Source organism: Mesoplodon bidens, assembly GCF_964165515.1.
Source record: "Mesoplodon bidens genome assembly, chromosome: 2".
NCBI lineage: Eukaryota > Metazoa > Chordata > Mammalia > Artiodactyla > Ziphiidae > Mesoplodon > Mesoplodon bidens.
This window is the reverse complement of record NC_138177.1, coordinates 79147875-79291807: the sequence shown is the minus strand read 5'-3', so window position 1 is coordinate 79291807 and position 143933 is coordinate 79147875. Positions and strand designations below refer to the sequence as shown.

Sequence of the window (143933 nt, the reverse complement as noted above, 5' to 3'; positions counted from 1 at the left end):
GCTCATTCAACCCAGGAGTCTATTTTGACAGGTGTAAGGGGTTCTGGGAGAGCTGGGTTGTGAGAGATGCCATGCATCTTTGTGCACCTTATACTACTCCCCGAGTCAACCTTGCTGAAGATAATTTGATGCCAATAATTCCAGCACTGGGTTTTGACTTACTGACCTGGTTTTGACTTAGTGACCTCACCCCGAATGTATCCCTCCCAGACCAGTGGGTTATTTCTCAAGGGTTTACCTTATATGGTGCAAAAGATACAATGGGAATGGATCGTATCTTTTGGGAATGCACACATGTAATCCTCTCGGCAACCCCATGAAGAAAATACTATCAAGTACTTTCAAGTACTATCAAGTAAGAAAAAGTATTTGTAGTTTCAAGTAAGTACTATCAAGTTCTTACTTACTTGCAAGTAAGTGAAAAGGCAGGTAGGTACACCTGGCAGTCTGGCTTCAGGCCTGGGCTTCAATCACTATATATACTCTCCTTTATGAGAATTTTCTTACGTCTTATTTAGCCACAAGTCTTTGTCCATTTCTCTTCTCTCTGTTGCATCCCTTTTCTTTGCCTAACTCCTGCCTTTACAGTGTACACTTTAGTTGAACTGCTTTTAGCTGTTGCATTATTTCAACTACTTTAAAATATGTTTAAAAATAGATCTTTGGTTTTGGAAATCATTTGGCTCCATCAGGAAGACTCCTGCTCAAAATATGGTCTGAATTATATGAACACACACACACATAAACACAGGCACACAGTAGGGAACACAGGACATCAACATAGCCTAATGGGAGAGTAAAGGGAAAGAAGCTTAAGGATGGAGTTATATATATTTCTCAGTAATTTAAAAAAGTGTTTTTGTTTTTTGATGCGGTTCTGTCTTTTTGATATGGTTCTTATTTATCAAAGTGTCATTAATCTCTCAATAGTTGTATTTGTCTTTAAAAAAAAATCTACTATTTAGTTTTGTTCTGGATTCTCTTCTCACTTTGCTCCAGAAATCCCTTATTTAACTAGTGTCCTCACCGTCAAATACCATGAAATAGAATGTCTTTTGTCACCAAATATGTTTTCTGCTGTCTAAGGCTACTTTCTCCTAGAAAGAAAAAGCAGGGGTTTGTTTTGTTGTTTTGTTTTTTCCAGTTACCTAAATGCACCTCTCTTGAGATTTAAAAAATATTAACCTCTCGTCTTATCCCTCCCCAAGATTTACAGCAGCGGAAGGGCCACTGAATACTAAAGAACAAGAAGTTGTCATATAATCATCCTGTTTCTATTAGACCATGGTTTATTGGGTGTTGGAGAAGTAAGTGACTTCCTTTGAGTTAATGAGTTGCTGGACCACAAAAAGCCAATCTGAGTGTGAGGGAGATGATTGCAAGTCACCCAGAGATCCCAGAATTTGAGCTGGATGCAGCACCTGGATGGAATTTGGAGTTGTCTCCCTTGGGGAGGGGATGAGCATATCAGGAGAAGGATGAACACAGAATTCTTGTGGCTAGAGGGGTGTCAGACACTGCTAACTCTTCATTTAAATCTGTTTTCCTCCTATTACAGCATTATAGGACTGGAGCTGGGATGGGGCTGCCCAAATAGCAACAGTATTTCCCAGTTTCCCTTGCAGCTGCACGTGGACATATGACTAAGTTCTCACTGAGCTCTGTCTAATCCATTTAAAAGGCAATGGTTTTCCCTGGACTTCTGCTCACTCTTCTTTCCTGTAGCCTAGAATAATGATAACCAGAGAAACCTTTGGGAACTATGTATTGAAGTAGGTCCACCATCAGATTGGGGCCCTAAATGACTGGATCTTCTAATCTGGTTTTATTAATCTTGGAGTCTTATATGAGAGATAAGTAAATTGCTATTTTATTTGTGTTATCGAGTTTTTTTTTTTTTTTTTTTTTTTTTTTTTTTTTTTTTTGCTGTACGCGGGCCTCTCACTGCTGTGGCCTCTCCCGTTGCGGAGCACAGGCTCCGGACGCACAGGCTCAACAGCCATGGCTCACGGGCCCAGCCGCTCAGGGGCACATGGGATCTGCTATCGAGTTTTAAATTTTGCTTTTTACAGCTGTTTAGACAACCCTAATTAATATTAGTATCAATATTCTTTGGATCTGTAACTTTATTTTATTATTATTATTTTTTTTGCCATACGCGGGCCTCTCACTGTTGCGGCCTCTCCCATTGTGGAGCAGAGGCTCCGGACGCCCAGGCTCAGAGGCCATGGCTCACGGGCCCAGCCGCTCTGCAGCATGTGGGATCTTCCCAGACTGGGGCACGAACCCGTGTCCCCTGCATCGGCAGGCGGACTCTCAACCACTGCGCCACCAGGGAAGCCCTGGACCTGTAACTTTTTAAAGACTGATACAAGTTTCCAGTTATAGGGCTTCCCTGGTGGTACAGTGGTTAAGAATCCATCTGCCAGTGCAGGGGACACAGGTTCGAGCCCTGGTCCAGGAAGATCCCACATGCTGCGGTGCAACTAAGCCCATGCCCTGCAAGCACCAAGCCTGCACTCTAGAGCCCGCAATCCACAACTACTGAGACCACGTGCCACAACTACTGAAGCCCACGCACCTAGAGCCCGTGCTGCACAACAAGAGAAGCCACCGCAATGAACAGCCCGCGCACCGCAACGAAGAGTAGCCCCCATTTGCTGCACCTAGCGAAAGCCCACGTGCAGCAACAAAGACCCAATGCAGCCCAAAATAAATAAATTAATAAAAAAGATTTTCAGTTATAAATGTGAACTTATACAATAATAATACCTTTAAAAATAAAATTCTGAAAAGTGTTTTAATGCAACCATTTTACATATTGGAATTTTAACTTATAAATGAATTACTTGGATAATTTTGAATGTATTAGAGATGCCTAGTTATAGGAAAACTGATGAATTCTTTTATGAACTGAATATTAATCTCTCCCTACTGAATCAGTTTCAGAACAATTCAAGAATTACTTTTAAAACTTAATATTGTAAAATGTATTTTTAATGCTCTACTACTTGTAAAATGTTTTAAACCTTGACTCAAATTTTCTCTGTTTAGGCTAACTGCAAATTTGCAAGTGAGTATATACAGGCTCAACTTTGACTAAAGTTTTTCTACAGACAAAAGGCAGGCAGAGGACATGGGGGGTGGGGGGAGGACCATAGGGTTCTGCTCCATTTCAGCTGTGCTTCCTATGCATCCAGTGTTGCATGCCATTCTCTAACATACAAACACAAGTAATGGAAGAGCCTGCCCTTCGTGATTTTCAAAGATGATTGGAAATACAGAATATAAACCCATTAAAAAGATTTAGAGATACTTAAAAATACCATAAAAAACAAGAGGAAAATCTCCAATGAAGAAATGACTGGGTTCTAAAAAGTTAATCAATTTTAATCAATTGTTGAAAATCAGAATACATTTTCCCATAGAAACAATGTCATTTTTCATGGTTAAGGCACTGGAAATATTGTAAAAACCAACTGAAGCTCAAAAGAAAATCAGTTAGGGCTTCCCTAGTGGCGCAGTGGTTGAGAGTCCACCTGCCGATGCAGGGGACACGGGTTCGTGCCCCGGTCTGGGAGGATCCCACATGCCGCGGAGCGGCTGGGCCCGTGAGCCATGGCCGCTGAGCCTGCGCGTCCGGAGCCTGTGCTCTGCAACGGGAGAGGCCACAGCAGTGAGAGGCCCGCGTACAGCAAAAAAAAAAAAAAAAAAAAAAAAAAAAAAAAAAAATCAGTTAAAATTCTGGATCAGTAGGAATGGAAGTTTTGTGGTAATGACTCATTCACATTGAGCAGAACAGCACTCATATCTGATGAGTCTCTGGGGACTCTTGTCCTCCCATTCACTCCTCAAGCACAGGGTCCTTCTTGTGGCCTGCACATCAGAGACAGTTGAGACTTGTCCTAGGGTGAGGACAGTGGAGATCATGAGAAGGAGATGATTCTGGTATGGTTCAGAGGTAGAATGACTGTAATGATGGATGTGGAGCAGAGATGTCATACAGAGAGTTTTCTTGTGCACTTTCCCAGCCAATATCCACCTCCAGAGGTAAGCATTGTTTCCTTTTGTTTTTGTTTGTTTTTTTATTACTGTTTGTTTTTTATTTATTGACATGTAACATATGAGTTTCAGGTGTACAACACTTGTGCATCTGAATGATATTTGTATATTGTGAAATGATAACCAAAATAAGTCTAGTTACCATCTGATGCTTTTATTTGTTCTCAAACTTCATATAAATAGAATTATATAGTATGTACTCACTCTCTGTGCTTAGAATCGTTACACAATGTAGTGTTTTTAAGATTTATCCAGGTAGTTGCATGTATCACTAGGTTGCTCTTTTTATTTGTATGAATCTATAATTTGTTTATCCATTCTCCTATTGATGGATATTTGGATTATTTCCACTTTTTGGTGTAATGAAGAAGGTGTTTTATTCTTGAACAAGTCCTTTTTGTGGACATCTGCTCTCATTTTTCTTGTGTGCCTAAGAGTGCAATTGCTGGTCATAGGGTAGGTTTATGTTTAACTTTAGTTGAAACTGCCAAAAAGTTTTCAAAAGAGGTTGTGCCATTTTATACACTCACCTGCAATATATAAAATTCTAGTAGCTTTGTAGCCTCTCAACACTTGGTACTGTTAGCCATTCTTGTGGGTGTGTGGTATTATCTCATGGTGTTTTTGATTTGAATTTCCCTGATGACTAATGATGTTGAACATCTTTCCATTTAACTTCTTGGACATTTGTACATCTCCTTTGCAAAGTGTTTGTGAAAACGTTTTGCCTGTTTTTTAAAAGCTGAGTGGTCTTATTATTGAGTTGTAAGAGTTCTTTGTACAAGCTGGTTACCAATTCTTTGCAGACATATTTATTTCAAAATATTTATTTATTTTTGGCTGTGTTGAGTCTTAATTGCTGTGTGCGGGCTTTCTCTAGTGGTGGCGAGTGGGGGTTACTCTTCATTACTGTGAGCAGGCTTCTCATTGTGGTGGCTTCTCTTGTTGTGGAGCACGGGCTCTAGGTGCGTGGGCTTCAGTAGTTGTGGCGCACGGGCTTAGTTGCTCTGCGACATGTGGGATCTTCCCGGACCAGGGCATGAACCTGTGTCCCCTGCACTGGCAGACAGATTCTTAACCACTGTGCCACTAGGGAAGTCCCTCACTTTCTTAATTGTGTTTTTTGATGAGCAGAAGTTTTAAATTTGGATGAAATCTACTTTATAATTTTTTTCTTTAGGGTTAGTACTTTTTGCTTTTATTTAAGAAATCTTTGCCTACTCCAAGATCATATAGTCTCCTGTGTTTCCAACTAGATATATATTTTAGATTTCACATTTAGATCTACAATCCATTTTTAAAAAAAATTATTTTCTTTATTTTTTGGCTGTAGTGTCTTAGTTGCGGCATGTGGGATCTTCACTGAGGCATGTGGGCTTCTCTCTAGTTGTGGCGTGTGGGTTTCTCTCTAGTTTTGGCGTGTGAGTTTTCTCTCTCTAGTTGTGGAGCTTAAGCTCCAGGGCGCGTGGGCTCTGTAGTGCACGGCATGCAGGCTCTTTCATTGAGGCCTGCGAGTGCAGTAGTTGTGGCATTCGAGCGTAGTTGCTCCACGGAATGTGGGATCTTAGCTCCCTGACCAGGGATCAAACCTGTGTCCACAGTATTGGAAGGTGGATTCTTTACCACTGGACCTCAGGGAAGTCCCCTGCAATCCATTTTAAATTAATTTATTTGTGAATGGTATGAGTGTAAGAGTCAAGGTTTATTTTTTTCTATTTGGATGCTGTATTCTTCCAACATCATTTATTCTAAGACCTTTCTTCCCCTTCGAATTGCATTGGTGTCTTTTTCATTGGTCAAGTAACAATATATGTGTGAGCCTATATCTGGACTCTATTCTGTTCCACTGATCTATTTGTTTATCCTTATGCCTATACCATAGTGTATTAATTACTTGCCTTGATAGTAAAATTTGAAAATTGGTAGCATAAATCCTCCATCTTTATTTTAAAGATGATTTTGATGATTGCATTTAAATTTTAAAATTAGCCTATCAATTTCTACCAGAAAAACCTGCTGGGATTCTGATTAGGATCGCATTGAATGTATAGACCAACTGGGGAGAAGTGACATCGTAACAATTAAACCTTACTCCATGAAATAGGCTATTTCTTCTTTTATTAGGTCTTCTTTGATTTCTCCTTGTTTTATGATTTTAACTGTAGAATCTTCTGCATTTTATTTAGTCTTGTGTACCTTATTACTTTTTAAAGCCTATTGTAAATGGTATTATTTTTACATTTTCATATTTCAGTTGTTTGCTGCAAGTATAAAGAAATATAGCTGATATTTGTATATTGACTTTGTATCACATGGCCTTGCTAAATTCACTTATTACTTCTAGTAGTTTGTACATTCCTTGGATGTTCTATGTACACAATCATGTCATTTATGAATAAAAATAGTTTTACTATTTCCTTTGCAACTAAAAATTTTTTTTTCTCTCCTTATTGCACTGGCAGGAACTCCAATACAATGTTGAATATAAGTGGTGATAACAGACATCCTTATCTTGTAAGGGCGAAGCATACACTATTTCACCATTAAGTATGATATTATTTGTATGTTTTAGGTAAATAATCTTATCAAATTGAGGAAGTTTCTCTCTATTCTTAGTCAACTAATAGTTTTTATTATGAATGGGTTTTGAATTTTATAAAATGCTTTTTCTGTATCTTTTAAGATGATGACATTGTTAAAATTATATTGAATGACTTTTTAAGTGTTAAGCAAGCTATGTCTTTTTGGAATAAACTCACAAGACCATGATGTGTATGGTTCTTACATAATACTGTATCTGATTTGTTAGTATTTCATTTAGATTTTTTTCTACCTGTATTCTTAAGGGATATTACTCTGTAATTTTTTTTTCTTGTAATGTCCTTGATAGATTTTGGTATCAAGGTTATGCTGGCCTCTCTGAAAGATTTTGTGTAGAATTATTCATCTTTTTCCTTAAAAGTTTGGCAGCATTTATCAGGGTAGCCATCTGGATCTGGTGTTTTTGTCATTGGAATGTTGTAAATTATGGACTTAATTTCATTGAAAGATACAGGATTATGCAAAATTTCTGTAAGTTGTGTTTTTCTAAAAAGGTGCCCATTTCATCTAGGTTGTCAACTTCATTGAGATAAAGTTGTTCATGAACACTTATATTATTTTTTAATGTATGTGGCATCTATAGTGATGTTGCCTCTGTCATTCTTGATATTAGGTATATATGTTTTCTCTCTTACTCTTTTCCTTGATCAATTCTACCAATTTTATTAACCTTTTCAGAGAACCATCTTCTGGCTTCATTTACTTTCTCAGTTTTTAAAATTTTTATTTTAATTATTTATTTTTGGCTGTATTGGGTCTTCGTTGCTGTGTGCGGGCTTTCTCTAGTTGCAGCGAGTGGGGGCTCCCCTTTGTTGTGGTGCGCATGGTTCTCGTTGTGGTGGCTTCTCGTGTTGCAGAGCATGGGCTCTAGGCGCGAGGGCTTCAGTAGTTGTGGTTCGCGGGCTCTAGAGCACAGGCTCAATAGTGGTGGTGCACAGGTTTTGTTGCTCCAGGCATGTGGGATCTTTCCAGATCAGGTATCGAACCCGTGCCCCCAGCACTGGCAGGCAAATTCTTAACCACTGCACCACCAGGGAAGTCCCTGTCTTTCTCTGTTTTATATCTCTTTTCTATTTCATTAACCTCTGATTTTATTTATTTCTTTCTACCTTCTCTTTTTTGTACCTTATTGAGATAGATACTTAATTCATCAAATTTCCATCTACGAACTACTCTGTGTGAGCTGTGTCTCACAAATTTTGATATGCTGTATTTTCATTACTGTTACTTTCAAAATATTTTCTAATTTCTATTGTTATTTCGTCTTTGATGAATCATTTACTTAGAAGTAAGTTACTTAATTTCCAGATGATTTGGGATTTTCTAGATATGTAACCAAATAGGATCCTATGGGTCCTTCCCCTGACAGACTTCTTCCCTATATCCTCTGCTTTAGCTCCTCTGAAGTATTGTACTTAGATGATTGCATCTGACACACAGTTCCTGAGTTGTTTTATAGATGCTAAAACCCGCACCAAATGGATGAAATTAACTACTTGATGACTGTGGGCATGTAGCCCGCAGACCTACTGGAGCCTGAGGATTGATAATGTTAACCCCTGTGACACCACCCTGTTACCTCACCATCAACCAATCAGAGAATTCGGCAGGAGCTCATCACATACACTGGGATGCCCCTCCCTTACCTTACCTTTAAAAATGCCTTGCTGAAACCCATTGGGGAGGTCAGGCTTTTTGAGCACTAGTTGTCCCGGGTTCCTTATATGGTGCCTAACAATAAATGCTGCACTTTCCCTCACCACAACCCACCAGGCGAGTGGACCCACGTTTTGGTTTGGTAACAGATATCTTATTGTTATTGATTTCTGGTTTAATTTTTCTGTGGTTAAAGAACATATTTTGTATAATTTTAATCCTTTGAAATTGATTACTAGTTTTATGGCTCAGCATATGATATATTTTGTTCAGTGTTCCATATGCACTTGAAAAGATGGAGCAACCTACAGCTGTTGAGTATAATTTTCAACAAGTGTCAGTTAAGTTGCTTAGTATTGTTGCTCAAATGTTCTATATCCTTACTAATACTTTGTCTGCTTGTTCTATTGGTTATTGAGGAGGTATGTTAAAATTTCCAGTTCTAATTCTATATTTGTCTTTCCCATACAGTTCTGTCAATTTTTTGCTTCATAAATTTTGAAGTTATATTATTAGGTGCATATAGATTTAGGATTATGTATTTCTCCTATGGAATTGATCTTCTAATTATTATGAATTTCCTTTTATTCTCTGTTATTTCTTCCTTAACGTCTACTTTGACCATTAATAATATAGCCATATCAGTTTTCATATGGTTACTGTTTTCACGGAGTATCTCTTTCCATGTCTTATTTCCAATTACTTATATTTAAATCAGTTATGTTTAAGGTGTATCTCTTATAGTCAGGATATTGTTGGTTCTTTTTAAAAATAAAGTCTGACAATCTTTTTCTTTTAAAGAGTGATTAGTCCCTTTAAATTTTTTGTGATTACTGATATGGTTAGCTTTAAGTATATCATATTTGTGTTTTTAGTTTGTTCTGTTACTTGTTTCTTTGTTCCTCTTTTCCAGCTTTCTTTCAGGTTAGTCAAGTATGTTTTAGTTCACCATTTTTCCTCTTTTGTTTTCTTTTTACATATAGTTCTTATATATTTAGTAGTTACCCTAATGATTACAATATGCATATTTAATTTATTACTATCTTGAATTAGTACTTAATTGCTTCACAAACAACGTAAGAGTCTTACAACCAACCATATAATTATAATTTTATTTATCTTTCCTGAATTTTGTGTTATCATTGTCATATATGTTACTTCAACATGTTACAAACCCCATGATACATTGACAGTATTATTGTTTTAAACAGCAAATAGTCTTTTAAAAAGAGTATGAAGTGAAAAATTTTAACTTTTAAATTTCTACCATTTATACCATATCAAGATATCAAATTCCTGGGAATAAACCTAACCAAAGATATACAAGTCCTCTATGCAGAAAGTGGGAAAAAGTATTGGAAGAAATTAAAGAGACCTAAATTAATGGAGTGAGATACCATGTTTATGAATTATGAGTCAATATTGCAAAGATGTCAGGTCACTGCAATTTAGTCTTCAGATTCAATGCAATGCCAATCAGAATCTCAATATGTAGTGTGTGTGCACGTGTGTCTGTGTGTGTAGCTGATTTTAAAATCTTAGCCAAGGCACCTGAAAAAGAACAAGGCTCACCAAAGAAGATATATAGATGGCAAATTCTAAGACTCACAATTGAAAAGCATATGAAAAGATGTTCCACATCGTATGTCATCAGGCAAGTGCAAATTAAAGTGACAGTGAGATAACACTACACACCTAGGAGAATGGCCAAAAACCAAGAACACTGATGACACCAAATGCTGACAAGGTTATGGTGCAACAGATACTTTTTCATTGCTAGCGGGAATGCAAAATGGTACAGACACTTTGAATGTTTCTTACAAACTTTACATACATCCAGCCATCAGCAATCATGAGTCTTGGTATTTCCCAATGGAGTTCAAACTTATGTCCATATATAAACCTGCACTCAGATTTCCATGCCCCACCACGCACCTTAATTGAGGTATAATTGATAAATAAAATTATATATATTTAAAGTGTACACCATGATGATTTGCTACATTTATACATTGTGAAATGATTACCACAATCAAGTTAATTAATACATCCATCACCTAATATAGTTACCTTTTGTGTGTGTGTGGTGAGAAAGCTTAACATTTACTTCCTTAGCAAATTTCAAGTATCCAGTACAGAATTATTAACTATAGTCACCATGCTGTATATTAGATCCTCAGAATTTATTCATCTTATAACTGAAATTTTATACCCTTTGACAAACATCTCCTCATTTCCCCTACCTTCTAGCCCTTGGTAATCACCAATCTACTCTGTTTTCATGAGTTCAACTTTTTTTTTTCAGATTCCACATATAATAATTCCACATCCTACTATTTGTGATAACATACAGTACTTATCTTTCCCTTCTGGTTTATTTCATCTAGCATAATGCCTTCTAGGTTCACCTATGTTGTCATAAATGACAGGATTCCCTTTTTATGGCTGAATAATATTCTACTGTGTGTCTATATAACATAGTTTCTTTATCCATTCATCTTTTGGTGGACATTTAGTCTGTTTTCATATCTTGACTATCGTGAGTAATGCTGTAATGAATATGGAAGTGCACATATCACTTCCAGATACTGATTTTGCTTCCTTCAGGTACATACCCAGAAGTGGGATTTCTGGATCTTATCACATTTCTATTTTTAATTTCTTGAGGAACCTCCAATCTGTTTTCCATAATAGCCATACGAAATTACATTCCCACCAACAAAGTACAAGAGTTCCCTTTTTGCCACATTCTTGCCAACATTTGTTATTTCTTACATATATTTCTTTTGGTAATAGCCATTCTAACAGGTATGAGGTGATATCTCATCATAGTTTTGATTTGCATTTCCCTGATAATTATTGACGTTGAGCACCTTTTTATCTATCTGTTGGCCATTTGTATATTTTCTTTGGGAAGATATCTATTCACACCCTTTGTCCATTTTTTAATCAGATTATTTGTTTTCTTCCTATTGAGTTACATGAGTTTCTTATATATTTTAGATATCAACCCCTTATCAGATATATGATTTGAAAATATTTTCTCTCATTCTGTAGGTTGTCTTCTCATTTCCTTGATTGTTTCCTTTGCTGTACAGAAGCTTTTCGGTTTGATGTAGTACCAGTTGTTTATTTTTCCTTTTGTTGCTTGAGATTTTGGATGATCTAAAAAAATCATTGCCAACACCAATGTCAAGGAGCTTTTCCCTATGCTTTTTCAAAGAGTTTTATTGTTTCTGGTCTTACATTTCAGTCTTGAATCCATTTCAATTTAGTGTTTCAAGTTAGTTTTGTGAGTGGTATAAGATAGGGGTCTAATTTCATTCTTCTGCAATGTGGATATCTAGTTTTCCCAACACCATTTATTGAAGATACTATCCTTTTCCCATTTTATATTCTTGCACCCATGTCAAAGATTAGTTAACTGTATATGTATGCATTTATTTCTGGGCTGTCCACTCGCTTCCATTGGTCTATATGTCTGTTTTTTATGCTTGTATCATACTGCTTTGATTACTGTAGGTTTTTAATGTAGTTTGAAATCAGGACGTGTAATGCCTCCAGCTTTGTTCTTTTTTCTGAACGTTGTTTTGGCTATTTGGAGTCTTTTGTTGACACAGATGTTTATAGCAGCTTTATTTGTTTGTTTTTCATTATTTATTTATTTATTTATTTATTTTGGCTGTGCTGAGTCTTCGTTGCAGCATGTGGACTCTTTCTTGCCGCGTGTGGGCTTCTGTAGTTGCCGCATGCAGGCTCTAGAGTGCACAGGCTCAGTAGTTGTGGTGCGTGGGCTTAGTTGCAGTATGTGGGAACTTAGTTCCCTGACCAAGGATCGAACCCTGGCCCCCTGCATTGGGAACATGGAGTCTTAACCACTGGACCACCAGGGAAGTCTCTATAGCAGCTTTATTTGTAATTGCCAAAACTTGGAAGCAACTTGGATGTCTTTCAGTAGGCAAATGGATAAATTAACTGTGGTACGTCTGGACAGCAGAATATTATTCAGTGTTAAGAGGAAATGAACTACCAAGCCATAAAAAGACATGGAGGAAACTTAAATGCATGTTACTAAGTGAAAGAAACTAAAATGAAAAGGCTACTGTGATGGTTAATAAGTGTCAACTTGACTGGGCTAAGGTATGCCCAGATAGCTGGTAAAACATTATTTCTGAGTGTGTCTGTGAGGGTGTTTCTAGACAAGATTAGCATTTGAATTAGCAGACTGAGTAAAGAAGATCACTCTTTACCCATGTGGGTGGGCATTACCCAATCCATTAACGTCCTGAATAAAACCAAAAGGTGAAGGAAGGACAAATTTGCTCTCTACTTGAGCTAGGACATCCATCTTCTCTTGCCCTCACACATGGTCACTCCTGGTTCTTGGGCTTTTGGACTGGACTATGACTTAAACCATTGGCTTCCTTGGTTCTCAGGCTTTCCAATTGGGATTGGAACTACACCACTGGCTTTCCTGTGCTCCAGCTTACATATGGCAGATCGTGAGATTTCTCAGATTCCATAATTAGTGAACAAATCCCTCATAATAAGTCTCTTACTATCTATGTATCTATCTATCTATGTGTATATATATATCCTATTAGTTCTGTTTCTCTGGAGAACCCTGACTAATACAGCTACGAAGTATATGATTCTGATTATATAACATTCTGGGAAAGGCAAAACTATGAAGACAGTAAAATGATCACTGGTTGCCAGCGGTTTGAGGGGAGGGAGGGATGAATTGGTGAAGCACAGAGGATTTTTAGGGCAGTGAAAATACTCTGTATGATAATATAATGGTGGATTTATGTTATTATATTATATTTGTTCAAGCCCATAGAATATACAACACCAAGAGTGAGCCCTAATGTAAATTATAGACTTTGTGTGATAATGATGTGTCAATGTAGGTTCTTTTTTTTTTTTTTTTTTTTTGTGGTACACGGGCCTCTCACTGTTGTGGCCTCTCCCGTTGCGGAGCACAGGCTCAGCGGCCATGGCTCACGGGCCCAGCCGCTCCGCGACATGTGGGATCCTCCTGGACTGGGGCACGAACCCGTGTCCCCTGCATCGGCAGGCAGACTCTCAACCACTGCGCCACCAGAGAAGCCCAATGTAGGTTCTTTGATTGTAACAAATGTAACACTCTGGTGGGGAATGCTGATGATGTGGCAGGCTATGCCTGTGTTGGGCTGGTAGTATATGGGAAGTCTCTGTACCTCGTATCAATTTAACTTTGAAGCTAAAACTGCTCTAAAATAAAAAATGTCTAAAAAAGTGGAATCAAAAAATTTTTTTTCAATAATGTTCTGTGTTAAAAAAAACAAGGTGGAAGACTTGCTGTACTAAGCTACAATTGTGTTGTGTTGGTGTAAGAATAGTCAAGTAGATGAATAGGGCACCATAGAGAATCCAGAAACTGGTTCATGCATGCAAAGACATTTGGATTTATGATGAAGTTGTCACTGCAAAGCACTTGGAAAAATAGCTTATCAATATATGCTGTTAGGTGAAAAAAAACCCACAAAGCTTGATTCTTACTTCATATTCTACAAAATACTAATTCCAATTTACAGACATAAAGGTACTAGAAATCCTAAATGGTATAATAAGAAAAAGAACTGGGACTTCCTGGTGGTCCAGCGCTTGTGGCTCTGCACTCCCAATGCAGGGGGCCAGGGTTCGATCCCTGGTCAGGGTACTGGATCCCACGTGCCTGAACTAAAGATCCCACATGTGGCAACAAAGATCCCGCATGCCGCAACTGAAGATCCCTCATGCTGCAACAAGGATCCTGTGTGCCACGGCTGAGACCCGGAACAGCCAAATAAAGAAATAGATAGATAGATAGATAAATAAATATTTTTAAGAAAGAAATAGAAATGAGAGGTATTTAAACTGGAAAGAAGAAATGTCCCTACTTGCAGAGAACACACTTGTCCATGTAGAGGATTCCAAGGAATCTACACAAAAAGCTACTAGAACTTACAAATGATTAGCAAGGTCACAGTATAAAAAAGGCCAACATACAAAAATCAACTTGCATTTCTATATATTCATAATAAACAATTGGAATCTAAAAGTTAAAAACGGTACCAATAGCTCTTCATAATTGAAGCACTAGGTATAATTATAATAGGACATGCAGGATCTTTATTTTGAAAATCAAAAAATGTTGATGAAATAAAGCAGAGAAGACCTAAATGAATGGTGAGACATATGCTTTTCTTTGATTGAAAAATTCAATATAGTTAAGATGTCAATTCTCCTAGGTTGATATAAAGATTTAATATAATCCCTATTAAAATTCCAGCAGAATTCTTTGCAATTATAGAAAAGATAATTCTAAAGTTCATATGGAAATGTGAAGAAACTGAAGTATCTAAAACAATTTTGAAAAACAACACAGTTGGAAGACACACTACACATTAAGATATATCATAAAACTACAGTAAAGAAGACGGTGGTGTTGGTGAAAGGATAGACACATAGATCAGTGGAACAGAATAGACTCCAGAAATAGACATTCACAAATTCAGTCTATTGATTTTTAATGATGATACAGAAGCAATTCAGTGGAGGAAGGACAGTCTTTTGCACAAATGATCCTGGAAAAATTAGACATCCTTATGCAAAAAAAAAAAAGTGAACCTTGACCTATATCTCACACCACATAGAAAATGAATTTAAAATGGATAATAGACCTAAGTGTAAGATGTAAAACTATAAAACTCTTGGAAGAAATTATAGGAGAAAATTTTCCTGACTTTGGGTGGGGCAAAAATTTCTTAATACAAAACCGAAAGCATAATCCATAGAAGAACAAATTTATAAATTAGCCTTTGTTGAAATTTAAAACTTTTTCTCCTCAAAAGACATTAAGAGAATGAAAAGATAAGCCATGGGCTGGGAGAAAGTTTACTAATCATACATCTGACAAAGAACGTTTACCTAGAATATATAAAGAACTCTTAAAACTTGAAAAAAAATACAGTTTAAAAAAAGTGGGCAAAAGATTTCAACAGACACTTCACCAGAGGAGATATATGGATGGCAAAAAACACATGATGAACCCATTAGTCATTACAGAAATGAAAATGAAAACCAAATGGGAAATTCTTGCACACTTATTAGAAGGCTAAAATAAAAAATAATGACAATACCCAGTGCTGGTAAGGATCTTTAGCAACTGGAACTCTCCTACATTGCTTGTGAGAATGCAAAATGGAATAATCATCCTGGAAAACATGTTGACAGTTTCTAATAAAGTTAAACAAATACGTATGTGACCCAGCAATCCTACTTCTATGTATTTTGTCTAGAGAAATGAAAACAGATGTCCACACAAAAACTTGTACATAAAGGTTCATAGCAATACTATTCATAACTGTCAAAAACTGAAAACAACCCAAAATCGCCTTCCACAGATGAATAGATAAACAACTGTGTTGTATTCATACAATGGAGTGCTACTCATCAGTTAAAAGGAATAAGCTATTAATACACAAACAACATGGATGAATCTGAAATGCATTATGCTAAGTGGAAGAAGCCAGTCTCAAAATGTAACATAATGTATATTTCCATTTATATGACATTCGGGAAAAGATAAAACTGTAGTAATGGCAAACAGGTCAGTGGTTTTGGGGATTAGGGGTGGGTTGAGAGACTGATTAAGGAGTGTTAGAATTGTTCTTTTTCTTGCTTGTGGTGGTGGTTATAAGGATCTCTGCATTATTAAAACTCATAAAGCAGTAAACCAAAAAATAAAAATAGAGTGAATTTGCTGTGTGTAAACTTTAAAATAATTAATAGATAAATAAGTTGAGATATATTAGTGAAACGGAGCAAGACCCTATGGTCCTTGCCCCACCCCCTGTCCTCAGCCTGCCTTTTGTCTGTGGAAAATCTTTAGCCAAAGAATAGGTTTGATCAGAGGAGTGAGGAAATGCAGAAACAAAGGAAAACAGTCAAAGGAGACCAAATAGTAATAGTTTAATCATTAAGCACAGTCAAGGACCTTTAGTTCCTCCTTAAGGGCTATAGATAATATTCTGAGCCATGTCCTGTGAGTTGTTTTGCAGATACTGAAGCCCCCACCAGATGGAGGAGGATGACTACATGATGACCAAATTGAAGCCATGACATAAGCTGTCACAGTTCTGAGAACTGGCCTCAAAGAAATGGGAACAAACCCTGGAACTGAAGATTAACTGTACTTAAAACAACCAAGATGATGACAATCAGATCATCATATTACTGGTTTCAAGATGACTGTCAGAACTGACTGTGCTCTTCTGCCCCCTCCCTCTACCTATACAGCCTTGAAACTCCCCTTTAAAAGCCCCTTCCCCTGAGCAGCAGTTGGGAGTTGGTTCTCAGACAGGAGTCCACCCTCTCCCCCGATTTCCGGCCTCGGAAATAAAGTAAACTTTCCTTCCGACCAACACTTGTCTCTCGAGAATTGGCTTCTGAGCAGTGAGCAGTTGGACGTGGGTTCAGTAACATTAGAGGTTGGACTCATCATCTTGGGTCAAACTGAAAGTCCACATAGCCTACAATTTTATGGTTGGTAGTGCAATAAAATCAGATAGTTGCTATTTATCCTCCCTGGCCCCATATATGCCAGTATGATTTAATGGTTATCTATGGTTCTGTTAGGCATTACTGACTCATTCTTACTCTGAAAACACATTTATTTTACCTTTTAAGCCATTTACTAAAGGTCACAGTAACATGCAGTAATATTTTTTATAAATGGAAATTTAAAAAATCTAGAAGAATCAACTGAATAACTATTTGTACTAAAAAGACAGTTCAATAAAGGGGCAGAATATAAGATCAACATACACAAATTGATGTTTTTTCCTATATATCAATTAAAAAAGTAAGAGAATAAAAGATCCCATTAACAAGAGCAGGAAAGGGGGCTTCCCTTGTGGCACAGTGGTTAAGAATCCACCTGCCAATGCAGGGGACATGGGTTCGAGCCCTGGTCCAGGAAGATCCCACATGGTACGGAGCAACTAAGCCTGTGTGCCACAACTACTGAGCCTGCGCTCTAGATCCTTCGAGCCACAACTACTGAGCCCGCATGCCACAAGTAGTGAAGCCCGTGTGCCTAGAGCCCATGTTCTGCAAAAAGGGAAGCCACCACAATGAGAAGCCCGCACACCGCAACAAAGAGTAGCCCCCGCTCGCCGCAACTAGAGAAAGCCCGTGTGCAGCAATGAAGACCCAACACAGCCAGGAAAAAAAAAAAAGAGTCCCTGGAATTCCCTGGCGGTCCAGTGGTTAGGACTCCACACTCTCACTGCTGAGGCCCTGGGTTTGATCCCTGGCTGGGGAACTAAAATCCCACAAGCCATGCAGTACAGCCAAAAAAGAAAAAAAAATGAGTCCCTATCTTTGCAGGTGCAATGGAAAAAGTAGCAGCTCAAATAAAAATTATAGAAACAAACAAACAAACAAAAACACAATAGCAGGAAAAACTAAACATTTCCTAAGAATAAACAAAAAAGTAATATGCAAGACCTATTTGAAGAAAACAATAAAACCTGACTAAAAGACATAGAATATGACTTCAATAAATATCTTGTTCCCAGACAGGGAATCTTAGTATTGTACGAATTATTAAGTTTGCCAGTCTCCCAACATTAATTGTTGATGTCAAGGCAATCCAATCAAAATTTCAGTTGAATTTTTATGGACCTTGATGAGTTGATTCTCAAATTTATATTGAATACTGGAAAAGAAAATGTGTTTAAAAAAATTAAAATAAAGACAAACATTGAAAAGAAATATTTAGAAAGAAAGTAGCAGTATAGTGATTGAAACAGTGTGGTATAGTTGTGTAAAAAGATAGCCTCGTGTACATAAAGGAATTTAGTTTGTAATAAAGATGTTACTTTTAATCATTGTAAAAAAGGATGAATTATCAATAAATAATGTTTGTTATCTATTTGGGGAAAAAGGTAAAGTTAAGTCCTGACTCTGCATTGTATCAAATTCCAGAGGTAGATATAAAAAATAAAACTAGAGAACTACTAGTAGAAAATATAAGAAAATATTTGTATAATCTGGGAGAAAAGGAAGGCATTTATAATAAGTAAGAGTCTAAAATCCAAGAACAGTGAAAGAGAAGTCTTACACATGCAAATTCAAAACTTCTGTATATAAATAATAATAAATAAGGAATTCAACAAAAGATTAAAATTCAAAATACGTGAAGAGCTTCACACAACTATTAAAAAAAGACAAGACAATAGAAAAATAAGCAAATGATATGAACAGTCCATTCAAACAGAAGGAACTAAAAATGGCCAATTAGTTTATAAAATGATCTTCAATCAGACATGTAACCAAAGAAATTTTAGGTAATATTATATCTGTTTTCCTCATCAATTGGAAAACAAAACAAAAAGATTGGTCATATTCAGAATTGGAAAAGTGATGGAAGTGGGCATGCTCATCTACTGTGGGTGGAAGATAAACTGATTAAGCCTTCATGTGGAACAAGTTTATCAAAACTGCGAGTTCCTTTTACCACAAATTCCCTTCCAGGATTTCCTGCAGAAATAGTTACACATGTGTATAGACAAAGATGTTTATTGTAGCATTGTTTGGGGTATAGCTTAGGTGCTGGAGCCGGACTATGTGGACTCTACCACTAACTACTTTTCTGACCTCAGGCAACTTAATATTTTTTTTTTTTCTTTTTTTTGCGGTATGCGGGCCTCTCACTGTTGTGGCCTCTCCCGTTGCGGAGCACAGGCTCCAGACGCGCAGGCCCAGAGGCCATGGCTCACGGGCCCAGCCGCTCCGCGGCATATGGGATCCTCCCAGACCGGGGCACGAACCCGTATCCCCTGCATCGGCAGGCGGACTCTCAACCACTGCGCCACCAGGGAGGCCCCAGGCAACTTAATATTTTTGTGGCTCAGTTTTCTCATCTGTAAAATGAGGAATAGAATATTACCTACCCTGTACATTGTTGTGAGGAACAAAGAAAATAATACATGTAAAGTGCTCAGCACATGGCCTGGCACATCGAGTTCAAGTATCAGGTGGCATAGATAGTGAAAAATTTGAAATAACTTCGTAAATGTTCATCAAGATGGTCAAGGACTCTATTATGGGACACCATACTGTAGACTAATACAGTTGTCCCCTGCCTTTTTGGCATCAGGGACTGGTTTCGTGGAAGACAGTTTTTCCACGGATGGGGGGGACGGGTCAGGCGATAATGGGAGCGATCGGCAGAGGCAGATGAAGCTTTGCTCTCTCGCCTGCCTCTCACCTCCTGCTGTGCAGCCCGGTTCCTAACAGGCTGTGGACTGCTACCGGTCAGCGGCTGGGGGGTTGGGGACCCCTGGACTAATATATACATACATACATATATATATATATATGTATATATATATATATACATATATATATATATTTGTGTGTGTGTGTGGTACGCTGGCCTCTCACTGTTGTGGCCTACATTGGCAGGCGGACTCTCAACCACTGCACCACCAGGGAAGACCCTACATATATATTTTTTAAGTATATTTTTAAGAATTTATTTTGAATGAGACAAATTTATTGTACTGACATGGAAAGATTAGCAAAGATTTTAACCAGCACAGCCCCTGTTTGGTTTCTGTAGCTCTCATGGCAAAGGGTAGGAACAATCTAAGCAAGCACATTTAAAGCTTTAGCTCACATAGAGTACATCACATCCACTTGCATTCCACTGACCAAAGCAAATCATATGGACCTGGCCTATTGGGAGGCACTGAAGTCTATTAGCTAAGGGCTGGATGTACAATCATCTTATAGGGGAGAAAGTGAATAGTTGGGAACAGTAATACCATCTACCAAAGCTGGGTATCCACGACCCCACGACCCCACCATTGAGTAAACATCCTACACTCTATGTGTGAGTGTGTGTTTTTATTTACCTTCAGAATCCGTATCTATGGGCCACACATATGAGAAAAACACTATGGAACATTTGCCTGTGGATTCCCAGAGCAAATGAGGTTACAATGGGACCTCAACAATGTGAGATAATTCCTGATTTCTTGTGTCTCCACTGGTAAGATGTAGATACTTAGGTGATCACCAGGCTCATTCCCAACTTAACTTTTTTGTTCCTTCACAATATCCTGGACATTCAAATTTGTGTTTAGTTCCTTGTAAAAAATTATTTCATTTAATTTTAACAACACCTTTATAGGGTAGCTATTTTATCCTCATTATAAATTATTGTGTATTATAAGCATCCCAGAAGCACTCTCTTATTGTTAAAACTCTTTGATTATGAGTATTAATCGTGCATGACAATTTTGAGCAGTTTGGGGGGATGGAGTTGGGAGAACTCCCTTGCATTAGTGTTATAAGTGTCTCAGGAATACATGTCTGCAACAGGTGTGCTCATTTTTCACACCTAAGACCCAGCTTTGTGGGGTTAGGGCATGAGATGGCTTTGGGCTCTTGTCAACCACAGCAGAAGGGGGTTCTTAAGATTGTAGCCTCTTTCATCCTAGTGCAGTCACTAGGCCACTGATATAGGGCACTGACGTAATCCTAACCTGAGCCCAAAGGTCTAAGTCCATGTACTCAAAAAGAAGTCTGTACAAACTTTCACCCATGGTCACAACTTTTACTCAAGCTCCATATCTGACTCACTAGATGCTGCTAGATAGTATCCTGCTGTGACCCAACAGAGCAGGGACATAACAGACAAGAAACACAACTTGTTCACTAACCTGTGATCATGCATATTTTGGTAGGGCTGGTATATGCCAAAGCCGATCACTGACATGATTTGGATACCATTAATCTTATCAGGTTGCCGTTGGCAGAGGGTGTACCTTCTCTGTGGTGTAATCAAAGAATTAATATGAACACCATGCTTATATAACCTGAGCAATGAATGAAACAGGACTTGGGGTTATACTTTATTCTGGAATTTAACACTGATTCACTAGAAAACATTGGACAAGTTGCCTAAACTCACTGCACCTTCGTTTACCCATTTGTGAAATATCCTCTCTGTACCTCAAGGTTATAACAATCATAGGTCCTGGATTTTAGAATTGTTCTACAGATACCTCATTCAAAGATTCAGCAATACTTATTATGTGCCAGGTAATCTTCTAGGTACAGTTGAATTTTCAACATATCTAAAAGTGAAATTATCTTCTCTTCCTCAGCCCAGCTTTTATCTCTTATATTCTCTGTCTCAGTGGTGGCGTCAACATCCATCCAGTTGCCTGAGGCAGAAACCCCTGGGCGTCAGTCTCAGTGTTTCTCTTTCCCTCAGTCCTGTTTCTCCTTCCCTCAGCCCTACATCGGTCCTCTCAAGTGTACCCTCACAAATGAAAAGAATCTATTACTCCCTTGCTAACCCTGCCTCAGTGTTTTCACCCTTGTGGTCTCTCTGCCTTGAACACGCTCCTTCCTGATTTCACATAGCTGGCTTCTCATCATTCAGATCTTAGCTCAAATGTCATTTTGTTAGTGACATGTTCTTCAACCCATCCAATACAGAGCTGCTCCCCAGTCCTGCTCTTAATCTATTACCCTTTTTTTCTTTTACCATCTTATTAGCACTAATACTACCTGATAACTCACTTGTACACTGCCTCCCCACCGCCACCACCATTCTGTCTGTCTCCAACACAGGATCTAAACTCTGTAAGTGCAAGGACATTTTCTGACTTGTTCACCTCCATTCCAGACACTGGAGATGTGGCTAGCATAACCACTATTTATTGTATTCATCCGGAAAAATCCAACCTGAAAATCCAGTTCTCTAACTATTCCTCACTTGCACCCAGCACACACTATGCAGACTGGTCTCGCAACCATAAACCTCAAGTGTCCCTCGCTGCTGTTTGGCAATTTTCTCCAGTCAATTCACTCTCCCACTTCCCCAGACAATTATTTCACACCTTTCCCTCCTGAAACCTCTAACCCCACTCCCCCTCCTCAAGCTCATCTGATGACTTTGTTTCTTACTTCACATACACAACAAAAACAGAAGAGATATTCCACGTGCTCTCCCCACCGCTTCTGTACATACACTGTGCCTCTGTGTGTTCCAATGCGTGGACTGTCCATGCTCCTATCTGGACCAACCCCTCCACTCGTACATTGGGTCCCACCTCCTCTCACTTAAGGACATCACTCCTGCAGCATCAGTTTTTCTGTCGATTGTTTTTCCCTGAGCTTTCAATATGCTCTAATGTCATCCATCTGCAAAACAACCCTCCCCTTGACCCTATTTCCCCTTTCAGTTACTGCTCCCAGTTTTCTGCTCCCTTTTACAGCAAAACTCTTTGAAAGAGGCGTGAGACATTTTGTCTCCACTTTCTTTCCTCCTATTCCATTTTTATTTTATTTTTATTTTTTTATTTTTATTTTTTTTTGCGGTACGCGGGACTCTCACTGTTGTGGCCTCTCCTGTTGCGGAGCACAGGCTCCGGACGCACAGGCTCAGTGACCATGGCTCACGGGCCCAGCTGCTCTGCAGCATGTGGGATCTTCCTGGACCGGGGCACGAACCCATGTCCCCTGCATCTGCAGGTGGACTCTCAACCACTGCACCACCAGGGAAGCCCCCTCCTATTCCATTTTTAAAACCCACTTCTGTATACAGAAATCATTCTTGTCACGGTCAACAATGACTACCATATTGCCCAATCCAGTGGTTATTTCTCTGTCCTACCTTTATTCCACCTCTTAGATGCATTTGACACAATCACTCACTTCTTAAAGCACCTCATTTGGCTCAGGGACACCATGTTCTTAGTTCTCATACTATGTCACAGGCTGTTTGTTCTTCTTAGTCTCTTCTGCTGGTTCCGCCTCATCTTCTTGTCTTCTAAATATTAGTTGTCCTAGGCTTAGTCTCTTTTATAGTTTCAGTCATCTCTTAGGGGGACCCATCTAGTATCAAGGCTTAAGGTCTATCTTAAAATGAGGACTTCCATATTTATACATTCAGTTCCAATCTCTCCCCTGAATTCCAGACTAATCTGATTATCTATTCAAAATTTATACTTGAATATCTAGTAACCATTTCATGCTACTCCGTCCAAAAATGAATTCTTCATGTTTCTCAAACCTCCTCATTCTCAGTCTTCTCCCTTCCATAAATGGAAACACCATTATACCATTTTCTTAGGCCAAATCCCTGAAATCACCCTTTATTCCTCTACTTCTCTCAGATACTTTGTCAGTGTATTTTTTTAAAACTTTAAAAAATTTATTTATTTATTTATTTATCTTTGGCTGCATTGGGTCTTTGTTGCCGCGCACAGGCTTTCTCTAGTTGTGGCGAGTGGGGTCTACTCTTCCTTGCGGTGCACGGGCTTCTCATTGTGGTGGCTTCTCTTGTTGCAGAGCACGGGCTCTAGGCACGCGGGCTTCAGCAGTTGTGGCTCACGGGCTCTAGAGCGCAGGCTCAGCAGTTGTGGCACGCAGGCTTAGCAGCTCCTTGGCATGTGGGATATTCCTGGACCAGGGCTCGAAACTGTGTCCCCTGCATTGGCAGGTGGATTCTTAACCACTGCGCCACCAGGGAAGTCCCTGAATCAGTGTATTTTATAGGCTCTACCTTTTTTTTTTTTTTTTTTTTTTTCGGTATGCGGGCCTCTCACTGTTGTGGCCTCTCCCGTTGCGGAGCACAGGCTCCAGACGCACAGGCTCAGCGGCCATGGCTCACGGGCCCAGCCGCGGAGCGGCATGTGGAATCTTCCCGGACTGGGGCACGAACTCGCGTCCCCTGCATCGGCAGGCGGACTCTCAACCACTGCGCCACCAGGGAAGTCCGGCTCTACCTTTAAAAAATATCTAGTATGTTACCACCTCTCACCACTCCAATGCCACCACAGTGACCCAACAACTATCCTCTCTTGCCCAGACACCTGCAACAGTCTCCTAACTGGTCTCCCTGCTTCCACTCTGCTCTCTTCTATAGACTTTTCATACAGCATTCAGAGTAGACTTATAGGCATCATCTCAACTAGCTGACTTGGAGTCTCTCAGTTACCTTTATACATTTACCTAGCTGTGTTTTAGATGCCAGACTAAATATACCAACAGAACACTTAGCTTATAGCTAGTATCCTATCTCTGGTATTATACAAAAACAAATGTACTTTAAGTTAAAAATAATGAACACCCTTTTGTTTGAGCTGCAGGTAGTTGATATTGCTGCTTTAGTGGATAAGTCTACCCACAGAGCCTAGAGGGGAAGAAATAAGTCAAACACAGAGACCAGGATGCAAACGCCACTCAGGAGCAGCCACATAGGACAGAAGCCCCTCCAGAGAAGCCAGCAAAGGGCACAAGTCTATGTTAAGGTTTTGAGAAAATACCCGGGTAGGATATCAGTGTAGCCCCATTAAGTGACTTTCTCTTTCACCTTAACGTTGATCACTACCTGATTTTACTTGCTTATTACTTGTCTCCTCCTTTTGAAATATAAGCTTAAACTATAAACTGAATATAAGTATAATTTACTTAAATGTTCTACAGATGAGATCAGTGGCCTCTATCTCCAGTGCCAAAAGAGTGCTTGGCACATAGTAGATGTTCAGTCAGTATTTACAGAATGACTCAAGACACAAAGCTAGCTTCACAAACAGTGCTTTGTTTGAGTTTTTATGAATAAACAAACCTGAAGACATCTCCTTTGTAGCTAAGTTCCCCCCTTTATTTAAAGGGGGTGAAGATGTGGGGAGTGCAACTTTAATCTGTGTTTACTGAAGGTGGAAGCACCAAGATTTAACCTAAATAGGAATTCAGTATTCTTATGACATTACCCAGAGAATAACATGGTTACTGTTCCAGCTTTGTCAACTACCACTCCAAGTCACAGTTTCTTCAACTGTGATGTAGGAACAATTATGCTACCTATTTATAGGGTTATCGGGAGGATTAAATGAAACAGCAACTCTAACGCATCAATAAATGCAGGTATTTGGTTGTTATCATAATATTTGTATTAGTGGTATACGACTAATCATAAATCACTACATCTTAAATCCACTTAAAGTTTATGTTGAGTCATGGTGATTCACAATCTAACACAGCGCTTCAATTTGCTCCCCATAATTCACTTAAGAAACCCAGTGTGGCAACGACATCTTTCATGATTTTAATTTTCTACCATTCAGAAGTTCCACCCTACAGACAACAGGGAGTAAGAGGATTTCAGGGCCCAAGCCAATTTATTACTCGTGTAAACTGAACTTTACAATCTTGCTGTGAATTGCTGAGGGGCAGAGACGATGTCTTACTGAATGCTATAACCCCAGAGCCCAGCAGAGCACCTGGCACATGACAGTCAATGTTGATTAAATAATAAGTGAGTGACGAGCGTTTCAGGTCATCAGTCGCCTAGAGAGGGCATAAGCTGCGAGAATCGAGCGGCCCCACGCGCACCCGGCTGCAAGCGCTCCTCAACAGCGGGTAGGATACCTTCCGGCACTCTCCGCGCCCAAACCTCAGCGCCGGACGCGCCCTCTGGCGGCGGCGGCGCCCGGGGGTTAGGCCGCGAACGTCGGGAAGGAAGCGCGCGGGGCGGCGCAGGGCGGAGCCTCGCCGTGCCTTGATGGAGCGTGAGGGCGCTGCGACCCGCGAGGGCGGCATGCCCGGCTTTCTACAGACTCTTCAGGGCGAGAGCCGAGTCGAGGCGGCGCGGGCGCGGGTGCAGGAGCAGGACTTGCAGCAGTGGGGCCTGACAGGTCAGTGGCCACGGGGGAACTTCCGGCTACGCCGCGCGACTCTTCGGGACTCTCCTCTCCCGGCCCGGGACCCGGCGCCAGGAACAGTCCGGCGGTGCCGCGGGTGGACCGTCTTGTGGGTTTTTAACCTGCGGACAACAGGGCCTTCCCTTCTCGCCCCTGCGGTGGGGCTGGGCGGAGAGGAACCCCGCCTGGGGCCAGGTAGCCCTTACCCCGCCTGCGCAGCGCGCAGGGCTCGCGGACGCGGGAAGAATGTGTTTCCCGGCAGGGAAGCGAGGCCCGCCCGCGGCCCCCGCCACCCGGCACGCTGGCCCTGTGGAGGGGGAACTTGGTGAGGCCCCTTTTCGGAAGGTAGGACCGTCCTCTCTGAAGAAGCGGAGGGCGTCCTGGCGCCCCAAAGGTGTGGGTTTAAAATTTCTGTTCCGGTGGGTTTGGAGGCCTGGCTTGGGGGGTTTAACTAGTTGCTTGTGTAAAACTATCAGAACTCTGATCCAAGCTTCACTTTTCTTCTTCGTTTACCGTGCGCGCGCATTTCTTTGATAATACTCCACTGGTTAATTCTCCCTCAACGCTATAATTTGAAGTATGCAGCTAAGCAAAGTTCATAAACTCATTACTGCATGTAGCTATTTTATTTATAGTAGCCTTTCCCTAGAAACTTCGAAGCGCGAAAACTTGCATCCCCCTGAGGTCTGCAGGCAGGGGGGCAGACCGCATCTCTGGATGGAGGTCACAGGATGGAGAGACCCAGTCCTATTTCCCGGCCTGCTCTTGACTCACCACCTAACCTCTCCCATACTCGTTTTATTTATAAAATGGGGAACGCAGTGCTGTGCCTTAACTGTCTTACTCTTGGATCAATAATAATGATATATTATTTATTGAGTGCTACTGAGAGCCACATGCTACAAGATGTTAGGTGCAGAGATAAGGATACAAATGTGGGCCCTGCTCTCCTAGAGTTTCTAGATTGGAGTCTCTGAGTGATTTCAAAAATATAAACAAGTATCTATTGAACTCATACTGTGTGCCAAATACGAAGGACGGGTGAAGTTTTGTTATGAATGAAACAAAAGGGGCCGTTCTATGTCCAACTGAGAAGAGGGATGGGAAGAGATAAATGGATAGGATACAGACATGGAAGAGAAAGAACTCTCCCTTCTTGAGGCTCTGAATCTATGAAAATGGTATCTCTGTGTCTGTAAGGAGTATGTATCCAATTTAAATATGAATTTACAGACTGATGCTTTTAAGTTTGGTGTAAAGTTTATATGTTTATAGAGCCAAAGTTTGTTTTTGTTTTTGTTTTGCGGTACGCGGGCCTCTCACTGTTGAGACCTCTCCCGTTGCGGAGCACAGGCTCCGGACACGCAGGCTCAGTGGCCATGGCTCACGGGCCCAGCCGCTCCGCGGCATGTGGGATTCTCCCGGACCGGGGCACGAACCCGTGTCCCCTGCATCGGCAGGCGGACTCTCAATCATTGCGCCACCAGGGAAGCCCAGAGCCAAAGTTTATACATGATTATTTGTGTTTGCCTATTTCCTTGCATGTGTTTTTGGGTATGATACTATGTGTGAGAGAAGGCTTGTTCTAATGTGCACATTGATACTGGACTGTCAGTAATACACTTGGAGAAATATACACATGGACCAGTGCTGTTACTATAGTGAAATTGAGGAGATAGATAAGAGGTTGCAAGTTTGCCTGGATGAATTAGAGTGAGTGAATGAAGAAGTAAATAGACAAATGTGGAAGCTTGGTGGTGGGCATGGATAAGTGGATAGTGGGGGGAAAGAAAAAATTAGAAGATAGGTATACTCAGAGGAATAACCATTTAATCTTATAACTTGAAATTCCTATTTCTATTTGCCAGAAAAAATTAATATTCTTAGAAACTATTCTTTGTGAGTTGGTTAAACATGGTTAATGCTTTTTTTTCCCTCTGATTGACAGAAGTAGTACATGTTCTCTGTAAATCATTTAGGGTAATGTTTTATGCATAAAGAAAAAACAGTAATATACATAATCCTATTACTGTTAATATCTTATTATCTATCCTGCCAGTCCTTGGTCTGTGCATGCATATGTGTGTATGTAATTTCTTTTTTTCTTTCTTTTCCAGGGTGGAGCCGGGACTGAGGGAGAAGTGCAAAAATGGGGTTTCATGTACATACTTTTTGGAAACTATAATTTTTTTCCTTATTATCATTTAGTCTTCTTCAATATCATATTTATTAGGTACAGACTATTTCAGTGTATGAATGTGCTGTAATTTAGCCAGCCACTCTATTTAGGTATTTAGGTTCTTTTTTTGCTATTTTAAATAATACTAAAAAATATACTTGGAACCAAATATTTATTATTGCTATGAATTTTTTTTAAATTGGAGTATAGTAGTTTTCCAACGTTGTGTTAGTTTCTACTGTACAGCAAAGTGGAGTTCCCTGTGCTATATAGTAGGTTCTCATTAGTTATCTATTTTATACATATTAGTGTGTATACGTTAATCCCAACCTCCCAATTCATCCAACCCCCCCGCCCCTTTCCCTCCTTGGTGTCCATACGTTTGTTCCCTACATCTGTGTCTCTATTTCTGCCTTGCAGACCGGTTCATCTGTACCATCTTTCTAGATTCCACAAATATGCATTAATGTACGATATTTGTTTTTCTCTTTCTTACTTCACTCTGTATGACAGTGTCTAGGTCCATCCACACCTCTACAAATGAACCAATTTCGTTCCTTTTTATGACTAAATAATATTCCATTGTGTATATGTACCACATCTTCTTTATCCATTCGTCTGTCGATGGACATTTAGGTTGCTTCCATGACTTGTAAATAGTGCTGCAATTAACATTGGGGTGCATGTGTCTTTTTTTTTTTTTTTTTTTTTTTTTTTTCAGTACGCGGCCCTCTCACCATTGTGGCCTCTCCCATTGTGGAGCACAGGCTCTGGACGCACAGGCTCAGCGGCCATGGCTCATGGGCCCAGCCGCTCTGCGGCATGTGGGATCTTCCCTGACTGGGGCACGAACCCGTGTCCCCTGCATCAGCAGGTGGATTCCCAACCACTGCGCCACCAGGGAAGCCCCATGTGTCTTTTTGAATTATCGTTTTCTCAGGGTATATGCCCAGTAATGGGATTGCTGGGTCATATGATAATTCTATTGTTAGTTTTTTAAGGAACCTCCATACTGTTCTCCATAGTGACTGTATCAATTTACATTCCCACCAACAGTGGAAGAGGGTTCCCTTTTCTCCACACCCTCTCCAACGTTTATTATTTGTAGATTTTCTGATGACGGCCATTCTAACCGGTGTAAGGTGATGCCTCATTGTAGTTTTGATTTGCCTTTCTCTAATAATTAGTGATGTTGAGCATGTTTTCATGTACCTCTTGGCCATCTGTATGTCTTCTTTGCAGAAATGTCTATTCAGGTCTTCGGCTCATTTTTTCATTGGGTTATTTGTTTTTTTTGATATTGAGCTGCATGAGCTGCTTGTATATTTTGGAGATTAATACTTTGTTGATTCATTTGCAAATGTTCTCTCCCATTCTGAGGGTTATCATTTTTTTTTTATGGTTTCCTTTGCTATACAAAAGCTTTTAAGTTTCATTAGGTCCCATTTGTTTATTTTTGTTTTTATTTGCATTACTATAGTAGGTGGGTCAAAAAAGATCTTGCTGTGATCCATGTCCAAGAGTGTTCTTCCTATGTTTTCCTTTAGGAGTTTTGTAGTGTCCGGTCTTACATTTAGGTCTTTAATCCATTTGGAGTTTATTTTATTTTATTTATTCATTCATTGATTAATTCATTCATTCATTTGTGTCTATGCTCGCTCTCCGTTGCTGCGTGCGGGTTTTCTGCAGTTGCAGTGAGCAGGGGCTACACCTCGTTGCAATGCGCAGGCTTCTCATTGCGGTGGCTTCTCTTGTTGCAGAGCACAGGCTCTAGGCGCACAGGCTTCAGTTGTTGTGGCATGTGGACTCAGTAGTTGTGGCTTGCAGGCTTTAGAGCGCAGGCTCAGAAGTTGTGGCGCACATGCTTAGCTGCTCTGTGGCATGTGGGATTTTCCCGGACCAGGGCTTGGAACCTATGTCTGCTGTATTGGCAGGCGGATTCTTGACCACTGTGCCACCACGGAAGTCCCACACCAAGTCTTAGTTGTGGCAGGTGGGCTCCTTAGTTGTGGCATGCATGTGGGATCTAGTGCCCTGACCAGGGATTGAACCTGGGCCCCCTGCAGTGTGAGCGCGGGGGCTTATCCACTGTGCCACCAGGGAAGTCCCTCAAATTTATTTCTTCCCCAACCCCGAAGCATGCCTTACTGCCTCCTAGAGGTTAGAAAGAAAAAGACTACATTTCCGAGACTTGCCTGGAGTTGTGTTGTGCATATGACTTGACTTCCACCTAGCAGATGACTGTGGAAGATTTGGAAGAGGAAAGTGAGGGAGAAAGGCTGCAGTCCCTGAGGGATTTAAATTTTCTACATTTCTTTTGGCCGTAACTCTTAACCTCAGTGGGGTTGGGTAGGGTACTGAGCATCCACTTTGCTGGCACGGTTTGCAGCTGAGGCACTAGGGTCCTGGAGCTGACAGCTGGGGTAATGGCCTCCTGGTTTTTCCCCTCTAGGTAACTTATGTCATTTTTCTCTGGCTGCTTTCAAGACATTTTCTTTGTCTTTAGGAAGTTAATTATGATGTGTCTTGGTGTATATTTCTTTGGATTTATTCTTTTATTATGTTTGAAGTTCATTCACCTTGAATCTGTAGGTCTTTTGCCAAATGTGGGAAGTTTTCACCCATTTTTGTGAGTACTCTTTTTTAGCCCTGTCCTGTTTCTTATCTCTTTCTAGGATGTCAATGAATGAATGTAGTTCTTTTGTTAGAGACTTGCAGTTCCCTGAAGCTCTGTTCATTTGTTTTCAGTCTGTTTTCTCTCCATTGTTCAGGTTGAGTAATTTCTATGGTTCTGTCTTACAGTTCACTGATTCTTTCTTCTCTCCATTCTGCTATCAAGTACATTCTCTGAGCTTTTTACTTTGGTTATTGTATTTTTAAATATCTTCTTTTTCTTTGCTGAGACTTTCTTTACTGAGGCTTTCTATTTTTTCAGTTGTTTTAAGCATGTTCATGGTTGCTTGTTGAAGCATTTTTATCATTGCTGCTTTAAAATAAGTGTAACATCTGTGTCATCTGGATGTTGGCATCTGTGGATTATCTTTTTTCATTCAGTTTGAAACCTTCCTGGTTCTTGGTATAATGTATGATCTTTTTTATTGAAACCTGGAAATTTTTGTCTTATGTTTTGAGACTCAGGATCTTATTTAAACCTTCTGTTCAGTTGTCTGTTTCATGCTGCTCTGGCAGGGGAAGGGGGGTTGCTGCTTTGTTACTACCAGGTGGAAATAGAAGTCAGGCTCCCCCTCTGAGCTTCTCTTGTTACCTGGTGATAGGGAGGGGGTTCCTCCTTACTTCTGGGTGAGAATGAGAGTACCGGCTCCCAACTTGGTCCCCACTGACACTGGTAGGGGTGGTCTCATTACCTCTAGGCAGTGATAAAAATCCTGAGTCTCCACTGGACCTCCTTTGACACCATTTCTAGGGGTAGTTGGGGAGGGGGCTCATAAGATCTAGTAGGGGTAGAAGTCCAGGCTCACTATGTGGTCTCCATTGACCTGCATGGGAGGGAGAAATGGAGTGGGGATGGCCTCATTATTGGTGAGTGGGGATGAAAATGCTGGCTCCCTACCTAGCCCTCTCTGGTACCTTCCTGCTGGGGATGTTGGGGAACTTCATTACAACCTCTTGAGGGTGGAGGTGTAGTTTCCCATTTGGCCTTTGCTGATGTGGGTGGGCCACGTTTTTTTCCGTATGGTGTTTGGCTTAACTGGAGTGGTTATTGTCTAAAAGTTTACATTTTCTGTCTCTCTAGGCTGCCCCTTTCCTTTGGCTAGTGGGAGTAGGCTTTTGTGGGCTTTTTTTGTTTTTCTTTCTATGTCCATTGGTATTTCTGGGTGGCCAATTTCTTCACCTCTAAGTCTGGATATATGAGGCAAAAAGAAACCCAGGGAACTCATCACTGTGTTGTTTACTGGGTCCCGAGGTTACTAACCAGTCTGCCTTCTTCACCCCACCTTTTCAGAGTCATCTTATTATGTTCATTTTCTTTGTAATATTCAGGATTTTTAGTTATATTAGCAAGAGGAATGGGGAAAAGAACATCTCCATCTTCCCAATAGCAGAAGTCTCCCGATTTCACATTTTAATTTTCTTTGATTTTCTGAATTTTCTAACGTACAATATGTGGATAATACCTAGTACATGGGATCATTATCAGCATTAAATGGGGTAACTTATGTACAGTGTTTACTGCTCTCTGTGGTACTTAGTAAGTGCTTAATAAAAATAATTTGTTAATCTTTTCAATGTTCTACAATTATATATTGTTTAGTTTCTTTTTAAATGTCATGAGATCAAACCAGAGTTTTACTTTTGTTAATAGTTTTTCTATAAAGTATGTTTGGGGTCTTCCGTCTCCCAAAGATATGGCTGTTCTCTGAAATTGGATTTTATTTTCAAGAGAGAGAGAGGAAAGAGAAACGGCAGAAGCTCTATGTGGATTTCAGACATTTTCTGTTGTCCCTGTGCACTGTTAAAACACCTTCTATGTAAGGTTGTTTCCATTCTTAACAGCCTGCTTTTTTTTTTTTTTTTACAACTTTATTGGAGTATAATTGCTTCACAATGGTGTGTTAGTTTCTGCTTTATAACAAAGTGAATCAGTTATACATATACATCTGTTCCCATATCCCTTCCCTCATGCATCTCCCTCCCTCCCACCCTCCCCATCCCACTCCTCCAGGCGGTCACAAAGCACCAATCTGATCTCCCTGTGCTATGCGGCTGCTTCCCACTAGCTATCTACCTTACGTTTGGTAGTGTATATATGTCCATGCCTCTCTCTTGCTTTGTCACAGCTTACGCTTCCCCCTCCCCATATCCTCAAGTCCATTCTCAAGTAGGTCTGTGTCTTTATTCCTGTTTTACCCCTAGGTTCTTCATGACACTTTTTTTTCTTAAATTCCATAGATATGTGTTAGCATACGGTATTTGTCTTTCTCTTTCTGACTTACTTCACTCTGTATGACAGACTCTAGGTCTATCCACCTCATTACAAATAGCTCAATTTCGTTTATTTTTATGTCTGAGTAATATTCCATTGTATATATGTGCCACATCTTCTTTACCCATTCATCCGATGATGGGCACTTAGGTTGTTTCCATCTCCTGGCTATTGTAAATAGAGCTGCAGTGAACATTTTGGTACATGACTCTTTTTGAATTATGGTTTTCTCAGGGTATATGCCCAGTAATGGGATTGCTGGGTCATATGGTAGTTCTATTTGTAGTTTTTTAAGGAACCTCCATACTGTTCTCCATCGTGGCTGTACCAATTCACATTCCCACCAGCAGTGCAAGAGTGTTCCCTTTTCTCCACACCCTCTCCAGCATTTATTGTTTCTAGATTTTTTGATGATGGCCATTCTGACAGGTGTGAGATGATATCTCATTGCAGTTTTGATTTGCATTTCTCTAATGATTAATGATGTTGAGCATTCTTTCATGTGTTTGTTGGCAGTCTGTATATCTTCTTTGGAGAAATGTCTATTTAGGTCTTCTGCCCATTTCTGGATTGGGTTGTTTGTTTTTTTGTTATTGAGCTGCATGAGCTGCTTATAAATTTTGGAGATTAATCCTTTGTCAATTGCTTCATTTGCAAATATTTTCTCCCATTCTGAGGGTTGTGTTTTGGTCTTGTTTATGGTTTCCTTTGCTGTGCAAAAGCTTTGAAGTTTCATTAGGTCCCATTTGTTTATTTTTGTTTTTATTTCCATTTCTCTAGGAGGTGGGTTAAAAAGGATCTTGCTGTGATTTATGTCATAGAGTGTTCTGCCTATGTTTTCCTCTAAGAGTTTGATAGTTTCTGGCCTTACATTTAGGTCTTTAATCCATTTTGAGCTTATTTTTGTGTATGGTGTTAGGGAGTGATCTAATCTCATACTTTTACATGTCCCTGTCCAGTTTTCCCAGCACCACTTAATGAAGAGGCTGTCCTTTCTCCACTGTACATTCCTGCCTCCTTTATCAAAGATAAGGTGACCATATGTGCATGGGTTTGTCTCTGGGCTTTCTATACTGTTCCATTGATCTATCTTTCTGTTTTTGTGCCAGTACCATACTGTCTTGATTACTGTAGCTTTGTAATATAGTCTGAAGTCAGGGAGCCTGATTCCTCCAGCTCCATTTTTCGTTCTCAAGATTGCTTTGGCTATTCGGGGTCTTTTGTGTTTCCATACAAATTGTGACATTTTTTGTTCTAGCTCTATGAAAAATGCCAGTGGTCGTTTGATAGGGATTGCATTGAATCTGTAGATTGCTTTGGGTAGTAGAGTCATTTTCACAATGTTGATTCTTCCAATCCAAAAACATGGTATATCTCTCCATCTATTTGTATCATCTTTAATTTCTTTCATCAGTGTCTTATAATTTTCTGCATACAGGTCTTTTGTCTCCTTAGGTAGGTTTATTCCTAGATATTTTATTCTTTTTGTTGCACTGGTAAATAGGAGTGTTTTCTTGATTTCACCTTCAGATTTTTCATCATTAGTGTACAGGAATGCCAGAGATTTCTGTGCATTAATTTTGTATCCTGCTACTTTACCAAATTCATTGATTAGCTCTGTAGTTTTCTGGTAGCATCTTTAGGATTCTCTATGTATAGTATCATGTCATCTGCAAACAGTGACAGCTTTACTTCTTGTTTTCTGATTTGGATTCCTTTTATTTCCTTTTCTTCTCTGATTGCTGTGGCTAAAACTTCCAAAACTATGTTGAATAGGAGTGGTGAGAGTGGGCAGCCTTGTCTTGTTTCTGATTTTAGTGTAAATGGTTTCAGTTTTTCACCACTGAGGACAATGTTGGCTGTGGGTTTGTCATATATGGCCTTTATTATGTTGAGGAAGGTTCCCTCTATGCCTACTTTCTGCAGGGTTTTTATTATAAATGGGTATTGAATTTTGTCGAAAGCTTTCTCTGCATCTATTGAGATGATCATATGGTTTTTTCCTTCAGTTTGTTAATATGGTGTATCACGTTGATTGATTTGTGTATATTGAAGAATCCTTGCATTCCTGGAATAAACCCCACTTGATCATGGTGTATGATCCTTTCAATGTGCTGTTGGATTCTGTTTGCTAGTATTTTGTTGAGGATTTTTACATCTATGTTCATCAGTGATATTGGCCTGTAGTTTTTTTTTCTTTGTGACATCCTTGTCTGGTTTTGGTATCAGGATGATGGTGGCCTCGTAGAATGAGTTTGGGAGTGTTCCTCCCTCTTCTATATTTTGCAAGAGTTTGAGAAGGATAGGTGTTAGCTCTTCTCTAAATGTTTGATAGAATTCTCCTGTGAAGCCATCTGGTCCTGGGCTTTTGTTTGTTGGAAGATTTTTAATCACAGTTTCAATTTCAGTGCTTGTGATTGGTCTGTTCATATTTTCTATTTCTTCCTGATTCAGTCTTGGCAGGTTGTGCATTTCTAAGAATTTCTCCATTTCTTCCAGGTTGTCCATTTTATTGGCATTGAGTTGCTTGTAGAAATCTCTCATGATCTTTTGTATTTCTGCAGTGTCAGTTGTTACTCCTTTTACATTTCTAATTCTATTGATTTGAGTGTTCTCCCTTTTTTTCTTGATGAGTCTGGCTAATGGATTATCAATTTTGTTTATCTTCTCAAAGATCCAGCCTTTAGTTTTATTGATCTTTGCTATCGTTTCCTTCATTTCTTTTTCATTTATTTCTGATCTGATTTTTATGATTTCTTTCCTTCTGCTAACTTTGGGGGTTTTTTTGTTCTTCTTTCTCTAATTGCTTTAGGTGCAAGGTCAGGTTGTTTATTAGAGAAGTTTCCTGTTCCTTAAGGTGGGATTGTATTGCTATAAACTTCTCTCTTAGAACCGCTTTTGCTGCACCCCATAGGTTTTGGGTCATCGTGTCTCCATTGTCATTTGTTTCTAGGTATTTTTTTATTTTCTCTTTGATTTCTTCAGTGATCACTTCGTTATTAAGTAGTGTATTGTTTAGCCTCCATGTGTTTGTATTTTTTACAGATCTTTTCCTGTAATTGATATCTAGTCTCATAGCGTTGTGGTCGGAAAAGATACTTGACACAACTTCAATTTTCTTAAATTTACCAAGGCTTGATTTGTGACCCAAGATATGATCTATCCTGGAGAATGTTCCATGAGCACTTGAGAAAAATGTGTGTTCTGTTGTTTTTGGATGGAATGTCCTATAAATATCAATTAAGTCCATCTTGTTTAATGTATCATTTAAAGCTTGTGTTTCCTTATTTATTTTCATTTTGGATGATCTGTCCATTGGTGAAAGTGCGGTGTTAAAGTCCCCTACTGTGAATGTGTTACTGTCGATTTCTCCTTTTATGGCTGTTAGTATTTGCCTTATGTATTGAGGTGCTCCTATGTTGGGTGCATAAATATTTACAATTGTTATATTTTCTTCTTGGAACGATCCCTTGATCATTATGTAGTGTCCTTCTTTGTCTCTTGTATTAGTCTTTATTTAATGTGTTTTTTTTTTTTTTTGGTGAGTCAGTTAAAATGTCCTCTGTATCCTTCCTAGAGTTATTCCTCCCGAGCTACACACACCTTAAATTCCTTTTGGGTTCCATTGCGTAGATACAAGCCCATGAAAATTTGAACATAGGGTACTTCACTCCATTTTAAATATCCTAACTCATATTGTGGCCAAACCTGATTACCTAACCTACTAAGTTTTTTCCTTTTAATTCCTGTTGTCCATATCTTTCCTAATCCTGGAGTAAATGGCCCAGAGGGGTATTGGTTGGGACTGATGCAGCCTGACACATTTCAAACAAGCCTGAGGTAATGTCTCTAACTCCTGAGCTATCCAAAATTCCACTCTTAAGTCAAAATCCACCATGCAATTTAGTCAAGATTTGCACTTACAATTTTAAATGCTAACCCTTCCAAGGTAGTCTCCCAACCAGGTGTTAGTGCCCAAAAATTCACAAAGAAATGGCACAGAAGACGTCCCCAATTGTGTTGATGATGGGTGGGAGTTGGTCTAGCTATAAGTTGGGAATAAAGGGTAAGCACTTGTAAGGGTCAGAGGGAGGGGAGTAAAAGCAATAAAAAGTCCACTTTGGTGGTCACACAGATCTTCTGGGTTTAATAGAAGAAAGAAAGAAATAGAGCAGGAATGAACAAGAATACAAGAAGAAGAAGAAAAACCTCAGAGTCAAGGAGAAGAGTATAGAGATGAACAATCCTGTCTTGGACCTGCTGTTGGATGTGCATAAGTATACGGGGTTGACCCACCAGTCAAAAATGAGCAGACGTTGGCAGAGCATCTTCCCCTGTATGCCTGGCTCATGGCATCCTACTGGCCTCTTTAGGACCAAGACTTAACTCTCAACATTTTCTTACCTTACCACTGTCCCTTGGTGGTCGCCAGCTGAAACCGTGCACTTCAGATTGGGACTTGAACTCACATGCTGGGACTTGAACCCAGCCTAAGCCCTGACTGGGACTTGAACCCACACGGCCGGGACTCAAACCTGGCCAAAACCCTGATTGAGACTGGAACCCATGCAGCCAGGACTCAAACTCAGCCAAAACCCTGATTGGGACTCAAACCCATGCAGCTGGGACTTGAAACCGGCCAAAACCCACAGTCTTCCAACTGAGATCACACACCTGGTTTCAGGACTTAATGAATGACTTAACGATGTTTTATCGCAGAAAGAATTCAGTGAGAGACAAAGTGGTAGGTAATAAGTGGATTTATTTAGAGAGAAACACACTCCACAGACAGAGTGTGGGCCATCTCAAAAGGTGAGAAAGGCCTCTTGTAATAGTCTTTATTTTAAAGTCTATTTTGTCTGATACGAGAATTGCTACTCCAGCTTTCTTTTGGTTTCCATTGGCATGGAATATCTTTTTCCATCCCCTTACTTTCAGTCTGTATGTGTCTCTAGGTCTGAAGTGGGTCTCTTGTAGACAGCATATATATGGGTCTTGTTTTTGTATCTTGTTTTTGTATCCAGCCAATCTGTGTCTTTTGGTGGGAGCATTGAGTCCATTTACATTTAAGGTAATTATTGATATGTATGTTCCTATTCCCATATTCTTAATTGTTTGGGGTTCGTTATTGTAGGTCTTTTCCTTCTCTTGTGTTTCTTGCCTAGAGAAGTTCCTTTAGCATTTGTTGTAAAGCTGTTTTGGTGGTGCTGAACTCTCTCAGCTTTTGCTTGTCTGTAAAGGTTTTAATTTCTCCATCAAATCTGAATGAGATCCTGCTGGGTAGCGTAATCTTGGTTGCAGGTTTTTCTCCTTCATCACTTTAAATATGTCCTGCCAGTCCCTTCTGGCTTGCAGAGTTTCTGCTGAAAGATCAGCTGTTAACCTTATGGGGATTCCCTTGTGTGTTATTTGTTGTTTTTCCCTTGCTGCTTTTAATATGTTTTCTTTGTATTTAATTTTTGACAGTTTGATTAATATGTGTCTTGGCGTATTTCTCCTTGGATTTATTCTGTATGGGACTCTCTGTGCCTCCTGGACTTGATTAACTATTTCCTTTCCCATATTAGGGAAGTTTTCAACTATAATCTTTTCAAATATTTTCTCAGTCCCTTTCTTTTTCTCTTCTTCTTCTGGAACCCCTATAATTCGAATGTTGGTGCGTTTAATGTTGTCCCAGAGGTCTCTGAGACTGTCCTCAGTTCTTTTCATTCTCTTTTCTTTATTCTGCTCTGCAGTAGTTATTTCCACTATTTTACCTTCCACCTCACTTATCCGTTCTTCTGCCTCAGTTATTCTGCTGTTGATCCCATCTAGAGTATTTTTAATTTCATTTATTGTGTTGTTCATAGTTGCTTGTTTCATCTTTAGTTCTTCTAGGTCCTTGTTAAATGTTTCCTGCATTTTTTCTATTCTATTTCCAAGATTTTGGATCATCTTTACTATCATTATTCTGAATTCTTTTTCAGGTAGATTGTCTATTTCCTCTTTATTTGTTAGGTGGTGGGTTTTTATCTTGCTCCTTGCTCTGCTGTGTGTTTTTCTGTCTTCTCATTTTGCTTATCTTACTGTGTTTGGGGTCTCCTTTTCGCAGGCTGCAGGTTCGTAGTTCCCGTTGTTTTTGGTGTCTGTCCCCAGTGGCTAAGGTTGGTTCAGTGGGTTGTGTAGGCTTCCGGGTGGAGGGGACTAGTGCCTGTGTGCTGGTGGATGAGGCTGGATCTTGTCTTTCTGGTGGGCAGGTCCACGTTTGTTGGTGTGTTTTGGGGTGTCTGTAGCCTTATGATTTTAGGCAGCCTCTCTGCTAATGGGTGGGGTTGTGTTCCTGTCTTGCTAGCTGTTTAGCATAGGGTGTCCAGCACTGTAGCTTGCTGGTCGTTGAGTGAAGCTGGGTGTTGGTGTTGAGATGGAGATCCCTGGGAGATTTTTGCCATTTGATATTATGTGGAGCTGGGAGGTCTCTTGTGGACCAGTGTCCTGAAGTTGGCTCTCCCACCCCAGAGGCACAGCACTGACTCCTGGCTGCAGCACCAAGAGCCTTTCATCCACATGGCTCAGAATAAAAAGGAGAAAAAGTAGAAAGAAAGAATTAGTAGAAGTAGAAAGAAAGAAAGAAAGAAAGGAGGGAGGAAGGAGGGAAGGGAGGAGGGAAGGAAGGAAAAAAGAAAGAAGATAAAGTAAAATAAAATAAAGTATAATAATGTTATTAAAATAAAAATAATTATTAAGAAAAAAAAAAAAGGACGGATAGAACCCTGGGACAAATTGTGGAAGCAAAGCTATACAGACAAAATCTCACACAGAAGCATCACATACACACTCACAAAAAGTGGAAAAGGGGAAAAAATCATAAACCTTGCTCTCAGAGTCTACCTCCTCAATTTGGGATGATTTGTTGTCTAAAGGAGGGAAGGATGGAAAGAAAGAAAGAAAGAAAGAAGATAAAGTAAAATAAAATAAAGTAAGATTAAATAAAAAATAATTATTAAGAAAAAAATTTTAAAAAAAACAACGGGCGGATAGAACCCTAGGACAAATGGTGGAAGCACAGCTGTACAGACAAAATCTCACACAGAAGCATACACATACACACTCACAAAAAGCGGAAAAGGGGAAAAAATCATAAATCTTGCTCTCAAAGTCCACCTTCTCAATTTGGGATGATTCGTTGTCTATTCATGTATTCCACAGATGCAGGGTACATCAAGTTGATTGTGGAGCTTTAATCTGCTGCTTCTGAGGCTGCTGGGAGAGATTTCCCTTTCTCTTCTTCATTCTCACAGCTCCCGGGTCTCAGCTTTGGATTTGGCCCTGCCTCTGCGTGTAGGTCGCTGGAGGGCGTCTGTTCTTCGCTCAGACAGGGCAGGGTTAAAGGAGCAGCCGCTTCCAGGACTCTGGCTCACTCAGGCCGGGAGGAGGGTGGGGTACGGAGTGGAGGGCGAGCCTGCGGCGGCAGAGGCCAGCGTGATGTTGCACCAGCCGGAGGCGCGCTGTGCGCTCTCCCGGGGAAGCTGTGCCTGGATTCCGGGACCCCGGCAGTGGCGGGCTGCACAGGCTCCCCGGAAGGGGGTTGTGGACAGTGACCTGCGCTCGCACACAGGCCTCTTGGCGGCGGTAGCAGCAGCCCCAGTGTCCCACGCCCGTCTCTGGGGTCCGCGCTTTTAGCCGCGGCTCGTGCCCGTCTCTGGAGCTCCTTTAAGCAGCAGTCTTAATTCCCTCTCCTCGTGCACCAGGAAACAAAGAGGGAAGGAAAAGTCTGTTGCGTCTTCGGCAGGTCCAGACTTTTTCCCGGACTCCCTCACGGCTAGCCGTGGCACACTAACCCCCTGCAGGCTGTGTTCACACGGCCAACCCCAGTCCTCTCCCTGCGCTTGGACCGAAGCCCGAGCCTCAGCTCCCAGCCCCACCCACCCCGGCGGGTGAGCAGACAAGTCTCTCGGGCTGGTGAGTGCTGGTCAGCACCAATCCTCTGTGCGGGAATCTCTCCACCTTGCCCTCTGCACCCCTGTTGCTGTGCTCTCCTTTGCGACCCCGAAGCTTTCCCCCTCCGCCACCCGCAGTCTCTGCCCTCGAAGGGGCTTCCTAGTGTGTGGAAACCTTTCCTCCTTCACAGCTCCCTCCCACTGGTGCAGGTCCCATCCCTATCCTTTTGTCTCTGTTTATTTTTTCTTTTGCCCTACCCAGGTACGTGGGGAGTTTCTTGTCTTTTGGGGGGTCTGAGGTCTTCTGCCAGCATCCAGTAGGTGTTCTGTAGGAGTTGTTCCACGTGTAGATGTATTTCTGGTGTATCTGTGGGGAGGAAGGTGATCTCTGTGTCTTACTCTTCCGCCATCTTCCCCGGAAGAGCCCAGCACTGCTTCTTGATTGAAGCATGATTTAATCTAGTCCTGTTTTGATTTTTTTCTTTAGCACCTGAGGGCAAATTTACATCATTGCAATTAAGCAAGCAGACACATGTACAGTCCATGTGTTGTTTGATGTTATATCGCATCAGTAAAGCCTCATTTTCTAGAATGGACACTGGCCTGAGACTCAGACAGTCTAGAGGCCAAATCCCAGACTGACTTCCTCAACTGTCAAGTGGATCCTGTAACACTGACAGGCTGTTTTAGAGCTTTGATTATAGTGGTGATTAAGTCTGCTCAAAAAGTAGTTTGGAAGTCAGCAAATATTTGCATATCTGTAACTTCTTAGCAAAGAATATGGCCAGTAAGGTTTGGGGTATGGGAATTTAGGCTGTGTTCTTTAGTCAAAGTCTTAAGCATAGCCTGTGTGTATGCTTAAATGTCTGCTCTTTGGACTTACTGCTTTTTTTATTTCTAGGGATCCATCTACGCCCTTATCAGCTGGAGGGAGTCAACTGGCTAGCCCAACGCTTCCATTGTCAGAATGGCTGCATACTGGGAGATGAGATGGGCTTGGGTAAGACCTGCCAGGTATGTTACTGTGGAGTAAGTACTGTTCACCTCTACTGAAGTACCTCCTCATGACTCATTACTATCTTTAGCTGCCAGCTGTTGGTATGTATTTTTATACTAAGAGGTAAAAATGCCTGAACCTTTGTTAAGATATCATGACCTTGGACTTGACTTTTCTCATCATGGGGATGGTTTTTTTTGTTTGTTTGTTTTGTTTTGTTTTGTTTTTTGTGGTATGCGGGCCTCTCACTGCTGTGGCCCCTCCCGCCACAGAGCACAGGCTCCAGATGCGCAAGCCCAGCGGCCACGGCCCACAGGCCCAGCTGCTCCACGGCATGTGGGATCTTCCCGGACCGGAGCACGAATCCGCGCCCCCTGCATCGGCAGGCGGACTCCCAACCACTGCGCCACCAGGGAAGCCCATGGGGATGGTTTTGAACTGTGTCACTACCTATATTTTATCTATCCCTTGACATATAGAATTACAATTAATGGGCAGGGTTTTTCTCTATATAAAGCAAGTATACCTGTCTTAGGAATCAAATTGACTCTGCTCTCCTTAGTAATATATATATATATATATATATATATATATATATATATATATATATATTTTTTTTTTTTTTTTTTTTTTTTTTTTTTTTTTTTGCGGTACGCAGGCCTCTCAGTGTTGTGGCCTCTCCCGTTGTGGAGCACAGGCTCCGGACGCGCAGGCTCAGCAGCCATGGCTCACAGGCCCAGCCGCTCCGCGGCATGTGGGATCTTCCCGGACTGGGGCACGAACCTGTGTCCCTTGCATCAGCAGGCGGACTCTCAACCACTGCACCACCAGGGAAGCCCCTTAGTAATATTTTATCTAGTTAAGATAACTGGATCATTTCTCATATTAGTCTCTCTTCATCAGTGAGTGGTGGGGCTAATTCCCATTTCTCTGCCATGCTACAGAAGTACAAAGGAAATACTCTGTGTTTTCCAAAATGCCTTGGCCATCTAATTGTAGGATATAGTCTAGACACCTGGAGAGTTAGATGTGGCTTCCTTGGGCATTGATTAGCAGGTTGCATGTTGAGATTGATGCTTCCAGTAGGATAATCACCAATACAGCTCATGTTGACAGATGTCAGTGGTAGGCTTGGATTGATGAAAAGTCCAGACACAGATACTCCTTGGGTTCATCACACAAGGTTTATTCATCTATAAAGTACCAAAGAAAGTCAGTGCAGTCAGGATACACAGCAGAGGCAACTTGAGCAGAAACCATGGAACTGTAGGTTTGTTGATTCCAAAAAGGTTTCATCAGTGAACCCACAGAGTGAGTAAAGTTCTCATTCATCCTTTTAGAATCTTAACCTGCCCCCTCTAACCTCACATCCATAAACATCCAGATGGAGCAGTTCTGCTCAGAGTCTAGGCTGGCCATATGTTGGAGACGCCTTAATCGAATCCAGGTGTACCTCATCAATCTTGGGGTTATTCAGGATACAGTATGACCTCCGAGCATGGTAGCCCCAGGTACCTCATTTATTACCCTCAGGTGTCTCAGGCAATAATTCTGGTTCTAGTATATTCCTGAACTGAGAGCTATGGAACAAAGGTAAGTTTCCCAGTGTTTCTGGGAGGGAGGCTAACGGACTCTTGTACTCAGGTACAGAGCCCTCTTTGCAGTCTCCTGTGCCATGAACATTGGAATCGCCCAGACTTCATTCAGAGCCAGCAAATTCCACTTGTCCTTTGCCTTTCCCAGGTTGTTCATATAGCTCTACTTTAAGTGCCCTAAAAATCACACCTCCAAGTTCATCTTATTAAAATTTTGTTTAGAATTTTTGCATATGTGTAATTTTGCATTGAGTAATGTCTTTGTATGGTTTTGGTATTGGGGTAAATCTGGCTTCATAAAGTGAGTTGAGAAGTATCCCTTCCTTTTCAGATTTATGTAAGAGTTTGTATAGAGTTGTTACTGTTTCTTTCTTAAATGTTGGGAAGAATCCGCTAGTGAATCCAAATTTGTAGATAACTGGTTTAAGATAATAAAAGATAAATTTTCTCTAAATAGCGTCTTCAGCAAAAACTAAACAGAATGATTTTAATTCAGTAAATACTTACTGGGTGGTTGTCTGGGCACAATCTGGGCTGGGAAGCCATGGGTAGTTAAAAAAGAAAAATATTTCCATTATGAAATTAATGTATTATCAGTTAAAACCCATAACCATAGCACTCTAGCCATAATCATGAATAGCAATATGTGTTTTACATGGTTGAAATTATAGTGCACATATAGTTTGCATTTTATTAATCTAATAGTCATTGTTATTTTCCATTTTATATTCTTTATATTTTATATTCTTCACTGTGATTATTTTCTATTGGCTGCATAATGGTCCATCAAGAGAATTGATCATAATTTACTTGAATGTTCTACAAATGAGGAATGGAGAGTTCCCCTCTTTTGTGATATTTAAATTAACCTCTATGTGAACAGCTTTGGGCTTGTATAGCTTTTTTAGGATTTTGGATTATATCCTTAGGATAGATTTTTCTAAGAAACAGTTCAGCCATTGGGGATGGTGGGCCCTCAAACTTTTTGTTTTATAAAAGAGTGCTATTTTCTCTATATATCACAGCAACCTTTTAAAGAAAAATTTAAAAGGTCAAAAGTGTGTATAGCCATATCCTAAAATAGGCTATTGGGCTTTACAAAGATTTTTAGTTTAGACCCTGACCTGAGTTTATGAGGCTATATTATTGTTTGTTTTCCTCACTAGAATGTGTGCCCCAGGAGAACTAGGAGTTTTGTTTGTTTTGTTCACTATTAATTATATACCAGAGCTCAGAATAGTGCCTAGTAAATAGAAGGTGCACCATCAATGCACATGGAGGGAGGAAGGAAAACATCATCTCTTAGGAGATCCTGGACAACAGCAAGAGGCCACCACATGGTTGGGCCTCTTTGCAGTCAAGTCTTGATACTTCTTACCTTATGTTTTTAGAGCATTCCTGACCTTGTGCATCATTTGCATTGTTTTCACTGATTTCTATTGTCTTTCCTGATGTTTTCCTTTGTATAAAAGGTTCAGTTACATAAATTTTGAGTACCATTGCTTGTTGACTATTGATGTAATTGAGTACCATAAATTTCTTTGGCAGTCATATTGAGGCTTACCTGATTTCACTCTAGGAATGGGTGACTCTCCTAATGTGTGGAGGATTGTATATTATTTTTGTTTTTTGTAAAGCAAGTCTTCTACAACAATTTGTGTTTGTGTTTTATTATTTTTGATGCAATTGTAAGTGTTCTCTAAAAGGTTGTGGGAACTTTATCATTGTTTCTCATGTGGAAATATGGTCAAAAATGCCTTCCTTTTCTGTGTTCCAGACTATTGCTCTCTTCGTTTACTTGGCAGGAAGATTAAATGATGAAGGACCATTTCTGATTCTTTGTCCCTTGTCTGTTTTGAGCAACTGGAAAGAAGAGATAGAGAGGTACAAGAGTAGATGTGGCTGAAATTGTTTTCTAGGTGCTATGTGAAATATGATAAAACAACATATTGTCCTAAGCAGTGAGTTTATTTCTTCCAGAAAACTCTGACATGAGGCAGTGTAGGTAGAGACTGAGGATCTGATGGGGGAGGGTCCAATGGATGTTATTGTTACCTTTTGTCAATTTGAAGGTCAGTACTCATTTTTAGTAAATTTTGCTGAACTAAGGAAGAAACCATCTTTTTCATAGTGATATAGTGACACTTCATAGGAAGTAACAAATGTGGAAAAATAGTTTTCTTTTTACAGTTAACACAAGACCCTTTTAGATGTTTATCTGACACGTCTCCCTCTTCACACAGGGACTTACCCTTAGGTTTACCCATTACTGTAGGTAAGATTTCAGGGTCCCAGGACTCATTCTGACTGCAGGGCATCCTGGGGTCTGCACATCTGCAATCCTTCCATGAAAAGTAATTTTCCAGACGTGCACCCCTTTTCCATGGCTCTGTGTTTGTGTTCATCTACCTCTTTTCTTGGATTCAGATTTGCTCCAGGTCTTTCCTGTGTAACATATTCAGGTGACAAGGAGGAGAGAGCCCACCTACAGCAAGACCTAAGGCAGGAGTCACGTTTTCATGTGCTGCTAACTACCTATGAGGTATCTGTTTTTCTACAGCCAGAACTCTTAACCTGGGACCTTAGAAGTTGTAGAATCTACTGGAATTATATTTAATTTTTTTTTGAGGGTTCATATTGTTCTGAGAAGAGGGTCTACTTTTATTAGATTCTTACAGAGAGGATGTGAGCAAAGGAAGCGAAAGACCATTGTGCTCCAAGTTAGTTAGCTATCTCTCCCTCTCTGTCCTGGTGGATCAAGGGGGAAGGCTTCCCAGGTAGGTACTACTTGAGCTGCCTCCTGGCCAATGAGTAGAAGGAGGCAGGCAGGCAGGGGAAAGGGTTTTTAGGGCTGAGGCATCATCTCTTGTTACTGGAGGGTGGGAAAGGGGGACACTTAGTTCCAGACACTGAGTTCCAGTCCCTGTTTAAGTCCTTGTTCTTCAAGCTAAGACTGTCCAGGTCACTGTAAGCAAGACCTTCCACTCATTCATGCCTCCCTTTGTTTGTCTGTAAGATGGTGCTACTTAGAAGTTATGCTCAGAATTTCTTATGTAGTGAATGAATAAGACTTAGCTAAATCCTGTAGTTTAGGAGAGTTAATAAAAAGCTAGCTTATTAATATCAGAGTTATATCAATATCAGCCTTTGTAATGTGTCTTCCTTAATTTTTCAGATTTGCTTGAAAGATGCATCATTTCTAAAGTCGTGAGTATATTTCACTACTTCAAAAATTGTCTTAAATATATCGTGGACGTCATGTCTTTACTTCACATTTTAGCACTTTGTGTTTTTTCCTGATGTGTCATCCATGAGTCTTATCTGGTGTGCGGCGTGGCAGGACTCTTACAGTCTAACCCCCTACTCATTAGGTGTAAATCTTTGGGTTCATTACTTAACGTCTGTGAACCTCAGCTTCTTCATCTGTAAAATGGGGATAATGAAATTTTTACCTTGGATGTTTGTTGTGAGGATTAAATAAGATAAGGTATAGTGGTGGGTGGTTAATAGATACTAGATTCTTTACATCACAACTTGCACAAATACCTTTCAGGACTGCAGTGTGGAGATTTTACTACAACACAGCAGGTGAATTATTTGAGCCTTTTCCTGGAAGTATCCTAAAAGAGCAGTGAGTGCTATAAAATTAGCTTTTTAGAAAGGGATTTTTAAGTATACTTCTTTCCAGTGAATTGGCTTTCAGGCCTCTCCTCAGCTCGTGAAGTACAGGAAATGTAGATGTAACTCTTAGTACTACCTGGCAATAGGGATGAGGTGTTGCAGTATGTGGTTAAGACAACAGTCACCATGTAAATCAAACAAGAGCTAGTTTTAGGTGAATAAGAAGTTATGTTGACAGAGTTTCATTCTCCATAGCATGTGTAGTTATGACATGGTTAGGTGGGGTTTGTGTCTTTAATATTTGGAAACTTTTCAAAGTGCTTTATCAATATTTTGAATGTGATTTCCTATCCAGGTTCTTCTGAGTTGGATTTTTATTTTCATCTTATTTTGAAACACTAAAGGATCAGTCATAGATTTCATGACTTCCATCTAGTGTTTTGTTTCACTTAAGTTTCATTTAAGTAAGCATATTACCTTACTTTTCTTAGGAAAAGGGTATGCATTCCCTCTCACTTCTTTTTTATTATTAATATCCAACTTAATATTTATTGAAGATCTGTCCCCTGGAAAGACACTGTTCTGGGAGTTATCAGCAATACCAGGAAAGTAAACCATAGAGTGATGCTAAGAGGACATAAACTCCAGTAGAGGGGTAAGAAGGGTAGAGATATCCATAATACAAGGCAATATATCGGAAGTCTCAAAAGACAAGAAGATTGGGAGATAGATGTTATTGGGTACTTTACATAAATTATCCTATTTAATCTTCATGAAAACCCTAAGGTGGGTATTATCATCTGTTTTATAGATGAGAAAGGTAAGAGATTAGGTGACCCATCCCAGGGCACATTGCTAGTAAATGGCAGAGCAGACATCCAAACCCACCACTCAGTGCTGGGGAGCTTCTTTATAAGAGAGTTTTACAAAGTATCTAGGTGCACTGGAGTTTCACATTTTCAGCAGAAGTACAGTCTTTCTATATTAGATCATCTGCCTTCAATCCATTCCAGGTGAATTTAAGAACCTAAATAATAAAGAGACATCTATAATGTTTACTTAGTATAACTCTGAGAACACGGATTTATTCTTTTTTTTTAATAAATCTTTATTGGAGTGTATTTGTTTCACAGTACTGTGTTAGTTTCTGTTGTACACCAAAATGAATCAGCCATTTGCATACACATGTCCCCGTATCCCCTCCCTCTTGAGCCTCCCTCCCACCCTCTCTATCCCACCCCTCTAGGTCATCGCAAAGCACCAGGCTGATCTCCCTGTGCTATGCAGCTGCTTCCCACTAGCCATCTATTTTACATTTGGTCGTGTACATATGTCAGTGCTACTCTCACTTCACCCCAGCTTCCCCCTCCCACCCCATGTCCTCAAGTCCATTCTCTATGTCTGCCTCTTTATTCCTGCCCTGCAACTAGGTTCATGTATTTGGCAAGGTTTTACTTTGTATTACTATACTGCACACTCTGAGAACAGCCAGGGAGTGTAATGTAATCTTTGCCCTAAAGAGGCTTATCACAGAGAGCTGAGACTGTGCATGTAACAATGTGAAAAATCGGAACATTTTTTGACAGCAGACTTACAAAATCTTTGGATCAAGGGGACTAGAAGTTACTTTGTCCTACTTTCTGTTCAGTGCTGGAATTCCCTCTGCCTCATCCTCTCCAGGGAACATCCCTTGGCGTGTCCTTTGATGAGTGACTTGACCTCCTTCTTTCACTGAGCCCAGATCCACCTCCCTGAAGTCTGTTTCATTGAATACACTTTTTATTGGATGCTTGCGGTGTGTAAAAACCTGAATATCTAGTTCTTAGTACCTTAATAATACCATAATAATCTTAATAGATTAATACCTAATTTATTTTGAATGGTAATTCAAACAGGAACCAGGCACTGTATTACAGCTGCTTTCATACCTTGTCTCATGACCAGTGTCCAACATCAGTTGCACTCTTATTCTTTGTTATCCTTCAGTGCAGCCCCTGGTCCTGCTACCCAGCAGGAATGATCCCAATTTCTGCTGGATTTTTACCTGTTTTTTGGATTTTCTTTGTGGCCTCAGAGGAAGAAGGCTTCCTCCTCATAAGGCCAACCTCTGCTCAATATCTTCCTCTAATATTTGAGGGATTTTTATTTCCATACCTACTGTCTTCCCAATATTCTGCTTTACTTGTATATATATTTAGTTTTTTAAGTATAAAAATAATGTAATGGCAGTACAGAATGCTTACAAATGAAAAAAAAAGTTAAAACCTTATAACTTCCACTTTATTATCTTTTGCATGGTTTTCACATTTGTGAAAAAGATATATAATACCTTTTTTAGTTATATAGGCCTTTATATTATAACATAATCATATTTATCATTTAAAATGCTGTATTTCGTCACCCATTATTGGACCTATTATTATTATTTTCAATTTTTTGCTGTTTTAAATAATGGAGCTTGGAACATATTCATACGTACATATATTTCCATATTTTGAAATTTTTTGGTGGGAAAAACAGCTTCCCAGGAGTATATGCAGAGGATGTGCTTTTATGACTACAACCTCTTGTGAGTTTGTGGTCGTAACTATTATGCTGCAGAAGTGCTCTGGCACAGCTACCAATGACTGCCACGTTAACAGAGCCAATGATGTATCCTACTGTCTGTAATATTTGATCCTGTTCACCACGTCCCCATCTTAAAATCATACTTTTTTAGCTACTGTGACACCACTGTCTCTTGGCTTTTCTTCTGGGTCTGAATCTCAGTTCTGCCTCATACTAGCTTTATGACCTTGACCAAGTCATCTACCTTTCTGAGCTTTAGTCTCTGTGTTGGTAAAATGGGCACAATAATGTTTGCTCACTTTATATTTTTGGTTTAAATAACATACCTCAAGCCCCAAGCTGAGTGTCTGGCACATAGTAGGTGGTCATAAGCGTTTTCTTTTGCTTTATGTCTCTGACTCCTTTCTTTCTGCCTTCAATGCATAGATCTTTCCCATAAATTTCCTTAATTTTACTACCTTATCCAGATTGTCTTATGTACATGATTAGCTCTCAGATAAGAAGGCAATTTGGGTGTGTTTCTAATAGAATGGACTTGCTATTAGTCTTCCCAGCAAGAGTCATGGTTTTATAGTAAGACTTTTGGTTGTGAGATATATGTTTGAGTTACATAAAACTGAAAGCTTGGATTTTTCCCTCACAGCTTCCCTTGGAGCGTTCTTGTTGTGGATGAAGCTCACAGGTTGAAAAACCAAAGCTCCTTGCTGCATAAGACACTTTCAGAGGTAAACTCCCAGGATACTCTTAGCTTTTATATAACTCCCTTTTAAAAAATATTAGTTTAGGGGGTTTCCCTGGTGGCGCAGTGGTTGAGAGTCCGCCTGCCGATGCAGGGGACGCGGGTTCGTGCCCCGGTCTGGGAGGATCCCACATGCCGCGGAGCGGCTGGGCCCATGAGCCATGGTCGCTGAGCCTGCGCGTCCGGAGCCTGTGCTCTGCAACGGGAGAGGCCACAACAGTGAGAGGCCTGCATACCGCAAAAAAAAAAAAAAAAAAAAAAAAAAAAAAAAAATTGTTTAGTCCTGTATAGAGCCAATTCAGTTGAAATATTTTTTTTCAGTGAGATTTCTACAGGGCTCAGTGAACATTTATGGTGACAGAAGTAGTACTTAATATGGCTTAACTTCTTCCTCTTGTCTTTTACACAGGAGGTGTTTACTAAAATCTGGTTATCAAATGAGTAAGACTCTACCCCAGGAAAATACATTGTATTTTTGGAAATGTTTCAGCTGTCTTTTTGATCTTCTTCAAAGAGGCAATTTCTTTAAAAATAATCTTACTGTAGTTTTTCTGTCTGCAGTAACAAAATATCTGACATATTGTACCCCTCCCCCATTTACCTGTTTAAAAAATTTGACAGTTCACGGAGTCATGAAGAGACTGATTTCACACCGTTGAATAGTCCCTCCAATCTCTCCTGTCTTTGTCATACTTTTGAATATGACACCCTTGATCTTATTCCATTCTCTTAATCTCTGGCATCATTCCTGCAAAGTAGATGAGAAATGTCATTGTAGCCCTAGATATGCCCTCTTTTCTGAGGAGCCAGTGGAACAGCTTATGAGTATGAAGTGCCCTTCTCCTTGTTGACCTAGTAAAGGCTTGTTCGTTCAGGAGACCCCCACGTGTGAATGTCTGGGACCGTCACTGAATTTTGGTCCCTATCCTAAAATAGATCAATTAATAAATTTAGAGGTCTTTTGGAGAAAGTCTTAGATTTTAATTCTATATTTATTGGCTAAAAGTTGCAGTTTTTAGTGTTAATGCAGATATGGCCACTGTCTATTATTAGCACAATCTCAAAGATTGCTGTCCCTTAGTGGGGGCCCCTCTGCTCTATAGTGTCCTTTATGTTCTTTTTAGGGACTCATAACAGTATCTCTTTCCCAAGAGGTTGTCATATCCTGGCGCCTAACCTTATAAGAGACTGCTTCATAAACTACCATGCCAGTTAACTGATTTACAATGGGAGAAGAAAAGCGGGTGTAGTAAAAGGACCCTGAGCTTGGAGTGGGGGAAGCTAAAGTCTGTTGCCGGCTCCAGAGCCTTTTCTTCTTACTCATAAGGAAACTAAGGCTCAGGGGCTAAGTGAGGAAATTGTTCTGCATCATCTAAGTACTCCTTTTTAGGTGAGGTTTGAATTGCAGACAACTAGTTGGTCAGAAAAAAACACTCACTTTAATAATTTTAATTTTTTTTCTTTTCCGTTATGGTTTATTACAGGATATTGAATAGAGTTCCCTGTTTTATGCAGTAGGAACTTGTTGTTTATCGATTCTATATGTAATAGTTTGTATCTGCTAATCCCAAACTCCCAGTCTATCCCTCCCCCATCCCCCTTCCTCTTGGCAACCACAAGTCTGCTCTCTATATCTGAATACTCACATTTATTGATTGGTGGGGAGAAGGGTACTGCCTTTTCCTCCTTCCTAATGTTGTTTTGAGCTTGTTTGTAAAAGTTGGAAGCAACCTAAATGTGAATATAAGGAATTGGTTATACAATTTATGCTATACGCATACAGTACACTTACAAAATAAGGCTGCCATGAAAAATTATGCAGAATATTTAATAATGTAGAAAATATTTGCAAAATATTTTATACAAAAATGTTTACAAAATATTGTACACAAACAGATTGCCTCCGGACTCTTTTTTTTTATAAATTTATTTATTTATTTGTATTTGGCTGCGTTGGGTCTTCGTTGCTGCGCGCAGGCTTCCTCTAGTTGCTGTGAATTGGGGGTTACTCTTTGTTGCATTGCACGGGCTTCTCATTGCAGTGGCTTCTCTTGTTGCAGAGCAAGGGCTCTAGGCGTGTGGGCTTCAGTAGTTGTGGCTCGCGGGCTCTAGAGCACAGGCTCAGTAGTTGTGGCGCACAGGCTTAGTTGCTCTGAGGCATGTGGGATCTTCCTTGGGACCGGGGCTTGAACCCATGTCCCCTGCATTGGCAGGCAGATTCTTAACCACTGTGCCACCAAGGAAGCCCCATCTCTGGACTTCTTTTTTTTTTTATTCCCGAGTATAAGTTTTGATGCCAAAATGGATACTGCTTTGAATAAAAATGTTAACTCATGTGACAGTGTAAGTTGATTTTAGTGACTGACAACCTTGATTATCTTTGTTGACCTCATTATTTTGGTCACTTTAGTTCTTCGCTTGGTGAGCACATATTTTTAAAATGTGATTTGGTTATTGGAAATCTTTATTGTTGAACTACTATGAAAACACTGTCCTACAAGCAGAGCAGGCATGAATGGACATTGATTAGACAATTTAAAAAGAAACGAGAGGGCTTCCCTGGTGGCGCAGTGGTTGAGAGTCCGCCTGCTGATGCAGGGGACACAGGTTCGTGCCCCGGTCCGGGAAGATCCCACATGCCGCGGAGTGTCTGGGCCCGTGAGCCATGGCCGCTAAGCCTGCGCATCCGGAGCCTGTGCTCCGCAACGGGAGAGGCCACAAAAGTGAGAGGCCCGCATACCGCAAAAAAAAAAAAAAAAAAAAAAAAAAAGAAACGAGAGTGCCCCCCCAAAAAAGATTTTGAAATCAATTTTAATTTGTTGTATCGTTTCATTTATCACCTTTTCTTATTTCAAAAGCATTGTCTCCTTTTTTAAATTTGATTTAATTTTATTTTTTTAATTTTTGACTGCACTGTGTGGCTTGTGGGATCGTAGTTCCCTGACCAGGGATTGAACCTGCACCCTTGGCAGTGAAAGCATGGAGTCCTAACCACTGGACCGCCGGGGAATTCCCAAAAGCAGTATCTTCTTATGACCCCCTCCCAAATCAAAATATAGAAACACAAGAAGAAAAGTAAAAGCTACCAAAAATCCTACTCCACTGCGTATGTTAATATTTGGTGTATATGCTGCCACATCCTTGGCAGTGCTGTGTATACCCAAACTTAATATGCATATATATTATTTAAAAAATAAAAATATATTACTGTAAATATCAAAGTGCAGTGTATATGTGTATCTACATAGATACATACACTCATACATAATGTATTTTGATGTTTAACATATATACATAGGATATGGCTTTCTTTTTGTGCTGTATTATTTAACTCAAGTGGTCTAAGTTCTTGTTAATGTTAGTTCAGAGGTTGTCCTTTGCTTTACCTAATATCTGATGTTATTGTTTTTCCTAACTTTTACTTCATTAGTCTGTTATTCTTGGTGTTCCCATCTTTTGCTCAAAATTTAAAGAGTTTGTTTCCATTTTGTACTCTATATGGTCCAGAAATGTCCAGAAGTCTTGATGCCTTGCATTGGCTGCACCTGTAAAGTTTTACAAAAGGACATTCTTTTAAAAGAGATCGTCTTGCTTCTTGCTTGTAGTGGTGTGTCCTGCTGCTATTGCTTTGGGCTTCTCAAACTGCTTGGGTATATGCTGTGTGCTTGAATGCCCACATAGATTGAATAACAGTACCCATATTCAATACTCATGCAGTACCTTAGCATTCAAAATGTGATTTTACTTACCTTATAATGGTATCTCCTTCACAGGATTATTACCCTTTCTTATAGTTGAAACTGAAGAGGTATTATTTGCTACATCAAACAGTTATATACATTTTGAACCTGAGCCTTCTGATTTCATGTCCCTTTAGTCATTTCATTAAATCATGCCTCTCTTTGTAAAGGCTGTGATGGGTAACTCAGTCTTGCTTTCCAGGGTTATGGATTTTTCACTTTATTTATTTATATATTTGAGTTTTCAGTCGTCTTCAATCTCCTGTTGACCGGAACTCCCATCCAGAACAGCCTTCGAGAGCTCTACTCTCTCCTCAGTTTTGTGGAGCCTGATCTCTTTTCCAAGGAGCAGGTGGAAGATTTCATTCAGCGTTACCAGGATATTGAGAAAGAGTCTGAGTCAGGTAAGTTCCATTCTTACAAATCATGCCCAAGAGGTCTGGCCCAGAGACTTCCCTAGTGCATAAGGGTTATAGATAGAAAAGAAAGAGAATCGATAACCAGAGGATACCTTCCGGGGAGATACAGAGCTGCACAAAGATAAGGTGATGTCAGAGCCCTCCTGCTGTTCCCAGCTCCTGCTATTCATGACTCTCTTACTCGTTTGTTAACATGATTCTATAATCGTGCTTATTTGGGTCATTTTCAGAAGAAATAATATTTGCTGATTTGCAGACCTTTTTTTTCCAACGTGTAATTTCTATAAGGACATTGTTAACTTCTCGTGCTACTTCCTGAGGCAGAAAAGTATGCAGGTGCTATAGTCTGAAACTGTCATTCAGCGTTCCACAGCACTGGTGTTTCTTTTAACACTGCACCAAAACCAGAAGTCTGGGATGGATGGTGGTAGAAGTACAGGGGGAAGCCTTCCTTGTTGGTACAGTCACCATTCATAGTCTTCTTCCTCTTGCACCTTTGCCCCCCTGCCTCATAGGATTGTCTGTCTATCTCTGTGATATTATCCCAGGATGATTATTCAAAGCAAGTGGTAGGCATGCCAACTAGTGGGTATGTATGTACTAGGTGAGTGTGAGTTGGAAAGGCTCCTCACAGCAGAGATCCCCACACCACAGGCTGAAATTTACCTGGGGAGCCTGCTCTGATTGTTCCCATGTTTAGGGTTGCTAGATAAAATATATGACGCCCGGTCAAATATTACACAGGACATACTGATATTAAAAAAAATTATTTGTTTATCAAATTCAAATTTAACTGGGCACTTGTATTTTTATTTGCCATATCTGGCAATCCTACATGCAGTGGAATTCCAATTTAGGCTAGTTTTCGAAGTTCACGACAGCTGGGGAAGGAACAAGGGCGTTGAAGTCAAAGAACTAAGTTTGAGTGCTAGCAACATTAGAGCCAGCTGTGTGACTTTGGATAAGGGGTTTAATTCCTCTGAGCTTCGCTTAACTTAGTTATACAAATAGAGACAATATTACCTATTGCCGTACATTTCTGAGCTGTTATGCTGATCAAATGCAGAAGTATCCTGGAAACAGACTAGCTCTATGCAAATGAGATTATTAGTAAGAATCAGAAGGAGTTGGAAAGAAGAACCCAATGAAGGAAGAAATACTATGAAACTTTACCGTGCTGGCCTAGAACCCAGAATTGGCATGAAAATGAGAAACAAAAAGAAGCTGTTGTATGTTCTCCAGTAATTCATTGCCTTGGTCTTGCTTTTGTCCCACACTACTTGTGTGTGTGTGTTTTTCCCTCATACAGCAAGTGAACTATACAAACTCTTGCAGCCATTTCTGCTGAGGCGAGTGAAAGCTGAGGTAGCCACAGAGCTTCCCAAGAAGACAGAAGTAGTGATATACCATGGCATGTCAGCACTGCAGAAAAAATACTACAAGGCCATTTTGATGAAAGACCTAGGTAATCAGAGGGCACTTGTCCATTTAGAAACTAAATGAGGATGTGATTTGCATGCAAGGAAATATTTTATAATCACACTCGCTTTGTATAGCAAGCACATGGGATGGAATTTTGTATTCTGAATAATATTCGGGTCAGCTGCAGAGTATCTTTAATATAACTCAGACTTTATTGGTTGTTGCATTTGTGAAATTTCCTCCCCATCCCCCTGCTCCTGGTTTTCCTTATTGCCTTTAGTTAAGCAAACTCTTCTAGGTGTCCCAGTCATGCCTTTCATTTTCCTATCCTGACACATATTTAACACATTGCAAAATGTTTCGGATAAATCATATCGGGTTGACCAAAAAGTTCGTTTGGGTTTTTCTGTAAGACGTTACCCGAATGAACTTTTTGGCCAACCCAATACTATCTGGAAGGAATCGGGACTGGGAAGGGAGAGATAGGAATAGACAGGTCTCTCAATTTGCACTGTTTTGTCCCTTGGCTCCAGAATAGCAGTTGAAGAGTGAAATTTAGAATTCTGCAAAAGAGTAACAAAGTACCCCCTGATTTTGTTTTATAGTTAGGCTTCCTTCTTGAAACAAGGTGATGGTTAAGAAAACGTTATATCGATGTGCTATTAATTCTTAATGCGATTCAGTGAAATTTGGGAAGTTAATATAGGTTTGAAAGATACATTATTGAAATGAGTAAGGTTATGTATGGAAACTTACAGGGTTTTTTTCTGTTGTTGTCCAGTAGTCCATCTCTCTCTCTCTTTTTTAAATTTCAGATGTGTTTGAAAATGAGATGGCAAAGAAAGTTAAACTTCAGAATGTCTTGTCCCAGCTTCGAAAGTGTGTGGATCACCCATATTTATTTGATGGTGAGGCAGTGCCCTTTTTTCTCACATTACTTTTTGTTGTCATTTCTGTGGCCAACTTCACAGCAAAATTCTTCAAAAGATTTGCCTATATTTACTGTCTATTTTCCCCCATTTTCTCCTGTTAATTTTTTATGTTGATGTTATCTCATGTATTGTTCATATTCAGATTTCTTCAGTTGTCTCCTAAACATCCCTTATGACTTCATTTTTCTTTTCTTTTTTTAAAGTAATTTTATTTTTATTTTAGATACAATGGGAAAACACAGGAGAATTTTAATCAGAGGGAGTGACATTATCTGATTTACATTTTTTTATTGTTTTGAGCTACGGACACTTAAAAAAGAAACAACAGCAAAAACGAAACAAACAATCCAACCCCCAAAACAGCAGGCGCAGAAAGGATAACATATCCATCCCCCATCCCCTCCCACCATGAAGACCTCCTCCCTTTGCTGGGAGGAGAGTGACATGGTTATACTCAAGGGCAGAAATTGGAGAATGAGAGAATTCTGTACAAATAGGCCTGTTAAACACAATTCTCATTCTCCTTAGCCTTTCCCACATAGTGTGGTTCCTTTTTCACAATTGCCTCTCTTTGTTCAGCACAATAGAAAAGCATTTAAATTTTGCCACTTTTCTGGGTCTTTCTTCATTTCCTTAGGAGAGCTCCCTGTGTCATGTAAAAACTTATGGGAAATAATGTGTATGCTTCTCTCCTGTAAATCTGTCTCATGTCTGTCTTTTTTTTTAAATTCAGGATCTAGTCATAGATCCTGCATTGCATTTGTCTTTTTTTTTTTTTTCCTGTGGTACGCAGGCCTCTCACTGTTGTGGCCTCTCCCGTTGTGGAGCACAGGCTCCGGACGCGCAGGCTCAGTGGCCATGGCTCACAGGCCCAGCCGCTCCACGGCATGTGGGATCTTCCCAGACCGGGGCACAAACCCGTGTCCCCTGCATCGGCAGGCAGACTCTCAACCACTGCGCCACCAGGGAAGCCCTTTTTGTCATTTTTTAAAATTTAATTCACTTATATTGGTAGCCTTTGGGACAATTCCAGGCCTTTCGTGGCTATGAGGGCTCTCTTTACTCTCCTGTAATCTAGAAGTGTTCCTCAGCTTTTTTTTTTTTTTTTTTTTTTTTTGGTCTTTCATTAAATTGACAGTTTTGAAGAATCAGGGCAGGTTGTTTTATGGGATGTCTCATAATCTGAATTTATCTGATCATTTCTTTTTTTTTTAACATCTTTATTGGAGTATAATTGCTTTACAGTGTTGTGTTAGTTTCTGCTCTATAACAAAGTGAATCATTATCTGATCATTTCTTTATGATTGGATGCCCCTTGGTCTTGAACCCACTTGTTGAGCCTTTTATCACTACCATTCCTAGTTCACCAGTGGTCTCCAAGTGGCTCAACCAATAGTTGTCAGTTCACATTTTAATTAACCTCTCAAAACCTTGACGTAATTGATTGCGTCTTGAGACACCTTTATCTTTTGGCTTCTGGGACAATACTTTCTCTCGCTTTTCCACCTGCCTTACATCTGCTCCTTCTCAGCCTCCTTTGCTTCTTCCCTTTCATCTTATGGATGTCTGTAAATTTCCCTCTTAAGTGCTACTTTAGTTGCATTCTATACATTTTGATATGTAGTGTTTTCATTTTCATTCAAAAAAAATTTTTTTTTAATTCACTCTGATTGGTAGCCTTTGGGACCATTCCAGACTTTTTGTGGCTGTGAGGGCTCTGTTATTGATAGGATCAGTGTGGAGGGTTTGCCAAGTCATCTTAAGGAAGTCTTTGCCAAGTAGCAGTATGAATTGTTTTAAAATGTCACAGAATCTTAATTAGGTGCATATCAGAGCTTTTTTTTTTTTTTTTAAGAGATGGGGCATTGGGAACATGTAGATTTTGAAGGAAGCCCTCCAGGTTATTCTACTATCCCCACCTCGAGAATGACTCATTTATACATCTAAGCCTATTTCTTGATTTGTTTTCTAGAGTGAGAGCCTGAAGGTTTCAATTTTGGGTCTCTTTGGTTTTTAGCGTATCCCTGGTGCCTCAGCTTCCTAAAGAGTGGGTTTCTTCCTTGGGTAAATATTTCTTAGGCATATTGGGTGTGCCAGGCTCTGTGATTGATGTTAGGCAGTGCTGAGATCATCATGTAAAAAATAATTATGAAACACCTCAAAGAGATATGAGACTTGGGCCCTTTATCAGTTGGAAGGAGCTTGGCCTCTCTGTAGCCTTGGCTATCGGCTTTTCTGTTCAGTCTGCCCTGACTGGGGACACATTTACGGGCAGTGGGTTCTTTCTTTTCCAGGTGTGGAACCAGAGCCTTTTGAAATTGGAGGTCACCTGATCGAGGCCAGTGGGAAACTTCACCTGCTGGATAAGCTGCTGGCATTCCTGTATTCCAAGTAGGTGGTAGTGTCATATTTTCTGCTCTGAGCTGGTGACTGTTAAAACCAGAATAAGGAGCACCTCACTGGTTTCTTGAGACTAATCCCAATTCTCCTTTTTTCAAGACCCTGATTCAGGTTCCGTCTTCTCTGCAACTACAACCCCCTCCCCCCATTCCATTCCATCCCACACCATCCCCTCCATAATCATCCTTTCCTTTCCTGATTTCATACAGCACTTAGGATCCTAATCCAGTGCTTGGCAATGTGCTGCCTTAATCTGCTGTCTGGTTAATTGCTGTATATTAACCATCTCACTCCAGCTATATTGTTTAGTTCCACAGGGACAGAGATAACATCAAGCATTTCTTGTTTCACTTCCTGCTGGTACCTTGCATTGAATTGGCACATAATAAGTGCTTAGTAAATATTTACTTCTGTTAACTTGTGGGCCTTGGTTTGAACCCAGGAAGAACTTGGGGACTCTTTCCCTGAGACATGAGTTGGGCATCGGATGACCGAGTCACTTCTGGAGCCTCTAAAGGTTCCGCTAAGTGTTCAGTGGCCTGGTGTCCAGCCTGTATCTGATCTTCCTGATCCCCAGAGGGACAGAGGAGTCTAGAAAAATCCTAGTTTCCCAAGGATTTCAAAGTTATCCCTTAGGGACAACTGACCCAAGTAGGCCTGAACCAACCTAAAACCTCAGATTTGGCAAAACTGTCCAGCATTAGGAATGTGCAAGTCAAATAACTACATGTCTTACTATATTTTATTGGCTATGATGTATCTACTCTAAGTGTCTTAGTGTTGGAGAAGGACCGATAAATATCTTCTCTCCAACCTTTTCCTTTCACAGGTGATGAAACAGGCCCAAAGATTGTGTGGCTTGTCTGAGGCCACCACAGCTAGCAAATGACAGAGATGGGATTAGAACTGAGGTCCTCAATTTTAAGTTCAGTGCATTTTCTACCAATGTGGGGCTAGAGTCTTGAAGGAATTGTTCATAACTGTTCATCTACACCCATTGCAAAATCAGATTAAATTAGTTTTCCTACTGAGAATGTTGTTTTGACAGTGCTGTGCTTCTTTGTTTACACAAACTTTTTTTTCTTTATTCTTTTTCATTAGTTATCTACTTTATACATAGTATCAGTAGTGTATATATGTCAATCCCAATCTTCCAATTCATCCCACCCCTCCCTTTCCCCCCTTGGTGTCCATATGTTTGTTCTCTACGTCTGTGTCTCTATTTCTGCTTTGCCAATAAGATCATCTATACCATTTTTCTAGATTCCACATATATGTGTTAACATACGATACTTGTTTTTCTCTTTTTGACTTATTTCACTCTCTATGACGGTCAAATAATGGCTGATAGCATGGGGCTCTAAGCTTGACTTTGTTTTTTGTTTGTTTGTTTTGGTCGCACTGTGCAGCTTGTGGGATCTTAGTTCCTCAACCAGGGATTGAAACCTGGCCCCCAGCAGTGAAAGCACAGAGTCCTAACCACTGGACCACCAGGGAATTCCCTTGAATTTGTTCTTGACTTAATCCATTCTACCTCCTCCTTTCCTCTCTCCTCTCCCTACATAAATTTTCTCGTGTATCACATGGGATATGAGATGCCACCTGCCCCTTGCTTCTCTAAAGTGATGTTTCTCAGAATTTTTAACCAATAATGCTGTACATTGAAAGGATAGTAACTTTCACCCCCAAGTAGAGAATAGCTATAGATTGCCAACCACAAGCTCTTTAGGGTTATCAATTTTTGTTTTTTGTACATTGGAATTTTGCATTTTTCTCTTCACAAATCTTTTATTTTGCTGTTAAAATAAAAGTGTATATTTCTTTCCATTTAGTATTTGACATCCTAGAAAGAGGTGTCTTGGTTATCCAGTCTTCCTACACCCTCTGGTGCATTGACACATGCTCCTGGGAATATCCCCACTCTAGTTTGAGAACTGCTCTAAGGATACAGCTACATGTGCTGTTATATCCTTACATAAAGCATTTTGCATTACTGAAGAAGTCTCTGTAAATCATTATGACATTTATATTTCTGCTTCAGTATTTCATTTCTTTATAAACTTGCATTCTTTGGTAAGTGTCACCTGAGCGAAACCCACCTTAAATACTATCAGAGTTGGCAGTTTTCCTTTTCTTTTTCTTGCCAGGGGCCATCGAGTTTTACTTTTCTCCCAGATGACCCAGATGTTGGATATTCTCCAAGACTACATGGATTATAGAGGTGACATCCCTTGACCACTACATTGCTCAAGACTTTTAGACTTTTAACAGTCCAGATAGGCCCCTGAAGAGTTACCTGGGGTGTGGGGCTGTTACAGAGGAAAGCAGTGTAAGAACATTGTTCAGAACCAAAGGAAGGTTGCTTACAGTAGGGGCGTGCCTGTATATGAGAAGGGACAAATCAGCATTTGGTTTTGAGCTGACAGTGTTTAATTCCACAGAGAATACTTGGAAATGGTTAATGTTTCTCTGTTTTCTCCCTCTGTGTGAAGGCTACAGCTATGAGCGTGTGGATGGCTCCGTGAGAGGAGAAGAGAGACACCTGGCCATCAAGAACTTTGGACAGCAGCCCATCTTTATTTTTCTCCTGAGTACCAGGGCAGGTAGGCCGCATAGACACTGACCAAAGCAGACAAATAAGGGGTGACACAGTACATTCACATCCTAACCATTAGTATGTTTTTCCTTAATTCTCTGAAAGGTGAGGTTATTACTGAGGAGTGGAAAAAAGGGGGAACTGAGGCAGCTGACATAAGTTTATCAAGGTGCTGGACTCCTAGCATGGTGTTCTTTTCTATCCAACCAATCTAAACTTTCATCTCATCAGGGAAGTAAGGCTAAAACCTGGGGTCTTTGGAAAGTAATTCTAACCTGCTTTGACTATTGACCTGGGATCGTCCTGAAAGATTTCTATGATTTTCTGCAAAATTTTAGTCCCATTTGATAGAGACAGCTTACCTTCCCAGCCATGAAATGAGATAACAACCTGTCTACTAGTTGTCCTTCCTACAAGTAGCTCTGGAATAGTGTTGTAAAAGCTTAATAAAAATCTAGTATTAAAAAATGTGATAGGGCTTCCCTGGTGGCACAGTGGTTGAGAGTCCGCCTGCCGATGCAGGGGACATGGGTTCGTGCCCCGGTCCGGGAAGATCCCACATGCCACGGAGCGGCTAGGCCCGTGAGCCATGGCCACTGAGCCTGCGCATCCGGAGCCTGTGCTCCGCAACAGGAGAGGCCACAACAGTGAGAGGCCCGCGTACCGCAAAAAAAAAAAAAAAGAATGTGATAATGAAATTGCCAGCTTGTTAGAATTATTTATAACATTGCCTATATAAACTTGTTAAAAATATTATACATGACATTTATAGTGTTTTACCAGTTACAGAATGTTTTCATTTCTTTAAATAATATGACATCAGCTCTTGGAGATGAAATTATTCTCATGTCATGGAACAAGCAGACCTTAAGTTAGTTTTAAACTCATAGAATCTTAAGTTTCATTATTTTATTTTTTGTAGACCTAAATCTTGATGGAATAGATGCAAGAGCTCTGAAGGGATATGTGTCCTCTATTAATAAAGAGAGATCAATATCTTTATGAGAAGAGAGTTCAGGCTTACTTAGTAAGCATTTATTAAGCATTGTTCCGCCTGTGTACGTCTCACCTCTGTATTGTGAAGATCTGGTCAGATTCATATGACCCTACTCGCTTCCAAGATCATCAACTGCACCCTGGATCTCAGCCATTTGTTCCTGTCATTAGTTGTCTCAGGGTAGACTTAGGAGAGACCGAAAGGATCAGGGCAAACATCATCACTGTTGGGAAAACAGCCCTCTTTATGCTTTACTGATTTCATCATCTTCATATTCAGAGAGAAGCATTGTTTGAAACGTCTAAAATTAGGAAGAAAGAGATCTCTGCTTTTCAACTAATCTCCTTGGAGCACTCAGAATTAGTTGAAACACAGTGATCTTTTAGAAGCCAAAGCAGTTCTGGACATGAGTCTTTTCCAAACACTGTCCTGTTTGCTCTTGCTTTTTAGCTGTATATTTGCATCATTATCATTTATTCAGCAGTTTCCCTCCAACTTTCACATATTTCTGATTGAGTCATATCGCCACCAGGTGGCAGTGATAGCTCATGAATATGTCCCAAAGAAGTCTGGCTACAACTTATTTATAAAATATTACCCCTTCATGAAGAAGAGTTTAACTTAGACAACATTAACCCAAGAAGAAGAAGAAAATTTTTAGGGAGCTCACTTTAATGAAAGAAGTGCCTGGGAGGTATTATGGAATAGTGGGTAAAAAGCATAGGCTCTGGAGCCAGACCATGTGGCACTGAATCTGGTACTTTCTCTTTCCAGCTGTGCAACTTCCAGTAAATCCCTTAACCTCTCTGTGCTTCCATTTCAACATCTATAAAATGAGCATAATAACAGTAACTGCTCATAGGATTGTTGCAAGGATTAAAGGAGTTAATATATGTAAAGTGCTTATTAAAACAGTGCCTGGCAAGGAGTAAAGCACAGCACCAGGGTAGCCATCATTATTACTAAGTATAATTTAGCATCTCTCAGTAATCAGTCTTTAATATCTCTTTATTCCAACTTTAATTTTATATGAAGGGTTTAATTAGAATATTCCTGCCTGACTTGTCTTGAAATCCAGCATAGAGACAGTAGCCTGTCTCAAAAGTTAGTCCTTAATTTTGGCTCTTGGAACAAGCCGTTTCAGGCTTGCTTGTTTCAGCAACGAGCTGTAACGACCCTGCAAAGAGGGAGTCAGTTTTGTACTTGTTTCCACATTAATCAAAGAGAAGGCTGTAACTTGCCTTCATGGTTCTCTTAATTAATTCCTGTAGTCCAGGGAGCCTCCCCAGCCCTTTTCTTACAGTGCTGAAGAAAGACCAGAAAGTTGTCCCAGGGAGTGTTCTTGTCCTTTGGTTGGTTTTGTTACCTTGTCTTTGATTAATGTGGAAACACATACAGAAGAGACTTAACTGAAGTTTTCTCCAGTCAGAGGGAGGTAGCTTCCCCACTCCTCTTGGGAGTGTAATAAATGGCATCCCCTCTTCTCATTAACTTGTATCGCGGGTCTTACTGCTTAGTTGTACCTTGCAGTGGATGTTAAGAGCTCTTCTCTTAATGTTGCCCACAGCAGACCTCACTCATATTTAAAACTGGTTCTGAAAGAGCATGTGGCCTTTGCTATAGATGATTCTAAACAAATTGTAATGAAGATTTTTAAACAGAAGAGATTTAAGATGGCTTCAGGGCATGAACTTAAGTACCCACTTTTGCTCCTTACCCCTGCTGCCCTCATTCTGTTACTTTCAGTCGTTAAACTTTCCCAAGTCAGGCGATAGGAGCCCAGGTAGGACTTTTAACCACTACAAGGCTCTGTCTGGAGTTGGGGATGGGGGTGTCAGTTTGAAGGATGAAGCCAATTGTTTTGGCTGCTCTCAATTTATCAATCTGGCCACTGTAGCCTTGCGTCTTTATTGTCTGGTCCCCAGCCCATGTGCTGCTGATAACATTCTTTTTTGCATTGTTTTCAGGTGGAGTTGGCATGAACTTAACGGCAGCAGATACCGTTATTTTTGTTGACAGCGATTTCAATCCTCAGAATGACTTGCAAGCAGCTGCCAGGGCTCACCGAATTGGCCAGAACAAGTGAGAGATTTAAGCATAGCACGGTTCCACTTCCTTGGCTCTTGAGCAGTTCTGGGTTGGGGAGGAAGGTGAAGAGTGTGGGCTGGTGACAGTCCTAGACTGGAGGGCGAGAGACCGCTAGGTTTTAGCCCAGCTCTGTTGCTCACTCATGAGTAGTACTGGGATGGGCATGTTATTATTCCATACTTGCTTTGTTAAAAAGAGCAAAGTCGGGCTTCCCTGGTGGTGCAGTGGTTGAGAGTCTGCCTGCCGATGCAGGGGACATGGGTTCCTGCCCCGGTCCGGGAGGATCCCACATGCCACGGGGCGGCTGGGCCCGTGAGCCATGGCCGCTGAGCCTGCGCGTCCGGAGCCTGTGCTCCGCAACGGGAGAGGCCAGAACAGTGAGAGGCCCGCGTACTGCAAAAAAACAAAAACAAAAACAAAGAGCAGAGTCAGATTGTGAAAGGACTAGAAGGAAGCTTTAGAAGTTATTTATCTCATCCTTCCTGAATTAAGGTCTAATTCAGTTAAAAAATGAAGTTATGGCTTTATGGAGCTAAGCTAAAAAGATAAGTCTTACCCTTTGGCCTGAGGATGATTTAGATCTCCCGAAAGTTTTCCTCCACCATAGATAAGGAACCCAGTTATGGCCATCTCATCATCCCTCCCTTGACTCTTTTGGAAGGGTTCAGTGAGAATTAGAAGCTGGATCTGTCTAACAAATGCTCAGGTTCACATACAACCACTTCCCTTTAGTTGTACCCTGAACATGGCATTTTGGGTTTGTTTTCTTTTAGGTGTATTGACCTTGCATGCTTGTGCCCTTCTTTGCAGACCCTTCTATGTTAGTGCATTGCTTTCCTTTGACTTCTGTACAGGTCCGTTAAAGTCATTCGGCTGATTGGTCGAGACACTGTGGAAGAAATAGTCTGTAGGAAAGCAGCCTCCAAGCTGCAGCTCACCAACATGATCATAGAAGGGGGCCATTTTACTCTGGGAGCCCAGAAACCTGCTGCGCATGCTGACCTCCAGGTAAAACGTATTCTTCACTTTAGAATGTGTCCTGGTTTTAGTCAGTGCTCCTGTGGATGAGAAAGTAAATGAATTAACCACCCACTCTCCCCAACCACACATTTGTTCTCTGGGCAAATTCCTACCATTCATTATATCTACTGCGTGCAAGCTGCTGTGGGAGCTAAAATGAATCTGATATATAAAGACAGAAAAATACAGAATGAGGATGGGCTTTGGATCCCTCTGCTTGGATTCAAATCCAAGCCTTGCCACTTATTGGCTGAGTGGCTTTGAGCAGATCTCTTAACCTTTGTTTTTCTAAAAGTGAGGATACCACAAGTTACCTCAGGGGGCCTTAAGAGAATTAGATAAACAACTCAGCATAATAAATAATGATTAATCTCATACCTCCATCTTAACCCCAGACCCTTGGATCAGCGCTCTACATCACCTTCTTCATACTCAGAGAAAGGTGGACAAGATCAGGAATTCAAAATTATGCCTTAGGAGAAATAGACGAAAGAACTAGAGTTAATTTCTTGAAGAAGGGGATGCAGGATAGGAAGCAAATGCTGGCTTGGAAGACTTTAGAGAAAGTTGTCTTCTGGAAGAGGGCTTAGAGATATTCTGTAGCAGCCCTTGGGTTAAAATTGGAACCCATATTACGATATATCCCAGGTTCTCCCATTTTGACCCAGGGATGAGTGGCTGGAAGTGGAGAGACCAACTCCTAGCATACTGGAAAGATCCAGGAGTGAAGTGAGTAATAGACCTCTGACGGCGCAGTAGCAGTGGGAGGGTCTGGAGTGAGCAACATTACAAAAGAAGAAATGACAGGAGTCGGCTGCTTAGAGGTGGGAAGCTAGGGAGATGGAAAATTCAAAGGTGTCTATAAGGTCTTAAGCCTGGATGATGAGGAGGATAGAAATTAGGAAGATAGAAGGTAGGCAGAGTTTTAGGAAGGGAAGATAGTTTATGCTTAAGTCAACAGAGTTTGCAGTAAAAAAATATAAACAAAACTATTATTAGAGGAAAACTCAGAGACAAAAATTTCATTTGCAAAAGTTTGTAGGAGAGTAGGCTTTAAAGGGACTAGTTTATCAAACAGAAAATATCAATACAACAAGTATTTAAAGGAAAAAAAGTTAAACACTATTATAAGCAGAATTACCCAGTTTACAGTTAGTCTGGTTAAAAAAACATTTTCTCACATGGCTATCATATCCACAAAGACCAGTGCGTATCTTTACACATCAGCTTTGCAAAAGACAGGGCTCACATTGGTTTTGTTAGTGAGTCGGTAGCTGACAGGAAGGGCTCAAGGATTCTTTTATTTTAGGTCTAGAATTAGAAAGTATCCCTGGGTTTTGTGCATTTACTTGTTTGATTTTTGTTTATCTCAAGGTGCAAAGTGTGTTTTTTTTCTTTCTCTGTTTTTCCTTTGGTTCCCAATTGATGTGTGCATGCTTATCCATGCTGGTGGCAGGGCCGGCTGTACGTATTTTTTTCACATTATCCAAAAGGCAATTACAAATGTAAGATGAAGGCTTGAGAGAGAGGTAGGGACAGACAGCAGAGACTCTTAAATATAGTTCTCCATGCACGAGTTCTCCCATAGAACCTTGAGAGCAACAAGTTCAGCGTTGGGTCTGGTGGTGGGAATAGATGGCGGAGCCTTGGAGTGCCCACATTCTGGGTGTGGGAGGAGGAGGGGTTGTCAGTGAGAAGTTGGAACTCTCCCAGTGCGGGAGGGGCTCAGGGGATTCAGTCGGGGTGTCCCTGTGAAGCAGGCTGCTGGGCATGTCCATGTGATTGAGTAGACATGCCTCTGTGCCGTGGGCCAAATACTAGTGGGAACATAGACCCCTGGCTGTTTGAGAGGGGCTCTGTCGGAATCTCGCCCAGCTCGTGGTTATCAGAAGGTTACGTTCCGGCTCTAATGTCTGATTTCTCTCTTCCCTACCAAGACTCTGCAAGTTATCTCTTTGGTTGCCAAAAGCAAAGGTAACAACCCAATGCCCTTGTCTCAGAAGACAGCAGGGTTTGTTTGTAAGATGAAAAGAATCCAATAGTAAAAGATGTAACTGTTGTTTAGTAAATTTAAGAAGTATAGGATCCTGAAGTCCTCAAGGAAGGAAGGAAGGTTTGTTATCCTGCAGGAGGAACATAACAGAAACAGAGAGGCGGATGCAGATGTAGTGAACATGTATTGAACGCTTACTGTGTGCTAAGTATCATATGAAGTGCTTCTTTCCGATTGTTTCGTGAATATGAATAACAAGGGAATGAGGTAGGCACTCCCTTTATTCCTATTTTAAATAATTTGCCCTAGGACATTCACTTACTAGGACGCCAATCCAAGTACTCTCTAACTTCCAAGCACATGCCCTTGCCGTTAATTACTGTAATATTATTGCTTCTTTAAAAACACGTGTAGTCCCTTGGTGACTGAGACACATCACAAGTGAAAGCATAAATACAAGGTAGACTGAAGGGAGTGTCCCAGGACGGACCAGTCTTTTTCATAAATATTTGGCTTTCTTCTATTTTTGGTGCCAGTCGTCTTGTTATATATATCCACGTTAAAGATCAGTATATCCAGGTTTGATGCTTAGGTGAGCTGTCTAAATTGTTTTCAAGCTGATACAGAATACATTAAGATTTCCAAGTTACTCACAGAATACACCATCTGGAGATAACTGACCCAGTCTAAAGAGACAAGATGCAAATGAGCCAAGATGTGAATGCGGCTTGGTTTAGAGTCTCAGAGTTATCACTTAGGGAAGTACAGAGCTGGAAGTAGGAAGCTAAAGCCAGGAAAGATGATCTGAACTTTTTAGGTCATTCCTACAGCCCTAGGGATAGGCTGAGGGCACATCAGAGAGAAGGAAAGAGAAGCAGGGTAGTGCAGTGCTAGAGGAATGTCCAGCAACATTAGAATTGAGAAAGGGCTTTCAGGTCTAGTGGTTGGGAGTTGTTACTGGTCTTTGTGAAGGCAGTTTCCATAGAGCACTGCGGCAGGAACAAAATTGCCAAAGGAAAGAAGTCACTTAAGAAGTACCCCGTGTAGCCTCGTTCCAAGAAGTTTGGCAGTGGAAGGGATGGGAGAGTAGCTAACAGGGTCTGACTTCTCATGTGGCTGCTGGGATTGCCTGTGAAAAAGACTCCATGAGAAGTGCTAAGATAATGCAGGATATGGCTGTTATTAAAAAAAAAAAAAAATTGGAGGCTCAGATTTTTTGTTTATTGAGAATTGTCAAAGTCAGCATCTCTGTCATTTATCACTCTCTGCTTACCCATCATCCAACTACAGAACAGCCCCATTGGTGTCATCTGTCATGGGGAGAGAAGGAAGGCTGACCATCAGAGAAGGAGTGTGCCTGGTGTCGTTAAGCCACTTTGCAAATCACTGATACCCAATGTTTGTTTTCATGAGGGCCAACTGGACTTTTTGTTTTCTTCATTCAAGTTGAATGAGATACTCAAATTCGGTTTGGATAAACTCCTGTCCTCTGAGGGGAGCACCATGGATGAAATAGACCTGGAGTCTATCCTGGGAGAAACAAAAGATGGCCAGTGGATCTCTGGTGCCCTGCCGACAGCAGAAGAAAGAAGCAGAGAACAAGAGGAAGGAAGTAAGTGGGGGCGATGAGAGCAGAGCCAATGGCGCGGCCACCCCAGGCTAGAACATGAGTGAGATCGGTCCCCAGGGAAGGTCCTGGATACTGCTCCTGGGACATCCTTTTCCTGTCCAGCCCTATTCTCATCCTGGGCACACTGTTTAAGACTTAACATGGTTCAAGAACTCTTCCTAGGCTGATTGGAAATTGGCTGTTCCCTTGTATCTGAACTTTGAACCAAGTTGATGATACTAATGCTTATGGTAGTATCAATCTCAAGGATTTTAATTTGTGCTTTTTCCTCCCTTGATTGCAAGCGTCTTCTCCTTTGTTTATCAGTAAATCCTTCTGTCCTTAGTATGGCGCTACACACAGTGATCCCTTTTCTGAATAGTAGAATGAGTTATTTTTTAAATTATAGTTAACACCAGTGGAGCATTAAGTGTGAACTTATGTGCCTTATACCTATGTTTTCATTTCACTGCTCTGTGAAGTGAGGTACCGTTAATTTTAATTTTTTTAGTGAAGCAATATATATGATCATGAGATGATCTTGTCTTTTTTTTTCTGATTTGGGTCAACATTTGTCTTTTGTCCATTACTATTTCTATAGTATTTTAATTTCTGATTTGAAATTTTTTTTTTCACATAGTAGCTTTGTAAGGATGTTTCCTGTTGTCTTAGGGTTATTTTGAAATGACTTTATTTTCCCATACCAGTGACAACAGAGATTCAGTGTGGACTGGGGTGAGAGGTCTGATAGTCTTACTAGGCTTCTTAATTCAAGAGTACCTTATTCCGTTCATACAGAGAAGGGCAGTTTCTTTACCCGACACTGCTTCCTTTTATTGGGTGGAGAGTGGGCTGGCATGACTTGCGGTTTTGTGATTCTCTTGTTTCTGTAGGACCCTGAATTTCCATCACTTGCTTCCTTCTTTCCCTTTGCCACCAAACTGTCAAAGCATGTCTTCCCCTTCTAAGTTGTTTCTTGCCCCCAGAAGCAGTGCCTTCCCAAATTGTAAGCTGCAACTACTTTCTAGTTCCTTCCTTTCAATTCCTTAGTAGCCGCTGCTCTGATCTGCCAGGTCTCAGACCTTTCTTCATTATTTTCCCATTTGGGGTGTGTCCTTCTCGTGTGGGATAAATTTGATCTGTGTCTGACGTTGCTAGAACCGCCTCTTTTCTATGCAGTCTCTGCCTGACTCTCTACTCTAGTGTGGGCTTGGGAGCCGACTTAGCTGGTTTGAGATGTTCATTTCTCTACCTACCTTCAAATTGAAGTTTGTAGTACTCTCTGCCTCCTAGTTTTGTAGTAGGCATGGGTTCAGGGTGGTTTTGTTATCCTTGTTCTGTATGGTTTTTATAGGATGTTTGGGGAGATTGGAATGTCAGCAGCTGGCGTGATTCTACAAGATAGTGCTCTTTGACTTTGCTCGTAGTTTATCTTTTAAATTTTTTAATATTAGCATCCCATTTTTATTCTTCAAGAACTCATTCTTATTCTCTGCTTGTTGTTGTTTTAAATGTATCTTGTTCTCATTCCAGGGATATAACATCCTCTCTGAGGACATTTATTATAGCTTTTAAAAAGTATTCCAGGGAGAATATTTATTGTATCTTTTAACAAAGTATTCCTCTACTCCCTGTGTTGTCTCTCTTTTCTCTAGTTGCTTCTCCTTCTTTTTAAAAAATTTGTCTTCTCCTTGTTGGTAGTTTTCCTGAAATACCGGGTGTGCTCTGGCTGTCTGTTCACGTGTGCTGGTGAAATGCCAAAGCTGATGGGCAGCTCCGGCCTGAGCAGGTATCTGGGTGTGGGAAGCAGTCAGCCTTGAGAGGAGGCTGCGGACGTGCCAGGCATGCTGTCGCTGCTCGAAGGGACTGTCCCTACTTGTTTCCCTCCTTGTTCCATTCCATGGGAGGTAAATCACCAGGGCCCAGAGATCAGAAATAATGTAAAATGAGATAAGCAAAGCTGTCTCCCCCCTGCACGTGCAGGTTAGTTTTGATGATTCTGGGTTTATGGGTTTTCTCCCAGGGAAGTTAACCTTGAGCTGAGACAGTCATTAGATAATGTAGACCACCATCTGGCAACCTTCCCTTTTCTAGTCTATATAATCTGCAACTGTAGCACAATAAAATTTGCCTTGCAACCATCAGTTGTCTTGGGCCTTCTGACCCCATTCGTCGGTGCTATTTCAGTTCCTTACCCCTTCCCTTCTGGCCCTGGGCGGTGAGATCCTCTTTCTCCAGCTGGTCCACAGCATCTGGGCTCCCGGGGCTTATTCCAGCATCACTGGTTGGTGAGCTGTCTTTCACACTGAAAGGGACCTTCCCAGATGTCTGTATTGGAAGTCTTTTCTCTGGGTAACTCTGTTTCTCCAGAGACGAATCCTTTAATATCTTTCTTGGAAGAGGTGGGTAAGGGTCGGAATAACCTGTTTGCTCAGATTGAGGAGACAGCGTGAGTGAAGGGGTTCAGGGCACTCCTGTATTTGGTGTGCAGATTTTCTCTCAGTTCCTCCACCCCACAGTTCCTCGTCCATGGTAAGTTCTAAGCTTTTGGGGGATTGAAAGGGTCTGTGTTCTTATAATCACCCCTTGACTAGGCACCTGTGTTTTGCTTCCACTGTTCTTTTCACTCTTATCATCCCTCCAGCCACTTCTATTTTCTAAAGATTTACTGACCTTTTCATCCACTGTCATCTCATGTATCTTTTAAAAATCCCTTTACTGCCATGTACTTATTTTAGGTGGGAGAAGAAATAGATGTATGTGGTCCTATTTTTAAGTTTCACTTTGATTACATTAAGTACTGAAGCTTGCTTGCACCCATTTCTGCACTCATCTAGATTAATTTCAGCTTATTTTCCTAACGTTTAGTAGAACAAAATAAAATTTCACTGTTTTCCAGAAAGATAATTACAATTTTTTTAGCAGTTGGACTGAGAAATATTTTTTTTTCAGGCAGTCCAGCTGCCAGAAAAGATTTCCCAGTTGTATTAAAATTTGGAATTTTGTCTTTGATCAGTGAGTGTAGAGTTCACTCTGTGGTAGATGGTTCCATTGGCAGGCTATAGATAAGTGTCTAAGCCTGTGGTCTCCAAACTTCTCTGGGCTGCAGACTGAAGACAGATAGCATGGTTAAAAGAATACAAATAAATATGAAAGACTAGTAATTACAGCATCTCCTATCAAAATTAAATAGAAAACAGGGTGGCTTTATCTTGAATGCCAGGCTTTTTTTTTTTAAATCACGTTCATAAGTTGAGAATTGCATGAAGATACATATGTTGATATTTTACACTTCTTGGCTCTTTATTTTTTTTTTTCCACTTGTTGATAGAGCCCCTCATTGAAAGCCCCCTGCTGATTTAATTAGCAAATGCCGATTAGAATTACAGCTGGTTGGATTTGGGTACAAGTGTGAAGCAGTTGATCTCTTGAGAATGAAAATGTTTTGCTTTCGTACTCTCTGGGGAAAGCATACTTACAGCTGATATTATAACGCTGTGAAAATACATTTTTGGTAACATGTGCTATTAAATATGTTTCACTTTAGAATCATTGTCTCACCTCTCTGGTTGCTAGTCTTGGCTTGTTGTGACTTATCTTTATCATGTGATTCATGATCTTGGCACATCAGCCAACCTCTTTGAGCCTTTGTGTCCTCATCTGTAAAACGGTGCTATTAGTATCTGCTTTACTCTTTTACACAGTTGCAAAACACATAGCATAAAATGCTATTCAAGTTTACACTGTCACCATTATTGTTGTTACTGTAATTGTTATTTGCCGGCCTGTTACCTTTCCATCCTTCTATAGAGAACAGTAGTGTACTGAAAAGAGCACACTGGCCTTAGAGTCAGAAAATCCTGCCGTCTTCACTTATTAGCAATGAGAACTGGGGAGTCTCTTGATCACTGTCTGAGCCTCAGTTTTCCCTTTCTTAAGTGGGGTTAGTTATATCAGAACTGGGGTGAGGCTCATGAAGATGCTTCATGAGATCTACAAAGAATATTGTAAATCTAAGGGATTGTTTTTGTGCTTCTTTATTCCCTCCTAGATTTTCTACTTGTTCCTTTTAATATTACAGCAAAGGGGGGAAAAGTTTGAGTGTTAAACGTGTGTTTGGAATTTTAAAAATATGCTCTTGGTTACCTTTATTAGATAATCTTAATGTCAGTGAGATTAATGCTGGGGAGTTGTGTGGAATGAACAAGTGATGAGTGTTCCAGAACTCAGCAGGATGGAGGCATCCAGCAGAGACTCACAGACCATCTAGAGATAGACCAAAAGGGCTTTAGCTCTCTCCTTTGAAAAGTAAATACACGAGATCCCCATGTGGATCCCAAACCCATCAGCATTAGTGAGATCAGAAATCCAGTACCTTCATCACAAGCTAGTCTTAGCCCATTTAGAATACAGGCTGCTCTTTTGTTCGCCCTGGTTATTGCTTTGACTAGAATCAATCTATTTTTCTTTAGTATCTAACATTTCTCTCTTTGTGTTTTATGTTTTTAGAAAACCACATGTACTTATTTGAAGGTAAAGATTATTCTAAGGAGCCTAGTAAAGAAGACAGAAAATCATTTGAGCAACTGGTGAATCTTCAGAAAACCCTTTTGGAGAAGACTAGTCAAGAGGGCCGGTTACTCCGAAATAAAGGCAGTGTAAGAACTATTAATTTATGTAAGGATAAATTCTTTCAAACGTTCATCCTAAGAGAACAAAAAACGATGCTGGGAGTGATTGGTTAAGAAATAAGTGTGTAAGTGTTTGTTGAAATATAAGTATCATTGACTGTACCCTAGTATAAAAACTATGTAAGAAGTTGGCATAAAAATAATAACGGTATATTTTACCATTTAATGCAGGTGATAGCAGCCTTGTCTATCTAAGCCACCCCTGAAGGGATCATGGCATTACACCAAAATACCACACCCTGCTGCTGACAATCATGACCCTATGTCATTAAGAGAGGATGACAACCATAAGTGTTGTATGTAATGTCTACAGTATTTGGCACTTAATCTGTGCTCATTAAATGCTAGTTGTCATTAAGATAATCATGATGCTGAAATATTCTGTTTAAGACAGAATGATATAATACATTGAGGAAGAGTTCCATTAAAAATGGTTAAACCTAAAATAGCATCCTGCAGGGTATGCCTTCAATTTTTAAAAAAAGTTATTTTCTGAAGTACCTTATTCCTAATGAAATTAATGAAATTAATCAAAATGATGTATTGCTGTACTAACCATGGCAGTGCTTTGGTTGAGTTTAGAGCATGGTATCCTGGTTACCATGCCTACAAGATGTATTAATTGAAGTGTCTTGCTACCACTTCCCACCACCCAAGGTGACGTGGTGGCAATGTCTTGTGAAATATTAAGCACGTTGCTTCTGTTCAGAGTATGTTTTAGGGATGAATGAAACTCGTGAAGGAACAGGTAGCCCCCAACTTTCCTGGTTATGGAGCTTGTTCTTCCTACAGGTTCTCATCCCAGGCCTTGTGGAGGGGTCTACCAAAAGGAAGCGGATTCTGAGCCCAGAAGAGCTGGAGGACAGGAGGAAGAAAGGACAAGAAGCAGCAGCCAAGAGAAAGAAACTACTAGAGGAGAAGAAGAGGAAGAAGGAAGAAGCAGAACATAAGAAAAAGTATGTATGTGTTATTCGACTGTATTATTAATAAAGCTGAGGGTCCCAGTTGGTAAAGGAATCACTATTGCATAGTGAGTCCACAGTTGAACATCACTTTACAATTGCAGAAAATGTCTGTAAAGCTGGTAGTTCCTACTGGTAATAGAATACATTTTTAAAGATTAAACTTGAACCTTAACAGTTAGTCTACTTAAGAGAACAGTCCTGAGTGCCTAAGGCAGAGAAGATGCATTCAGTTGAAGCTAGAAAATTTTAGGATTTTATTTCAGCTGCCTAACGAGAGTAGTTTACTTGAACATTCCCTTTTAGTCACATGTTCTTAAAAACAGTGACATCCGGTGGCTGCTCATTTTTGAAGTGTAGTCAAGAGGCAGTTAGGCTAATCAGTAACGCTTCTTGTTTATTTACAAATAGGCAGAAAATAGGGTGAGTTTCTAATTGCATCTCCACTTGGCACTTACTGTTTGTGAATAGCAGTACAAGATGTGCTCAAAGGGAAATTGTGATAAGCCCAGTTAATTTCCTTTCCTCTCTGGCCTGTTGAAGGATGGCCTGGTGGGAGTCCAACGATTACCAGTCCTTCTGCCTGCCTTCCGAGGAGAGCGAACCAGAGGACCTGGAGGACTGGGAAGATGAACGCTCTGCCCAACTGGATTATGAGGACCCAGACTCGACCTCCATCAAGTATGTAAGCGGTGATGTCACCCACCCACAGGCTGGGGCGGAGGATGCTGTCATCGTGCACTGCGTAGGTAGGAAAAGTGGTGGGGCCTGAGTCTTTGTGGTACCAAGGTCTGGGGAAGATGAGGCAGAATCCTGATTTAGGGTGATTAATGGGCCCAGTGTAGTCTTGTGTGGTCAAAAAGAGTGAATTTTAGAACCAGGAGACTGGGATTTGACTCTTGTCCCTCTTGTTTATCTGGTTGAGCAGCCCAGCCTCTCTGGGCCTCAACTTCCTTATCTGTATAATGGTATAAGATCTGCCCTGTTCTGTGCACAAGGGTTTTAAGAGAGTACAAGGAGGTAGCATCTATAAGACAAATGAATCCTTTCAAAACTCCAAGCATGTTCTTCCCTCATGACCTTTGTACTTTTTACTTCCTTTGTCTGGAGCCCTCTTTCCCCACTTTGCCACATCAAGCATTGTTCAAATGTCTGCATCTCAGAGAGGTCTCTCTTGATTGCCCAGACCCCATCCTCACCCCTCTATTCTTCTTTATCCACTTTCTTACCTTATTTTACTTGATGATACATCACCACCTGACGTATTGCCTATGTATTTGCTTATTTGTTTCATTGAACTAGAAAATAGCTCCATGGGAGTAGGGATTTTTTTTTTTGTCCACTGCTGTAACCCTAGTGCCTAAAACAGTTCTTGACATGTAATACTAACAAATATTTATAGTATAATTGAATGAATGAATGACTGTAAATACCAGGTACTAACTAGCTGTGTTAGTACCAGCTTGAATAAGTCATTTAACCTTTCCATTTTCTTACCTGTAAAATGGGAGTTGTGTGCTGTTGTATTATGTCTGCTCTGCATCTTTCCTCAGCCATCTCCCAGGAATTACAGAAGTACCGCAGAGATTCTGCTCTTTCAAAACACTAATTTTTTTGATGCTTTTCTGTTATGATGGCCAAGTATATTCCAGAAAACCTAAACATATTTGAGAAGTCCAGTGTATAATAGGTGCAGGAGATAAGTTTCTTCTGCTCTTTGAAAAATCATTCTTCTACAAGTCTCTTCGGTGTACCTTTGTTTTTTTAAATTGTGGACTGGATTTTGCCTCCTATAGAAGAAAATTTTCTCTTTCTTCTATCAGATGACTCTGGCCGCTGGGGCAGAGGTGGTTTATTCACAGCTCTGGAAAAAAGATCTGCTGAGCCAAGAAAAATATATGAGCTGGCTGGGAAAATGAAAGGTAAGAAGCAAAGCAGAGAGAAGGGTTAGGGATGGGAGAAGAGGGGAGAGGACGCTTAGGACAAGTATTAGGTGCATTAAAAAGCACTAGATGAGGAGCAGGACGAGCTGGTTGGAGCCGCATTCTGTCATCAGTCAGCTGGTTGATATGTGACTTTGAGGCAATCCCTTCCCCTCCCTGTGTCTGTTTTCTCATTTGTAATTTGTGAATAATACTTATTCCACCCACCGCATGGGACTATAATGAAGATAATGAATGAATGTGCAAGTACTTTGATAAATGTCAATTCCTGCATGCATGTTAAAGTGTTGGCTTGAAGATCATTTCATTGTTTACTCAATTCACTCCATCTTCTTGAGGGAATATCTCCTGAAAATGTCAGACTCCTGTGGGAGAGAACTGAGACATACCATTGAAGTGCTAACAAGACCTGGGTGCTGAAGGGAAGGAGGTTGTATTATGAAGTAACACTCCCTGGAGGCAGAAGTAGAGCTGTGCGGGGCAGGGGAACTTGAAAGCTGAACACTATTCCCCCTTGGCATACGGAGGGGCCAGGGCACCTCCTGTTATGTGTGGAGATCACAAAGTGGCAAGAGGAGTAAAGTGATTGTTGTGATTAGCCTCTCAAGTTCCATAGGAAATAAAGGATCTTGTCCAATGGAGGAGGGCTCTTCACATTTCTTAGAGATTGTTTTTTTCCTAATTCTTCTGCTCACTTCTCCAGGGTAGAAGGGGATGTAAGGACTTAGAGTGAATACTCTTTCTACTAAAACAGATTACATATTACAGAGCTTAATATGTGTGAAATAATTAACCCAGATCTAGATATTGATTGGGCAGCTGGAAAAGGAGAGAATTCAGGAGGAGGTCGGAGTTAGAGATGCAGACTGAGAAGTTCCCCTTTGGACGAGGAATGGGAGGGCAGAGAATAGAGCATGGAAAACACCTCCATTTAGGAGCAGAGGCAAGAAGGGGAGAAAGAAGGAATTGTCAGAAAAATAAGAGAACCTTGAGAATGGAGTGTTTTGAGGTACAAGGGAGGAGAGATGTCAGGAAGTGGTCTGTAGTGTCAGACACTGTAGTGAGTATGAGCATTGGGAAAAGGCCATTGGATTTGCCCCAAGGGCAGTCACATGACCTTGGAGCACTTGGAAGAATGTGTGAAAAGTAAAACCTGGTTGCACAGAGTTAAGGCGTAAGTGATCAGTAAGGAAACAGATGAGGGTGTGCACTGTTTTCTGAAGAAGGATTGAAATAAAGTAGAGCAGGGTAGATGAAAAGTGGGCTTGAATTATCAGGGAGGGCTTCATGGAAAGTGGTGAAAGTTCTCTTAGGCCTGGAAGGGTGGGTTGGGTTGAATTTAAATAGGTGGAGAGAAAGGGCAGGAGAGTCCATAACCATGTCTCATTCTTTTTGGTATCCCTGTAACTCCACCGTTCCCAGTATGGGGCATTGAATGATCCCTGCAGCTACACTGCAGATGTTTTTGGGGAATGTTGTGTAGGTCAGACAGGCTGGAATAGAGGGTTTAGGCTGAGGAATAGAAGAGAGTTAGATTTTAAAGAAAAGAGATTTGGGCCACATTATAGAAGACCGTACATGACTTGTCCAGGGAGATGCCATTCTAGGCAGGACCTTATCCAATGGCTAGTGGCTAGATATGGGAGATTTGAGTAGAAGAATGGCATAGCAGAGCAAATATTTTAGAATGACTTGAACAATTGGGGTATGCAGGATGGATTGAGAGGACAAAAGGTTCAAACTGGAGTAGGCCAAAAAAAAAAAAAAATTGGAGTATGCAAAGCCATAGAATTAAATTAGCACATTTCTCTAGAGAATTTGATTTGATTTGGATGAGGTAGGAAAATATACAAATACAAATATGTAAGTATTGTAGAATAAAATATTTGAATAGTTTAAGACAAACGTAAGACTCTTCTAAAGGAATTTTACGTTCATAGTGCCCCACCCCCTCCCAGCCTGGATGCCTCTGGGTTTTGCATTCACTCTCCAGTGCCTACAGGAGTACTTTGTAGGCAGCGTTTGAGAGGCACTGAATTAGGAGATCATAAAAATTCAGGTGTGAAGGGGGTGACATGGTTGCATAAGACATTCCTTCTTTAATCTCCCTTTTTAACTGACGGTTTAGACATCTAAACATGAACAAAGGTGCTTTGGTGGGTCTTTTGGGAGACCCAAGAGAAGACTCACCCACCACTGCAACTGGTAAGAGACAGACACACCTCCGTATAGGCAAGGAACCAATGGACCCAGCAAAACTGCCTAGACCCCTCTCATTGCTGTAGGGCAAAAATCAGGTGAGTGCTGCCCTGGGCAGGTACTCACACACAGAACTTGCAGAAGTCCAGCCTTCCTGAAGGGAGACTCCGGTACACTATTGGAGAAAAAGAAAAATATGAGTTTGCTTGCAGCAGAGGTGGAAAGAGACTTTCCCAGCATCAACCCTCCCCCCAAGGAAACACTTCGAGGGGCTGATTTTTCTGGCAGAGGCACCTAGCTACCCTCGCCAGGTGGAACACAGCTGGAAAAACCTGTTTCTCTTTGCCAGCATCTGGAGTACTAAGGTGGGAGCTCCACGACTGTGGGAAGGAAGGATATTGGGAAAGAGGCAGATAAGAGTTTCAAATGGTGTCAAAGACATGTGCTCAGTAGGAAGTTCACTCAAGGACCCCTGGGGGTACCACCCTGGGGATCTCCCTACTAGGTGTGTGGGCACTCCCTATGCACCAAGTGTTAAACCCACACCTCCCCCCAGTTCTGCTGCTGGCTCCCTGTGCTTGCTCCGCAGTGTGTCCATGAGAGTGAGCTCTGCTAGACCAGGAGCCCACTCAAAACAGGTCCTGTCGATGGGCAGGGAAGAAACCACAAACTTAATTTATAGTGCCACTTTCTGGGGAAAAAAGGTGTGCAGCCAACCTGGTGAATTATAAGAATCAGAGAAGACACAAAAGCTTAAAAATTTGGCCACAAGACAGAGCAAGAAGAGTGGAGCACAAACACATAGGAAAAACTGAGATAATACCAAAACCATAGAACATAATACCCCATCTGCTGAAGGTAATGAGCACAGAGTTTAGGACGTATCCGCTACTTCAGATTCAAAAGCACCAGCACGTACCAGGAATATGAAAAATCAAGGAAATATGGCATCACAAAAAGAAAATGACAGTTCTCTAGCAACCATGCTCAAAGGCACAGAATATTATGATCTAACTGACAAAGAATTCAGAATAGCAGTTATAAAGAAACTCAATGAATTTTACAAGAAGACTCAGGCAACTCAGTAAAATCAGGAATAAAATATGTTAACATAATGACTTCTTTTCAAAGAGATTGAAATTTTAAAAAACCAAACAAATCGTAGAGCTGAAGAAGTCAGTGGATGAGATGAAGAATGCAATAGAGAGCAGCTATAGCAGGGGAGACCATATGGAAGAAAGGATAAGTGACTTCGGGAGATAGAAATTTTGAAATAACACAGAACAGATGAAAGAACAAATTTTAAAAGAGCGAAGCAAGCTTATGTAAGTTACGAGATTGAAACAAGAAAACACAAATATCAGAATAATTGGGCTTCTAGAAGGAGAAGTGGACAAAGAGTTTATTTTAAGAAATAATAGCTGAGAACTTTCCAAACCTGGGGAATGTCTTGGACATACGTGTCCATGGAGCTGATAGATCACCTTATAATCTCAATGCAAAAAGACCTTCTCCAAGACACATTATAATGAAACTGTCAAAAATCAATGATAAAGAATCTTAAAAGCAGCCAGGGAAAACAAGAATGTAACCTACAAAGGAACCCCTATTAGGCTATCAGCAGATTTCCTAGCAGAAACTCTACAGGTCATGAGAGTGGAATGACATATTCAAAGTGTTGAAAGATCAAAATTTCCAGCCAAGAATACTTTACCGGCAAAGTTATCTATTGGGTATGAAGGAGAAATAAAGGCTTTCCTAGGCAAACAAAAGCTGAGGGAATTCACCACCACTAGACCTGCCTTGCAAGAAATGCTGAAAGGAGTTCTTCAAGCCAAAATGAAAATACACTAATCAGTGACATGAACACATATGAAAGTACACAACACACTGGTAAAGGTAAAATATATAGAGTCAGATTTAGAAAACTAAGTGTTAGGATGGTGTGTTAACCACTCAACTATAATTTAAAGGTTAAAGGAAAAGAGTAGTAAAAATAACTAACTATAGCTACTATAAATTGCTAATGAATAATATAAAAACATAAAAAGAGGTAAATTGTTACATGTATAATATAAAAGGGAGGAGTAAAAGGGTGGAGCTTTTATAGGCAATTGAACACTGTTCTGTCTATAATATGTTTCATGTAAGCGCTATAGTAACCACAAAGCAAAAACCTAGAGCAGATCCACAAAAGACAGAGAAAGGGGAACCAGAGTATACCACCACAAAAAATAACCAATTTACAAAGGTAGGCAGAAAACAGGGAAAGAGAAACAATGGAAATACAAAACCACTGGAAAGCACAAGATGACATTAGTAAGTCCTTACATATAATTACTCTAAATGTAAATGGATTGGTGACTTCCCTGGTGGCGCAGTGGTTAAGAATCTGCCTGCCAATTCAGGGGACACAGGTTCAAGCCCTGGTCCGGGAGGATCCCACATGCTGCGGAGCAACTAAGCCCCTGTGCCACAACTACTGAGCCCGTGTGCCTAGAGCCCGTGCTTCACAACAAGAGAAGCCACCGCAATGAGAAGCCCATGCACCACAGTGAAGAGTAGCCCCCACTAGCCACAACTAGAGAAAGCCCACGTGCAGCAATGAAGACCCAGCACAGCCAAAAATAAATAAATAAAATGTAAATGGATTGAATTCATCAATCAAAAGGCACAGAGTGGCTAGATGGATAAAAATAACAAGACCCAACTATATACTGCCTATAAGAGACCAACTTGGGCCTTAAAGACACATGTAGACTCGAAGAGATGGAAAAATACATTCCATGCAAGTGGAAACTAAAAGCAAGTGGAAGTAGCTATATTTATATCACACAAAATAGACTCTAAGCCAAAAATGGTAATAAGAAACAAAGGGGTCATTATATAATGATACAGGGATCAATTCATTAAGAAGATATAACAGTTGTAAATATATATGCACGTAAATCTGCGTACCTAAATACATTAAGCAAATATTAATAGATATGAAGGGAGAAATAGACAACAATACAGTAATAATAGGGGACTTCAGTACTCCACTGTCAGTGATACGTAAATCATCCAGACAAAATCAACAAGGAAATGATGGGCTTGAACCAAACATTTGACCAAGTGGACCTAACAGACATCTATAGAACATTCCATCCAACAGCAGCAGAATACACATTCTTCTTAAGTGCATGTGGAACATTTTCAAGGAGACATCATATGACAGAGCAAAAAACAAGTCTTGGCAAAATAAGACAACTGAAATCATACCAAGTATCTTTTCTGTTCACAATGGTATGAAACTAGAAATAAAACGAGGAAAGCTGGAAAATTTGCAACTGTGTGGAAACTAAACAACACACTCCTGAACAACCAATGGGTCAAAGAAGAAACCAACAGGGAAATCAAAGAATATTTCAAAAAAATGAAAATGGAAACACAACATAACCAAAACCTATGAGGTGCTGCAAAAACAGTTCTGAGAGGGAAGCTTATAGTAATAAATGCAAATATTAAGAAATTAGAAAGATCACAAATAGTCAACCTAACTTTACCTCTCAAGGAATTAGAAAAGAGGAGTAAATTAAGCCCAAAGTTAGCAGAATAAAGGACGTAAAATTCAGAGCAGAAATAAATGAAATAGAGACCAGAAAAACAAAAGGTCAGTGAAACTAAGAGCTAGTTTTTCAAAAAGATAAAATTGATAAACCTTTAGCAAGACTAAGAAAAAGAGGGAAGACTCAAATAAAACCAGAAAAGAAATTATAACTGACCCTACAGAAATACATAGAATCATGAGACTACTGTGAATAATTGTACACCAACAAATTAGATAACCTAGAAGAAATGGATAAGTTCATAGAATCTACAACCTACCAAGACTGAGCCAGTAAGAACTAGAAAGTCTGAACAAATCAATGATGAGTAAAGAGATTGACTCAGTAATTAAAAACCTCCCAACACAGGAAACTCCAGGACCAGATGGCTTCACTGGCAAATTCTACCAAACGTTCAAAGGAGAATTAGCATCAGTCCTTCTCAAACTCTTCCAGAAAATTGAAGAGGAGGGAACACTTCCAAACTCGTTCTATGAGGCCAGTATTACCAATATCAAAGCCAGATAAGGACACTACAAAAAAACAAAACTATAGACCAATATCTCTGGTAAACATTGATGCAAAAATTCTCAATGAAATATTAGCAAACCTAATTCAGGAACTCATTAAAAGGATTACATACCATGACCAAGCAGGAATTTTCCCTGGGATGTAGGGATGGTTCAACATACACAAATCAATAAGTGTTATACACCACATTAATAGAATGAAAGATAAAAGTGATCATCTCAGTAGATGCAGAGAAATCATTTGACAAAATACAACACCCTTTCGTGATAACATACCCTCTGCAGATTGGGTATAGAAGGAACATACATCAGTATGATATAAAAGGCCGTATACAACAAACCCACAGCTAACATTACATTCCACAAGAACTGAAAGCTTTTCCTCTAATATCAGGAACAAGACAGGGGTGCCACTCTTACCCATACCTGAGTGGATTTGGAAAAGGCAAGACATAAGGAGGATTCAGAATAGTCCTTCCTCAGGGATCTCATTCTGTAGTGAACTTTGTGTTCTTTCTGTTGCTCCCTTTTGTTTTACCTCAGATTTGAGTTTGGGAGGTGTCCTTTTATTTCCTATTGATGATAAAGAGTCAAGAAACAAAGGGCAAGATTTGGTAAGTAAACAACCACATCAGTTTATCAGAGCTGAACTTTGACTCCCATCACCTCCCCTTGAAACTACTCCTGCTCCCACCCAGTTAATGATGGTTCCTCCTAGTTGGCCTTGATTGTGGCCCAGCACCGTGATCCCGCCAATGTCCTGTCTGGCATTAAGATGGCAGCCCTAGACGAGGGCCTGAAGAAGATATTTTTAGCAGCAAAGAAAAAGAAAGGTAAGCTCTTCCACTTGTGCTCAGGGATAGATGAATTTCTGCTCCCAAGCATATGATGTGATTTTTAAAGGGAGGTAAGAAATGTCAAGACCCCATTCAACATACATGGTAAAGGTAAGCCCCAGTATGAGAGATCACAGAAGTAACAACCTTCCCATCTTTTTGCAAAGCGCTTTCCTTTCTACATCACTTTTGTATCCATTATCTCTGTGGACTGCCTTCATCCACTTGGGTATTTGTATCATTTTACAGATGAGGAAGTAAAGGACCAGAGATGAAGTAAACTGGTCATAATGCAGTTGTGAAGCGCCTCTTGGAGAGTCCCAGTCCGCATTAGCAGACAGTTCTCTGCCAAAAATCTGAGTTCAGTTTTGTTTCTAAGCCCAGTGTGTCTCAGAGTTTCTTGAACTGATGGACTTTTTTAAAAATAAATTTATTTTATTATTTTTGGCTGCATTGGGTCTTCATTGCTGCACACGGGCTTTCTCTAGTTGCAGCAAGCGGGGGCTACGCCTTTGTTGCGGTGCACGGGCTTCTTATTGTGGCGGCTTCTGTTGTTGCAGAGCACAGGCTCTAGGTGCGGGAGCTCAGTAGTTGTGGCTCGAGGGCTCTAGAACGCAGCCTCAGTAGTTGTGGCACACAGGCTTACTTGCTCCGCACCATGTGGGATCTTCCCGAACCAGGTATCAAACCCACATCCCCTGCACTGGCAGGTGGATTCTTAACCACTGCGCCACCAGGGAAGTCCCCTTGATTTGTTAAAGAATCTTTCCTTATTTTAATTACATCTTGATCATTGATCGTATTTTATTTCCATAGTACCTACTTATTTCCAGAGCCTGTAGGTCCTTGTGTTCAATAGAATTAATTTAATTTTCCCCTATTATGACCCCTCCCCAGAATATTTTTGACATTATAATCATATGCTTTGAGTGGGACACACCAAGATTATATACATTTTGTTCATTGGAAACCACAAAGTGACTCAGAATATGTTATTATCTCCTATGTATATTTTATACACATTAAATCAATTTGATGAACGAAGATATCATGATCTTTTTTTTTTTTTTTTTTAACAGCAAGTGTCCATCTTCCACGCATTGGACATGCCACGAAAGGTTTTAACTGGTATGGTACTGAGCGACTTATTCGGAAACACTTGGCCTCAAGAGGCATCCCAACTTACATGTATCCTTTTGTTATCCTGATGGTGTGCACTTCCAGCTCAAAAGGTGAAAATGTCTTGCATTTTTCTGGTGTCATTATTTAATCCAAGGCCAAGTCGTCTTCTGCCATGTTTTTCAGTCTACCCCTCTTCAATGAGAAAAAACTAAGAAGCATTTTCTAACTTGTATATATCCAAGGAGGTAAATATACTCAAGCATTTCTGGTTGCCAACAGCTAAATTAAAAGATATATGAAGAGGGGAATTAATTGAAGAATTGCCATTTGCTAACATACTGAATTTTTTTCACATCAATTCTCTGGAGATCCTTCAGGCCCATAGACCAAGGCCTGATTCTAAGAACTTCACTCTGTTCACTAAAATAAACAAACAAGTAAACAAGTGAACTGTTTTATTTCTGAACCCATTCAATGTATTCTTAAGGAGCAGTGTGAAACTCATTTTGACCATGAGTATATAATGTAGTTTTGCTGGACTAGTATTTTCTTCTAATGACCTGCTTGCTGTATAAGTTAGCATTGTTTGAACTGTACTGAGTCCAAAATTACTAGAAGAAGCTGAATTGGCCCCCAAGTGCTATAATTATACAGAAACTTCATCTTTTTACTTAGATACTTAACTGAAATTAATTCACTCAGTGCTGGTTTATTTAAACCACTGTAAAAACTTAGCAGAGAATTTATGTTTTATACACTTGCACAATTCAAGCAGTATCAAAAGAGTTTTAGTATATCAGATAATAATTCTACAGTAATAAGTACTAACAATATTGGAAAAATTTATGATATGGTAAAAAGAAACTAAGGCATGCTACTTCTGGAGTGGTTATTTCAATAATTACTAAAGAACTAGTAGTTTTAGTAAAGTTGATTTTAAAAACTTTTAAAGTTTTTTAAAGTGATGAAATATATATTCCTTGACCATCCTTATCAGCTACTACTTTCCTAGAAGCAAGGCTGCCATCCTTCATCCACAGGCCTCATCTTCCTCCTTAGGACAGCTGGTGCCTTAACAATCAGCTCAGCATCAGATCCAGCCTTCAGCAACCAGCTAAGATGTTTGCTTAAAGCTACTGTAATAGAATATTTCAAAAAGGAATCAGGATCTGGTGGGCCTCTGAGGTACTCTGTTTTCTGAATTCTAATTCTGTTCTCCTGGATGTGGTACTGATGTGGTACGTGTAATACAGGGATGCACAAGATATTTGGGAAAATCCTTTGGCAGCTTGCCAGGGCCCCAGTTTGCACAGCTATTTGCATAGTAATAAATACATTTTCTATCTCTAATGGTTTCTTTGCTTTCTTTCCCCTCAATCTAGTTTTCATCCCCTCCATCAGACTGATTTCTTTATAGTGAGAAAGGTGAATGGATTAAGGAGAAAGGAAAGGTAATAGGAGAACAGGGTGGCTCTAGGGGAAGGAAGCACCTTCGGCCAATTCGTGCTTTGGAAAGATAGGTCTCTGAGGGGAAAGGCTGAGAAATGAGATTCCTGATCCAAACATGTGGAGCCCCTCCTGCCCTCTCTTCATCCTGCTCAGCATTCAGAGCTAGAAGAACACACGTTGGCCCAGAGGCCTGTCAAATGTGACTTCAGAGAAACCAGAAGATCACTCCCCCTCCCACCGAATCAGTTCAGCTTCAAGAAATAAGGGAATTGTGGAAATGGCACAAAGCTGACAGGGAATGTCAGACTGGGGAGGGCAGGGGGCAGAGAACCACAGGAGAAGGAGTCTTAGGAGGAGACACCCATGTAAGCTATGGCTTTTCACAGTTTGTACATGAAGTCTCAGTCTTGGCTGACTGTCCTCAGCCAGCCTGATTTCTGCTGCTTTGAAGCTGTAAGTCTCAGAGCTGGGACCATGGCCTTCTAAGGAGAGTAGTGCTGTTGGCACCTGGGTTGTACTGTTCTATTTGACTCCCTCTCGGCTCCTTCACCCTTCAACAATTTAGCATCTGTTTTGAAGACCTATTAGACCCTAAATTCACGATTCCTTAATTTGTTTTTCCTAAAATTTCTTACTTTCATTTTTATTGCCTCCTATCTATTACTCTTAACCACCAGTGCTTGACACATGGGTGATTATTAATAACTTTAACCTCTTGACTGGCATCTTAAGTCTTAGAAGCAGAATTGGAACTCCAAAAAGGGAGAATGTAGAGAAATCTAAGCTAATGCATAAGTAAGCTGCCGGCCCTTCAAAAGCAGCCAGAGTCCAAACAGGTACGGTATAAGCAGATGCAACGAAAACTTGATTGTCCAAAAGCTGTATACCCTCCTGAAAAGCTGTACTTCCTTTGGATATCAGAGTTCATAGGACTAGCTGTAGATGTTTCTGAACATCTGAGAGGGGCATCAGCAGAGAACTCACTCCCAAAGGGAGCATAACTGACATTTTCAGGGGCACAGGTATTTTTTTTGAAAAGAAAGGGGCTTCTTTTCACCCTATACTGTCCCACTTGCTCCAACCGTATGGGCCTTTTCTCTGGATGAAGGCCCTGGGCCATGACTGTCTGCCCCCTGGTAAACTGGGCAAAACAACACGGAAAGAGATCAGAAAACTCATGTGGCACTTTCTCCCTTAAGCATGAGGTCACCTGTTAGTGGCAGCCCCCTGCTGTCCTTTCTGACCTCTCCTAGCTCATCAGTCAAAAATGCTGCTCTGCTTTATCTCCATATGTCTTTCCTGTCTCATAACCCCTTCACTCTTCCCATCAAAGTGTGTCACTGTCTGAGAAGGAAGAATGAGAGAAGCTACCTACTTTGTTTATCCCAAGGGTTCTGTCCCATTTCTTCCACAGCATCTTTGATGCCATCTGGCCCCCCCTCTGAGGAGGCCATGATAGGGCCAAGAGGACAGTATAAGATTTTGTTCATTGATGAGCTTTTATGGAGAAGTTTGTACCATAAACATCAATTTTTAAAAGCCCTGCTTATTGAGATAGTGAGGAACTTAACTTAAACTTGAAATTTTCTTTATGTACAATCTTACATATTTTCTTGATTTTTAATAAACTTTCCTTCACTTTGTAACATGCCTGTTTAATTTTTTGTCCCATCAATCTAAACTACATTCTAAGTTAATTAATCCTCTTCAAGTATAGCTTGAATCACCCATTTTAGAGCCCTGAACCATCTCTAGGCCAATGTGTTTTCTTTTGCTGTCTACTAAGTGAAGAATAAACTCACTCGAGCATTACTTGTCTTCCACCATAATTTAACCTTATTTCCCAAAGACATCCTACAGTTTCTTGCTTGAGCCTTTGCTCATTCTGGTCCCTCCCTGGACACCCTGCACCCTCTAAATCCCCTCCCGTATCTCCAACCCACTATTGTCCCCTATCAAATCTGATTCTTTAGGAATCCAGAAAAATCTAACCTCTCTGTGGTTGAACTACAAATGATAATTGGGTTTATGGCACTTAATTTGTTGACATATTATACTCATTGGTATATTTACTTAATTACTGCCTAAGTACTAAGGCCTTTGAGAAAGGTGATTTCTCATTTATTTTCCCTATCACACAAATCAATTAATAGGTACTCAAATATTGAATTTAAAATGGTATGTGGATAACTGGCTAGCAAGTTGGGAAAAGTATTAGACTCCCTGAATATATCATAAACGCCAGATGGCTTAAGTACTTAAATGTAAAACTTGAGAATATATAAACTTGTCATTTTTATGGTGTCTGACTAGCAACTGGCCTTTGAAGCTTCTCCCAACTTCTCAAATACCAGTGGCATTAAGGTGAAGACTCGCAACCACACTGAAAATAAGACAACCAACCAACTAAATGCCAGAACATGAGAGGAAATGACACTAGTTATAAGGCAAAGTTGAACTGAGATTTCATTTTAGGAAGCAAAGATTGCTTAAAAACCTAGGACCTTCACCAGCCAGAAAATGAACAACAATCCTTCTATCCTTTTCTTCCCTTATGTTAACAAAAAGGTCTACTGCCCCCTTCCCCCATGTCTGCTGTGAACTCTGTCCCCTCCAGCCTTCTCAAGAATGTTATTCTACCACTTTCTCTTATATATTCAGTTTGTTCTTTAAATTAGAATCTTTCCATTGACGTATAAACAAGGTCAAGTCACTCTCATTAAAAAGAACTCCCTAGGGACTTCCCTGGTGGTCCAGTAGTTAAGAATCCATTTTGCAGTGCAGGGAACGCTGGTTCAATCCCTGGTCGGGGAACTAAGACCCCACATGCCACAGGTCGACTAAGCTCACGGGCTGCAACAACTGATCCCACGCTCTCTGGAGCCCGCACGCCACAGCTAGAGAGAAGTCTGCACGCCACAGCTAGAGAAAAGCCTGCACACCGCAACAAAAGATCCCATGTGCCACAACTTAGACCTGACGCAGCCAAAAATTTTTTTACATAATAAAAATTTTTTTAAAGAACTCCCTAAATCCTCATTCCCTCCCCCCATCACAGCCCAACCTCCAAAGAGTTGTCCCATCTACACTGCTTTTGTTTCTTCACCTCCCACTGGCTCTAACCCACACCATTCTGACTTTCTACACTTTCACTCCACCAAGAGAGTCTGTGTTAAGAATACCAATGACCTCCAAGTCGCTAAATCCAAAGAACATTTTTCAGTTCTCATCTTGACCTCTGAGTAGAGTTCAACACTGTCTACTGCTTCCCTCTTTTTGAAACACTATTGCCTTGGCTTCTGCGACAAGATACTCTTCTGTGACACAGTAATCCAGGAACTTATCTTTTATCATCTTTGCACAGTTTTCTCCCATGGTCTTCTTTTTACCTAGTGTATTAGTTTGTTAAGGCTGCCATAACAAAATACCACAGACTGGGTGACAACAAGAAATGTATTTTCTCACAGTTCAGGAAACTTGAAGTCCAAAATCAAGATGTCAGAAGGGTTGGCTTTTTCTGAGACCCCCTCCCCTTGGCTTGCAGATGGCCACCCTCTTGTTGTATCCTCACAAGTTGTTTCCTCTGTGCGTGCATACCCTGGTATCTGTATTTCCAAATTTCCTCTTACAAGGACACCAGTCAGATTGAATTAGGCCCCATCCTAATGGCCTGACTTTAACTTAATGCCTCTCTAAAGGCACTATCTACAAATACAGTCACATTCAGAGGTACTGGGGATTAAGGCTTCAACACATGAATTTTGGAAGACACAATTCAGCCCCAAACACCCAGCCATTAAATGTTGGAGTTCCTCACCATAAAAGACCCTGAATTGTCAAAACAATCCTGAAGAAAAAGAACAAAGCATGAGGCATAACCTTCCAAGACTTCAAACAATACTACAAACTGACAGTAATCAAAACAGTATGGTTTGGGCACAGAAACTGACATATGGATCAATGGAACAGAATAGAGAGCCCAGAAATAAACCCACACACCTATGGACAATTAATCTTTGACAAAGGAGGCAAGAATATACAATGGCAAAAAGTCTCTTCAGCAAGTAGTGTTAGGAAAGTTGGACAGCCACATGTAAATCAATGAAGTTAGAACACTCCCTCTCACCATACACAAAAATAAACTCAAAATGACTTAAAGACATAAATATGAGATGACATCATAAAACTCCTAGAAGAGAACATAGGCAAAACATTCTCTGACGTAAATTGTACCAATGTTTTCTTAGCTCAGTCTCCCAAGGCAATAGAAATAAAAACAAAAATAAACAAATGGGGGCTTCCCTGGTGGTGCAGTGGTTGAGAGTCCGCCTGCTGGTGCAGGGGACACGGGTTCATGTCCCGGTCCGGGAAGATCCCACATGCCGTGGAGCAGCTAGGCCTGTGAGCCATGGCTGCTGAGCCTGTGTGTCTGGAGCCTGTGCTCCACAACAGGAGAGGCCACAACAGTGAGAGGCCTGCGTACCACAAAAATAAATAAATAAATAAGCAAATGGAACCTAATCAAACTTACAAGCCTTTGCACAGCAAAGGAAACCACAGTCAAAACAAAAGGCAAACTACAGAATGGGAGAAAATATTCGCAAATGATGCAACTGACAACGGCTTAATCTCCAAAATATACAAACAGTTCATACAACTCAACAACAAAAGAAACAAAAAACCCAATCGAAAAATGGGCAGAAGACCTAAAAAGACATTTCTCCAAAGAAGAAATACAGATGGCCGATAGGCACATGAAAAGATGCTCAACATCACTAATTATCAGAGAAATACAAATCAAAACTAAAATGAGGTACCACCTCACACTGATCAGAATGACCATCATTAAAAAGTCTACAAATAACAAATGCTGGAGAGGGTGTGGAGAAAAGGGAACCCTCCTACACTTTTGGTGGGAATGAAAATTGGTGCAGCCACTATGGGAAACAGTATGGAGGTTCCTCAGAAAACTAAAAATAGAATTACCATATGATCCAGCAATCTGACTCCTGGGCATATACCCAGACAAAACTATCATTTAAAAAGACACATGCACCACTATGTTCATAGGAGCACTATTCACAATAACCAAGACATGGAAACAACCTAAATGTCCATCAACAGATGAATGGATAAAGAAGATGTGGTGTATATATATATATTCCATATATACAATGGAATACTACTCAGCCATGAAAAAGAACAAAATAATGCCAATTGGAGCAAGATGGATACAAATAGAGATTATCATAATAAGTGAAGTAAGTCAGAGAAGGACAAATACCATGTGATATCACTTGGTATTTGTTTTTATTTTTGGCTGTGTTGGGTATTCATTGCTGTGTGCGGGCTTTCTCTAGTTGTGGTGAGTGGGGGCTGCTCTTCATTGCAGTGTGTGGGCTTCTCATTTTCGTGGCTTGTTGCAGAGCACAGGCTCTAGGCACACGGGCTTCAGTAGTTGTGGCACGGGGTCTCTAGAGCACAGGCTCAGTAGTTGTGGCTCATGGGCTTAGTTGCTCTGCAAATGTGGGATCTTCCCAGGCCAGGGATTGAACCCATGTCCCCTGCATTGGCAGGCGGATTCTTAACCACTGCACCACCAGGGAAGCCCCAAAAAGGTCCTACTGTATAGCACAGGGAACTATATTCAATAGCCTGTAATAAACCATATGGAAAAGGAAAAAATTTTTTATTACATTTAATAAAAAAAAATAATAAAATGAGAGATTAACAACTGGAGATTGATAGTGTTCATAGAGTACTAAATAGAAGGGATAAAAAGAACCCATACCTTAGAAGAACCTGTACACCTAGGCACATTATTGTATAATTTCCAAAAGTCTCAGAAGGTTTGTCACAAAAAGACCCATTTTAAATATACTTTTGGAGGAATTATTCAAATAAGAGGAATAAAACCATCAGATGCTCCCTGGGCAACATACTACCTCGCTAACTTATCTTACTCCCTCATCGTGCTTGAGGAACTTAGTATATCTGAGGATCTTTTATTTTTCATATACATTTGAACGACTTTTTGGCTAAATCTGCAATTTGTTTCAAAGGTCTTTTCTTCAATATTTAAAAAATAGTACCACGTTGTCTCCTTGCATATGCTGTTGCAGTTGAGAAGTAGAGGGTATGGCAGGGATAAAACCAAGAAGTGGTCTCCCTTTTTTAGAGGGAACATATAAATACCAATTTAACAATCCAAAACAAACAAAGAAATCAGGTAAGGAGGAAGAAAACTGACAGAGATTGATATAAAATATAACACAGTAGAAGCAAATCAGTATGTAACTAATTAGTAAGTGTAAATGTACTACAATGCCAGTTAAAAGACTAAGCTTATCATATTGCATAAAGCAAAACAAAAGAAGAAAACAAAACAAAAAATATGTAGAGTTACATACTCAAGACACCAAATCTGACTGTATCATTCCCTACTTAAAATTTTCAGTAACTTTCATCACTGATAGGGTTTACAGCATCACCTCGATTCACTCTGACCTAGAGTGAGTCAACCAACCTCTCTAGCCTTATTTTCTTTCAGCTACATTTTTCATTTGTTCCAATAACACCAAACACTCCTAGTTCACTGCATTCACCATTTGTTTCAGGATTCTGTGTCTTTGTTTATACTGTTTTCTCCTGACACACCTAACCCCTTCTTAAGAGTATTAATTCATGCAAAAGGACTTACTTTAGTTATCATTGCTTCTGGGAACTGTCCCCTAACCTACAAGAATATTCCAAATAGCTTTTCCCAAGGCACCTTGTACATTCCCCCAATCACTCTTCTCACCTTAAAAGATCAGGAGTACCAAATAGCAGAATTAGACCCAATAGGCCTCATATTGGAATTACCAGATGTAAAATATTAAAAGTATATTTACAACATTTGTAGAAATAAGATTGAACTGAAAATATGAACAAAAATGAGAGTATAGTAAGTGACCAGGCAGACTAGAAAAATAGCCAAATAAACTTGTAGAAATGAGATATAAAATCATTGAAATTAACTCAGTGGATGGGTAGGCAGAATAATGGTCCCCCAAAGATGTCCGTGTCCTAATCCCTGGATCCTATGAATATGTTATGTTACATGAAAACAGGAATTAAGGTTGCAGATGGAATTAAATTTGCTAATCAGATTTCCTTAATGTAAAGAGACTAATACTAGATTATCTAAGTGGGCCCAATATAATCACTTGAGTACTTAAAAGTGGAAGAGGGAGGCAAAACAGTCAGTGTCAGAGTGATGGATGTGATTTTCAAACTGGAGGAAGAAAACCATCAGCCAACAAATGTGAACAATTTCTAGAAGCTGGAAAGGGTGAAGAAGCAGATTCTTCTCTAGAGCCTCCAGAAAGGAATACAACCTTTGACTTCAGCCTGGAGACCCATTTAGAAATTCTGAACTATAGAACTGTAAGGTCATACATTTCTATTGTTTTAAACATTGTTTAAATTTGTGGCAATTTGTTACGGCCACAATAGGAAACTACAATGGGTTAATCAGATTAGACACAATAAAAAGAGAATTGGTGGAATGGAACATAGGTCTAAGAATGTAGTAAAGAGGGACAAAGATGGAAAATGTGAAATAAGAGAATAGGGATAATGGGTATGAGATGTAATAATCAATTTGCTGAAAGTTCAATGGCTGAAATATTCTAAAATTTATGAAATATATTAATACTTAAGTTTCATGAAGCAATGATTCCCAAACAGGGAATGAATAAATAAAAAGAAATCCCCATGTAAATGTATCATAATAAAACTTCAGGGCACCAAAGACTAAGAGAAGATCTTAAAATAGACATAGAGAAAAAAACAAAACAAAACAAAAACAACCAACCAAACAGATAACCTTCATGGAATAAAATTTGTACTATGAACAAATTTCTCAACAGCAAATGGAAGGTTAAAAATAGTAGATTAATATCTTCAACTTGCTGAAAGGAAATAACCTAGAATTGTTTACTTTGTTAAAATATCATTTAAGGATTAAAGCAAAGTAGATATTTTCAGGCAAATGAATATTGCAACACCAGGCCCAAAATACTTTACAGAAAAGTTCTGCTAAATAACCCAGAAGGTCATTCCCTTTTTGTATATACTCCCTTTTGTATAGAGGATAGATAAAGAGGTGGTATCCCTGATTCATTTCATGGGGCCAGTATAACCTTAATAAAACAAAGCCAATACAAGCAAGGAAAATGATAGGCTATACTTACTTATGAACATAAGTACAAAGATTCTAAATAACATAAAAACAAATCAAATCTAGCAACATGTATGAACTAATTTGGTTAAACTGACTTTGTATTTAACAGATTAATATTAAAAATCTATTCTCATAACTTAGCAAGTAAAAGAACTTAAGACTTATCTGCCAACTGAGTGCATTGTCCTACATATTTTAAAATGACTTTTTCCTCAACCTTTTACAATTATCTTGTCCAAATGTAATTTGATGTCAATTTTTTGGTGACTCATCTTTAGTAAATCTTTCCAAAGACACCAAATTTTTCTACACATTTTATCAGTTTATCTGACATTTCTGGCATATAACAGGTGGGAGCAAAGGTGCTGATTCTCAGCTAATATTCAATGTACAAGAGCACTACTGGTTGACACTGAAAAACTTCCACACCAGTTAGTAAAGAGAAACTCTCTACTTATTTAGATTTTAAGTTGGAAAGGGACATCAGCACGTGGCAGCATAAGATATTCCTCCTTTTTAATCCCCCTCGTTAACCAAGAAATTGGACATCCATAATGAACAGGGTCGCCTCTATGAGGGTTTCCAGACCTTGTACCTTTCCCCAAGGGATCCAAGGGGAATTCTGCCCACCTGTTCAGCCAGTAGCAGACAGACATACCTCCATACAAACTGTGGAACCAGCAGAGCCAGTGAGACTTCCTGGACACCTCTTGTTACTGTTGAGCAAGAATTAGGTGAGTGCTGAAGTGGCCAGATACTCACCCACGAGAGAGAACTTGCAAAGTCCAGCCCTCCTGAAAGGAAAATACAATACACCACTGGGGAAAAAGGAATAAACTACAATTGGCCTTTGAACAACGTGGGGGTTGGGGCACCCACCCTCTGTGCAGTCGAAAACCCGTGTAGAACTTATAGCTAGCCCTCCATACACTTGTGGTTCCTCTGTAACTGCAGTTCCACATCCATAGATTCAACAGATCTTGGATCATGTAGTACGGTTGTATTTACTATTTTAAAAATCCACATATAAGTAAGTGGACCCACATAGTTGAAACTCGTGTTTGAGTCAACTGTGTATGAATGTGGTTACACAGGAAGCAGGAAGAGAAACTTTCTCAGTGCTACCCATCCCCCCAGAAGGCCCTGACAGGGGCTGATTTATCAGGCAGAGGGGACACCTCTCGATTACCTGGGTCTTGTGGCAGTGGGTCTTAAATTCAGGGGGTCCCATAGAACTGTAACAAATGGAGAAAGTGTTCTTAACAAGCTGCCAGTAAGATGAACCTACAGCCTTCCTGTGAAAGGAGCCAATTAGCTTATCTTCACAGCTGTGGCCTTAGGGGTAATCTTCTAATTAAACACATTAGTGGAAAGAAGGAACTAAAGACTGGAGTGGAAATAGATAAAATAGAGACTAAAAAGAAAATAAAAAAGATGAATGAAACTAAGAGCTTTTTTAAAAAAAAACAAAAACAAAAACCCAAAACCAAAGAAACAAACCTTTAATTAGATACACCAAGAAAGAGAACTCAAGTGAAATTACAAAGAAAGAGGATATATTACAATTGATAATCCCATAAATACAAAGGATAAGAGAATACTATGAAAAATATATGTCAAAAAATTGGACAACTTAGAAAAAATGGTAAATTCCTAGAAGTGTATAACCTACCAAGACTGAATCATGAGGAAACAGAAAACCTGAACAGACCAATTGTTAGTAAGAAGATTAAACAGTAATTAAAAACCTCCTAACAAAGAAAAGTCCAGGACCTGATAGCTTCACTGGCAAATTCTACCAAACATATAAAGAAGAATTAACATCAATCCTTCTCAAACTCTTCCAAAAATAGAAGACAAGGGAACACTTTCAAACTCATTTTATGAGGCCAGTACTATCTTGATACAAAAACCAGACAAGGACACCACAAGGAAAGAAAATTACAGGTCAATATCCCTGATTAACATAGATGCAAAACTCCTCAATAAAATATTAGCAAAACCAATTCAAAAATACATTAAAAGAATCTTACACAATGATGAAGTGAGATTTATTCCAGGGAATGCAAGGACAATTGAATGATAGACGTTGAATCAATGCGATACACCATATTAACAAAATGAAGGGTAAAAACTGTAGATCATCTCAATAGATGCAGAAAAAACATTTGCCAAAATTCAAATCTATTCATGATAAAAATTCTCAGGGACTTCCCTGGTGGTCCAGTGGTTAAGACTTCACCTTCAAATGCAGGGGGTGCAGGTTCAATCCCTGGTTGGGTAGCTAAGATCCCACATGCCTCAGGGCCAAAAAACCAAAATATAAAACAGAAGCAATACTGTAACAAATTCAATAAAGTCTTAAAAAAAAAACTCTCAACAAAGTGGGTATGGAGGAATATACCTCAGCATAAAAGTCACATATCTCGTAGTTTTGATTTGCATTTCTCCAATAATTATTTAATAATTACTTCTCTAATTATTAGAGAAATGCAAATCAAAACTACAGTGAGATATCACCTCACACCAGTCAAAATGGCTATCATCAAAAAATCCACAAACAGTAAATGCTGAGAACCCTCCTACACTGGTAAGAATGTAAATTGGTACAGCCACTATAGAGAAGAGTATGGAGGTTCCTTAAAAAACTAAAAATATGGGCTTCCCTGGTGGCGCAGTGGTTGGGAGTCTGCCTGCCGGTGCAGGGGACACGGGTTCGAGCCCTGGTCTGGGAGGATCCCACGTGCCGCGGAGCGGCTAGGCCTGTGAGCCACAGCTACTGAGCCTGTGCGTCTGGAGCCCGTGCTCCGCAATGGGAGAGGCCACGGTAGTGAGAGGCCCGCGCACCGTGATGAGGGGTGGCCCCCGCTTGCCGCAACTAGAGGGAGCCCTCGCACAGAAACGGGGACTCAACACAGCCAAAATAAAGAAATAAATTAATAAACTCCTACACCCAACATCTTCTTTAAAAAAAAAAAAAAAAAAAAACTAAAAATACAACTATGATATGATCCTGCAATCCTGCTCCTGGGCATATATCTGGAGAAAAACATGGTCTGAAAGGATACATGCACACCAATATTCATTGCAGCACTGTTTACAATATCCAAGACATGGAAGCAACCTAAATGTCCATGGACAGAGGAATGGATAAAGAAGATGTGGTACATATATACAATGGAATATTACTTAGCCATTGAATAGAATGAAATAATGCCATTTGCAGCAACATGGACGGACCTAGAAACTGTCATACTGAGTGAAGTAAGCCAGACAGGGAAAGAAATATCGTATGATATCGCTTATATGTGGAATCTAAAAAGAAATGATACAAATGAACTTATTTACAAAACAGAAACAGACTCACAGACTTAGAGAAGGAACTTATGGTTACCGGGGGGGGAAGGGTGGGGGAAAGGGATAGTTAGAGAGTTTGGGATTGACATGTATACACTGCTATATTTTAAATGGACCTACTGTATAGCATAAGGAACTCTGCTCAATATTATGTAACAACCTAAATGGGAAAAGAGTTTGAAAAAGAATATATACATGTATATGTATAATTGAATCACTTTGTTGTACACCTGAAACTAACACAACATTGTTAATCAACTATACTCCAATATAAAATAAAAAGTTAAAAAAAGCCACACATGATAAGCCCACAGCTAACATCAATCTCAATGTTTAAAAGCTGAAAGCTTTTCCACTAAGATAAGGAGCTGGACAAGGATGCCCGATTTGCCACTTTTATTCAACATAGTTTTGGAAGTCCTTGCCAGAGTGTGTAAGAAAGAAAAAGAAATAAAAGCCATCCAAATTGGAAAGGAAAAAGTAAAACTGTCTCTATTTGCAGATGACATGAACTTATATACAGAAAACCCTAAAGACTCCACCAAAACACAGAACTAATAAACAAATTCAGTAAAGTTGCAGGATACAAAATCAATATACAAAAATCTATTGCATTTCTATACACTGATAAACGCTCAGAAAGAGAAATAAAGAAAACACACCCATTTACAATTGCATCAAAAAGAGTAAAATACCTGGGAATAAATATAACCAAGGAGGTGAAAGACCTTTACACTGAAAACTATAAGACATTGATGAAAGATATTGAAGAAGACACAAATAAATGGGAAGATATTCTGTTCTCATGGGTTGGAAAATTTAACATTATTACAATGATTATATAACCCAAAGCAATTTACACTTTTGATGCAATCTGTGTGAAAATTCCAATGACATTTTTTCACAGAAATAGAAAAATAATCCTTAAATTTGCATGGAACCAAAAATAACTAAATAAGTGAATGATTAAAGCAATCTTAAGAAGAACAAAGCTGGAAGCATCACACTTCCTGATTTCAAACTATATTACAAATCTATAGTAAGCAAAAGAGTATGATATTGACATGAAAACAGATGCATAGGACGATGGAACAGAATAGAGACTGTTGGCACCAAAAACAAAGGCAACAAAAGCAAAAGTAAACAAGTGGGACTACATCAAACTAAAAAGTTTCTGTACATGAAATCATCAACAAAATGATAAAGGCACCTAGAGAGTAGGAGAAAGTTTTTGCAAATCATATATCTGATGAGGGGTTAATATCCAAAAAATATTTTAAAAATTCATACAACTCAATACAAAAACCCACAAACCATACAATTAAAAAGTAGGCAGTGAAACTGAATAGACTTTCCAAAGAATACATACAAATGGCTAAGTGGTTGATGCAAAAGTGATCAACATCACTAATCATCAGGGAAACACAAATCAAAACCACAGTGAGATATCACCTACATCTGTTAGAATGGCTACCATCAAGAAGACAAGTGATAACAAGTGTTGGAGGGTGTGGAGAACAGGGAATCCTTGGCACTGTTGGTGGGAATGTAAACTGGTACAGCTACTGTGGAAAACAATATGGAGGTTCCTCAAAAAATTAAAAATAAAATTACCATATGGCCTAGTGATCCATTTCTGGTTATATTTTTAAATACAAAATATCAAAGAGGAAAATAAGGAATCTTGACATTTGAAACAACATGGATGGACTGTGAGGGCATTATGGTAAGTGAAATAAGCCTGACAGAGAAAAACTAATACTGCATGTATTACTTATATGTGGAATCTTAAAAGAAAAAACCCCCTCAAATTCAGAAAGTAGAAAAATGGATGCCAGGGATGGAGGCTGGGAGAAATAGGGAGAAGTTGGTAAATGGGTACAAACTTTCAGCTACAAGATGAATAAGGTCTGAAGATCTAATGTAAACATGGTGACTATAGTTGATAACACTGTATTATATAATCAAAATGTGCTAAGAGAGTAGAACTTAAATGTTCTCACCAAAAGGAAAAAAAAAGATAAATATGTGATGTATTGGTTGTGTTAATTAACTAGTTGGAGGGAATCCTTTCATAATGTATGCATATATCAAATCACCACAATACACACTTAAAATATCTTACAGTTTTATATATCAATTATACCTCAATAAAGCCAAAATTTAAAAGAAAAAAAAGGATAAACGTTATTCACCTGGAATAAGATTAAATATATTAGCTGTCTCAATAGATGGGTGATGGGGAGTTAAATAGAATATATGATTTATTTTTATAGTCCTATATAGAGATGCATAAATGTAACAAAGAAAAAAAAATCCCTGACAAAAAAATAGAACCAAAAGTAGATGGTAAATGTAGTAGGTTAAATTACTGATGTCAATGCTTACCCTTCACAGTATCCACATCCTCACCTGTGGACTTTGGGTTGGCTATATTACCTGTTTCGATAAATGGAATGTGGGTAGATGTGACAGTCTGCCATTCTGAGCCTCAGTCTTGAGACCTCAATTCTTTCTAGTTGCCCTCTTTCCCTGTGCTATCACCATGTGATCTTCCAATGAGTAGCTGTAATCCTGTTAGCCTATACCTTAGTGGAACACATGTGAAGCAAAGCTGTACCTGGCTGACCTGCAGAACTTAGTGAGAAACAGGGCTCCCTCAACTAAAGCAGAGGACTTGCAGATCAATGAGTGAAATAAATGCTTATTGCTGTAGGCCACTTAGAGTTTGTGGTTATTTGTTATACATCAAAAATTAACTAATACAGGACTTCCCTGGTGGCACAGTGGTTAAGAATCCACCTGCCACTGGACACGGGTTCGATCCCTGGTCTGGGAAGATCCCACATGCCGTGGAGCAACTAAGCCTGTGTGGCACAACTACTGAGCCTGCACTCTAGAGCCCCGCAAGCCACAACTACTGAGCCCGTGCACCACAACTACTGAAGCCCCCGTGCCTAGAGCCCGTGCTCTGCAACAAAAGAAGCCACCACAATGAGAAGCCTGCACACCACAATGAAGAGTAGACCCCGCTCGCTGCAACAAGAGAAAGCCTGCATGCAGCAACGAAGACCCAACACAACGAAAATAAATTAATTAATTAAATTAATTTTAAAAAATTAACTAACACAAACAATGAGAAAACAGCCATTTCATTTTAACAATTGAGATAGTAGGTATGGTGAAAATGAAATATCTAGCTCACTCATAAATTTGATCCCAGAATCATAATATGGTTTGCACATACCTGGAAATAAGTCAACTAACATTTGGGTTGTCACCCAGCAAGAATTGCACAGGTGCTGAACTACACTATATTAAATGGCAAACTACTTCCCTTATTATAATAAAATAATAGTATATGGAAAATATGTGCCAAAGAAATACTAACAGCAAGAATTAGGATTGGCAAATGTTAATTTTAAACAAAATAGAATTCAAGAGAAAGCATCAAAGAAAATTACCTCACAGTGATAAAAGGTATAAGACAAATATAACTGTCATTAACTGTTTTGTACTTACACTACAGTTTTAAATTGTTTCTCTTGCTATACCTATCTAGATATATATCATAGTTTTATATGTCAATTATGCTTCATTTAAGCCAAACTTAAAAAAAAAGAAAAGAGAAACTTAAGTCACATGAAATAAGATTCACTATACCAAATTACATATATATGGCATAAATTGAGGTAATTTTCTCTGTATTAACATGTCAAAAGGGGAAAAAAGCATAAGATTATCACCATAGATTCCACAAAAGTCTTTAACAAACTTCACTAATCATTTTTATTTTTTTAATTAAAAAAATTTTTATTTATTATTATTTTTGGCTGCATCGGGTCTCAGCTATGGCTCACAGGTTTCTCTCTAGCTGTGGTGTGCAGGTTTTTTCTTTCTAGTTGTGGCACACGGGCTTAGTTGCCCCACGGCATGTGGGATCTTAGTTCCCCAACCAGGGATTGAACCCGTGTCCCCTGCACTGGAAGGCAGACTCACCACCACTGGACCACCAGGGAAGTCCTCATTTTTATTTTTTAAAATACTCAGATTAGGAATTGATGGATACAGCCTAAACATGATAAAATATATCACCTTACTCCTACAGCCAATATTTTACTAAATGGGAAAACACTAAAGCCATTTCTACTAAGGTCAAGAACCAAGAAAGATACCTATTATCTCCTCTAATATTTAACATTGTCCTGGAGGTTTTAGCCAATGTAACTAGAAAGAGAAAACAGTTAGAGACATAAGAATTGGAAAGATGATGTTAGACTATCTATGTTAAAAGGTGATATGAGAGTTTAACAAAACAATCAATTATAAACTCAGGCAATTAAAAAGTAAAAACCCTCAGTAAAGTAGCAATATATAAAATTTTAACATGCAAATTCAATAGTCTTCATATATACAAATTATATATGATTAGAAATCATCAAGGAAGAAGAACACATATAAAATTCTAACAAAAAATAACTGTACACTGGAAAGCATAAAACATTGATAAAGGAAAGTGAATATCACTCAAAGAAATGAAAAGATATCCCATGCTCTTAGATTGGAAGAATTAATATCATTAAAATGGCCATACTACCCAAAGCAGTCTACAGATTTAATGTGATCCTTATCAAAATACCAATTACATTTTTCACAGAGCTAGAACAAATAATCCTAAAATTTATATGGAATGATAAAAGACCCAGAATTGCCAAAACAATTGTGAAGAAAAAGAACAAAGCTGGAGGCATAACCTTCCGGACTTCAGACAATACTACAAAGATACAGTTATCAAAACAGTGTGGTTTTGGCACAAAAACTGACATATAGATCAATGGGATAGAATAGAGAGGCCAGAAATAAATCCACACACCTACAGTCAAGTAATCTTTGACAAAGGAGGCAAGAATATACATTGGGGAAATGACCATCTCTTTAGCAAGTGGTGTTGGGAAAGCTGGACAGCTACATGTAAATCAATGAAGTTAGAACACCCTCATACCATACAGAAAAATAAACTCAAAATGGCTTAAAGACTTATATATAGACATGATACCATAAAACTCCTAGAAGAGAACATAGGCAAAGCATTCTAGGACATAAATTGCACCAAAGCTTTCTTAGGTCAGTCTACCAAAGCAATAGAAATAAAAGTAAATGGAAATAAGCTTTGACACAGCAAAGGAAACCATAAACAAAATGAAAAGACAGCCTATGGACTGGGAGAAAATATTTGCAAACAATGTGACCAACAAGGGCTTAATTTCCAAAATATACAAACAGCTCATACAACTCAATATCAAAAAATAAATGACTCGGGCCTCCCTGGTGGCGCAGTGGTTGAGAGTCCGCCTGCCGATGCAGGGGATACGGGTTCGTGCCCCGGTCTGGGAGGATCCCATGTGCCGCGGAGCGGCTGGGCCCGTGAGCCATGGCCACTGGGCCTGCGCATCCGGAGCCTGTGCTCCGCAACGGGAGAGGCCACAGCAGTGAGAGGCCCGCATACCGCAAAAAGAAAAAAAAAAAAAAAAAAAAAAAAAAAAAAAAAAAAAAAAAAAAAAATAAATGACTCAATCAAAGAATGATGAACAGAAGACTTAAATAGATATTTCTCCAAAGAAGCCATACGGATGGCCATCAGGCACATGAAAAATGCTCAACATCGCTAATTATTAGAGAAATGCAAATCAAAACCACAGTGAGGTATCTCCTCACACAACTCAGAATGGCTATCATCAGAAAGTCTACAGATAATAAATGCTGGAGAGGATGTGGAGAAAACAGAACCCCACTACACTGCTGGTGGGAATGTAAATTGGTACAGCCACTATGTAAAACAGTATGGAGGTTCCTTACAAAACTAATAATAGAGTTACCATATGATCCAGCGATCCCACTCCTGGGCATAGATCAAGAAAAGATGAAAACTCTAATTTTAAAAGATACACTCACCCAATGTTCATAGCAGCACTATTTACAATAGTCAATACATGGGGAAAAAACCCAAGTGCCCATCAACAGATGACTGGTTTAAGAAGATGTAATATATATATCACACGATATAATATTACTCAGCCATAAAAAAGAATGAAATATTACCATTTGCTGCAACATGGATGTACATAGAGAATATCATACTAAATGAAGTAAGTCAGACACAGAAAGACAAATATGATATCACTTATATGTGGAATGTAAAAAATAATACAGGGCTTCCCTGGTGGCGCAGTGGTTGAGAGTCTGCCTGCTGATGCAGGGGACACGGGTTCGTGCCCCGGTCCGGGAATATCCCACATGCCGCGGAGTGGCTAGGCCCGTGATCCATGGCCGCTGAGCCTGTGCGTCCAGAGCCTGTGCTCCACAATGGGAGAGGCCACAACAGTGAGAGGTCTGCATACCGCAAAAAACAAATAAATAATAATAATAATAAAATAATAAACACTGCTAACAATGAGCTCTAAACAACAACAACAAAAATAATAATACAAATGAATCCATATAGAAAACAGAAACAGACTTACAGACATAGAAAACAAACTTATGGTTACCAAAGGGAAAGGGAGAGAGGGGAGAGATAAATTAGGAGTATGGGATTAACATAAAAACTACTATACATAAGGTAGATAAATGACAAGGATTTACTGTACAGCACAGGGAACTATATCCAATATCTTGTAGTAACCTATAATGGAAAATAATCTGAAAAAAATATATAGCTGAATCACTTTACACCTGAAACTAACACAATATTGTAAACCAACTATACTTTAATAAAAAAATAAGTAAAATTGCGACAATAAAAATAAAATACTTAAGAATAAAATCAACATGAAATGAGCAAAACCTATACAAGGAAAACTTTAAAATACCCCTAAAAGATACAAAAGCATATTTGAACCAATGTAAACACATTGAATAAGATACTTGAACAAGTCAATATTACAATGACCTTAGTTTCCCCTTATTTATATATTTAATGCAATCCAAATAAAAATACCACATTGTTTCCCAAGAGTTTCATACTAAATTTCACAGTATTTAGTATTTAGTGAAGAAAGCCTAAATAAGAAAAGCAGATTTAAAAGTATAGGATAAAGTATCTATGAATAAATGTGTCCTACTGTTACATTAATTGACAGACAGAATAGAATTGAAAGTCCAAAACGAAGTCCTAAAAATGTAAAGAAAAGTTGGATGATTACAGTGGAATCTCAACTTACTGGAAATGATGGAATTTATAATAAATAGTATTGGGACAACCAGATAACCATTTGGAGGAAGATAAAATTGGAACATACCTCACACAACACACAGGAAAAAATAACAAATGAATCAGATGTAGATGAGAAAAACAAATACTGTATGATTTCACTTACATGTGGAATCTAAAATACAAAACAAATGAACAAACATAACAAAACTGAAACAGTTATAGATACAGAGAACAAACAGCGATTTGCCAGAGGTGGGGTGGGGTGTGGTGATAGAAAGAAAGAAATAGTTGAGGGAGGTTAAGAGGTACAAAGTCCCACATACAAAATAAGTGAGTCACGAGTACGAAATGTACAGTGTGCAGAATATAGTCAATAAATGTGTAATATCTTTGTATGGTGACAAATCATTGTGATCATTTTGAAATGTACAGAAATATAGAATCATTATACTGTGTAACAGGAAATAATATAGTGGTGTAGGTCACTTATACTTCAAAAACAAACAAACTCATATAAAAAGAGATCAGATTTGTGGTTACCAGAGGTGGGGGAGGGGGGACAGGGAACGTGGAATAGGATGAAGGGGGTCAAAAGATACAAACTTTCAGTTACAAGATAAGTACTATGCATGTAAGGTACAACATGAGAAATAAGATTAACACTGCTGTATGTTATACATGAAAGCTGTTAAGAGAGTATATCCTAAGAGCTCTCATCACAAGGAAAATTTTCCCTATTTCTTTAATTTTGTATCTATATGAGATGATGGATGTTCACCAAATTTACTGTGATTAAAATTTCATAATGTATGTAAGTCAAATTATTATGCTGAACACCTCAGACTTATATAGTACTGTATATCAATTACATCTTAATAAAAGTGGACAAAAACAATGAAAAAATATAAATACTAGAAAAAAGGGAGAGAATGCCTCTATAAGCTGTGTGGGTTTTTTTTTTTTAACATCATTATTGGAGTATAATTGCTTTACAATGGTGTGTTAGTTTCTGCTTTATAACAAAGTGAATCAGTTATACATATACATATGTCCCCATATCTCCTCCCTCTTGCGTCTCCCTCCCTCCCACCCTCCCTATCCCACCCCTCTAGGTGGTCACAAAGCACCGAGCTGATCTCCCTGTGCTATGCGGCTGCTTCCCACTAGCTATCTATTTTACATTTTGTAGTGTATATATGTCCATGCCACTCTCTCATTTTGTCCCAGCTTACCCTTCCCCCTCCCCATATCCTCAAGTCCATTCTCTAGTAGGTCTGCGTCTTTATTCCAATCTTGCCCCTAGGTTCTTCATGACCTTTTTTTTTTTTTTTTTTAGATTCCATGTATATGAGTTAGCATACGATATTTGTTTTTCTCATTCTCACTTACTTCACTCTGTATGACAGACTGTAGGTCCATCCACCTCACTACAAATAACTCAATTTCGTTTCATTTTATGGCTGAGGAATATTCCATTGTATATATGTGCCACATCTTTTTTATCCATTCATCTGTTGATGGACACTTAGGTTGCTTCCATGTCCTGGCTATTGTAAATAGGGCTGCAATGAACATTGCAGTACATGACTCTTTTTGAATTATGGTTTTCTCAGGGTATATGCCCAGTAGTGGGATTGCTGGGTCGTACGGTAGTTCTATTTTTAGTTTTTTAAAGAACCTCCATACTGTTCTCCATAGTGGCTGTACCAATTTACATTCCCACCAGCAGTGCAAGAGGGTTCCCTTTTCTGCACACCCTCTCCAGCATTTATTGTTTCTAGATTTTTTGATGATGGCCATTCTGACAGGTGTGAGATGATATCTCATTGCAGTTTTGATTTGCATTTCTCTAATGATTAATGATGTTGAGCATTCTTTCATGTGTTTGTTGGCAGTCTGTATATCTTCTTTGGAGAAATGTCTATTTAGGTCTTCTGCCCATTTCTGGATTGGGTTGTTTTTTTTTTTGATATTGAGCTGCATGACCTGCCTATAAAATTTGGAGATTAATCCTTTGTCAGTTGCTTCACTGGCAAATATTTTCTCCCATTCTGAGGGTTGTGTTTTCATCTTGTTTGTGGTTTCCTTTGTTGTGCAAAAGCTTCTAAGTTTCATCAGGTCCCATTTGTTTATTTTTGTTTTATTTCCATTCCTCTAGGAGGTGAGTCAAAAAGGATCTTGCCGTGATTTATGTCATAGAGTGTTCTGCCTATGTTTTCCTCTAAGAGTTTGATAGTGTCTGGCCTTACGTTTAGGTCTTTAATCCATTTTGAGTTTATTTTTGTGTATGGTGTTAGGGAGTGTTCGAGTAAGACGCGGAGATCACCTTCCTCCCCACAGATACACCAGAAATACATCTACACGTGGAACAACTCCTACAGAACACCTACTGAACGTTGGCTGAAGACCTCAGAACTTCCAAAAGGCAAGAAAGTCCCCATGTACCTGGGTAGGGCAAAAGAAAAAAGAATAAACAGAGGCAAAAGGATAGGGACGGGACCTGCACAAGTGGGAGGGAGCCGTGAAGGAGGAAAGGTTTCCACACACTAGAAGCCCCTTCGCGGGTGGAGACTGCGGGTGGCGGAGGGGGAAAGCTTCGGGGTCATGGAGGAGAGCACAGCAACAGGGGTGCGGAGGGCAAAGCGGAGAGATTCCTGCACAGAGGATTGGTGCCGACCGGCACTCACCAGCCGGAGAGGCTTGTCTGCTCACCCGCTGGGGCGGGCGGGTCTGGGAGCTGAGGCTCGGGCTTCGGTCAGGTCAGAGCGCAGAGAGAGGACTGGGGTTGGCGGCGTGAACACAGCATGCAGGGGGTTAGTGCACCACGGCTAGCCGTGAGGGAGTCCGGGGAAAAGTCTGAACCTGCCTAAGAGGCAAGAGACGTTTTCTTCCCTCTTTGTTTCCTGGTGTGCAAGGAGAGGGGATTAAGAGCGCTGCTTAAAAGAGCTCCAGAGATGGGCGCGACACACAGCTAAGAGCGCGGACCCCAGAGAAGGGCATGAGATGCTAAGGCTGCTGCTGCCGCCACCAAGAAGCCTGTGTGCGAGCACAGGTCACTATCCACACCCCCCTTCCGGGGAGGCTGTGCAGCCTGCCACTGCCAGGGTCCCGTTATCCAGGGACAACTTCCCCGGGAAAACGCACGGCGCGCCTCAGGCTGGTGCAACGTCATGTCGGCCTCTGCCTCCACATGCTTGGCCCGCACTCTGTACCCCTCCCTCCCCCTGGCCTGAGTGAGCCAGAGTCCCAGAAGCAGCTGCTCCTTTAACCCTGTCCTGTCTGAGCAAAGAACAGACGCCCTCGGGAGACCAACACGCAGAGGTGGGGCCAAATCCAAAGCTGAGCCCCGGGAGCTGTGAGAATAAAGAAGAGAAAGGGAAATCTCTCCCAGCAGCCTCAGAAGCAGCAGATTAAAGCTCCGCAATCAACTTGATGTACCCTGCATCTGTGGAATACATGAATAGACAACGAATCATCCCAAATTGAGGAGGTGGACTTTGAGAGCAAGATTTATGATTTTTTCCCCTTTTCCGCTTTTTGTGAGTGTGTATGTGTATGCTTCCGTGTGAGACTTTGTCTGTATAGCCTTGTTTCCACTATTTGTCCTCGGGTTCTATCCATCCGTTTTTGTTTGTTTATTTTCGTAATAATTATTTTTTATTTTAATAACTTTATTTTAATTTCTCTTACTTTATTTTATTTTACTTTCTTTCTTCCTTTCTTTTTCTCCTTATTTCCCTCCTTCCTTCCTCCCTCCCTCCCTCCCTCCTTTCTTTCTTTCTTTCTCTCTCTCTCTCTCTCTCTCTTTCTTTCTTTCTTTCTTCTTCTACTAATTCTTTCTACTTTTTCTCCCTTTTATTCTGAGCCGTGTGGATGAAAGGCTCTTGGTGCTGCAGCCAGGAGTCAGTGCTGTGCCTCTGAGGTGGGAGAGCCAACTTCAGGACACGGGTCCACAAGAGACCTCCCAGCTCCACATAATACCAAATGGCAAAAATCTCCCAGAGATCTCCATCTCAAAACCAGGACCCAGCTTCACTCAATGACCAGCAAGCTACAGTGATGGACACCCTATGCCAAACAACTAGCAAGACAGGAACACAACCCCACCCATTAGCAGAGAGGCTGCCTAAAATCATAATAAGGCCACAGACACCCCAAAACACACCACCAGACGTGGACCTGCCCACCAGAAAGACAAGACCCATCCTCATCCACAAGAACACAGGTACTACTCCCCTCCACCAGGAAACCTACACAACACACTGACACAAACTTAGCCACTGGGGACAGACACCAAAACCAACGGGAACTATGAACCAGCAGCCTGCAAAAAGGAGACACCAAACACAGTAAGATAAGCAAAATGAGAAGACAGAAAAACACACAGCAGAGGAAGGAGCAAGATAAAAACCCATCAGACCTAACAAATGAAGAGGAAATAGGCAGTCTACCTGAAAAAGAATTCAGAATAATGATAGTAAAGATGATCCAAAATCTTGGAAATAGAATAGACAAAATGCAAGAAACATTTAACAAGGACCTAGAAGAACTAAAGATGAAACAAGCAGTGATGAACAACACAATAAATGAAATTAAAAATACTCTACAGGGGATCAATAGCAGAATATCTGAGGTAGAAGAAGGGATAAGTTACCTGGAAGATAAAATACTGGAAACAACTACTGCAGAGCAAAATAAAGAAAAGAGAATGAAAAGAACTGAGGACAGTCTCAGAGACCTCTGGGACAACATTAAACACACCAACATTCGAATTATAGGGGTTCCAGAAGAAGAAGAGAAAAAGAAAGGGACTGAGAAAATATTTGAAGAGATTATAGTTGAAAACTTCCCTCATATGGGAAAGGAAATAGTTAATCAAGTCCAGGAAGCACAGAGAGTCCCATACAGGCTAAATCCAAGGAGAAATACACCAAGACACATATTAATCAAACTGTCAAAAATTAAATACAAAGAAAACATATTAAAAGCAGCAAGGGAAAAACAACAAATAACACACAAGGGAATCTCCATAAGTTTAACAGCTGATCTTTCAGCAGAAACTCTGTAAGCCAGAAGGGACTGGCAGGACATATTTAAAGTGATGAAGGAGAAAAACCTGCAACCCAGATTACTCTGTCCAGCAAGGATCTCATTCAGATTTGATGGAGAAATTAAAACCTTTACAGATAAGCAAAAGCTGAGAGAGTTCAACGCCACCAAACCAGCTTTACAACAAATGCTAAATGAACTTCTCTAGGAAAGATACACAAGAGAAGGAAAAGACCTACAATAACGAACCCAAAACAATTAAGAAAATGGGAATAGGAGCGTACATATCGATAATTACCTTAAATGTAAATGGATGAAATGCTCCCACCAAAAGACACAGATTGGCTGAATGGTTACAAAAACAAGACCCATGTATATACTGTCTACAAGAGACTCACTTCAGACCTAGAGACACATACAGACTGAAAGTAAGGGGATGGAAAAAGATATTCCATGCAAATGGAAACCAAAATTAAGCTGGAGTAGCAATTCTCATATCAGACAAAATAGACTTCAAAATAAGGACTATTAGAAGAGACAAAGCAGGACACTACATAATGATCAAGGGATCACTCCAAGAAGAAGATATAACAATTGTAAATATTTATGCACCCAATATAGGAACACCTCAATATAAAGGCAAATACTAACAGCCATAAAAGGGGAAATCGACAGTAATACATTCATAGTACGGGACTTTAACACCCCACTTTCACCAATGGACAGATCATCCAAAATGAAAATAAATAAGGAAACACAAGCTTTAAATGATACATTAAACAAGATGGACTTAATTGATATTTATAGGACATTCCATCCAAAAACAACAGAATACACATTTTTCTCAAGTGCTCAGGGAACATTCTCCAGGATAGATCATACCTTGGGTCAAAAATCAAGGCTTGGTAAATTTAAGAAAATTGAAATTTTATCAAGCATCTTTTCCGACCACAAAGCTATGAGACTAGATATCAATTACAGGAAAAGATCTGTAAAAAATACAAACACATGGAGGCTAAGCAATACACTACTTAATAACGAAGTGATCACTGAAGAAATCAAAGAGGAAATTAAAAAATACCCAGGGCTTCCCTGGTGGCGCAGTGGTTGAGAGTCCGCCTGCCGATGCAGGGGACACGAGTTCGTGCCCCTATCCCGGAGGATCCCACATGCCGCGGAGTGGCTGGGCCCGCGAGCCATGGCCGCGGAGCCTGTGTGTCCGGAGCCTGTGCTCCGCAACGGGAGAGGCCACAGCAGTGAGAGGCCCACGTACAGCAAAAAAAAAAAAAAAAAAAAAAAAAAAAAAAAATACCCAGACACAAATGACAATGGAGACATGACAACCCAAAGCCTATGGGATGCAGCAAAAGCAGTTCTAAGAGGGAAGTTTATAGCAATACAATCATACCTTGAGAAACAGGAAACATCTCAAATAAACAACCTAACCTTTCACCTAAAGCAATCAGAGAAATAAGAACAAAAATACCCCAAAGTTAGCAGATGAAAAGAAATCATAAAACTCGGATCAGAAATAAATGAAAAAGAAATGAAGGAAATGATAGCAAAGATCAATAAAACTAAAAGCTGGATCTCTGAGAAGAAAAACAAAATTGACAAACCATTAGCCAGACTCATCAAGAAAAAAAGGAAGAAGACTCAAATCAATAGAATTAGAAATGAAAAAGGAGAAGTAACAACTGTCACTGCAGAAATACAAAATATCCTGAGAGATTACTACAAGCAACTCTATGCCAATAAAATGGACAACCTGGAAGAAACGGACAAATTCTTAGAAATGCACAACTTGCCAAGACTGAATCAGGAACAAATAGAAAATATGAATAGACCAATCACAAGCACTGAAATTGAAACTGTGATTAAAAATCTTCCAACAAAAAAAAGCCCAGGACCAGATGGCTTCGCAGGAGAATTCTATCAAACATTTAGAGAAGAGCTAACACCTATCGTTCTCAAACTCTTCCAAAATATAGCAGAGGGAGGAACACTCCCAAACTCATTCTACAAGGCCACCATCACCCTGATACCAAAACCAGACAAGGATGTCACAAAGAAAGAAAACTACAGGCCAATATCACTGATGAACATAGACACAAAAATCCTCAAGAAAATACTAGCAAACAGAATCCAACAGCACATTGAAAGGATCATACACCATGATCAAGTGGGGTTTATTCCAAGAATGCAAGGATTCTTCAATATACACAAATCAATCAACGTGATACACCATATTAACAAGTTGAAGGAGAAAAACCATATGATCATCTCAATAGATGCAGAGAAAGCTTTCGACAAAATTCAACACCCATTTATGATAAAAACCCTGCAGAAAGTAGGCATAGAGGGAACTTTCCTCAACATAAAAGGCCATATATGACAAACCCACAGCCAACATTGTCCTCAATGGTGAAAAACTGAAACCATTTCCACAAAGATCAGAAACAAGACAAGTTTGCCCACTCTTACCACTCTTATTCAACATAGTTTTGGAAGTTTTAGCCACAGCAATCAGAGAAGAAAAGGAAATAAAAGGAATCCAAATCAGAAAAGAGGAAGTAACGCTGTCACTGTTTGCAGATGACATGATACTATACATAGAGAACCCTAAGATGCTACCAGAAAACTATTAGAGCTAATCAATGAATTTGGTAAAGTAGCAGGATACAAAATTAATGCACAGAAATCTCTGGCATTCTTATACACTAATGATAAAAAATCTGAAAGTGAAATCAGGAAAACACCCCATTTACCATTGCAACAAAAAGAATAAAATATCTAAGAGTAAACCTACCTAAGGAGACAAAAGACCTGTATGCAGAAAATTATAAGACACTGATGAAAGAAATTAAAGATGATACAAATAGATGGAGAGATATATCATGTTCTTGGATTGGAAGAATGAATATTGTGAAGATGACTCTACTACCCAAAGCAATCTACAGACTCAGTACAATCCCTATCAAACTACCACTGGCATTTTTCACAGAACTAGAACAAAAAATTTCACAATTTGTATGGAAACACAAAAGACCCCGAAAAGCCAAAGCAATCTTGAGAATGAAAAACGGAGCTGGAGGAATCAGGCTCCCTGACTTCAGACTATACTACAAAGCTACAGTAATCAAGACAGTATGGTACTGGCACAAAAACAGAAATATGGATCAGTGGAACAGGATAGAAAACCCAGGGACACACCCACCACATATGGTCACCTTATCTTTGATAAAGGAGGCAGGAATGTACAGTGGAGAAAAGATAGCCTCTTCAATAAGTGGTGCTGGGAAAACTGGACAGGGACATGTAAAAGTATGAGATTAGATCATTCCCTAACACCATACACAAAAATAAGCTCAAAATGGATTAAAGACCTAAATGTAAGGCCAGAAACTATCCAACTCTTAGAGGAAAACATAGGCAGAACACTCTATGACATAAATCACAGCAAGATCCTTTTGGACCCACCTCCTAGAGAAATGGAAATAAAAACAAAAATAAACAAATGGGACCTAATGAAACTTCAAAGCTTTTACACAACAAAGGAATCCATAAACCAGACCAAAGGACAACGCTCAGAATGGGAGAAAATACTTGCAAATGAAGCAACTGACAAAGGACTAATCTCCAAATTTATGAGCAGCTCATGCAGCTCAATAACAAAAAAAACAAACAACCCAATCCAGAAATGGGCAGAAGACCTAAATAGACATTTCTCCAAAGAAGATATACCGACTGCCAACAAACACATGAAAGAATGCTCAACATCATTAATCATTAGAGAAATGCAAATCAAAACTACAATGAGATATCATCTCACACCAGTCAGAATAGCCATCACCAAAAAATCTAGAAACAATAAATGCTGGAGAGGGTGTAGAGAAAAGGGAACACTCTTGCACTCCTGGTGGGAATATGAATTGGTACAGCCACTATGGAGAACAGTCTGGAGCTTCCTTAAAAAACTACAAATAGAACTACCATATGATCCAGCAATCCCACTACTAGGCATATACCCTGAGAAAACCATAATTCCAAAAGAGACATGTACCAAAATGTTCATTGCAGGTCTATTTACAATAGCCAGGAGATGGAAACAACCTAAGTGTCCATCATCGGATGAATGGATAAAGAAGATGTGGCACATATATACAATGGAATATTACTCAGCCATAAAAAGAAACGAAATTGAGCTATTTGTAATGAGGTAGATAGTCCTAGAGTCTGTCATACAGAGTGAAGTAAGTCAGAAAGAGAAAGACAAGTATCGTATGCTAACACATATATATGGAATTTAAGAAAAAAAAAGTCATGAAGAACCTAGGGGTAAGACAGGAATAAAGACACAGAGCTACTTGAGAATGGACTTGAGGATATGGGGAGGGGGAAGGGTAAGCTGTGACAAAGTGACAGAGAGGCATGGACATATATACACTACCAAACATAAAATACATAGCTAGTGGGAAGCAGCCGCATAGCATAGGGAGATCAGCTCGGTGTTTTGTGACCACCTAGAGGGGTGGTATGGGGAGTGTGGGTGGGTAATGCAAGAGGGAGTAGATATGGGGATATATGTATATGTATAACTGATTCAGTTTGTTATAAAGCAGAAACTAACACACCATTGTAAAGCAATTATTCTCCAATAAAGATGTAAAAAGAAAAACAATTACAAATATAGTAGGTATTAATCCAGTTATATCAATAATCACTTTAAATATGAGTGCTCTAAATGCATAAATTAAAAGAGAGAGGGGCTTCCCTGGTGGTGCAATGGTTGAGAATCTGCCTGCTAATGCAGGGGACACGGGTTCGAGCCCTGGGCTGGGAGGATCCCACATGCCGCGGAGCAACTAGGCCCATGAGCCACAACTACTGAGCCTGTGCGTCTGGAGCCTGTGCTCCGCAACAAGAGAGGCCACGATAGTGAGAGGCCTGCGCACTGCGATGAAGAGTGGCCCCTGCTTGCCACAACTGAAGAAAGCCCTCGCACAGAAACGAAGACCCAACACAGCAAAAATAAATAAATTAATTAATTAAAAAAAAAAAGAGATTGTCGGGACTTCTCTGGTGGCACAGTGGTTAAGAATCTGCCTGCCAATGCAGGGGACACGAGTTCAAGCCCTGGTCCGGGAAGACCCCACATGCCGCGGAACAACTAAGCCCATGCTCCACAACTACTAAGCCTGCACTCTGGAGCATGCGAGCCGCAACTACTGAGCCCACGTGCCACAGCTACTGAAGTCCGCATGCCCAGAGCCCATGCTCTGCAACAAGGGAAGCCCTCGCAGTGCAACAAAGTGTAGCTCCCTCTCGCCACAAGTAGAGGCAGCTTGCACACAGCAACGAAGATCCAACACAGCCAATAATAAATTAATTAATTAATTAAGAAATTTAAAAATTAAAAAAAAGTGATTGTCATAGTGGATAAAAAACAAGATTCAACTGCCATATTTAAATATATTTAGATGTTATTCCCAGACTGCCTTAAGACAACTAGTTACTCCTTTTTGTCATCTGGTTTCCTGTTTTTTTTTTTTTTTTTTTAGAATTAACAATACTCATTAATCTTATTGATTAGTTTCATTTATACTGTGATTTACTAATTAACATATAAAGATAATAGTTGACATTTTCTAAATTCTCATTCCTTGAAGAATTATCTGACTCATCATTATTCCTATTTTACCTTTCATGCGTTTGTGAAAAGATTCTTTATGTGAAGGCTATTATTTTCCACTTATCTGTTCTTTTCCAGTTTAGGCAATTTATATTTCACATGCATAAAATGTTTTCAAGTTCACCTAAGCATCACATCCTCCAAATTATAAAAGACATAAAAGATGACTTAAACATTCTACCATATACAATTTGGAGAGAAGCACAAAAGAGATACTTAGGTAAATGTTTCTAAGAACACAGTAGGTAATTTTCTCCATGTTCTTTATGCTACCAGTAGTTGACCAATGAGTCTGTAATTTCTTTCTTTGATTAAGGCAGCAATAATGGTGGCACCTTGCCTTAAACTTTCCTGTAGCTTCTGTTCATCCCAAAGTTTAATTGTGACTTGTGCCAAGTTTTTCTTCTTTACCCTTTCGAACTTCCTCAGCCAACCCTATGTCCCTCCACTTTCAACACACTGCTCTACCTTAAGTCAAAAAATTCAAGATGAAAAAGGGTCTGATGACCCATCTTCACCCTTGTTAAGTGTACACTTCCATCCTGTGCCAGTGACACTGAGTTGACAAAGTCTGGTTTCCCGTTATTAAAACAAGCTAATTAACTTCCCTCATAACTGGTATATCCAAATAGTGCGAGCTTAATGGACAGGGGCTTTTAGCAGAATGGTGGCAGACTGAGTATAAAGGAGTAATAGTGGTGAACCAGTCAAGTAACTTCACCTCCTGAATCCAAGTGCCTTTAAGGAACTGAACTTATTTAACTATTCTCTGTCATCCTTGGGAAGCAGGGATTACTTCTACTTTACATTTTGTGAAAATTGTTAAAATAAGGGCCTCTGGTGCACTCTAGACAGGAAACCTGACTTTCTCCCACATGGCCCACCCTTAATTCCACAGATTCCTTCTACTCTGCCCCCATGAATTTGTTCGCACCCAATCCCTTGTCCCCTGCCAGTCCCATTGTGGTTTTGTAGAAAAATGGGTCATCATTCCCTAAAACTGTGAATTATGCATTTTTCTTTGGCTTTAAAATATCAGGCACGTAATAATAAAGATCCAGCAAACCACTAAAAGGAAATGGCACCTACAGAAATCTCTGGCTACTCTTTCTTTTCCTCTTTCTTTCTTGGTTCTGCTCAGAGTTGTCTCACTGGCAGGCAGCCGCCTGTGAAATGTGCACATTTCAAAGCAAATGGTTCCAGGAGCTCATAATTGCTGCCAAACGTGTGTGGATTTTAATAGCCCATTTTCATTAGCCCTGTGTGAAATCACCTGTCTCTGTGTTGTTACCCAACTTAATTGTCAATTATGGTGATTAAGCTTGGCTTTCACTACCATCACTGGTAATCATTAGTATTATCTCTGAGGCTGAACGAAGGAAAAAAATCATGCCAGAAAGAAAATCATTTTGTAGGTGAAGGCGAATATTTTGGTGGCAGTGAATGAGGTAGAATTTTTCTTTATTCAGGCTGAACCAAACTTGAGTCTAGCTGTCATTTCCAATTTGCCTTTAGATATCTTGGGACAAATCACCTCTCTTTTGTCACTTGGTTTCCTATCATCAAGGAAGCATTCCTGATACCCATCCCCTTTCAGTTCTCTAGAGATGTGCCCCATAACTAATTAAGAAAGTAAGTAAGATAATGAATACCTTTACAGTGCTTTCAGCAATGTTGATGATTCTAAGTATAATAGGTGAAGCCCTAGAAACATTTTGGGGGTAGAACAGATAGTGCTGCCGATGGGAAATGAGATTTTGATGGCTGATTCTTTTCTACTTTCATCAACCCTGTTAAAATTTGAACTTCTAGCCTTGGCTTCCTATATAGAATCATCGAACTGTGAGTCTTGATGGATAGTTTACTTTTTCCTGGAATTTGGCATGAACAATAATGAAAATCAAGGAAACCATCATTTCTTTCCCTCCTCCTTTACAAATTTTAGTTTAGTAAAATTCCCAAGCCCATTTCTGTTATGCTTTTATGGGATTTCAGGACATGGCAAAATAATGAAAGACATTTTAAAAATGATATCATTAGACAACACCTAGAGTATCTGAACGCCATGTGTGTCCCCAATGTTTCCAATACTCTTAAGACTTGATGGTTTCCTTGATCTTTCCAAAACGCTTTGAGGAAAAAAATAAGAGATTTTTACTAATTTAATGGGAAGAAAGAAATTAAGTAATGCAAGCTTAAGAGAGATGGAGAGTGAATCAGTAACTGTTTACTGCCTTCTGGGGTATAGAGGGAATAAGGCTCTATCCTACACAATCCTTAATAACAACACCTAAGTCCATAACCTAGCAAAGACTCTCTGGCAAGTCTAGACTGAGGCTGGGAAGAATTATAAAGGAATTAGTTTTATTTCCTCTTCTCTTCCAACTTTTTTTATTTTTAATTTCCCCAAAAGGAGAATATGATTTAAAACATCACCTAGGAATAAAGGAGGAGGACAAAGTACAGCTCCAATATTTTCTCTTTTATGAAGCTTTTGCCAACTCTTCCTCTCCCAAGTCCCCAGGACAACATAAATTGCCACCTTTCTTGTGTTGCCGCTGTACTTTGTCCTTACCTTATATGGGTACAGTGTGACCACATTTTATTATAGTTTTCTGTTGTGTAGCCTAAACTTGTCCTCAAATTTTGGCCGAGAGCTTCTTTTTCGGCTGCTGTAGAAGTAAGGGTAAGCATGATGAAGGAAAGAGAAAATGCAAAAACCCAAGAACTGTGAATGATGAGTCCATTATAGGGGAGCTACTCTCTCATGGTGAACTAATTCAAAAGAGAATGAACTGCCTTGGTAACTTGGATGTGCTATGAAGGCTGAGTGCTTTCTTTATTGGACAACATTCCCCAAATTCATGGATATTCCATGTAGGCTTACAAATACTTGTGCTTTGTGATAGAAATGCCTCTGTAAGAGCAGACTTAAGTCTAATTGGAAACTTTTTTGTTTCCCCCTAGTGTGTATGTATCTCCCATTAGGACAGATTCTATATTGTATTCATTCTTTTCCATCACCTAAGTCAGTGTCTGGCATAAAGAGAACAGCAACAAATGTTTGCTAAATAGGCTTAAACTATCACTCCACCCCTTAACTCCATAAGTCTGTTTTGAAATTATAGTTAAGGGATAAACAATGTCAGATATTCATTTTCTTTCTTTAAAGTTCACACTTTTAATGTATTAAAACAACGAATGAAACAAAGCATAATTCTTTTGATATTAGGATCTCAAATTCCACCTCTACTTCTATTTTTTCATAGAACCTATGATTTCCCTCAAGAAGGTGGCAGGACAAGAGATGGCTGTTTCTAGACCCCCTTTTGCTTTTTCTTTGTGGTTATGGATCTGTTTCTTTCTGGTTAGTTAAATTTAGAGCTGCCTTTGAGATTTCAGCCCCCAGTACCAAGGGCTCCCAGTATTTCCTTGCAAAACTTCCCTGATTCAGCCATCTCTGCCAGTTGGGGCTTCTGAGGAAATGAACCAAAGCCAGCAGTGGTTGCTATGGTGATCAAGTCTCTATGGAGTGAAGTCGGGGAGCATCCATTTGAAAGAATGGGGGAGCCATATTATAGTAGAATGGCCATCTGCTAAGAATGAAGTGGTCTTGGAGAAGGAGTGGGGTCAATGGGGGAAGGTTTAGGGAGTATGGAAAAATATAGAATAGATACTAAAAGGGATGTATCTGGGAGTCAACAGCGATAAGTAAAGTGATTGCTTGAATAGCAGTAAGAGTCCAGCCCAGGAGAGTTTGCATATATCAGAGTGGACCCTGGGAGTATGGCTTTGTGGTTACTCACAGAAACTCTCAGTAGCCTGGGGGTGGCAGCAGAGAGAACAGACATGAGGAATTACCCAGGGCTGGGTACTGGCAATGAAGATACAAGATCAAAAAAACCTGTGAAACATAAACACACGTCAGATTACTAAGAACTACACTCAGAAGTTTTTTGAACAGTTTGCCACAGAATGAACAGAAGTATATTTGTGTGAAAGTTACATGTGATGGAAAGCAAAACATTTTATTATTTTAGTAATCATCCCTAAATCACAGGGTTATTATGAGAATAAATTTTATAATTTATTATTTGGTGCTGACAAAGTGTCTATTACATAGTTTATGCACAGTAAATTCTTATGTAGGTATTTCAAAAAATTATTTTCTGAGATTCCAACTAATGTTCAGTCTGAAGTCATAGCACAGTTAACATTTCTTCAAAGAGCTCATAGCCCTGAAAAAGATGTGATGAACACACCAAACAGTCCTATTACGTAATTTAGAAACAGGTGTCATTAACTTCATGATATAAAACAGCAATTTGACCTCTAGGAGAAGAAAGTCATAGCCCCTCTTGGCCTCTCTTTCACCCAACACTTCCCTGCCCCCTGCCCTTTCACAGGATGATTTGGGATACAGAGGAAGTCTTTCCCCTAAGGAGGAGTCCAGGTTTGGATTGGCCAGTTACCAGCAGGTGAAGCTCCTAAAGAGAACAGCCTCAGTGTGGATGAATGTGGTGTTTCCTCCTCTCCTTTTGCTTCCTTCTAAGGGCAGCCTTGGCCATCTTTCTTCCTCTTCTCCCACATGATGGCAGGATCTAGTGTTTAGGAAGACCCACGACAAGTAGCAGAGGCCAAGTCCACATGGGAACTGCAACTGATATATCTTTTCCTTGTTGCCTATTATAGTTGCAGGATCTGGGACGGGGATTTGGGTTTGTGGAAGGTACAAAGAGCGAGCCTAACAGCCTGCTTTGTTTCCACGCCACTCAAGCCAACCTAACTTAGAGAAAGAATTTCTCCCAGGGGTACAGCCTAGGCCACTGGAATTTAGAGACTAATCTATAGATATTGCACAGTATGTACTTACCTTCTTTGGTTTACTTCGTCTTTTGTCTATAACCATCAGAATCTTTTAAATGGAGGGGTTATAGGACACCCCTAAAACCCCTGAATAAAATACCACTTTAATACAGTATTGTCACCCCAAAATAGAATCTCCATTCTACTATGTGCAACACCTGATCCAATACTCACCCTATCCCTCAATTTCAATTCTTTCATCAATAAATGAAGCTACAAAGATGTTGACTTTAACCTCAGTTGTAAAAGGGGGAGTTTGAACTATGCATTATCACATTTATTTTTCAACCTGTCTTTTTATCCATTAGTTGGCAAGTAATTTGAATGTAAGAATCATGCCTTATTTTTGTGCTTCAAAGCACTGATTCAGTGTCTCTTTATAGTAGCTTTCTATTACCTGTTTGTTGTATCAGAATAATAAATTCTCAAAGTTGGGAAGGATCTGAGAGGTCATAGGACAAAATCCCATATCCTGGGATGAATCTCCTCCTAAACTTCCAGGGCAAGTTGTGTCCTTCGTTTTCATGGATGCTTCCAGGGATGGGGAGCCTGCTGCTTGACACAGGGGTCCATGCTGTTGATGGACAGTCCTCATTGTTGGAAAGTGCTTCCTTACCTTGTGTTGAAATTTGTCTCCCTGTGAGACCCACTCATTGTGCCTCTTTCTATTCTCAGAGCCCCACGTAGTCCTTTCCTAATGCATATCATGGCTCTTCAAGTATTCAAAGCAGCTTTCATGTTATTGTGGGTTAAATATCCTCCATTCCTTTATATGTTCTTCAGAGGAAATGTCTTTCAAGACCCTGTATCTCTCCTTTGGGGGTCTGGTTGATCAAAATTTCTCATAAATTGTGGGGCCTGGAATCAACTCCACAGAACAATGAGCAGAGAATAGAGTGGACAAATCTTCCATTCAAGTACTTAGGAAAACTTTGGTTTTTTGGCAGTCGTTCTATTGCCTCCCATTTAACTTACAGTCAGTGAAAATACACATGTCATTTCATACAAAATTCTGTGGAGTCCAATCTTACCCATCCCAAACTTGTGCAGCCAGGTTTGGAGACCAGGTAAATGGCTTTATATTAATTCCTATTAATTGTCCTCACTGATCAAGCCTATTGAGATGCTCTTAAAACCCTGGCTCCATTAGGAATAATGATCCCTTACTCAAGTGTTATTGTGAAGATTAGATGAAATAATGCATACAAAGCACTTAGAATACCCGATACATAGTAGTTCCTTAATAAATAGTTCATATTATTACAGCCAACCTAATGATGGATTGAACTAGATAAACTCTAAGTTCTCTACCAGTTCTGGCATCCTGGGATTTTATTATATTTTAGGATAAACTGGTAATTTGGAACTCCTGGTTCTCAGTTTCATACTTAACCTAACATTTTTGTTTGTTGCATGTTTTTACACCCTGCCTTTGACCTAAAAGGAGTAGAAGTAACAGGTTAAAAGGCTAAACATTCCTTTTCCCACCTCTACAACTATGTTAGCCAAGTGATACAAGCAGTAAGATAATCGGACTGTCACCAGCAATAAAGTATTTACTAAAGGAAAAGAGTTTGCTGAGAAGATAGAGTCAGAAGCATTCACCAAGAATTATTAAGAAGCAGCAAGTTAAATGCTGGGAGTGAAATTGGGAAATAGAAATAAAACATGATGCCAAAAAAGACATTTTTGTATTTAATGCAAATTTGAGTCAACAAAGGAAATAATTTGATGTATATAAACATATAACATGAGCTAAATATAGCTTTAAGGAGTGACTTTTAGCTGGTTGCATTATTAGGGCCCTGAAAGTTGCCATCAAGCTGGTAGTACCAAATTTCTCAAAGTGTGATTCAAGGAATTCATGCACCAGAATCACCTGAGGTACTTGTTTAAAATGAAGATTCCTATATATACACACTACTATATATAAAATAGATAATCAACAAGGACCTACTGTATAGCACAGGGAACAACACTCAATACTTTGTGATAACCTATATGGGAAAAGAATCTGAAAAAGAATAGATATATGAATAACTAAATCATTTTGCTGTACACCTGAAACTAACACAACATTGTAAATCAACTATCCTCCAATATAAAGTAAAAAATTTTTTAAAAAATGAGGATTCCTAGATGTTGCCCTGAATCACTGAATTGGAATTGCTAGGATTGGAGCTGGGAATCTGAATTTTAACAAGCTCTCCAGTTAATTCTGGTGTCCACAGAAAACTGAGAACCCCTGCAGTGTAGTGGGTACCTGGAGGGCAAAAGGCAGCCACCGAATGGAGGAAAGAGAGGGAACATCATCACATGTACCTTCACACACATCTGTAGGCCTCAGGTCACCCCCTTCCTTGGAAGCTGTGTAGTTTGGAAGTCTCATTCATTTTGGACCACAGGGGACACCATACAGAGAAACTGGAGTCTTCACAGCCCTCAGACATCTGATATGCCTCAGAGAGGTAATTTACCCAGGAGTTAGCTAATCCCTGAGAGGCCAGAGAGCCCCCCACTATTACCAATCCCATATAGCCAGAAAAGCACTTGTAAGGATAAATTGTCTTGAGTGCATTAGTCAACTTCCTGAATCACAATTTGGGGCAGCGCTCCTGACCCACTGGAGTTCAGGGCTAACTGTCATGTTTATCCCATGTGACTCTGCTCTCCTGGCCAATAGGAATAGGGATGGACACCTACCCAGGCTGTGACAATCAGGTCTTCCCTCCTGAGATTTTGGAACTGGGTCTGAAGTTGGTTACAATTTGCTAGCTCATTTGGTTGGAAAAAGAATGTGTAAATTTGAGATCTGCATCCACTCTTTGGACAAAGAAGCAGAGAAAATTAATTAGTTGTATATAGAGATAAGAAGAAAGAAAATGGGCAAAGAGAAGCAAAGACATAATAGTTCTTGCTTCCAGCTTCTTCCTCAGGTCCAGCTGCATTCTTACTGTTGGTTCCATGAAAGACTTCTGCATCCTTATGCCAAATTCCCCTGCACTTCTTTAAAAAAAAAAAAAAAAAACAATTCGGGCTTCCCTAGTGGCACAGTGATTAAGAATCTGCCTGCCAATCCAAGTGACATGGGTTCGAGCCCTAGTCTGGGAAGATCCCACATGCCGTGGAGCAACTAAGCCCGTATCCCACAACTACTGAGCCTGTGCTCTAGAGCCCATGCACCACAACTACTGAGCCTGCATGCCACAACTACTGAAGCCCACGTGCCTAGAGCCCATGCTCTGAAACAAGAGAAGCCACCACAACGAGAAGCCCTCACACTGCAATGAAGAGTAGCCCCTGCTCGCCACATCTAGAGAAAGCCTGCACGCAGCAAAAAAGACCCAACGCAGCCAAAAATAAATAAAATGTAAAAAAAGTAAAACATACCAATTCAAGGGACTTTCTATTGCTTTCAACTAAAAGGATCCTAATTAGCCAAGCCCATTTTGCCTTGTAACCATTTATCTTTTCTCACCACCTAGTATGCAATCTCTTCCTGTTATCTACCCCTCCACTCACATCTCTGTGTTCTGTGCTTTTGATTCAATTTCCCACTGTTGCTCTGCCACACAGTTTCTATGAAATCTTTCCTATGATTGATAAACTCTCCTCCATCTTTAACTGTTTATTCCTACTTCTTCAGGCTTTAATTGAAGTCCAGTTCTTCCTAGAGGCTAACCATTCCCATGGCCCTCTCACAGGGAGGCTCCTCTTTTCATATGTGCCTGCTAGTAGACCAATCACTGGGCAAGAGAGAAAAGAAACTAGGCCAATCATGATTTATTCTGCACGCTGAGGTAGAGGCCTTCTTCCCTATGATTAAGGAATGTCCACTGGGGTTTATCTAGAAAGAAGTGGCAGATTGGATACTGGGTAGGCATCTTATGTCTGAGATGCCTCCATTACCCTACCTCTCTCCACCTCATGTGTACACACACACACACACACACACACACTCCATTCTCTAGCCATACTGGGGTTCTTTCATCTTTGGGCTTTTCCGTGTGCTGTTCCCACTGTCTGATAATCTTTTTACCTTCTTCTTCACCAGACTAACTTCTACTCACACTTTATGTCTTACTAAAATGTCCCTAGCTTTGGAAGTTTTCCCTGATACCCTTTCCTGAAGGTCAATCCCCCTTGTTCTGTTCTCCCATTATAGTGTGCTTCCCCTATCTTCATGTTTATCCACCTTCTAATATTATTGGGTTAATCATCAGTCTTTCCTACAGACTTTAAGCCTCATAAAACCAGGGGCTTTGTAGTTCTTGTTTACTCTTTCCCAGGACACACAATAGAGAGAGGGGATTTTGCCTTATTTGTACTCCCAGTTGCTAGATCTCTCATGGCAGGAATTCCATATACATTTGTTGAATAAATGAACAGTCTTACTCTGAGCTAAGAATATTGACCTGCATATTTCCATAATATGATAACACATTTGGGATCCTGAGAGATAAAGAGGCCTTAGATAGCTACCAAAAAATATATGAAGGAGTTTTGCAACTACAAAAGAGCAAGACATTTTGCAATGCATTGATTGTAGTACTTGGGACATTCCCTGGGTGAAAATCTTCTTCCTGACCTGAACGTATGGGACAGACCCAGCAAACAATCAAGCAGTATGACAGGAGCTAACATAGCTGTGCTTATCTGTGCCATCCCGATGGATGAGCCCCCTCTTTGCCTCCCCTTCTCTTCCTCCTGTGTGGATCTTCATATCTGGTGCAAGGGAATACAGAAAGCATGGCTCTGGTCTTTTAAATTTGTCTCCTAGCCTTGAAAATCCTTTTTCCTTCTCTCCTCATTTCTCACTACTTACCCCAGGACAAACACTGGTGGCTTTTCTTCTATGTATATTAGATAAGAAATTGAATTTAGTCAAGGCAGGAAGCTTTAGACTAGATTTCTACCTGGGACTGCTGTGAAATATGGAATAAGATAATAAGGGGCAAATAAGGGACAAGTAAGATGTTAATAAGGGACAAACATCTAATATTATCTAGAGAGTGTTATTAATCAAGATTGGTCCTTTTCAGAGAGAAGACAATGTAACCCATTGCTTTCCAGATGACTTCATAATTATGTATCTCATGGTCCAAATAGCCAGGTAACCCTAAGTACAGGTAACAGAAAGAGAATGCTTGGTTAATGTTTCTGTTATATTATTCCTCATTTTTTTAGAAAGCAAAGTTTACTATTTAAATAGCCAACATTAAACACAACCATTTAAAATATTATAAGTATATGAAAAGTACAAGATTCAAATAAACACTTAGAAAAGAATGTCTATACGTGGATAATTGCTGTACAGCAGAAATTGGCACCACATTGTAAATCAACTATACTTCAATAAAAAATAAAAATAAAATTAAAAAAATTGAATAAACACTTAGGTAAAAATCAGAAATATTTCTCACATTGTATATCACTGCTCAATCTAATCCTGATTCATATTCTCAGGCTTTGGTAAAGGTTTCCTTCTAACTCATCTGAGTTCTTATATTGCTTTCATTCCTGCAATATCTTATTAGGATAAAGCAGGGATTTAATGGGATCTTTGTATCAAAAATTTACCACAACTTCCCTCAGTCACAGCCATGAGTGATTTCTTTACCCTGCTTGACTATTAGGACTGAATATAGAACTCCACTGCCTTCCCCTCTGGCTCATCTTATCCTGCTTCTTTTACTTCTTCTCTTATAAGCAGCATAAGTGGAAAGAGAACAATTAGTCATGTTGGTTGTATCTGTAGCATGAACCTCTGTGACTATCTTTTTCATGATAAGGGAATAATATTTTATTCTCCTCAGAACAATAATTGGAGTGACTCCTCTTTGAAAGTTTTTCCTCACTAGGAAGCCCTTAAGTTTGCATAAAATGATTTCTCACAGCAGTTGCTCTACAAAGTTGTTGCAGAAACAAACGGCTTCCAGTTAAAGGAACCAGATGCCTTTTCATATAAGACAAGTTTTAAGAAAACACACACAAATTGAAAATTTAGCAATACTTTACAACAAATAGTCTCAGTAATTCTATCTTACCGCAATCCTCCATGAAGAAGTTCAGACAAACACGCGCTATGGTCATACCATGGCATTTCTTTTGGTTTCTAAGGTCATTTTTTTCCCAACTCTAAAAATGCAGAAATACCAAAGGCTGCCAGCAAAATGTCTAGTTGAGCCATTGAGTCAATGAATCCTGGCTTTACCCTTGGGAAGCTGTGATTTATCCTCCTCTGCAACCAGGATCACTAATGGGAGCAGAGTGGCCATGTGAGGAGCCTCCTTCTTCCTGCTTTCCTACATTCAATGTTCTTCCCTTGGAGAAGACCTGACTCAGTCAATAAATAAATAAATAAACATGTAAAACTATGAAACTCCTTGAAGATAACATAGGAGAAAAACTAGATTACCTTGGATATGGCAATGAGTTTAAATACAACATCAAAGGCACAATTCTTTTTTTTTTTGAGCATTTATTTTTTATTTTTTATTTTTTGCTTTATAACAAATTTAATCAGTTATACATATACATATGTTCCCATATCCCCTCCCTTTTGCATCTCCCTCCCACCCTCCCTATCCCACCCTCCCTATCCCACCCCTCCAGGCGGTCACAAAGCAACGAGCTGATCTCCCTGTGCTATGCGGCTGCTTCCCACTAGCTATCTACCTTACGTTTGGTAGTGTATATATGTCCATGCCGCTCTTTCATTTTGTCACAGCTTACCCTTCCCCCTCCCCATATCCTCAAGGCCATTCTCTAGTAGGTCTGTGTCTTTATTCCTGTCTTACCCCTAGGTTCTTCATGACATTTTTTTTTCTTAAATTCCATATATATGTGTCAGCATACAGTATTTGTCTTTCTCTTTCTGACTTACTTCACTCTGTATGACAGACTCTAGGTCCATCCACCTCATTATAAATAGCTCAATTTCGTTTCTTTTTATGGCTGAGTAATATTCCATTGTATATATGTGCCACATCTTCTTTACCCATTCATCCGATGATGGACATTTAGGTTGTTTCCATCTCCGGGCTATTGTAAATAGGGCTGCTATGAACATTTTGGTACATGTCTCTTTTTGAATTATGGTTTTCTCAGGGTATATGCCCAGTAGTGGGATTGCTGGATCATATGGTAGTTCTATTTGTAGTTTTTTAAGGAACCTCCATACCATTCTCCATAGTGGCTGTACCAATTCACATTCCCACCAGCAGTGCAAGAGTGTTCCCTTTTTTCCACACCCTCTCCAGCATTTATTGTTTCTAGATTTATTGATGATGGCCATTCTGACTGGTGTGAGATGATATCTCATTGTAGTTTTGATTTGCATTTCTCTAATGAGTAAAGATGTTGAGCATCCTTTCGTGTGTTTGTTGGCAGTCTGTATATCTTCTGTGGAGAAATGTCTATTTAGGTCTTCTGCCCATTTTTGGATTGGGTTGTTTGTTTTTTTGTTATTGAGCTGCATGAGCTGTTTATAAATTTTGGAGATTAATCCTTTAATTCTTTAAATCTTTAATTCTTGAAAGAATTAATTGATGTTGGACTTCATTAAAATTAATAGCTTCTACTCTGTGAAAGACAATGTCAAGAGAATGAGGAGATAACAACAAACTGGGAGAAAATATTTGTAAAAGACACAGCTGATAAAGGACTTATCCAAAATATACAAATAACTCTTAAAACTCAACAATAAGAAGACAAACAACCCAATTTAAAAGTGGGCCAAAGGGCTTCCCTGGTGGCGCAGTGGTTGAGAGTCCGCCTGCCGATGCAGGGGACACGGGTTCGTGCCCCGGTCTGGGAAGATCCCACATGCCGCGGAGCGGTTGGGCCCGTGAGCCATGGCCGTTGAGCCTGCGCGTCCGGAGCCTGTGCTCCGCAACGGGAGAGGCCACAACAGTGAGAGGCCCACGTACAGCAAAAAAAAAAAAAAAAAAAAAAAAAAAAAAAAAAAAGTGGGCCAAAGACTTTAACAGACACTTCACCAAAGAATAGATACCAATGGTAAATATGAAAAGATGCTCCACATCATATGTCACCAGAAAAATGCGAATAAAAACAATGGTGAGATACACTACACACCTATTAGAATGGCCAAAATCCCAAACACTGACAACATCAAATGCTGGTGAAGATTGTGGAGCAATGGAAACTCATACATTGCTGGTGGGAATGTAAAACGGTATAGCCACTTTGGAAGACAGTTTGGCAATTTCTTACAAAGCGAAACATACTCTTACCATGTTATTCAGCATTCATGCTTCTTGGTATCTACCCAAAGGAGCTGAAAACTTATTACCACACAAAACCCCACATATGGATATTTATAGCAACTTTATTCATAATTGACAAAAGTTAGAAGCAACCAAGATGTCCTTCAGTAGGTGAATGGGTAAACAGTGGTACATCTAGACAATGGAATATTATTTAGTGCTAAAAATAAATGAGCTATCAAGCCATGAAAAGACATGGAGGAACTTAAATGCATATTACTAAGTGAAAGAAGCCAATCTGAAAAGGCTACATACTGTATGATTCTAACTATATGACATTCTGGAAAAGGCAAAACTGTGGAAATGGTAAAAAGATCTATGGTTGCCAGGAGTTGAGGATCAGTGCATATACTCTATATGATACTATAATGATGCATACATGTCACTATACGTTTGTCCAAACCCATAGAATGTTCAATACCAAGAGTGAATTCTAATGTAAACTATGGACTTTGGGTGATTATGATGTGTCACCGTAGGTTCTTCCATTTTAACAGATGTACCACTCTGGTGGGGGATGTTGATAATGGAGGAGGCTATGAATGTGTGGGGGCAGGGGGTATATGGGGAATCTCTATCCTTCCTCTCAATTTTGCTGTGAACCTAAAACGGCTCTAAAAAATAAAGTAATAACAATAAAAAAGGATTGAAGTACTAATATATGCTACAACATGGGTGAACCTTGAAAATAGTATGCCTATTGAAAGAAGACACACACAAAAGTCCACATATTATTCCATTATATAAAATGTCCAGAATAAGCGAATCCATAGACATAGAAAGTAAATTTATAGTTGCCAGGAGCTGGTTGGGGAGGAAAGTGGCTGCTGTTGGGTAAGGGATTCTTTTGGGGGTGGATGAAAATGTTCTGGAATTAGACAGTGGTTATGGCTACACAACTTTGTGAATATAGTAAAAACCACTGAATTGTACACCGTAAAAGGGTGAATTTTATGTGAATAATTTTAAAAAAGAACAATTAACAACCCTTGAATTTGAATTGGTTGGGGGAAAAATCAAGGAAACCACTTACCTGGTTGCATTATCTGGATCATACTGCTTTAGCTAGTCAGTTTGGTCAGTCAACCCAATAGCCCCACATAGTTTCAGTCAGAGGTAGAAGAGAGAGAGATCATTTTATGTCATTGCCTATTAGACTTTAAGCTATAATGGCTGAGGCTCTCTCTTTTTATTGCACTTGTAAATATGCACTAAGTTTCTCAAATAATGGACAGAGCCAATAAACATAATGAATAGATTAATAATAAAACCAAATTATGAAAAGAAAAGAGCAAATGACTGGCATGCACTGTTGTCAGAACAAATTCACTGAAGTGAGAAAAACAGCCTGTTGGATTCAGCTGCTAAGGAACAGCAATTTATTTAGAAAGCAGCTGCCTTTCCAGAATGGATTATCTTCTGATAAAAGTGATGAATATGTATGTATGAACAGGAAGGGGGGCTGGTTAAAGATTGCACTCAGGATAACTCAATTGATTTTTTCAGAATTGTGCAACTTGGCAATGAATCAGCATCACTGGCAGGGCATTTGCTTTTCTGTAGCAGTGTGCAGTTGAAACACACTTTCCTCTCTTATCCTCCATGTCATACTAGCTAACCCAAGCCTACGAAGTGAGAGAAAAGACTGTTACCATAAGGATTTAGGATTGGGTCATTTTCATATTGCTCCCGTCACTTAAATGTGAAAAAATCGTCATACTCCTTTTTTTTTTTTTTCGGTTGCGCCAGGTCTTAGTTGTGGCTCGCCAGCTCTCTAGTTGTGGCATGTGAACTCTTAGTTGCGGCATGCATGTGGGCTCTAGTTCCCTGACCAAGGATTGAACCCAGGCCCCCTGGGAGTGTGGAGTCTTAACCACTGTGCCAACAGGGAAGTCCCCATCATACTCCTTTGCAACTCTCAATTGAAAAGGCGGATTCAAGAGCAGGTCAGGCATAAGATCTCTGCAAAAAATCAAGACAAAACCCGCTCCAGAACCACAAAATTAACAATAACCTTTAAACATCCACTCCCCGCCAAGGAGTGAGTGAAGTGGAGAGGTATGCCGAAACTGGTAAGTAGGTAAGAAGCCCCTTCTATTTTCCAGGTTTCTTTCATTCACCTTACTGACCCTTAGATAAAAGGACAAAGCTCTCAGCTTCACCTAGTGGCCAAAGAAGCCTCCTCCCCTGTCAGCAGAGCCTGAATGTTGTGGATCAGAACCAGAGCCCCCGCCACCCACCTCTGGTCATATCCCTTGGAGTCCTTACCTCCTACATGTACCACAGGATGAGTTAGTGGAGGACATGCCCCACAGTCACCTGTACTTGCCTTGTGGGTTACTAAACTGAGCCAAATGATGCCAGAAGAGGTGAATTCCAGAAAGAAAACCTTTTCTTTTCATCATCAGAAAACAGTCAAAAGTTACTGGTAGAGATTCATTCTTTTTCTAGTGATTTATATTTATCCTTTGATATTCTGAACTAGTAACCCGGTCTCTTTCACCTTACGTTTATATAGGAGGGATACTTAGGTAAGGAGAAATAGTAATATTAACAACAAGAGCTAATGTTTACTGAGTACTCTATGTCTAAATTTCCATACCTTACCTCATTTAATCCCCTAGTAAACCTGTGGATTAAATACTATTATTATCTCTATTACACAGGTGAGGAACCTGAGGCTTAAAAAGTGAGTATCCTGCCCAAAGTTATTAGAACTGGGATATATACTTGGGATAAGACCCTTAATCTATCCATGCTCAGGTCTTTTATAGTTCCCATCAGGTCTTCGTTGCGGCGTGCGGGCTTCTCTCTAGTTGTGGCGCTTGGGTTTTCTCTCTCTAGTTGTGGCACATGGGCTCCAGGGTGTGTGGGCTCTGTAGTTGCGGTGCACGGGCTTAGTTGCCCCGCAGCATGTGGGATCTTAGTTCCCCGACCAGGGATCGAACCCACATCTTCTGCATTGGAAGGTGAATTCTTTACCACTGGACCATGGGGGAAGTCCCTATAGTTTTACATTTTTAATTTAGATCTTTGATCCATTTTCAGTTAATTTTTATGAAGGGTGTATAAGGTTTGTATCTAGATTAATTTCTTTACATTTTGATGTCCAGTTGTTCAGCACCATTTGTTTATTTATTTTTAATAGAAGTATAGTTGATTTACAATATTATATTAGTTTCAGGTTTATAGCATAATGATTCAGTATTTTTTTTTTTTTTTTTTTTTTTGCATTACGCGGGCCTCTCACTGTTGTGGCCTCTCCCGTTGCGGAGCACAGGCTCCGGACGCGCAGGCTCAGCAGCCATGGCTCACGGGCCCAGCCGCTCTGCGGCATGTGGGATCCTCCCAGACTGGGGCACGAACCCGTGTCCCCTGCATCGGTAGGCGAACTCTCAACCACTGCGCCACCGGGGAAGCCCAATGATTCAGTATTTTTATAGATCATACTCCATTGAAAGTTATAAGAAGATAATGGCTATAATTCCATGTGCTGTGCAATATATTCCTGTTGCTTATCTATTTTATACATGGTAGTTGTATCTGTTAATCTCATACCCCTAATTTGCCCCTCCCCCTTCCCTATTCCCTATGATAACCGCTAGTTTGTTTTCTACACCTGTGAGTTTTTGTTTTGCCTATACATTTGTTTGTATTATTTTTTAGATTCCATTGCCTTTATTGGAAAATGATACCTAATATATGGAAAATCCTAAAGACTCAACCAAAAAACTGTTAGAACTAATCAACAAATTTAGTAAAGTTGCAGGATACAAAATCAACATAGAGGAATTAATTGCATTTCTGTACATTAAGAACAGAATAGTTGGGGGAAAATACCTCATTCCCAACGGCATCAAAAAAATGAAATAATCCAGAATAAATTTAACCAAGGTGGTGAAAGATATGTATACTGAAAACTAAAAGGCTTTGATGAAAGAAATTAAAGAAGAGACAAACAAATGGAAAGATATCCTGTGTTCATGGATTAGAAGAATTACTATTGCTAAAAAGTTCATACTACCCAAAGCCATTTATAAATTCAATGCAATCTCTATCAAAATTTCAATGGCATTTTTTCACAGAAATATAGCAAATGATCCTAAAATTCACATGAAATTAAAAAAGACCCTGAGTAGTCAAAGTAATCCTGAGAAAGAAGAACAAAACTGGAGGCATCACACTTGCTGATTTCAAAGTATACTGCAAAGTATAGTAATTGAAACAGTATGATATTGGCATAATAACAGATACATAGATCAATGAAACAGAATAGAGAGCCCAGAAATAAACCCATACATATATGGTCAACAAATATTTGACAAGGGAGCCAAGAATACTCAATGGGGAAGGGACAGTCTCTTCAATAAATGGTGCTGGGATAACTGGATAACCACATGCAGAAAATAAAATTGGACACCTAGCTTACAGCACTGACAATGATGAACTCAAAATGGATTAAAGAGTTGAACACAAGACCTGAAACTGTAAAACTCATAGAAGAAAACATACGGGGAAAATCTCCTTGACATTTTCTTGGCAATGATTTTTTGGTAATGACACCTTAAGGACAAGTGACAAAGCAAAAATAAATAAGTGGGACTACATTGAACTAAAAAGTTTCTGTGCAGCAAAAGAAATAATCAACAAAATGAAAAGAAAATGTATGGAATGGGAGAAAATACTTGCAGACCATATATCTGATAAGGGGTTAATATCCAAAATTTAGAAAGAACTCATAGAACTCAGTAGAAAAATAACAAACATTCCAATTAAAAAATGAGCAGAGGATCTGAATAGATATTTTTTCCAAAGAAGACAAATAAATGACCAACAGGTACACAAAACAGTGCTCAACGTCATTAATCATTGGGGAAATGCAAACCAAAACCACAATGAGATATTACCTCACACCTGTTAGAAGAGCAAACAGGACAGAAGATGAGACAAAAAAATTAGAGATAATAAGTGCTGGTGAGGATGTGGAGAAAGGGAAGCATTTAGGCACTGCTGGTGGGAATGTAAATTAGGGCAGCTACTATGTAAAATAGTAGGAAGTTTCCTCAAAAAATTAAAAATAGAACTACCATATAGTTCAGCAATCCACTTCTTGGTAATTATTCAAAGGAAATAAAAATAATAACTCAGAAAGCTATATGCAGCCTCATATTTATTGCAGCATTATTTATAATAGCCAAGACATAGAAGCAACCTAAGTGTCCATTGAAAGATGAATGGATAAAGAAAATGTGCAATATATATATAATATTATTTGGCCATGAAAGAGAAGGAAATCTTCCCGTTTATGACAACATGGACAGACCCTGAGGACATTATACTAAGTGAAATAAGTCAGACAAAGAAAGACAAATACCATATGATCTTACATATATGGAATCTAAAAAAGCCAGACTGGTAAAAACAGAGAGTAGAATGGTGATTATCAGGATCGGGGGAGTGGGGGAACTTGGAGATATTGGTCAAAGTTATAAACTTTCCATTAGCAGATGAATAAGTTGTGGGGATCTAGTGCAAAGAATTGTGACTACAGTTAACAGAACTATATTGTATACTTGAAAACTGCCAAGAAACTAGACCTTAAATGTTTGCACCACAAAAAGAATTAGTAATTATGTGATGTGATGGAAGTTACAGCAAATGCTACAGTGATAATCATATTGCAATATATAGTGTATCAAATCACATTGTACACTTTAAACTTATACAATGTTATATGTCAATTATATCTCAATAAAGCTGACAAAATAAAATAAAGCTGACTATTCAGCCAAAAAATAAAATAAAATAGAATAGAATATTCCTTGAAAAAAAAGATGATCATAGCAGATGAACACACATTCAGGAAAGGGGCAAGAAATATTTTTTCTCATATAACCCCTTGATTAATTTTGAAAAATGATATCTTACCATCCACATTATTAAGTAATACCAAAAGGTTTTCATCATAACATTTAAAAGATGCAAAGGTTATAATTTTCAGTGTATCATCCATATTAACATGTTTAATTAAAATGGGTACATCACTCCTGTGTAATATAAATAACAATTTTATTGCTACCAACACCCTTTTTTTTTAAACATCCTTATTGGAGTATAATTGCTTTACAATGGTGTGTTAGTTTCTGCTGTATAACAAAGTGAATCAGCTATACATATACATATAACCCCATATCTCCTCCTTCTTGCGTCTCCCTCCCACCCTCCCTATCCCACCGCTCTAGGTGGTCACAAAGCACTGAGCTGATCTCCCTGTGCTATGTCGCTGCTTCCCATTAGCTATCTATTCTACATTTGGTAGTGTATATATGTTCGTGCCACTCTCTCACTTCATCCCAGCCCACACTTCCCCTTCCCCATGTCCTCAAGTCCATTCTCTACGTCTGCATCTTTATTTCTGTGTTGTTCCTAGGTTCTTCAGAATACTTTTTTTTAAGATTCCATGTGATAGCATACAGTATTTGTTTTTCTCTTTCTGACTTACTTCACTCTGTATGACAGACTCTAGGTCCACCCACCTCACTACAAATAACTCAAATTTGCTTCTTTTTATGGCTGAGTAATATTCCATTGTATATATGTGCCACATCTTCTTTGTTCATTCATCTGTCGATGGACACTTAGGTTGCTTCCATGTCCTGGCTATTGTAAATAGAGTTGCAATGAACATTGTGGTACATGACTCTTCTTGAATTATGGTTTTCTCAGGGTATATGCCCAGTAGTGGGATTGGGTCGTATGGTAATTTTTTTAAAGTTTTTTGAGGAACCTCCATACTGTTCTCCATAGTGGTTGTATCAATTTACATTCCCACCAACAGTGCAAGAGGGTTCCCTCTTCTCCACACCCTCTCCAGCATTTGTTGTTTGTAGATTTTTTGATGATGGCCATTCTGACCATGCGAAGTGATACCTCATTGTAGTTTTGATTTGCATTTCTCTAATGATTAGTGATGTTGAGCATCCTTTCATGTGTTTGTTGGCAATCTGTATATCTTCTTTGGAGAAATGTCTATTTAGGTCTTCTGTCCATTTTTGGATTGGGTTGTCTGTCTTTTTAACATTGAGCTGCATGAGCTGCTTTTATATTTTGGAGATTAATCCTTTGTCAGTTGCTTCATTGGCAAATATTTTCTCCCATTTTGAGGGTTGTCTTTTGGTGTTGTTTCTGGTTTCCTTTGCTGTGCAAAAGCTTTGAAGTTTCATTAGGTCCCATATGTTTATTTTTGTTTTTATTTCCCTTTCTCTAGGAGGTGGGTCAAAAAGGATCTTGCTGTGATTTATGTGATAGAGTTTTCTGCCTATATTTTCCTCTAAGACTTTTATAGTGTCTGACCTTACATTTAGGTCTTTAATCCATTTTGAGTTTATTTTTGTGTATGGTGTTAGGGAGTGTTCTAATTTCATTCTTTTACATGTAGCTGTCCAGTTTTCCCAGCACCACTATTGAAGAGGTTGTCTTTTCTCCATTGTATATTCTTGCCTCCTTTATCAAAGATAAGGTGACCATATGTGCGTGGGTTTATCTCTGGGCTCTCTATCCTTTTCCATTGATCTATATTTCTGTTTTTGACCATCACCCTTTTTTTTTTTTTCCGGTACACGGGCCTCTCACTGTTGTGGCCTCTCCCCTCTCCCGTTGCGGATCACAGGCTCCAGACGCACAGGCTCAGCGTCCATGGCTCACGGGCCCAGCTGCTCCGTGGCATGTGGGATCTTCCCGGACCGGGGCATGAACCCATGTCCCCTGCATCAGTAGGCGGACTCTCAGCCACTGCTCCACCAGGGAAGCCCAATCACCCATTTTTGAAAATGCATAAACATGCTCTTCTTTAAGACTTGGAAATTTACATTATTTAATTTTCTTATTGAAGTTGCATTTTACAAGAATTTTATCTAAATGTATTATAGTTTACGCTCTTAAGTATATAAATTAAAATTAAATTTTAAAATTTCTCATGGCCATAAAGCTCTAAGTGTTAAAAACATACTTCTGGATTGAATTATTATGGTAAATAATAGTAGTACACACTTAGTCAAAGTAACACGACATCACTTCAAATTGAAATGTTATTAAATATAACGGAGTAAAATTTCATTGGAAATGGTACTTTTTAAAACAGTTAATTCATATATCCAACATTACTTATTGGTAGAAATAGGATTTACTGTCAATTCTACTTCTGCTTTTTTAAAATAACTTTTAGTGCTAAGCAATTAAGCTCAAGTAAATAAGTGGCTGGATATGGAAAGAGTTTTGCTGTACCACTGTCACTCAATTCTTTTAATATCTTCTGGGCTATAGGCCAAAATCTCAGAGCATTGTTTAATCAATTATATCAAAGTATATTAGCTAATACCTAACTTTAGTTGAAAGCAAAGAATTGGAAATCACTTAACTTACAAAATGATTAATTACCCATTCATTATAGTCATTCACTTTCTCATATTCTGGGAAGGATCCCAAAAAGGCTTTACGAAGACGTGTCAAATTACTATTAATTATGCCTTTTCTTCTCCCACTTGGAGATATGTTTTACTCCATAAACTCAGAAAGAATTCAGAAATCAAATTACTGTTCATCTTAATACATCTTTGCAAACTTTTTAAATAAAATGTTTTTATTTTATCATGTGTTTTTGTCAAAGCCTTGGAGTTGTTATTTGATACCCACCTCATTCAATATATGGTAAATATCCACTACATAATCTAAGTGACAAAACCAGTTCTTATCAAATCAATCAGCCAATCAGAAAAAAAAACTGTGTATTCATTTTTTTATTCAAATAAATATATTGTTATGCATTCCTATCAGAGCCATCCACCTGCTGACTTTTTATAAGATAGTTAATATATAAATACAAAATATACAGACTTTCCAAGATTGAAACAAGGCTTTGCTGCCTTCACTATTCCTTATGATGCTCTCCTTGTTTTATGCTCACAGGACCAGCCCTCAGGAAAGATATATTCTTGGTCAGGGAATGGAAGAGGTGAGATCATATCAAAGAAAAATTGTCATCACTTCAGCTGCAATCTATATTTCCCCTTAATCACGTTGCTAATGAGGAATCAAGCCAAGATTTAACATCACCTCTCCCATTGATAATGGACTTGAGGACATGGGGTTGGGGGGTGAGGTGGGGAACGGTAAGCTGGGGCAAAGTGAGTAGCACTGACATATATACACTACCAAATGTAAAATGGATAGCTAGTGGGAAGCAGCTGCATAGCACAGGGAGACCAGCTCAGTGCTTTGTGACCACCTAGAGGGGTGGGATAGGGAGGGTGAGAGGGAAGCTCAAGAGGGAGGGGATATGGGAATATATGTACACATATAACGGATTCACTTTGTTGTACAGCAGAAACTAACACAACCTTGTAAAGCAATTATACACCAGTAAAGATGTATAAAAAAATTAAAAAGAAAAGAAAAAAAATAAAGGCTTCATTCTGTGTAAAAAAAAAAAAAAGAATGAGGACAAGCTCTATAAACTGACACGAATAACTTCCAAGATATATATAAGAGGGGGAAAAATGTACAAAAGAATGCTTTTGGTATGATATCCTTCATGTAAGAAATAAAGGGGTATAAGAAAACAAAACAAACAAACCAACAAACGAAATAAAATCCTCTCTCCTGACTCAGTGATACACTAGAGCATTCTCATTAGAATTACTTAAAATTTTAGTTAAAATAATTTTGTTTCAGCTAGAGATGATCATGACAGGTACAAATCTGAATTTGTAACACCTAACATGGGTCAAAATGACACTGTTTCTGAGGTCGGAGATAGATGGGCCCCTGGGCCAGACAGCTGGTGTTTGTCAAGTGGAGTAAAATTGAAGCTTTGTTCTCACCCAGACACTCCAAGGACAAAGCTAGTGGCAGAAGCTGAGCTTGCTAAAGTAAAGAGATAAGGTGCCCACTCCTGAAGTCAAGGAAAACTTCCCTTTCTGCACATGCACAAGAAGTCTCCTTGGGGGTCAAAAAGGGAGAGGGCACCACCCCATAATGTGTGTGGACATGTATGCACAGGCCTCTATGGTGGGATTCATCTTAGCAAAAAGTTGCGCACGCATTTTGGGGAGGGTTCTAGGACCAGGCAGGTGTGAAAAAAGAAACAAGATAATTGGCCAAGTGTAAACAAAGACCCGGAAGGACTCTCCTATATAAGTGATTTAAATCACCTCTTTACTACGCTCCTCATTCAGGACACCTGCACTCCTCTCCCGGTGCGCATCTCTGTCTAGTTTCTGACTTACTGCACTCCTCCTCATTAGAGAGGACGCCCATACCCTTTATCTCTGGCTGTGTAGCTCTGCCTTGCTTCTGTCTTAAATAAACAAACTGTTTCTCTGTGTGCTCTCCCACATGTTATGCTGTGTCTCTAGTAATAAACTTTGTACCTGCTTTTACAGTTTTTGCCTCCGTGAGAAATGCATTTTTCACTGGGGGCAAGAGCCAGAGAAAAATAACTTCTAGCCTCTAGCCCCTGGGGGTCTGGTGGCTAGGATTCCAGGTTTTCATCTAGGCTACCCAGGCTCAATTTCTGGGCAGGGAACTAAGATCTCTCTTCAGGACTGCTTACTGCTGTCCCTCTGAGATCATTTCTAATGTGAAACTTCTCCCTTAACAGAAACTGTGAAAGACAGATAGTCACACTAAGGTGCCTTGAATTAGGAGGGTTTGCCTAAGTCAATATTGTAAATTGTCCCTTTGTTTGGTACCCTGAGACAATGAGCCCATTGTGGATTTGGGATGGGTGAGAAGTATGTCCATTCTTGTAAAGTAGAAGAAAGGCAAATGGAAAAGTGGAGATGAGAAACAACAGGGGCTCTCCAGCCCAGAAAAATTGACCTACCACGGTGAAAATCGTTTCATGAACGAGATGCGTTTTGGCCTTAAAAGAAAAAAGTACATATGGTATATGACAGGCTAGAGGCAAACTGATTTGTAAAGGCCACTACTATTAATTGCAAAAAATTGATAGGCCAAGGTCTGAAATACTGAAAAAGATTTGTTCTAAATAGTACCCTTAAGTGCTGCCATTAAGCAGATGGTTTCCATGTTCAGCAAATGCACAACCAGTGATTCCCTAAATGTTCATCAAAATTAACTAATGAAGCAACAAAAAGACAAATGAAAAAATTGTAGATGAATTTTTTGATTCACAGTTTCAGATGAACATGCTGGACTTCCCCAAAATGTTTTAATTAAATCACTTCTGGCTCTTTTAAAGGACAAAGGAGAATGAATACAGAGCAAAACTAATTAATTATTCAGAAAAACATGATAAAAACTATATCACCATAAAAAGTTGAAAGAATCCTCAAAATGATCAGTGCAGTGGTCAAACCTATACTCAGTCGAGCTCTCTATAAATGAGTAAGAACTTAACTATTTTTACCACTTCCCTGTATCCACAGATCCTGCCTAAATTTATTTTTGACATGCTCATCTTTCTAGTTTCTTCAGTCTTCTTTCCTTGATGCTAAGAAATTTGCTGAATCTGGAGCTTCATCAGTGTAAGAAAAACACCACCCTTTCCCCCATTTATTTCCTGCTCCATTTACAGTGCCTATGATTTTCCTAAAATCCATTCTAATTATTAGTCTCTTACCCTCAGTTATTCCAAATCAAATATAGATTACATAAGATTTTGATAAGGGGGATGCAGTGACTTTCCTATTCTGATATAAACTGCAGAACCCATTGAAGTTCTGGCTCTGAAATAGATGAGAGGTAAATCAGGACAAATGAGACTGGGGCACAAAGAAGTAGAAGTTGCTGTTTTTAAACTATAAAGATGGTGTCATAATTTAGGTTGAAATTATTATATTCTGTGCTTCTCTGCTCTAGTTTATGGATTTCTAACAGGCCTCTGAGATGAGAATAAATAAAAACCAAAAATAAATAAGGCAGATCTTCAAAAATAGTTATTGAGCCCTTCATGACAAATAAGGTAGGGGGGAGACAGAGATGAGGGAACTACTTGTTCTTCATATGATCTTCATCTAAGACCTCTGCAGTCAAATCTTTGCATGGCCTGGCTATATCCTCTAACACCCTGCCTCAGGAAGCCTAAATGATAATCAGTGGCAATTAAAAGTTTCATTGGGCACTATTAAAACTTTCAAAGTCAATGAATTGGAGGAGCAGTGGCAAATGAGTGGCAATGGGGATTGTTAAATAGTCACTGTTTGCAAGATATGTCAGTGGTAGGAGTGTGCAAATTAAAAGATTTCTCCTGTGACACCAAGTCACTGGGAAACTCATTTAATCACATCCCTAAATAATTAGAAGCTCCATGCCTTCATTAAGAACCAAAAATAAGTGCTTGCACCATGTGCAGGTAAATGACAGCAGGGACGTGCAAAAATTGTTTTCTAGTTCAGACTCAGAAAAATGTGTCAGTTTTATTGGTTGAAGAAAAAAATTCCCTATAATAATTTTGTGATTATGCTCTCATTAGGAGCCATGAGAGAGCTCAAGAAGCCCAGAGCTCACATAAAGTATCCTGTTATTTCCATCTCTTCCTCAATAACAGTTTTATGGTAAAACTAACATAATGAGACTTACTACTCTTTAGTCCTTATCTGGGGATTGTCAATGACATTAAACACATTAAGGTTAAGATGAGCCTCATACAGAAACTATCAGGTGGGCAGAGATCTACACAGCTTGCATTGGATAGATTTTTTTCAAAGAAATTATGCCTAAATTTCTTTGGAGGCTGGTTTGCAAAGAAGGAATGAAGAAGGAATTAGGAAAATATGTCATCTTTTAGCCAATTTTTAATGGGAAGTAATATGTTCACTCAGTCACTGGTGATGGTCTCTTGTACCAAGGTGTCATCTCTGCTAGGATGAGCCTCTGATACAGATGCTAAGTTCCTTATAAACTTGATAAGAGTTTCAGTTTGAGTTAGAAGCAGAAAGAGATGACTCATTCCTTTTACAAATATTCTACCAGGCATAGAGCTCTGGGATAATTACTGAGGGGATACAGTGTTGAATCACTTGCAAATCTTGACTTCAAGAGCATTGATAGCGAAGGTAAAGCAAGTTCCTCAACATTGATAATGCAAGATATATAGAGAAAGGTACTTATAAGTGCTTAAAATATTTCCAGAAGACTATAAAAGTTGTTAACGTTGTTTGGGAAATGTAGCTGGGGTCCAGGAGAGAGAGAGTGTATCATCTAACAATAGTAGATGCACATTCTTGGTGAAAATATCCACCAAGACAGACCACATTCTGGACCATAAAACACCTTAAAATTTAAAAAATATTTAAATGTCTGTTTTAAAACCACAATGGAATTAACTAGAAATCTATAACTGGAAAATCAGAAAATATGTGGAGATTAAACAAAATACCTTTAAATAACACATGGGTCCAAGAAGAAATCTCAAGAGAAATTTTAAAATACTTTGAATTATATGAAAATGAAAACCAACTTATTAAAATTTGTGGAATGCAGTGAAAATAGTGCTCTGAGGGAAATTTACAGCATTGTGTGCATATATTAGAAAAGAATAAAAATCTAAAATCAATAATCCAAGTTTACACCTTAGGAAACTTGAAAAAGAAGAGAAAATTAAATCCAAAGTGGGCAGAAGAAAAGAAGTAATATGAATTGGAGCAGAAGTCAATGAAATTGAAAGCAGGAAATCAATAAACAAAATCAACAAAACCAAAAGCTGGTTCTTTGAAAAGATCAGTAAAATAAATAAGCCTCTAGCCAAGCTAACTAAGAAAAAGAAAGGGGAGACATAAATTACTAATATGAGAAGTGAAAGAGGGCAGATCACTATAGATTTTATGGACATTATAAGGACAAGAAAGGAATACTCTGAGCAATTATTTGCCCACATATTTGATAACCTTGATGAAACAGATCAATTCCTTGAAAGACAGAAGCTGTCAAAACTCACACAAGAAGGAATAAACAATCTGAATAGATCTATATTGATTAAAATTTTTAATCAATAATTAATAATTTTCCAAAACAGAAAGCAACAGGCCCAGGTGGGTTCACTGGTGGTTTC

General features: G+C 39.6%; 1 protein-coding gene across 3 annotated transcripts; it reads left to right on the top strand.

The window, feature by feature from the left end:
* The first annotated feature begins 25875 nt into the window (after positions 1 to 25875).
* CHD1L (chromodomain helicase DNA binding protein 1 like) lies at positions 25876 to 87071 on the top strand. 3 transcript variants are annotated; one of them, XM_081224706.1, is made up of 23 exons: positions 25876 to 26069; positions 42017 to 42129; positions 45485 to 45591; positions 46135 to 46249; positions 46883 to 46914; positions 50540 to 50621; positions 54617 to 54779; positions 56104 to 56259; positions 57032 to 57124; positions 59443 to 59539; positions 61696 to 61769; positions 62041 to 62151; positions 65109 to 65223; positions 66084 to 66237; positions 69689 to 69854; positions 74361 to 74509; positions 75335 to 75498; positions 76048 to 76253; positions 77328 to 77426; positions 84307 to 84377; positions 84482 to 84596; positions 85679 to 85787; positions 86719 to 87071. In XM_081224706.1, exons 1-23 carry the CDS (start codon positions 25937 to 25939, stop codon positions 86795 to 86797), a joined length of 2703 nt encoding a protein of 900 aa, XP_081080832.1. In that variant the 5' UTR covers positions 25876 to 25936; the 3' UTR covers positions 86798 to 87071. The 3 variants fall into 3 exon arrangements, with proteins under 3 accessions (XP_081080832.1, XP_081080833.1, XP_081080831.1); XM_081224705.1 differs by lacking the exon at positions 25876 to 26069 and adding an exon at positions 26233 to 26469; XM_081224707.1 differs by lacking the exons at positions 25876 to 26069; positions 56104 to 56259 and adding an exon at positions 26232 to 26469.
* Positions 87072 to 143933: the final 56862 nt, after the last annotated feature.

What these genes read in the sequence shown, in the direction of transcription:
- CHD1L (XM_081224705.1), top strand. Translation starts at nt 26,322, where the DNA reads ATGTGTTTCCCGGCAGGGAAGCGAGGCCCGCCCGCGGCCCCCGCCACC. An exon ending in GATGCATCATTTCTAAAGTC is followed by an intron (nt 46,915 to 50,539) that starts GTGAGTATATTT and finishes TTTCCCTCACAG; the next exon opens with CTTCCCTTGGAGCGTTCTTG. An exon ending in GAAACAAAGGGCAAGATTTG is followed by an intron (nt 84,378 to 84,481) that starts GTAAGTAAACAA and finishes GGTTCCTCCTAG; the next exon opens with TTGGCCTTGATTGTGGCCCA.